At 48.2% G+C, this 132769-nt stretch overlaps 32 protein-coding genes across 32 annotated transcripts; 17 read left to right on the top strand and 15 right to left on the bottom strand.

The window, feature by feature from the left end:
- Positions 1 to 4954: 4954 nt before the first annotated feature.
- DFJ58DRAFT_841872 (uncharacterized protein) lies at positions 4955 to 6079 on the bottom strand (the record flags this gene model as incomplete). Its single annotated transcript, XM_041392760.1, has 4 exons — positions 4955 to 5283; positions 5338 to 5611; positions 5667 to 5735; positions 5783 to 6079. The coding sequence occupies 4 exons, from the start codon at positions 6077 to 6079 to the stop codon at positions 4955 to 4957; spliced, it is 969 nt and encodes a 322-aa protein (XP_041243391.1).
- A 1313-nt stretch (positions 6080 to 7392) lies between these two features.
- DFJ58DRAFT_728509 (uncharacterized protein) lies at positions 7393 to 10012 on the bottom strand (the record flags this gene model as incomplete). Its single annotated transcript, XM_041385598.1, has 9 exons — positions 7393 to 7431; positions 7485 to 7817; positions 7880 to 8179; positions 8233 to 8652; positions 8707 to 8949; positions 9003 to 9327; positions 9411 to 9609; positions 9660 to 9699; positions 9752 to 10012. The coding sequence occupies 9 exons, from the start codon at positions 10010 to 10012 to the stop codon at positions 7393 to 7395; spliced, it is 2160 nt and encodes a 719-aa protein (XP_041243390.1).
- Positions 10013 to 10594: 582 nt separating this feature from the next.
- On the top strand, positions 10595 to 15323 carry DFJ58DRAFT_716592 (uncharacterized protein; the record flags this gene model as incomplete). Its single annotated transcript, XM_041384233.1, has 9 exons — positions 10595 to 10802; positions 10851 to 11219; positions 11724 to 11914; positions 11967 to 12168; positions 12217 to 12445; positions 12498 to 12630; positions 12681 to 12953; positions 13019 to 13466; positions 14689 to 15323. 9 exons carry the CDS (start codon positions 10595 to 10597, stop codon positions 15321 to 15323), a joined length of 2688 nt encoding a protein of 895 aa, XP_041243389.1.
- A 1509-nt stretch (positions 15324 to 16832) lies between these two features.
- DFJ58DRAFT_885233 (uncharacterized protein) lies at positions 16833 to 17310 on the bottom strand (the record flags this gene model as incomplete). The annotated part of the gene is made up of 2 exons (XM_041394625.1): positions 16833 to 17088; positions 17120 to 17310. 2 exons carry the CDS (start codon positions 17308 to 17310, stop codon positions 16833 to 16835), a joined length of 447 nt encoding a protein of 148 aa, XP_041243388.1.
- Positions 17311 to 35084: 17774 nt separating this feature from the next.
- On the top strand, positions 35085 to 35598 carry DFJ58DRAFT_411442 (uncharacterized protein). Its single transcript, XM_041380272.1, has one exon. The coding sequence runs from the start codon at positions 35177 to 35179 to the stop codon at positions 35450 to 35452; it is 276 nt and encodes a 91-aa protein (XP_041243387.1). The 5' UTR covers positions 35085 to 35176; the 3' UTR covers positions 35453 to 35598.
- Positions 35599 to 35740: 142 nt separating this feature from the next.
- Positions 35741 to 36097, top strand: DFJ58DRAFT_790992 (uncharacterized protein). Its single transcript, XM_041390294.1, has one exon. It carries the CDS (start codon positions 35798 to 35800, stop codon positions 36089 to 36091), a length of 294 nt encoding a protein of 97 aa, XP_041243386.1. The 5' UTR covers positions 35741 to 35797; the 3' UTR covers positions 36092 to 36097.
- Positions 36098 to 38640: 2543 nt separating this feature from the next.
- Positions 38641 to 39131, top strand: DFJ58DRAFT_841867 (uncharacterized protein; the record flags this gene model as incomplete). The annotated part of the gene is made up of 2 exons (XM_041392759.1): positions 38641 to 38675; positions 38723 to 39131. The coding sequence occupies 2 exons, from the start codon at positions 38641 to 38643 to the stop codon at positions 39129 to 39131; spliced, it is 444 nt and encodes a 147-aa protein (XP_041243385.1).
- A 420-nt stretch (positions 39132 to 39551) lies between these two features.
- Positions 39552 to 40977, bottom strand: DFJ58DRAFT_411380 (uncharacterized protein). The gene is made up of 2 exons (XM_041380271.1): positions 40607 to 40977; positions 39552 to 40548 (listed from the first exon to the last, which is right to left on the bottom strand). The coding sequence occupies exons 1-2, from the start codon at positions 40881 to 40883 to the stop codon at positions 39674 to 39676; spliced, it is 1152 nt and encodes a 383-aa protein (XP_041243384.1). The 5' UTR covers positions 40884 to 40977; the 3' UTR covers positions 39552 to 39673.
- Positions 40978 to 41510: 533 nt separating this feature from the next.
- DFJ58DRAFT_661261 (uncharacterized protein) lies at positions 41511 to 41949 on the bottom strand (the record flags this gene model as incomplete). The annotated part of the gene is made up of 2 exons (XM_041382200.1): positions 41511 to 41703; positions 41840 to 41949. Coding segments are annotated over 2 exons (303 nt in total), but the record flags the coding sequence as incomplete, so codon positions are not given.
- A 598-nt stretch (positions 41950 to 42547) lies between these two features.
- DFJ58DRAFT_728498 (uncharacterized protein) lies at positions 42548 to 43520 on the top strand (the record flags this gene model as incomplete). Its single annotated transcript, XM_041385597.1, has 3 exons — positions 42548 to 42562; positions 42631 to 43089; positions 43149 to 43520. The coding sequence occupies 3 exons, from the start codon at positions 42548 to 42550 to the stop codon at positions 43518 to 43520; spliced, it is 846 nt and encodes a 281-aa protein (XP_041243382.1).
- A 998-nt stretch (positions 43521 to 44518) lies between these two features.
- DFJ58DRAFT_790970 (uncharacterized protein) lies at positions 44519 to 45652 on the top strand. Its single transcript, XM_041390293.1, has 3 exons — positions 44519 to 44765; positions 44822 to 45126; positions 45182 to 45652. Exons 1-3 carry the CDS (start codon positions 44739 to 44741, stop codon positions 45567 to 45569), a joined length of 720 nt encoding a protein of 239 aa, XP_041243381.1. The 5' UTR covers positions 44519 to 44738; the 3' UTR covers positions 45570 to 45652.
- Positions 45653 to 53874: 8222 nt separating this feature from the next.
- Positions 53875 to 54669, top strand: DFJ58DRAFT_790927 (uncharacterized protein). The gene is made up of 4 exons (XM_041390292.1): positions 53875 to 54027; positions 54089 to 54169; positions 54227 to 54298; positions 54363 to 54669. Exons 1-3 carry the CDS (start codon positions 53896 to 53898, stop codon positions 54236 to 54238), a joined length of 225 nt encoding a protein of 74 aa, XP_041243380.1. The 5' UTR covers positions 53875 to 53895; the 3' UTR covers positions 54239 to 54298; positions 54363 to 54669.
- Positions 54670 to 55659: 990 nt separating this feature from the next.
- On the bottom strand, positions 55660 to 56727 carry DFJ58DRAFT_841863 (uncharacterized protein; the record flags this gene model as incomplete). Its single annotated transcript, XM_041392758.1, has 5 exons — positions 55660 to 55749; positions 55781 to 55795; positions 56021 to 56253; positions 56293 to 56382; positions 56583 to 56727. The coding sequence occupies 5 exons, from the start codon at positions 56725 to 56727 to the stop codon at positions 55660 to 55662; spliced, it is 573 nt and encodes a 190-aa protein (XP_041243379.1).
- A 1334-nt stretch (positions 56728 to 58061) lies between these two features.
- DFJ58DRAFT_914376 (uncharacterized protein) lies at positions 58062 to 58979 on the top strand (the record flags this gene model as incomplete). Its single annotated transcript, XM_041395382.1, has 3 exons — positions 58062 to 58088; positions 58136 to 58440; positions 58497 to 58979. 3 exons carry the CDS (start codon positions 58062 to 58064, stop codon positions 58870 to 58872), a joined length of 708 nt encoding a protein of 235 aa, XP_041243378.1. The 3' UTR covers positions 58873 to 58979.
- Positions 58980 to 69891: 10912 nt separating this feature from the next.
- On the top strand, positions 69892 to 73105 carry DFJ58DRAFT_790885 (Rgp1-domain-containing protein). The gene is made up of 8 exons (XM_041390291.1): positions 69892 to 70436; positions 70484 to 70870; positions 70896 to 71168; positions 71265 to 71405; positions 71458 to 71586; positions 71636 to 71923; positions 71974 to 72107; positions 72208 to 73105. Exons 1-8 carry the CDS (start codon positions 69995 to 69997, stop codon positions 72922 to 72924), a joined length of 2511 nt encoding a protein of 836 aa, XP_041243377.1. The 5' UTR covers positions 69892 to 69994; the 3' UTR covers positions 72925 to 73105.
- Positions 73102 to 75996, top strand: DFJ58DRAFT_906396 (PSP1 C-terminal conserved region-domain-containing protein). Its single transcript, XM_041395007.1, is given in 9 exon segments — positions 73102 to 73213; positions 73269 to 73696; positions 73730 to 74336; positions 74356 to 74655; positions 74723 to 75011; positions 75044 to 75136; positions 75192 to 75299; positions 75349 to 75426; positions 75527 to 75996. The coding sequence occupies 8 exon segments, from the start codon at positions 73349 to 73351 to the stop codon at positions 75585 to 75587; spliced, it is 1884 nt and encodes a 627-aa protein (XP_041243376.1). The 5' UTR covers positions 73102 to 73213; positions 73269 to 73348; the 3' UTR covers positions 75588 to 75996.
- A 1-nt stretch (position 75997) lies between these two features.
- DFJ58DRAFT_790880 (anaphase-promoting complex subunit 11) lies at positions 75998 to 76952 on the bottom strand. Its single transcript, XM_041390290.1, has 3 exons — positions 76638 to 76952; positions 76378 to 76479; positions 75998 to 76312 (listed from the first exon to the last, which is right to left on the bottom strand). The coding sequence occupies exons 1-3, from the start codon at positions 76801 to 76803 to the stop codon at positions 76272 to 76274; spliced, it is 309 nt and encodes a 102-aa protein (XP_041243375.1). The 5' UTR covers positions 76804 to 76952; the 3' UTR covers positions 75998 to 76271.
- A 637-nt stretch (positions 76953 to 77589) lies between these two features.
- Positions 77590 to 77959, bottom strand: DFJ58DRAFT_790879 (uncharacterized protein). Its single transcript, XM_041390289.1, has one exon. It carries the CDS (start codon positions 77850 to 77852, stop codon positions 77595 to 77597), a length of 258 nt encoding a protein of 85 aa, XP_041243374.1. The 5' UTR covers positions 77853 to 77959; the 3' UTR covers positions 77590 to 77594.
- A 3625-nt stretch (positions 77960 to 81584) lies between these two features.
- On the top strand, positions 81585 to 83863 carry DFJ58DRAFT_790866 (phosphatidylserine decarboxylase-domain-containing protein). Its single transcript, XM_041390287.1, is given in 7 exon segments — positions 81585 to 81971; positions 82027 to 82202; positions 82257 to 82490; positions 82540 to 83113; positions 83166 to 83326; positions 83383 to 83389; positions 83409 to 83863. The coding sequence occupies 7 exon segments, from the start codon at positions 81596 to 81598 to the stop codon at positions 83654 to 83656; spliced, it is 1776 nt and encodes a 591-aa protein (XP_041243373.1). The 5' UTR covers positions 81585 to 81595; the 3' UTR covers positions 83657 to 83863.
- An 11-nt stretch (positions 83864 to 83874) lies between these two features.
- On the bottom strand, positions 83875 to 90688 carry DFJ58DRAFT_841858 (OPT oligopeptide transporter protein-domain-containing protein; the record flags this gene model as incomplete). The annotated part of the gene is made up of 38 exons (XM_041392757.1): positions 83875 to 83905; positions 83949 to 84105; positions 84157 to 84182; positions 84232 to 84292; positions 84340 to 84371; positions 84424 to 84459; positions 84512 to 84597; positions 84629 to 84631; positions 84747 to 84829; positions 84882 to 84899; positions 84983 to 85032; positions 85079 to 85108; positions 85157 to 85311; positions 85357 to 85414; positions 85467 to 85501; positions 85541 to 85569; positions 85665 to 85771; positions 85831 to 86028; positions 86088 to 86111; positions 86161 to 86280; positions 86484 to 86549; positions 86751 to 86795; positions 86819 to 86846; positions 86889 to 86942; positions 87072 to 87150; positions 87190 to 87291; positions 87465 to 87500; positions 87559 to 87927; positions 88000 to 88013; positions 88076 to 88213; positions 88348 to 88396; positions 88473 to 88493; positions 88695 to 88724; positions 88869 to 88994; positions 89048 to 89218; positions 89269 to 89903; positions 89964 to 90081; positions 90164 to 90688. The coding sequence occupies 38 exons, from the start codon at positions 90686 to 90688 to the stop codon at positions 83875 to 83877; spliced, it is 3945 nt and encodes a 1314-aa protein (XP_041243372.1).
- A 577-nt stretch (positions 90689 to 91265) lies between these two features.
- DFJ58DRAFT_410586 (uncharacterized protein) lies at positions 91266 to 92732 on the bottom strand. Its single transcript, XM_041380270.1, has 6 exons — positions 92514 to 92732; positions 92203 to 92458; positions 92112 to 92148; positions 91976 to 92054; positions 91606 to 91925; positions 91266 to 91554 (listed from the first exon to the last, which is right to left on the bottom strand). Exons 1-6 carry the CDS (start codon positions 92593 to 92595, stop codon positions 91324 to 91326), a joined length of 1005 nt encoding a protein of 334 aa, XP_041243371.1. The 5' UTR covers positions 92596 to 92732; the 3' UTR covers positions 91266 to 91323.
- Positions 92733 to 93407: 675 nt separating this feature from the next.
- On the bottom strand, positions 93408 to 94676 carry DFJ58DRAFT_728486 (uncharacterized protein; the record flags this gene model as incomplete). The annotated part of the gene is made up of 5 exons (XM_041385596.1): positions 93408 to 93632; positions 93688 to 94007; positions 94058 to 94136; positions 94194 to 94230; positions 94285 to 94676. 5 exons carry the CDS (start codon positions 94674 to 94676, stop codon positions 93408 to 93410), a joined length of 1053 nt encoding a protein of 350 aa, XP_041243370.1.
- A 5328-nt stretch (positions 94677 to 100004) lies between these two features.
- Positions 100005 to 101436, bottom strand: DFJ58DRAFT_790811 (uncharacterized protein). The gene is made up of 4 exons (XM_041390286.1): positions 101330 to 101436; positions 100818 to 101270; positions 100634 to 100762; positions 100005 to 100599 (listed from the first exon to the last, which is right to left on the bottom strand). Exons 1-4 carry the CDS (start codon positions 101375 to 101377, stop codon positions 100381 to 100383), a joined length of 849 nt encoding a protein of 282 aa, XP_041243368.1. The 5' UTR covers positions 101378 to 101436; the 3' UTR covers positions 100005 to 100380.
- Positions 100010 to 100246, top strand: DFJ58DRAFT_661254 (uncharacterized protein; the record flags this gene model as incomplete). Its single annotated transcript, XM_041382199.1, has 1 exon — positions 100010 to 100246. A coding segment is annotated over one exon (237 nt), but the record flags the coding sequence as incomplete, so codon positions are not given.
- Positions 101437 to 101746: 310 nt separating the features above from the next.
- Positions 101747 to 106429, bottom strand: DFJ58DRAFT_790809 (dynein heavy chain, N-terminal region 1-domain-containing protein). The gene is made up of 14 exons (XM_041390285.1): positions 106343 to 106429; positions 105857 to 106277; positions 105545 to 105811; positions 105373 to 105497; positions 104991 to 105321; positions 104371 to 104940; positions 104150 to 104316; positions 104020 to 104097; positions 103396 to 103969; positions 103095 to 103345; positions 102826 to 103047; positions 102648 to 102777; positions 102500 to 102597; positions 101747 to 102444 (listed from the first exon to the last, which is right to left on the bottom strand). Exons 2-14 carry the CDS (start codon positions 106116 to 106118, stop codon positions 102010 to 102012), a joined length of 3510 nt encoding a protein of 1169 aa, XP_041243367.1. The 5' UTR covers positions 106119 to 106277; positions 106343 to 106429; the 3' UTR covers positions 101747 to 102009.
- Positions 106430 to 107310: 881 nt separating this feature from the next.
- DFJ58DRAFT_661252 (uncharacterized protein) lies at positions 107311 to 107821 on the top strand (the record flags this gene model as incomplete). Its single annotated transcript, XM_041382198.1, has 2 exons — positions 107311 to 107589; positions 107627 to 107821. The coding sequence occupies 2 exons, from the start codon at positions 107311 to 107313 to the stop codon at positions 107819 to 107821; spliced, it is 474 nt and encodes a 157-aa protein (XP_041243366.1).
- A 1630-nt stretch (positions 107822 to 109451) lies between these two features.
- DFJ58DRAFT_790804 (uncharacterized protein) lies at positions 109452 to 110735 on the top strand. The gene has a single exon (XM_041390284.1). The coding sequence runs from the start codon at positions 109685 to 109687 to the stop codon at positions 110693 to 110695; it is 1011 nt and encodes a 336-aa protein (XP_041243365.1). The 5' UTR covers positions 109452 to 109684; the 3' UTR covers positions 110696 to 110735.
- A 939-nt stretch (positions 110736 to 111674) lies between these two features.
- DFJ58DRAFT_885136 (cytochrome P450) lies at positions 111675 to 114201 on the top strand (the record flags this gene model as incomplete). The annotated part of the gene is made up of 12 exons (XM_041394624.1): positions 111675 to 111697; positions 111797 to 111898; positions 111948 to 112044; positions 112099 to 112235; positions 112287 to 112412; positions 112467 to 112716; positions 112766 to 112888; positions 112938 to 113040; positions 113094 to 113180; positions 113237 to 113318; positions 113375 to 113497; positions 113554 to 114201. The coding sequence occupies 12 exons, from the start codon at positions 111675 to 111677 to the stop codon at positions 113765 to 113767; spliced, it is 1467 nt and encodes a 488-aa protein (XP_041243364.1). The 3' UTR covers positions 113768 to 114201.
- A 7569-nt stretch (positions 114202 to 121770) lies between these two features.
- Positions 121771 to 123271, bottom strand: DFJ58DRAFT_410234 (Rtf2 RING-finger-domain-containing protein). The gene is made up of 5 exons (XM_041380269.1): positions 122957 to 123271; positions 122773 to 122907; positions 122076 to 122717; positions 121856 to 122017; positions 121771 to 121800 (listed from the first exon to the last, which is right to left on the bottom strand). The coding sequence occupies exons 1-4, from the start codon at positions 123077 to 123079 to the stop codon at positions 122009 to 122011; spliced, it is 909 nt and encodes a 302-aa protein (XP_041243363.1). The 5' UTR covers positions 123080 to 123271; the 3' UTR covers positions 121771 to 121800; positions 121856 to 122008.
- DFJ58DRAFT_790755 (uncharacterized protein) lies at positions 123128 to 124141 on the top strand. Its single transcript, XM_041390283.1, has 6 exons — positions 123128 to 123271; positions 123325 to 123454; positions 123504 to 123601; positions 123651 to 123726; positions 123776 to 123969; positions 124033 to 124141. Exons 1-5 carry the CDS (start codon positions 123212 to 123214, stop codon positions 123853 to 123855), a joined length of 444 nt encoding a protein of 147 aa, XP_041243362.1. The 5' UTR covers positions 123128 to 123211; the 3' UTR covers positions 123856 to 123969; positions 124033 to 124141.
- Positions 124100 to 127135, bottom strand: DFJ58DRAFT_703847 (Cullin family-domain-containing protein; the record flags this gene model as incomplete). Its single annotated transcript, XM_041383662.1, has 11 exons — positions 126839 to 127135; positions 126474 to 126778; positions 126338 to 126411; positions 126177 to 126284; positions 125806 to 126113; positions 125650 to 125756; positions 125168 to 125594; positions 124924 to 125111; positions 124650 to 124869; positions 124419 to 124591; positions 124100 to 124354 (listed from the first exon to the last, which is right to left on the bottom strand). The coding sequence occupies exons 1-11, from the start codon at positions 127065 to 127067 to the stop codon at positions 124100 to 124102; spliced, it is 2394 nt and encodes a 797-aa protein (XP_041243361.1). The 5' UTR covers positions 127068 to 127135.
- Positions 127136 to 127748: 613 nt separating this feature from the next.
- DFJ58DRAFT_410124 (uncharacterized protein) lies at positions 127749 to 129281 on the top strand. The gene is made up of 4 exons (XM_041380268.1): positions 127749 to 128129; positions 128190 to 128584; positions 128633 to 128756; positions 128809 to 129281. The coding sequence occupies exons 1-4, from the start codon at positions 128001 to 128003 to the stop codon at positions 129088 to 129090; spliced, it is 930 nt and encodes a 309-aa protein (XP_041243360.1). The 5' UTR covers positions 127749 to 128000; the 3' UTR covers positions 129091 to 129281.
- Positions 129282 to 132769: the final 3488 nt, after the last annotated feature.

The raw sequence follows: 132769 nt of genomic DNA, 5'->3' as shown, positions 1-132769 counted from the left end.
CGTAAGGGCTCACCGACTGGCTCCCCCGTCTCTGCATCCCACAGCCGAACAGTGCTATCCTTTGAACCAGTGACGATGCGAGTGCCGTCCGGCGAGAACGAGACCGAGTTAACTGATCCAGTGTGCCCCCAAAAGGGCTCACCCACTGCCTCCCCCGTCCCTGCATCCCACAGCCGAACAGTCTGATCCATTGAACCAGTGACGATGCGAGTGCCGTCCGGCGAGAACGAGACCGAGTTAACTAAAGAAGTGTGCCCCCTGAGCACGGTCTGAACAGCCGGCCAGTTTTTATCACATCCAGATGCCACACGAAGAGTATTCGGAAACCATGCAGAAAACTTTCTTGATAGCGGAGAGTTGGCAGGCGAGAATGAGAGTGCTGATATATACAGATGTGGTGTGCTTTGTAAAATGATACCGCCGAAGACTTGAATGAACCTCTGTACGTCCATTGCAATCGACGAGATATCTTTGAATTTGGGATGGCCCTGTGCTTGCGCATGAGCGCTTTATCTGACACCTAGTAGCAATGTGCTCACCTTCAGCCACTGGGCAATGGGCGGAAGGGCACCAACTGCACCCCTGAGCGCATTGGTCAGGGCGAGTGACTCCAGCCAGAAAAACACCCGCTCATGGTCGAATAACAGTGTCACTTCTTTCGTGAGTTCCTTGTCGAAGGCTGTGTTTAGTACGTGCGACGTCCAAAATCGAGATGAATATGACAGATGTGGGGGGATGCATTTTTGGACTCGCTGTTGTAGACCGGGATCTTCGCTATTGGGCAGATACGACGACTTTAAAGCACAGATATTGAAGCAAAGACCGTGTTCCATCACTCGAAGTGACGCGAATGCAAGGTCGCATTGCGGCTTTGACAGGTCAATGAAAAATTCTTTACTGGATTCTTCGTCAGTCAAGAAATCATGAAAGGACACGTGGAGGGGTCGGATTGGGGAATCTGGGTTGGTGGTGCCGCTGAGGAGGGAGCCCATGCTTTTTACCACAAGCCCCACGTCGAAATTGTCCTCTCGCATTGGAAAATGGGACCTCATGGCGTTCAGGGAAGCTAAAGGAAGGGGTTCAGCTGTGCCCAGTATTTGTCCCATCACTGAGCGAAATCTCGCCAACTTCGTTGAACGCAGTTTCGGCGGATCCGGAGATGTATCCCTGGGCATGATATTTGTTAAAATGAGGTCATACATGTTGTGCAACAGCTTGCTTCTCTCAGCAGGATTGTGTGATACCACAGCCTCGTAGTAATCCTTTGGAGATACCATATCGGACTCTTTGATGTATCCGCAGGCGAGACGCGCCCACTCGAAAAGTCCATCAGCTTTCTCAGCGAGGACTGCGAACTCTCTGTCCTGGAAATCCAGCCCTTCCAACTCCTTGGATACATAAGCACGGATGTCACACTTTGCAAATTCTGGTGGAATATCATCCATCGACATCTGTCGAATATGATGAACACCACGAAACTTCTCTTCGATATCACCAAGCGGCCGAGAGGTAACAATGAAGCGGAAGTTGCCAGGAAGGTTTGTGATTTTTGGAACGTCGGGGTTTGGATGTTTGCCAGTTAGAATACGGAGGAGGTCCATTCGTGTCTTTACTCCACCGCTCTCGTCCAGTGCATCGATCACGGTCACGATGGGTCCCACAATCGACGCACATGACTTCCCCAGTGGTTCGACAAGAAGGTTCTGCCACTGCTGAATGATATCCGCTGTGTTCTTGAGCGAATTCGCGGTCTTAACTGCATCTGCTAATGCCCGCCTCATCTCCGGATCACGGTCAGCCAGGTCGTGCGCAATCGTGGAAAAGATCTTTTCATGGCGATCATCTACTCCCCGGTCAAAACAGTAACACGAACCAAGCCCTCCCACGTCTTTGAACCACTTAGCAATGGTGTGGGCGATGGCCGATTTGCCCTTGCCCGCAGGGCCAGATAGCCACAGCACGCATGGAACCTTGTCCCCAGTGCTGTTGACCCATTCCGTGATCTGGGAAAGGATTTCTGTGCGCGTCCCTTGAAGGCATTCTTTTCTGGTATCTAGTCCCGCGCGATCTGCATAAGTCATACCGCTGAGGTCCAATGTTTCTGAAAAAGGTATGAATATATGTGAAGTCATAAGGACGTCCGAACCCTTACCCATACGATGGATGTGTATGGCTATGTTGTTGACGTGTGTGCGTATGTTGTGGACGCCTATGGCTACGTCGCGAGCCTGGTCCCGCAAGTTTTGCATGAGCCTATCAAACACGTCGTTGTACTTTATGATCGTATCGTCTGTTTCTGAGACAACATCCTTTCCAAGTGTCTTCCCTATGATGATGGTAAAAGCTTGAGACGGTAAGGTGCGCAACAGCTTGTTAAGACTCACAAAAATTCTTGGTCTTCGAATAATTATTTATAAAATGGGCACATTCACGGGTCTGCTGAGAAATCTTGCCAAGGATGATGCGCATCGACGAGAGTTGGTCAAGCATGTCGTCTTGTGTTATGAAGCTGTAAACATCGCATATCTTCTTGAGAAGTTTGAGTACCGTTGCGTCGCGATCCGCATGAGCTAGAATAATCTGTACAAATGATTGCTGAGTGGTGGGAGACAGGAAGAGAAAAAGAGAAAACATACTTTGGCTGCAAAAGACAACACGCCCAGTGCCATCTTTGCATATGGATGTACCTGTGGAACTAGATTAGTTTGGTTCTGATCGAGAGGAGGGCCTGCATACATCCGCAATCTTTCCGATAACAGCGTCGAATATCCTGAGGGGTTCGAGATATGTGTCTTTGAAACTGCCAGCAGCATCGAGATCTTCTGGTGTATCTTGAACATGAGAAACCACAGCCTCCACTTCCACACCAGATGGAGCCGCGTGAACCTGCGCGACCACCAGTATTTAGAGAGAGAACAGAGACTAGAGGATAAGTATGAGAACTTACCTCGGGATTAGGGGTCGATGAAGCACGTTGATGAGTGACATTCGGGGGAAGAGGGTTGCGGGTACGGGAATCCTTTGAGCGCTTATGGCAATCTTAGTCGTATTCCAGGACACTCATTATACATGTTCGTGGACTCACCAATATCCTTAACTTCCTCGCACCGTCCTTCATCTTCTTCAGAAGTCGACCGAGTTTACCACGGGGTCGGTGCTAAACGAAGGATGTGTCAATGTTCGGAATGGAGTGGACTGAGTGATCCTCATCAATCACGTACCGAGCCAGTTGTGTGAGTCGAATCCCTCCGAGTCGGAGTCGATGAGCTGCCTTTTCTCATTGTGAATAGCAGTTGAAGCGAAGCAAGATGATGAGTAAGGGTCCTAGGGTCAACATCATCTATATAAAATAAATTTTGTCTTGAGGAAGTTCAGGTATAACCTAGTGCAATAGAAGTATCAATATAATCTGTCAAATTTTCTCGCATATGTAATACATACTTTGATGACGATGTGAGCATGTGGAAGACCTCGCTTTTGGAATTCAATGATTTTGATGATATACTTCACTTCTCCAAGACATTTGCGGAGAATGTCAAGTAACCGTTTCAATCGCAATTTGAATGCTCGTGCGGTGACTACAGGAGCCTCGGCCGCTGTTTGGTCTGGTCTGAGCCATGCTCTAATTTCAGGCCAATCTGGATTGCAAGTCATGGTAATAAAAAACGAAGGACGATCGAAAGCACGGGCAAGTGCAAGACTGTCTGCAGTTTCTTCTGATGCCCAATGTCGTGAACCGATGAAACTGGTGGGTAATTCAATATTTGGGATTTCATCATGTTGTCCTTCGGGTGTAGAGAGTTGTGCATGACTTGTGCGATTTCTGCGAATGTAGCCGAGTCCTTCTTCTTCTATGCGCGAGTACATGTCAACAATATATTCTGATGCGACACGACCAAAGTGTAGAAAACGGTCTTCTGTGAGAAGACGGGACTTGTACCACTGTTGTTGTGTGAAGTCAAATGGACGTGTAAGATGTTGAGGACGTGATGGATCATCTGCCGTCAGGCCCCATCCTAATGTTCCATGTGGAAAAAGCAGTGGGTATTGCAGAGGTTCATAGTGTCGGGAATATATAGGAACAAAGGTAGGTTCTCGATCGGAGTTATGCCATATGAGGATATTGCGTGGCTGGACAGACATTGAGTTAGCAGCATGCATAATTGCTGCAAAATCATTGTTTGAAGATGATTCAGAAAGTTCAAGCGCAGTTGTTGTTGTATCGGGAATATGATGAAATTGCTGAAGGTGGGCTACATATGGATTGCACATGTGCAAATCAGCACGGAGTGCTTGTGTCCACTCGATCGGCACATCAAAAAGGTTTCCATGTGAATCTCTCTCCGACTCATCATATAAAAACCAGTGGAATGAATGATCTTGTTCAGAAATATCGAAAATGCGGTGATAAGTCCTGCCCGTGATGGCGACCGATGATATTCCAGTTTGAAAGTGAGCAAATCCTTTACTTGAACCAATGGCAGTAAATGAAAAGAGATTGTTAAGACGACGGGATGAGAGGGAGATGTTATGTGAAAGTGTAGCAGAGTTAAGAATATTGGTGATGTTGGGGGGCAGAAGAGGGTAGCGGCGGTACTATATATGTGCCATTGTTGCAGCAGAAGGAATTGTTCTCACGTTTCTGAGCAGCCTGGTGTTCACGAAAAGATGGATCTAATCAACGCCTCCGTGATCGTCCTGCATCTTGTTCTCTATTTAGTGGCATGAGTGGGTGATTAAGAAAAAGGCATTATTTGGCTGCAAATTATATATTGTGTTAATTTGTTTTGGTCAATGGATCATAATGCACTGGACGAGTAAGACTGCCAAGATTTAATATCACGACAGATCAAATGGAAGATTGGAGCAGTGACATGTAAATCATTGATGAAGGTACATATTTGGTAAAATTACAACATGGAGTTCTACATTGTTTACAATTCAGAGTACAAAACTAATCGACTTCGCTGAGGGGGCTGCCAGAACAACCCTCAATAAATTCGTGTTTCACTTTAACACCATCATTCTCTCTTGCAGGGGTATTTGTGGCAGCTTTTTGCTTGCCCTTACTCCTCGTGGCCTTGCCTGGTTTCGCAGTAGCTGCACGTTTGGCTGGATGTGGATCATCTTCTGCACCATCAGAGTGAGTATCTTCATGCGCATGCTTGGAAAGAGAAAACTGTGTATCTTCGGTGACAGACTTCGACGGGGAAGAAGTAGTGTGGTCATTAGTGGTGGACTTGGATGGGGACTTATTCCCCCAATTCCACTTCGTGCTTTTCCCTTTGATTGGATCAGTAAATCTATCAATACTGGAAAGCAAGGGAGATCACGAACCTTTTGCAGGAGAAGGAGCAGAGTCTGACGTCAGGAACGCAAGTTCTTTTACCTCCAAGGGGAGCCGTTTGATGGCACCACCGTGATCAGAAACAGGTTCGGATACAATGAAACCAGTGACAACAATCGTGGAACCAAGTTTCGGGATGCCAAGAGATTGGAACCATTTGTTGTCAGGTGGATATGAGCAAATATAGGATGCAAGATGAGTGTCACCAGCAACATATTGGTTTATGTTGAGATGAAATGCGTGATTGGAAGACTTCTGACCAGACTACGAAACAGAATGAATATTCAGATGAGTGAGCATAAAAGATGTCAAAACTGACCACTCCAGCTATGATGACAACTGGCCGCATTGGTGCAGTATCGGATGGCATCTCTTGTAACTGCAAGGACTGTTGAGCCGGAAAAAAAATGCGAGTGGAAGATTTCGCAAACATACCATCATTGCATCAATTTCAATATCATAATCTTCCGTAGAGTTGCCTTCACCGACGCAGGTGTTTTCGCGTACAGAGGCAGCTTTGCCTACAACAAAATACAACCTGTTGTCAAGCAGATCCATATTTGCTTGAGCTACGAAGTAATGTACAACGGCTTGAGCCGAGCAAGGAGAACCATCCTCAGAAAGGCCAAGATAGACCTCCCCGTTGTATGTGATGGTTTTAGGCTTCTGAGCAAAGATGTGGCGTGAGTTGGTCAAAGGAAGAATTCCAATCAGAATGGATGAACCGGGCATGATAGAGCTTATAAGTACAAAACTTGAAATCAATGAAAAGCACAAATAGCGCGACATGCAAAGATCAAATTTATACTTTTGGCAGTGTAGAAATGACATCAACATGTGGAGTCGCATTTTGTATTGGCGCGGGCGGGACATGGCCACAATGTTGTAAGACGTGGATCAGAGCTATGGTGTGAAATAGTCAGCAGGTTTCTGAAATCATCATCGTCACTAGTCGGAAACGAAATAGTATACGGCCTTTTTTCATTTTAATTTGTTTACACAAAGACAGCAACATTTTTGTTTCCTTTTAAGAGAAACTGAAAGGAGTCGCCCAAAGGATGTGTGGAATGATGACGGCAGAATGATGTATGGAGAGGAGGGATGACCGATAATGCAGTACTGTTATTGTTAACGATTTAGAAGGAAAAAATGAATTTCCGAATAGAGACGATGTTGCTCAAGTAAGTGCACGCGAGACGCACGCGGGTGGACGCCGCGCTCCAAGTCATCATAAGATTATATATTGTGGATGGAATAGGCCGTTCTTAGTACAAGCCTCGAGGCGTTAACGTTGCAGCTGTTAGATCATATTTGGTAGGAACAGTAAATGCAAATTTGCACAAGATTGCTCACAAGCGCTCACAAAACGCTCGTGTGGATATGCTTTTTAGTTAGCTCAGGTCATCATCCGTAAACACTCGCTTTTAGTTAAATTAGACCCTGATGCACATCAGACGCGAGATCGGTAGTTATCAATTCGATTATCAAAAAGATGTGTATGATCTATTGCATTATCTGTACAGTGCTATCTAATCCGAGTCAGATGACAACGAGCTCCCACCCTCTCTTGCCTGTGATGGTCCAATCGCTAATATATACTCCAGATATCTTTTGAACTCAACCTTCTCTGCGGGAGTAAGATTGTCAATCGCCTTGAGAATCTGACTGAACTTGGATCGATGGATTTGTCCACCGAAGGAGCCAACATGCAAGTCTTCCTCTCCTTGTTCAGACAATGAGCAGTGCATCAGCAAAATCACTGATTCCCTTTTTGTACTTAAATGACTTAATAAGCTCAAATAAGCAAAGATCAGCGGGCAACTTATTCAGACAAGTCAATCTCTGATTTTCGTCTTAATCTCACTTATCCCTCTGGTAGTAAGACTGAAAAAGTGTGCATTGCGATCAAACAGCAAAATCAGTAAGGAAAAATAAGGTGGCAAAATAACTTGGATCTATTAGTGATAGTACGGGTAGGATCCAGAAAACGGATAGGAAAAATGTGGAGAGTCTGTTATTGGCGTCAAAGGGAAAGAAAAAAAACACTACAGCTGAAGTTGTGTCAAAGCGCATAGGGTAGTATTCTATTTAAAAAAATGAAGTCAGCAGTGATAACGCTAAGTGGGGAGTGAAAAACTTCACAAATGAGGGCGCGCTCGTCAACACTCTGAGTCTCCTCAATATCTTCATCCGAGGCATCTCCCCTCGCAGACTTCTTCATGTACCTTCGTGCGCGCGAAATGATGATTAGTTTTGAGTCCTCGTTCCTGTTGCTGATCGACTTCCTGTATGCTTCTGTCTCGTTGTGCCAGTTAGTGAAGGAAAATTTGTAACATCCGCTCAACATCTTGCCCGTTGCCTTGTTGTGTTTTGCCGGGAGCTTGACAGAAAACTTGCCAGTGGCCATAGACGCGAGAACTTCATCGACATTGATGATGCTGTCTTCGACAAACTTGAGGGCATGTTCAAGCTGGAAACAATCAGAAAAGAAACATGGTTTTAAAAAAAACTCATGGCAACGACGCAGAGCACAATAACACCATCCATACCTTTGCCCAAAGCGAGCTCATCGGTATTCAATGCAGGTACACTGGCATAGTCAACAATGGCACTGAGGTGAGTGGATGCGATCATTTGCAGTACAAATGCGGACAGGTAGGCTGTCTCCCGTGATATGTTATCCGGGTCTTCATAAACGAATGCGCAATCCTTCAAGAGTTGCTTGGTGACGAGGTCATCTGGTGCATCTTTGATGCGAGGGCAGAAATCGACGACGATCACAAGTGCTGTCGAGCCAATGTTGCTCCTCCACTCTGAGAGCTGCTGTTGTGTCTAAAAATGCATATGAAAGACATGACAAAAAATAACAATAACTATGAACTTACCACTGCGAATACAGCACCATTGGGATTCACCTTGTACTTGACATCAGGGTAGACCACATCAAAGATCTCCTGCAGTGCGTCTGCCATCAGAGACTTGGAAATTTCCCATGGATTAGCTTGACTTCCAGCCCAGAGAAGTGCTGTAGACAAGAAGGCCTTCACCCACTTTGAGTCGGCAGGTACTGGGAGATCATTGTTGTGATATTGACCGCGCGGCTTAACAACCTCCTTTGCAGTAGCCTTCTGTAAGGCCTGTGGGACTTGGGTGCTGGGAGGAGGTACAACATCGTCATAATAACCCGCTGGGACTTGGGTTGAGGGCGGAGGCACAAGATCACTGCAGCTGGTAACCTCAGAGCTTTCTTTCTTCAACTTTTTGAATGGTGGAGGGGTAGCGCTCTGAGATACAATAGTAGATGTCTGAAATACACATGCTGAATCAGATCATCACACAAGATGAAAAAATCCACGTACTGATGTAGTTTTGCGAGAAACACGGCCCTTCTCAATGGCGGGAATTGATCTAACTTTGGGCAAGAGACTTTCCTGTAAATCATCAGCCGAAAAGTCAGTATCATCAATGGCCTCAGACGCGGTCTCATCAACAAAATCCCTGTCATCATCAGCCTTACGCTTGATACTACCAGGCTGAGCAGAAAACATTATCTGCTCAGGCTCAGAGTCACTCTCGCTGGCGGGAACAATTAGAGTAGACTTCTGAAATTGAACTGAGTCCTTGAACTGAATTGCCGATGGGAAGGATGACTTACTTTAATCGCCTGTTTCCCTTTCTTCCTAGGCAGTACAGCTGGACGCTGTTCAAGAGCCTCAGGGTCATCAAGACTATCGTCGCTGACCATGAGGACATCATTGGACTCAGGTGCGCTAATCGATTGCTTCTGATTGATGTGCACAGGTTTGGCCTTGGAACTGGTCTTGGTACTAGTGGTAAATACTGATGAGGGCGGAGTGGTTGCAGCGTGAGAAGCAGAAAAGGTGTTTGATCTGGAGCTTGGTGTAGCAGACCTCGGTTCAGCTGGTACATCGTTAGCCCAGTCGTTGATAAAACCGCCGAGTGAGAGTTTTTTAGTTGTACTTGAAACCGCACAATTTATAAAAAAAAAGAGTTGATTCACTGAGTGAAAACATTGTTTTGATGAAGAGTGTGTTGGACTCACGACAAAGGTGCCTTGTTGCCTTTCTTATCATTCAAGGCACATGCATCAGAATTGATGTTATTGGTCTTGCAGGCATTCTTGATGGCTTCCTTCAGCAACATTTTTGCTGCCTTCTCTTTCTTTTTCTTCCCACCAACAACTTCAGCTTCTCCGTCGCTCAGTAGAGTGTCCTCTGCATCAACACAAGTGGTTTGACCATCTGGTGAGTGTCAATATCAGTTTCTATTCTCAATGTGACGTTTATCATACCATCAGTAATATCTGTGCTAGAGGTTTTTTTTGCCTTTGGCTACAGGATGAGGACGAGGATGAACAGGCTTTGCCTTGATACCTCCCCGCACTTCGGCTTCAAGAGCCACCATATCATCCTCAATACCAGCGATCCATTGAGCGGCCTTCTGAATATGCGTGCTCATCTGTTCCGGGCTTTCGTTCGCATATGGGTCGTCAGTGACCTTCGAGTTCTTGGTATGTGGTTTCCTTTTTGTATTTTGCAGTCGTTCCTCAGCTTCGGCCTCTAAAACAGGCCTGCCAGGATGAGCGTTGGCATTCGCAGGACAAGTTCGACGGGTGGACACTTCTTGCGAGGGTTTGGGTGCCATGGTTGATGAGAGGAGTAGACGAGGTAGAGCAAAGGCGCAAAAAATGCAAGGTACTGGTCCCGGGGATTATGCTGACTTTTCTCTTACGTTCTTGAACTGCCGTAGGCAACGGCTCAATTTTCGACGGTACTACCCTGCTTAGTCCTAATTAAGTTACTCTCAGAGGTTCACATTCAATCATTCACTCGCTTTCTTTTCGAGTCTTCATTCTGCACTCTAGTGCCATGCTGCCCACTCGAAAGAAACATATTTCATATCAATTTCCTTGTGGCCGTCCTGGATGTAAGAAGTACTTCAAATCTCTCAGCGGACGCACAAGGCACCGCACTGCCATGCACCCATTTATGAGCAGGGAAACTACAAAGGGAGCTGGGTCGCAGGACATGGACATTGATGGTGAGTCCCGCATCTGTTTCACTCAGTAATTAATGTCTTTATTCTGACCCTGATTTCTTAAGAATGTGGTTCAAATTGCTCATCTCTGGTGCTGCCAGCACAGGAAGGAGATTATGACATGAACTTTGCTGGTGAGTCCCATCAGTGATACCCGACCCACAACAGTTATAACGCTACTTATTAAAGATGGACCACACCTTTCATCTCCACCACCACCAGGGCAAGTTGACGGTGATATTGGTGGTGAGTCTCAGTCTTGATGTCAGCGTGTTTTTTCTGACAGTGCCTTCTGAAGACGCCCGCCATTCATCTGTACCACCAGCTCATGAAGTAGACGCCGAATTCCATGGCACGGGCAAGAACTTGTTCTGCAACTATCACACTGGTTTGAATGGTGAGCACGCCTTATTCTTATAGCTATCTAACGCTAATGGAGTCCCAGCTCAACCATGTGATGCAAATGGCCATTTTTTACCGCCTAGTACTCCACCACTGCCTCTCACAGAACAGTTACCTGATGACTGGTCACCGTTCCGCAACTGTACTGAATTTGAGACGGCCGAATTCTTGTACAGCCGCGCACAAATGTCTGCGCCAAATATCAACACTCTCCTTGATCTCTGGGCTGCGTCACTCCTCAAACATGGCGATATGCCGCCTTTTGCGGATCATAAGGACCTCTACAAGACAATTGACAACATCCCCATTGGTGGCGTCAACTGGCAGTCCTTCAAAATTCAGTATTCCGGAGAGAAACCTGATATACTGTCACGAATTCCAAATACAAATCATTACTCTTTCTTGAACACTCGTAAAACACCTGTTAAGCGCCCATCACAAGCGCCTGTTGTTAGCGCTCAGTCAACATCTATACCTATAACCTTCACAAACCCTAACCCGAACTTCTCTATTCCATTAGCGCCCACTACTTCTATCTCCGACATCCCTGAATTCGATTTCCTTACTCAAGCAATCAAGTCACGTGACTCTAGAACCTTCGAGAACTCTTGCACAGCCATCACACGTTCCATGACATCATAGGTGTAGTTATATTTAGATCATCGTACGATTCTCTTTTCTATTTAATGATTGGCTAGTTAGTTCAGATTCAGATTCAGTCTCCGCTTCAATATATGTATATAGGTAGCTCATTGTAGTCAGTAGTTCTTCAGTTCAAACCTCTTTTGTATTAGCTTACTGCTAGCAATCCTAAGACGTCCCTGCTATCCTCTTCTCTTGTTGTGATATCCTTGTTTGAGTCCTAGTCTCTGCCCCTACGTTAATTCGTTATAAGGGTTGTGACATATACCAGCAGATGTGCCTTCATGGATGAGTCAACAATTCGATGTTTGGTATCGCAACCCTCGTGAAGTTGCACGCAACATCCTCGCTAACCCTGACTATGTAAATGACTTCGATTATCGCCCTTTCCATGAATATTCAGTCAGTAAAGAAGAACACCATTACCAAGACTTCATGTCGGGTGACTGGGCCTGGAAGCAAGTGGTACGTGTCTTTCTATTGGATGTTACTTCCTTGTATTGAATATTCTTTCCAGGATATCCTCGCTACTGACCCTGACACGCTCGGTGCGACATTTGTACCCATAATACTCGGAAGCGACAAAACAATGGTATCTGTTGGCACCGGAAACAACGAGTATTATCCGTTGTACCTGTCTATTGGCAATGTACACAACAATGTCCGTCGAGCGCATCGAGATGCGCTCTGTCTTGTTGGCTTTCTTGCCATTCCAAAGAGTAAGTCTTTGACACCTTTTCATACTGTAACTAATCTCAATCTTGCAGCTACCAATGAGCATAAGGAAACCGAAGAATTCTGTGACTTCCGACGCCAAATCTTTCATTCCTCACTTGCGAAGATACTCGAGACTTTCAAGAAACCTATGTCAAAGCCCGAGGTCGCGCGTTTTGGCGATGGACATTATCGACGTGTCCTTTATGGGCTAGGACCATATATTGCAGACTATGAAGAGCAGGTTCTGCTCACATCTATTGTGAGGAATTGGTGTCCAAGGTTCGTCTCACTAGCTCTTCGTGCTGTTCTCCTAATGTTTAATACTTTAAAGATGTCTCGCTCCCCGTGGAAAACTGGACGACGATGAAGCACTATGCCGATGCGAGGCACACAGAGAGGCTCTCTTCAAGGAAGACACGTCTGATGTCCTGCGGCGTGATTTTGGTATTGTGGGGTCTATTGTGGTATGATTTGTTCACTCGCTGCAGTGTTTGCCTGACTTATAAAAATTTAGCCTTTTACTAACGACTTTCCTCGTGCCGACATTCATCAACTGATTGCACCGGATATCCTTCACCAAATCATCAAAGGCTGCTTCAAGGACCATCTTGTGACATGGGTGGAGAAGTACCTCCATCATGTTCACGGTAAAAGGGAGGCTGAACGTCGAATGGATGACATCAACCGACGACTTGCTGCCGCTACTCCCTTCACTGGTTTGCGACGTTTTCCACAGGGTCGTGGATTCAAACAATGGACCGGGGATGACTCTAAGGCACTCATGAAGGTACATTTTTTTTCTGATTGACAGAAGATTTGTTGACTGATACATTACTGTTCAATGGCATCTAGATATATCTACCTGCGATAGAAGGCCACGTACCGACAGACGTCATCCGCACGTTTCGCGCGTTTTTGGAGTTCTGCTATCTTGTTCGAAGGAACGTCATCATGGAGGACACGATCTCACAAATAGAAGATGCACTACGTCGCTTTCACCACTATTGCTCAATATTTCTTTGGTTAGGCGTTGTCCCTACATTCTCGCTCCCTCGTCAGCACTCGATGAAGCACTATCCCGACCTTATCTGTCTATTCGGAGCGCCAAATGGTCTATGTTCGTCGATGATGGAAAATAAGCATATTAAAGCTGTGAAGCAACCGTGGCGTTGGTCAAACAGATATAATGCGCTTGGACAGATGCTTGTGACAAATCAGCGACTCGACAAAATCGCTGCTTTGCGTGTAGACTTCGCAAAATGTGGTATGCTCAATGGTACATGTCTTAGTGATGCCTCAGGTAAGTAAATCGAGACTATGATATCATGCTTCGCTGATTTCAATTAGGTTGTCTCGATACTTCATGCAATGACCCTCCTGCCAAACCTCCTGACACCAGTCCTGATGTAGAGACTCGCGTTTCTGCAGGCACATATGGGCCCATTTCGCACCTTTTCACAACTCATGACAATTGGCCTTCAATGCACGACTTGCACCATCAGCTATATTCGACTTCTATCATGTCCCTAGTCGTTTTATGCACAACGCACAGCTTTCCCGCGAAATGCGCCATAGGCGCGATACATTCCCGCACAATGCGCAGTATTCCCACACGCGCACCTTGCGCGCTTTCTCGTGCTTAAGCGCCCTGCAAGCGCCCTGCATTGCCCTCATCGCCTATCATCCAGGAACGTCCCTCTATGTCCACCCACCTCATTGGTACGTCATATCCCTTGCCTTGTGGTTTGTAACAAGCATTGCAGCGCTATTACATGTCATTACGTATTCATAGCGCTTATTGCTCCTATCCCTTCCACTTCCAATGCGATTTCCATAGTATAAAGTTTGCTGATTTACTACTTCATCATTATTACTCCCCTTTGCTGTACTTCCCTCGCTATTGGGTTTTACTTTAAAGTAGTAGTCACCACTTGGGCGCACTTTGTGTTTCCAATGGTTATCGTTATCCGCCTATACTAGACCTTTATCCGCGCTCATTATAACACTCGCTCTGCATTTGCACTCACTTTGCACATCCGCTTCCTTATCCGTTTCCTCATCCGGTATGTTCCGCACAATGCGCACCTTAGCGCTCACGTTCCCACGCTCGCGCTTACCTTAGTACGCTCTCTCATGCTTTGCGCTCACTTCGCTTTTCTTCTTGCGCTTTCGCGCATCCATCGCACTTCAAGGGTCTTTCATTCATCTGGTTCTGTGTTCAGTAGCAGTCCCCTTTAGGGTCGAACATTCTTGCATTCTGCGAGTATAGCAGCTAGGCAGAGCCAAGACTCACTTATACTGGTTGAGCATTTTTAGATATTTCATATCAGCCCAGCCAGGTTGAGATCGCCTCACTGATACTGCCGAGGCCAATGATGTTGACTAGGGTGAAATTGATGATGGGCCAACTGAAATCGAGGCCCATGTGCAGCTTGCACAAACATGCCGTGCATATTTCGATCCTTTCACTATATATCACTCACTCACATTGATTTTAGAATGAAAACGTGCCAGAACCATAGCAGCGCTCGCTATTGAGCTTTCTATTCCGAATGTGCAAGATCTTATTGGTCGCTTTCTCTTCGAACAACTTCACCCTCGTGACCCTCGTGACCATGCCACCATCCCACTGCACAGTTTCCCCATCTATGATGGGAAAATCTCTGTGGTTAATTCCGCATCATCAAGATTCTATGCGCCGAGTGACTTAAGTGGGATCGGAGGGATGCGAAGGGAACATATACGATCCTGCCCTAACTGGAGGAATGCGCACACTCGCTATGACTGCATGTTCATAAATGCGCAACCGGACCTTGAAGGAATGCGAGGGCTTCAAATAGCACACGCACTATGCTTCTTCTCCTTCAAGTACAAGTTCGTCTTGTACAAGTGTGCCATCGTTCATTGGTTTGATGTCATAGGTGACACCCCTGATGAAGACACAGGCATGTGGGTAGTTCAGCCGTCCTTTGATGGTCACTCTCTAAATATTTTGGTGATACACATTGACACAATCTATCACGCAGCTCATCTCCTTCCCCATTATGGTGTTGATTTCATCCCTCGTGCTATCAACTTTTCAAACTCTTTAGATAAATTCCGCGCTTTCTATGTCAACAAATTCACCGACCATCATGCATTTGAAATCGCATTTTAATATTGTATCACTCAGCTCCCCTCTCCCATATCTCCAATGACACATCCACCAAATTCATACTCCCTTCATTCATCTCTCTCGGCTCCCCTCTCCCATATCTCCAACGACACATCCGCCGAATTCATATTCCCTTCATTCGACCCGCTGTAGAGACTTGCATTTCTGTGGGCTCATATGGGCTCATTTTACGAATTCTGACAACTGGCCTTCATGGCACAACTCGCACCATCATCCACTATGACTTCCCTATAGAGCGCACCACTTTCCCACGGAACGCGCCATAGGCGCGACACTTTCCCGCACAACGCGCAGTATTCCCGCATGCGCGCCTTGCGCACTTTCTCGTGCTTAAGCACACTATGTCGCACAGCATCCAGGAGCATTCATCCATCGTCCAACCAGTCCCTCGGTATGTCCCTTTTCGTTATCTGACCATATTTAGCATATTACACTTCCCATTTCATTATGCACCCTTACTTTACATCACCTTACCTCATTTACATACTTAGAGCGCTCCCTATTCGGCTCCGAGCCCTGGGAGAGCGCTTAGGTAGAACTTACATACTCTGATGTTCGTTTTACACCCCACTTACACACCCAAACATTCCACCTTACCTTCCTACCACTCAGTATCTATCATCAGTTAGTTCCATGCAATGCATGTGTCCTTCATCATCTTGAGGCCCTAGCATCAGTCTATAGCTAGTGGGCACTATCAGTATCTGTCTAGATCCGCACTTTCCCTCTTATCAGTCCCAGTATCCGTCTTCTACACTTGTGCACTGCTTGCACTACCTTCCTGCGCTCCGCGCACCTTCGCACTTCACTTTCCCGCGCGCGCCTTCAGCGCATTTCTCGCGCTTTCACCGCCATTCACCAGGGTTGTTCAGCATCATTCCGTGGATCCTTGCTTTCCTTGCTTCCCCTTTAGGGTCGAACGTTCTTGCATTCTGCGAGTATAGCAGCTAGGCAGAGCTGAGACTCACTTATACTGGCTGAGCACTTTTCTTATATGTGCCTGCCAGGTTGTGATACCCACACCGCTCAGCTTCCCTCTCCCATATCTCGAATGACACAACCATCTCCTACCAAATTCGTACTCCCTTCCATTTTAATATTGTATCACTCAGCTCCCCTCTCCCATATCTCCAATGACACATCCGCCAAATTCATACTCCCTTCATTCATCTCTCTTGGCTCCCCTCTCCCATATCTTGAATGACACAACCATCTCCTACCAAATTCATACTCCCTTCATTCATCTCTCTCAGCTCCCCTCTCCCATATCTCCAATGACACATCCACCGAATTTGTACTCCCTTCATTCGACCCGCTCAGCTTCCCTCTCCCATATCTCGAACGACACAACCATCTCCTACCAAATTTGTACTCCCTTCATCAACGCCGGCAGCATCTTTCCGAAACACAAAATCCATCCACCTCCTCCAAAAGACCTACCATATGCCAGCTCACACGCAAGCTTCACATCCTCCAAGCGCAAATGCCCTCTCAGACCCTGCTCTCCTTCATGATACGCAGATCTTCACCTTCCTCCCACTCTTCGTACCACGGGACCTTCCTTGCAGGCGCACCTTCTACAGCAGTGGTCTTCTTCTTGCGTTTCCTCTTGCGTGTATTACTTTTACACTCATCAGTTGAATGCTTCATGCACAACTCGACGGTGGGTATCCCCAGACCATCAAGCTCTATGTCTTCCTCGTTCTGCCCACCAACAACTTCAGCGAACAGCTGTATCCCGTGCGCCCTGAAATCTTTGAAAGGGATGAGTGTCACACCTGGTGGGGGTTTTGGAAAGGGCAGAAAGGTAATGACCCATCTTGCATTCTCCTCCCATCTTGTATCCTCCATGGATGCTGCTCGCACGGCTGCCCGTGGCTTCATTCCTGCCAACGATGCCCAAGTAGAGGGATGGAAAAAGGTGTGTTTCGTCTCGTTTGATGATCTCGCTGGATGAGAGCTTATCCATGTCCCAACTGCAGGTAACAGAAGCCGTCCACTGGAGAAGGGCTCTTTCATTTTCCTGCGACTCTGGGCGTTGGGGCGCTGTGAAGGAGTAATTGCAACTAGGCTGGTTAGAAACTAGCGCTATTTATCCAAACAGGCACGAGTGTAATATTCGACCCAAGAGGACTGCTATGGAAGCAACTCCCTTCAAATATGCAAGGGTAGCGATGATGCGAAGGGCTAAATAACCTATAGTGACCTAAGACCAAAAAACCAATGAGTAGCGCTGTAGCGGTCAGCGACTAGCGACAAGTGAGTTCCGACAGAGAAACGTGCACGTAAGTGAGTTGCGCTATGCAAGTTGTCCTATGCGATAGCGCTATGCGACGTCTGACTAGCGACAGTGAGAAGAAATCAAAGGAAGGGAAAGCGAGGAATAAGGTATGATGGTGCAAGTAGAATGCCTGATAGTGACTAGATTATAGCTCGACTACCAATAGCGATCCCGACGTTGCAAAAATCAAACTTATGAGGTAACTTTAGCGACACGCACTTAAAGCAAGTCAAGCGACACGCGATCAGAGAGGTTGGCAAGAGTGGAATCGATTGGACCAAAACTAAGATATAGTGACTAAAGTGACTCCGACACCAGCAAAGGTCCAGGGAAGGGAAGTACTGTACTGTATGTGCGACGGGTCATTTTATCATACTGTGTAAAAGTTTGGGATGCGTAGGCGAGTATAGTAGCGACACTGGTGAGGGCATGATGTAGTGACAGGTAATAGAACATGCAGTGCTGCGGAGCATGAGGACACATGTAATAAGACCTGCGACTGATGAGTAGTGACATTTAAGGAAATATAACACACCAGCGGAGGTAGGTGGACATAGGCAGGACATGGGAGGGTGGAACACCTAGACGTCGGACCGGGTAGCGTGCTATGGGAGAAAAGTGGTTCCAAAGCGGATAGCTTGGGAGCTGAATAGCGCTGGTGACTAGCGTCTTACTCTTTTCTTCTAGGCAAGTCAAAATATGCCTATGGCATTCATACGTGCCTAGCGCCGGTATGATTGTCACACCAGTCCAGCGATTGGGCACTTTGATGCAATTCTCAGCTGATACAACAGAATGCTTACTCATCACACATTGCAAGGATCTTTTCTCACGGACGGCTTGGCAAAGTAAAGATTTCACAGAGCAGTGCGTGCGACTTCTTAACTGCCAAGAATCAATGGAGATTTTTGACCTGTACACGCTATTGACTTCTCGTGAGGTGCCATTGGTCAATGCCATGCATGCTGAGGAGGAGGAGGTTGCGATGACTAACCCCTCACTCTCATGGGTTTCCCACATTCTTCCCGATGAAGTTAGGTCGGTTCGTGGTCCTCAACCAGTCCGTAACCATTTCCTCAAAGGCATCTTCTCTGGAGATGCGCAGACCGCTTTCAAGTGAATGTCACTCCGGACTACAGATCACTGTCGCCGGCTGAAATATGCTCAAAATACATGCTTCCCAACTTCAATTGTGTGCTTGCTGACTTTATCATGCAATCATCATTGTCCAGTGGTGAAAATTCCCGCTGGGACCCCAGATATGGGCGCTACCAGGTGTGGAACAAATTTCAGCTGCAACTTCATTCAGCAGTCCAGCAACATGTCATCATGTTGAGCAGAGTCATGCAAGCATACCCTCCAAGCGATGATTTTCCCTTTGGCAATTGTGATACCGTTCTCATTGATGCCATGGGCATTAATGGCAAAATGAGTATGTGTATTCTATGCGCCTACATCCTAACAATATTAATGCGATATATAGCGAGTTACATTGCACAAGTTTGACTGGTTTTTCAACCGGTGGTTCGATGAGGTTCCAATCTGGAACTACCATCTTATCTCTCCAACCCACTTCTCTACGTCGAATTCTTCCGCTTCATTTCCAGTCCTGATGATCACCCCAAACTCATGATGTGGACTGTCGAGCGCACGTACATGCAGGATGAAAACGGTGTGGGTATCACAACCTGGCATGCACATATAAGAAAAGTGCTCAACCAGTATAAGTGAGTCTCAGCTCTGCCTAGCTGCTATACTCGCAGAATGCAAGAACATTCGACCCTAAAGGGGAAGCAAGGAAAGCAAGGATCCACGGAATGATGCTGAACAACCCTGGTGAATGACGGTGAAAGCGCGAGAAAGCGCGCGCGGGAAAGCGAAATGCGAAAGTGCGCGGAGCGCGGGAAGGTAGTGCAAGCAGTGCACAGGCGTAAAAGATATATACTGAGACTGATAAGAGGGAAAGCGCGGATCTAGACAGATACTGATAGTGCTACTAGCTATAGACTGATGCTAGGGCCTCAAAACGATGATGGACACATGCATTGCATGGAACTAACTGCCAAGTACATGGTGGTAGAAAGATGTGGTAGGAAGCTAAGGTGGTAAAGTTTGGGTGTAAAACGAACATGAGAGTATGTAAGTTCTACCTAAGCACTCTCCCAGGGCTCGGAGCTGAATAGGGAGCGCTCTAAGTATGTAAGTGAGGTAAAGTGATGTAAAGTAAGGGTCCATGACGAAATAGGAAGTGTAATATGCCAAATATAGTCAGATAACAAAAAGGGACATACCAAGGGACTGGTTGGACGATGGATGGATGCTCCTGGATGATGCGCGACACAGGGCGCTTAAGCGCGAGAAAGCGTGCAAGGCGCGCATGCGGGAATACTGCGCGTTGTGCGGGAAAGTGTCGCGCCTATGGCGCGTTTCGTGGGAAGTGGTGCGCTCCATGGTGGAAGTCATGGTGGATGATGGTGCGAGTTGTGCCATGAAGGCCAGTCATCAGAATTCGTAATATGAGTCCATATGTGCCTGCAGAAATGCGAGTCTCTACAACGGTAACCGCCACAGGGAGGGGGCTGTTGTACAAGTGACGGATGTAACACTTGCGGTTGAACTTATACCATGTTTCGGCGAGAAAGTGGCCAGTGATGTTTCATTGGCCACCTGTTTGGAACGCTACGAGCGTTTCTTTTTGAACAACTTCGCAGACAAAGAAAGCTACCATACATTTAGTACTGAATTTGTGTAGACAGCGACTCAATTAGCATGATCAATCACATCGACTATCTATCACATCTTATCAACGAAAGATAATTGGGCTTATGTTTTATCAGCCAAATGTGGTGTGTAATATTGGCATTCAACATCTCCACCAATCACATGAGTGCGCTAGTGAAGTCGTAAGTGTTTGTAAGTGTCCGTAACGCGCTGTAAGTTAAGCGTTCATTTCAGTGGTTTTGCAGATGTCGGTGGGCCATGTTATCTAAGGTTTATACGTGTTTTCATCTTTGCTCACCAGCAATGTTCCATGCATCGACTAATCATCTCTTCCCCTCGTCACACCAACCAATCATCCGCCACCTCCAGCGTGTCCTCGATGCACTCCCCTCAATTGGGCAGATACAAAAGACAGACGACTCCACCATCTTCAGCAATTGAAAGATGCAAAAGTCAAGTAAAAGTCCAACATTGTCGCATATTCATGTGTTCCGGGCTCTCTAGATCAGATCTCATTCAAATTGGTACTAAAACAAAATTTGAAACTTTTGAAACTGGCTTACAAACACCAGCTAGATGCTTCAAATTCCTGGCTAAAGCTTGAGCAAACTCAGCCCAATGCACCTCAATTCAAAGTCGGGCAAGTACCGCAGGGCGGTGCCTCCTAATACTTGTCAACGTGTCCACTGTTTTACAAGACTTTGAGCTGACAATGCTTGAGTGTGCTCGAAGGTGATGGACCCTACAGCACCTTCCACACACGGAGAGCTCTAATTGTCGTGCTCCAGCCCAGCTCGATCTAAACATTTGACGAGTCGATCAGGTTTCTGGTTTGAATTGCTATTGGTGTCTGAAACGAGCAAGTGTTGTGTTGTGTTGTTGTCCAGTTGCCTGTTTAGTGGACTAGCTTGTGCAAGAAACCGAGGCATCAGATGTCTCGAACGACCAGGAAGATGGTAACACACATGTGGTTGGCGTCACTGCTAGTGATGCAAGTAAATCCTTCGCCAAGGGAGCAGGTGGACAGTTTAAAGCTGCGTACTAGGGCATTGAGAAAAAAATCGACAACATCAAACTTAAGAATGGTACTCACAGACAGTTGAGTGGTGTTTCATGGTGGTAGGAGCAATACTGTAAGTGCATGTTGCTCACCACCGTGGTTAGTATGCATATCAAAAAGGTAGCACCATACAAAGCATGGTGGAGAGTGGAAGAACATTAGTTATCCTGACCCTTGTCAAGGTGAAATTCGTCCGAATCTGTTACATAAACTGACATAAAATGCTAGATAGCTAGATAGTACTGTGAACACTGTGCACATATTAAAAAGAAAGTAGGGTGGAACACACGCGCATTGTCACCGTGCATGAAGAGCGGCAGGCGAGGCAAAAAGGAGGTGAAGTAGTGAACCTGATCCTAGATGTCCACTAGAGTCCACGCTGTAGAGACTTGCGTTTCTGCAGGCTCATATGGGCTCATATTACGAATTCTGATGACTGGCCTTCACGGCACAACTCGCACCATCACCCTCTAGTCATTCCCTGTAGAGCGCACCACTTTCCCGCGGAACGCGCCATAGGCGCGACACTTTCCCGCACAACGCGCAGTATTCCCGTGTGCGCGCCTTGCGCGCTTTCTCGCGCTTAAGCACACTATGTCGCACAGCATCCAGGAGATCCATCCATCGTCCAACCAGTCCCTCGGTATGTCCCTTTTCGTTATCTGACCATAATTAGCATATTACACTTCCCATTTCGTTATGCACCCTTACTTTACATCACCTTACCTCACTTACATACTTAGAGCGCTCCCTATTCGGCTCCGAGCCCTGGGAGAGCGCTTAGGTAGAACTTACATACTCTGATGTTCGTTTTACACCCCACTTTTCCACGACTTTACCACCTTACCTTCCTACCACTCAGTATCTATCATCAGTTAGTTCCATGCAATGCATGTGTCCTTCATCATCTTGAGGCCCTAGCATCAGTCTATAGCTAGTGGGCACTATCAGTATCTGTCTAGATCCGCACTTTCCCTCTTATCAGTCCCAGTATCCGTCTTCTACACTTGTGCACTGCTTGCACTACCTTCCTGCGCTCCGCGCACCTTCGCACTTCACTTTCCCGCGCGCGCCTTCAGCGCATTTCTCGCGCTTTCACCGCCATTCACCAGGGTTGTTCAGCATCATTCCGTGGATCCTTGCTTTCCTTGCTTCCCCTTTAGGGTCGAACGTTCTTGCATTCTGCGAGTATAGCAGCTAGGCAGAGCTGAGACTCACTTATACTGGCTGAGCACTTTTCTTATATGTGCCTGCCAGGTTGTGATACCCACAACACATTTTTGGGAAAACGTCTATTACTCCACATCGCACAAACATAAAAAATTAATTCTTTGACAGTTCAATAGCCTGACATCAAAAGTATAACATCTGCTAGTTGTTTTCTTGAAACTCGACATGTTGAGTCCAGTGGAGAGTTACCGCAGAGAAAAGTGCATTTTCCCTAGAGTTTGCGCACTTGGTCACACTATGTCACCCGTCTGCCGCAATGCCTTTTCACACTCCGCAATGCACCGTTCGTACAGTGTGTGTTGTTGAAGTTGTGCGCTGCGCACTTACTTAGAGGCAATGAAACGATCTGTATGAAGCAGCGAAAGCGTGCAATTAATATTATTGAACTGATTATGTGACCGTAAAATATAAAGTCGACTAGACTTCGAGTAACTAATGTGAATAATAAGGTGAACTCAGGTGAGTGTGTATATGATAATTGTGATGGGGAATGGTATGATAGTGTGTATTGCTAGGTCCATGATGTAAATTATGCTGGGGAGAGAATGGGTGATGCTGAGGAAGTAAAGTATGTGCAATGCCAGAATAAACAGTCAAGGGGGGATTGTTACGAACTAGGATGGTTCTGACATATGGCTACTCGATAAGAGTATTCGGCCAAGGTTGGTTTCAAGGCTCTGGTGTATACCAGAGTTCGGTGGTTCACTAAGACAAGACAAGGAGAGTGTCCTTGGCTTGAATCAAGTTTCAGACGACTTAAGATTGGAGGTCTTAAGCGAAGGAAGTTCCAGTTAAAACCTAGTAAGATTAAAGTAAAGAACTACATAGTACAAAACGAGTTTATATAGTGAACGACAACCATGTTTAGGGCCGGTTCAGTAGAGTCAGAGATAACAAGAATAGATCATCTAGTGATGGCAAGATGTGATTGTGATGTAATACAATGATGTAAGAGAAAGAAAATGAATAGGGGCATACTCGATTGTAACATTACCCCGTTGTTATCGTTGAAGTCACCGATTTCAACAGTCAAAATTATCGTAAGCATCATAGTTGTTGCGGTCCCCAGCGCATTGAATGAAAAGTCTCTCGTCTTCTTCGACGGAAATTTGTTCTAACGCAGCGTCTTTATCAGCCTCCCATTTAGCAAGGGCCTCATAGAAGCCTTCATCCGACCATACTACAGGAATCGGCTTTTCTACTTTAAATTCTTTGCAAAAGATGGAAAGATGTCCAGGTGCGAGATTACGACATACGTGGCAGAAGTACGTGGGGCAGTTTTTGTGACAATGACCAGTGATGTTACAGTTACGACAAAGGAAGTTATCGTGGGTTTCAATCTTTACGGTAGTGACCGAGGATGATTGTGGAGGTGGAGATGGTGTCTCCGAATGGAAAGTGATGATACGAGAGGTGGGGGAGACGGAGATCTCTCGCTTAACGGTGTCCTGCATGATTTGGGAATCATGCATGGACATGACTACTAGGTATCCCCCTAAAAAGACAAAGTCTGTTAGCTTAGTCCTCAGACTAGTCAACCCATACCTTGGTATCAAACCTTGGTCCAATAGTTTCAGTTTTCCCTCAGTGATTCATGAATCCACCATGTTTTGAAGAAAAGTCATATGTGAGATGGGAATCACATAATGACCTAGTTGATATGAGAAGCAAAATGAAGGTTAATGTATTGCCTTTCATTTGGCTTATTCACTTTGGCTAGAGAAACCCATAGAGAAAAGTTCAAAGCCTAACAAAAACCTATCTAAAAAGCCCGTGTATTGTGTACTATTATTTGTTCCATTATTTCTGAGTTGTTTTCTCTAGTGTTTCTTTACTTTACTTTTCTATTAGGATGCTCTGACTAATCAGATGCTTCATAAAATTGTACCTACAGGGTATGATGTCATAATGATGTCATAGGACTTCACCTACACTCCTGCAGGTATTTTGGTTGAAAGATATGATATCATAGTGATGTCATAATGATGTCATGTTCCATGGAATTTGCTAGAACATTCCAATGACTCATAATGACTCATAGTGACTCATAGTGACTCAGAATGATGTCATTATCCCACCATGAATATTCTGGAATGTTCTTTTGCAGCTGCTAGAACATTCTGCTCCAGTTTTTGGAATATTCTTCTCACATTCTGAAGTCATTACATCACCTTTTTACTTACATAATATTCCCACACAAAATGTATATAAGGAGAGCCCATTCTCCCCCAAAAAATAGATCTCCCACTTGTTGCATTCAAGAACTCCCACTTGAGCAAATTGAACTCTCACCTAAGAAGCTTCAGTCTGAACAAATTGCTGCTTACAAAGCCCATTTCCTTTGTAAGAACTGTCCAGGCAAGTGCAGGGAAAGTGTTTCCCTTGAGATTACGTAAGTTTCTCGTGATAGAAACCCAGTTTTGTGAGACCAGTGTTCTCACCACGTAGTGTTTACTGACCAACACGAGCTTTGGTCACCGTTGTTATTTGTGAGACCAGCGTTCTCACCAGGTATTTGTATACTGACCAACACGAGCTTTGGTCATTGTTGTTATTTGTCATTGTTTTCTATTTGTCATTTGTTGTTATTTGTGAGACCAGCATTCTCACCAGGTATTTGTATATTGACCAACACGAGCTTTGGTCCACGTAGTCACATTTGAGACCAGCTTCTCAACAGTTAACCGTATATTCAGGAAACCAGTTCAAGTGTCTAGACAGTATATCCTAGACAATCCCATAGTTTCAATCAGAGATAATAAAGCTCCGGCTAAGTTAATCTGACTGATTGGTTTAGCAAGCCTCCCAAGAACTCACACGTTATCTACCACGAAAGAAGAAAAGTCGTAGACCGTGTTAATCGAGGACTGGCAAGAAGTCTTATCCAGTGTAATTGTGGTGTCATTACATTCTTACACGTTTTCATATAAGACCCTCGGTTATTAAGACAACGGGTCGTCGACGAGTGGGACGTACACGGGGGTTGTTGCCGCCGGGGCAAACATAGTAGCAGTTGATATGACTGGTACAGCAGGAGGAGTGATAATATTAGACATATGCTCAACGGGAGTTGATATCTCAACCGGAGGTGGAACGGGAATTGTGACGTGTGGGGATGGAGGTCTAGCGATTGGGTTGGTTGCAATTCGTTCAGTGATGATATGGATTGCCTCTCTAACAACTGCTTTGGTAGAGGCAGGCATGAGGTGTATCGCAGTGTTACGAATACGTATATGAAGGTGACGGAAAATGGTTTCAAGACGTTCATCATTAAGAAGTCCTGCGGTGCGTTTAATGAGATTGGCGGCGCGGATAATATTAATGAGAAGCATGCTAGAGAGGGCTCCTTGTTCAGCGAGGAGGCGGTCTATCTCGATAGCGTATTGTTCAGAAAGGAGGGCGGATTCAAATAACATATTGGTCTTGATGTCGTCAAGAATGGTGAAATAGTTTGGAGATTCAATGGTTTCGGTTAATGTGACGGACGTAGTAGATGGGGAAGTGGCAAGGCTTGCGGACATATTATCAATGGCATTGGAGATGGTCTGAAGTTGCAAGAGACAGATGTGGAGAGTGCGAAGTTCTGAGAAAGACATCTTTTCGTGGTGATTCTTATAACTGGTGAGCTTTCTAATAAGCAGCGAGGATTGCGGAGGCATTGCCGAGGTTTTCTGTGGGAATCCATTCGTTGCTGGTGGAAGAGTATCCTTTCCAGGATATGAGATAGTGTCTTCGTTTTCCCGTGCCCTTGTGTGATAAGATTGCTTCGACTTCGTATGCTTCTTTGTTATCAATGATATCGGGTGGGGGATCAGGGAAGTTGGGACCATGGATTTCGGTTTCATGATAGGATGATAGTTCAGAAGCATGGAACGTGGGGTGAACCTTCCATTGTTCTGGGAGTTGGAGTGTGAACGTGATAGGAGAGAGTACGGCTTTCACGGTAAAGGGTCCGTATCGTTTCAGGGCGAGTTTTTGTGATGGCAACTGCGTGATGAGATTCTTCCCTGATAACCAAACCTTATCTCCAACTTTCCATGGTTGGTACTTCTTTCCGTACGATCGTGCAGCCATTCGCTGCATTGCTAGGTTATGACAAGAGATAGCTTCTTCGCGTATCTTTTGAAGGAGGCGGAGTCGTTCCTCTGCTGCTGGGACGGTAGAGTCGGGGAGTACATGAGGGAGAGCTCGTGGCTCATATCCCATCATGAGGAAGAATGGAGATGCATTACGGGAATCGTGTTTGCGGTGATTGTGGACGAATTCAGACATTGGGATATGTTCAACCCATTCTTCTGGGTTATTGCAGCAATAGATTTGGAGATAAGTTTCTAGTTCTTGATTTAGACATTTGGTTTGGCCGTCCGTTTGTGGATGATAAGCGGTGGAAGCGGCGATGTCGTATTTCAAAAGCTTGGCGGGGGCTTTGGGGAATTTGGCAATGAATTGTGGTCCTCGATCTGAGATCACCTTCTCATGGAGTCCGAATCGGCGGTAGACGTATTTGAAAAACTTCTTTGCTACGCCTTCGGAGGTGATGGTTTTCATACAAGGAATGAGAATTACCCCCTTCGTAAGACCATGGTCTACCACGACCATGATAGAATCGAAACCATTGCAAGGTGGTAAATCAGTGATGAGGTCAACGGAGACTTGGGAGAATGGGGTAGAGACTGAAGAAGGGATAGGGACCAGTGGGGGGGTTGTAGGGTGGGTATCAGATTTCATTTGCTGGCAAAGGGCGCAACCCTCAACGTATTTCCAGATATAAGTTCCCATTGACGGCCACCAAAAGTCGCGTTTAACCAATTCTTCGGTTTTAAAGCGACCGGGATGTCCTGCAGTGGCATGATCATGGGTTCGTTCCAAAATAGAATGGTGTCCGGCCGGTCAGACGTAGGCACAATCTTTGTAAAATAAGATGTCATCCTTAATCGCCCAGTCAGAAAGAGCCAATTTCATAGGAGGAAGACAAAGGCCGTTCAAAGCATCAGAGGCGGCCTGGAAAATGGGGTCAGAGTCATCAGGATCAGGGTTTGCAAGGGTGGTCATGAGTTCTTGATCGAGAAGGCGGACAAACATAGAATCGGGGAGGAGTGTTATGTCTTCATTATCGATGGTATTTGGCGCATGATCAGGTCGTCGAGATAAGGCATCTGGTGCGGCGAGTTTGGTTCCTGGTACATGATGGAGTTCGATATCGTAGCATGAAAGAAGAAGTTGCCATCTGGCTTGGCGGCGGGTCAACTTTTGTGCAGTACGGAAATAAAGGAGATTCATGTGGTCGGTAAATACGATGATGGGGTGTGGGTTTCCCTCGAGGTAATGGCGCCATTCTTGGAGTGCGCGGATAACGGCAAGGAGTTCTCGATCAAAGATCTGATAATTTCGTTCTGCAGGATTCAAGGATTGAGATAGATAGCCACATGGGTGATATACACCGTTTTCATCAGTTTGCAATAAGACAGCACCAGTGGCCACTAAAGACGCATTGGTAGCAACTGCGAATTGCCGTGAAAGATCAGGGTTGCGAAGAACCGGTTGTTTTAAGAAACATTCTTTCAGCGTAGTAAACGCATTTTGACAAGTGGGAGACCAGAGGAATGTGCTATCTTTCTTTGTCAGATCGATAAGAGGTCGTGCGATATCAGAATAATGAGGGATGAAATTTCGGTAGAAATTGCAGAAGCCGAGGAATGATCTGGTTTCTTTAATGGTAGTTGGGGTCGGCCAATCGCGGATTCCATCTGTTTTGGCAGTATCCATGGCGACGCAGCCCGGACGGATAATCATCCCAAGGTATTCGACTTCTTGTTCATCAAAGGTACATTTCTCTGGTTTCAGGAAGAGCTGTTCTTCGCGAATTTTTGTCAGAATATGATGGGTACGAGGGTGGTGTTCTTCTAGGTTGTCCGAAAATATGAGGATATCATCCATATAGATCACCAACCATCCTTCATTAATCTCTTGTTGGAACGTGCGGTTCATGTAGGCTTGGAACATGGCCAGAGGGTTGCAAAGTCCGAAAAACATGACGTTCGGCTCGTAGAGTCCGAATTCCGTGGTAAATGCGGCTTTCCATCTATCGTCGGGGTGAATGCGGATATTGTTGTACCCAGAGCGGACATCCATTTTGGTAAAATACTTTGCTCCGTATAATCGTGCTACGAGGGATAAGGGAAGCGGTAATGGGTAGGCATTCTTGATCGTCCAATCATTGATATATCGATAATCTTGACAGGGTCGAAGGTCTCCGCTTTTCTTTCCCACAAAGAAGAAACCGCTGGCTTGTGGCGACTTGGATTCCGAGATAAATCCTTTCTTTATGTTCTCGTCGATGAATGCTTTGACAGCAGTACATTCAGCGATAGAGAGGGGATAGATCTTTGACGTCTTGGGGATGAATCCAGGTTTTGTTTTGATATGGTGGTCAATGCCAGGTCGTTCAGGGGGTAGTTGGTTAAGACCGTCTTTGGCGAAGATGTCGGCGAAATCGTGCAGATAAGAGGGTACGAGTTCTTCGAAAGCTTTCTTCTTTTGTTCTAAGCCTGCAGCTAGAGCGAACTGCTGAGCTTTGTTACTAACTTTCGCATATTCTGTAGGCTGTGGCAGAGGTTTAACCGTGGGTTTCTGTTCCGAGTGACTTGTTCCGTCGGAGGTTAACGGTATATCCCTGGTGGTGTTTGAAATTACCCAGAGTTCGGACGCATCAAGGGAATATTCCACTAGAAATTCATCATCATCCAGATCATACATAGAGACTTCTCGCACTGGTGCGGCAAAGTTCTCTTGTGTCCAGACATCTTCCTTAGTATCAAAGGTTTCATCATCATCATCGGGGATGGGGAGTAGGTCGGGGATAGGTAAAACAGATGGTGCTTCTTCGTCAATGATTTCCTCAATAGTCGCTTTTGGATAAACGACAGGTGTTTCGATAACTGGTGCTTTTCTAAGTTTAGATTGTTTCCATGTTCAATCGATAGGTTCTTGTCGAAATAGAAGTGGAAGATCGTTCTTCTTCCTTTCTTTGTCGACTTCTTCTTCAACCTGGTTACTCTTCTCCGTTCGAGAGAGAACTAGGGTTTCGGCTGCCCAGTTGATAGCTGGGTTCATGGCCCGTAGCCAGGGAATTCCAAGGAGGATTTGGTCCCTTCTGCCAAGGCGTGTGACGTTAAACTTCCCAATCATGGTTCGTTCGTCAATTTTAATGGTAAGGACGCAGTATCGGCATATGGCTCCGCTTTTGGAGTAGCTTCCATCGGCGGTAGTAACCCTAAAGGGTTTACTGAGAGCGTGGGTTCGGATTTTGTGCTTCTTGACGAAGTCTTCTGAGATAAAGGTTCCGGCTGCTCCAGAGTCGACAACTGCAGTAGTTTCAACGGTTTTCAGACGTGTTTTCAAAATGAGGGAAAGAGGAACCTGAAGTTCTTTTCATTCACCAACTTTTCGTACAAGTCTTATGGGTACATCGAGAGATACTGACGTTGATCCAGTCTCCCATATCAAAAATCCTCGTTAAGACGACAGACTTCCGCTTCTTCTTCTTCTTCGTCACTGCTTTCTACTTCTTTGCGGTGTATCAGGGTCTTTCCTTTCTTCTTCTCGGGACAGTTCTTAAAAAGATGTCCGGTCTTGTGACAGGTGAAACATTTTCCGGTTCGGAAATGTTCAGCACGTTCTTCTTCAGAGAGTCGATTGATTACCATGGCGTTAGGATCTTTAGATGGTACGTATTGGTTAGATCCGAAGTTCTTCTTCTTCTGGGGTTGGTGGCACACTCTAATTGTGTTCAGGTGAAGGTGTGCGTTGTCGAGATTGATACAGGTGGTGAGGACGATGTCAAAGTCATCAGAGACGTCGCCCGTGCCATAGAGGCGAGCGAGCAGTCCTGGGTGTAATCCGTCCAAGAAGAATTGCTTCTTGGAGACATCATTGTGAATTCCTGCCCTTCGTGTGAGCATCAAGAACTCCGAGATATAATCTTGGAGTTCGGTTCCTTGTTTCAGGTTGCAAAGCTTAGCTAACGCGGTTCCTGAGGGATCAAGCGGCCTAAATGCTTTTTTGAAGTCGGCAAGGAATTCAATCCATGTACCATATCCTTTGACAAGGCCTGCGGTAGTCTTGTTATTGGGATCTTGCGCCTGTCTGAGGAAATCTTCCTTCCAGTAGCGCGCGTTTCCTTCAATCATGAAGGAAGTTACAAAAATGATTTTCTGCTTGTCGTCGATATAGATCTTTTCGTTAATATCAAGATAAGACGTGCATGACATTAAAAATCCATCTGATTTATCTCTATCTCCATCAAAGATCGGCGGAGATCCAATTTTGATTTCAACGGGTTTGGAGGAAGACATCGGGGGGTTCAAAGGTGGTATGGGTGGTATGGCACCTAAGTTTAAAGCGCCAAAGATTGGTGTTAATGACGTCAGCTTGTTTCAGCTTTGGAGGACCTGGAGTTCTATCTGTCGTGATGACCAGGGTTTGTTCTTTCTGGGTTACAACGCGTGATGGCGATGTATTTCGTTGAAGACTTTAATCTTTTGTTACGAACTAGGATGGTTCTGACGTATGGCTACTCGATAAGAGTATTCGGCCAAGGTTGGTTTCAAGGCTCTGGCGTATACCAGAGTTCGGTGGTTCACTAAGACAAGACAAGGAGAGTGTCCTTGGCTTGAATCAAGTTTCAGACGACTTAAGATTGGAGGTCTTAAGCGAAGGAAGTTCCAGTTAAAACCTAGTAAGATTAAAGTAAAGAACTACATAGTACAAAGCGAGTTTATATAGTGAACGACAACCGTGTTTAGGGCCGGTGTAGAGACTCGCATTTCTGCAGGCACATATAGGCACATTTCGCACCTTTTCACAACTCATGACAATTGGCCTTCAATGCACAACTTGCACCATCAGCTATATTCGACTTCTATCATGTCCCTAGTCGTTTTACACATAATGTGCAGCTTTCCCACGAAACGCGCCATAGGCGCGGTACTTTCCCGCACAACACGCAGCATTCCCACACGCGCACCTTGCGCGCTTTCTCACGCTTAAGCGCCCTGCAAGCGCCCTGCATTGCCCTCATCGCCTATCATCCAGGAACGTCCCTCTATGTCCACCCACCTCATTGGTACGTCATATCCCTTGCCTTGTGGTTTGTAACAAGCATTGCAGCGCTATTACATGTCATTACGTATTCATAGCGCTTATTGCTCCTATCCCTTCCACTTCCAATGCGATTTCCATAGTATAAAGGTTGCTGACTTACTACTTCATCATTATTACTCCCCTTTGCTGTACTTCCCTCGCTATTGGGTTTTACTTTAAAGTAGTAGTCACCACTTGGGCGCACTTTGTGTTTCCAATGGTTATCGTTATCCGCCTATACTAGACTATTATCCGCGCTCATTATCACACTCGCTCTGCATTTGCACTCGCTTTGCACATCCGCTTCCTTATCCGTTTCCTCATCCGGTATTTTCCGCACAATGCGCGCCTTAGCGCTCACATTCCCACGCTCGCGCTTACCTTAGTACGCTCTCTCACGCTTTGCGCTCACTTCGCTTTTCTTCTTGCGCTTTCGCGCATCCATCGCACTTCAAGGGTCTTTCATTCATCTGGTTCTGTGTTCAGTAGCAGTCCCCTTTAGGGTCGAACGTTCTTGCATTCTGCGAGTATAGCAGCTAGGCAGAGCCAAGACTCACTTATACTGGTTGAGCATTTTTAGATATTTCATATCAGCCCAGCCAGGTTGAGATCGCCTCACCGGTTCAGTAGAGTCAGAGATAACAAGAATAGATCATCTAGTGACGGCAAGATGTGATCGTGATGTAATACAATGATGTAAGAGAAAGAAAATGAATAGGGGCATACTCGATTGTAACAGGGATCAGACATTGACAGCGCGTGAACATAATGCAGAGTAGTGGACAAGGATGACACTGGTAAGTCCGTCAAACGTTGCGAATTGTTGAGTCGACGACGGATTGCAGGCTGCTCGACTTGAAGTGACTCTGCCAGTGCAGTGTTTTCATCAACCACAGTTGCATGTGTGCGTTTCTGCCCACAAGGGAGACGGCCATAAAGGCCGGTGAATTTTGGATCGTCCTTCAGCTGTGGGTGCCCATCAAGCTGCGCTTGAATCAAGGAGACACATTCAGTAAATCCAGTTCTTCGACGGTGTCTTTCAACAGAGTGCATAACACTTCTGTTTGATGGTCCGCTTACTGATTGGGTTGCCTGCAGCATCAAGGTGCTCAATCCAGTCTACAAGAACTTTCTCTTGATGCTCTGAGAGCAGTTGCTGGTGTTTGTGGGCCTCCCTAGGAGGACAAACACCACAAAAGCGGCCACGAAGAGTACTCTCTGGAACACCATAGTAAGTTGCTGTTCTCCTGATGTTTGGTGTGTTACCGGTGTGAAAGAGTAATAGCGACTAGGCTGGTTAGAAACTAGCACTACTTATCCAAATAGGCGCGAGTGCAATATTCAACCCAAGAGGACTGCTATTGAAGCAACTCCCTTCAAATACGCAAGGGTAGTGATGATGCAAAGGGCTGATAACCTATAGCGACCTAAGACCAAAAACCAATGAGTAGCACTGTAGCGATCAGCGACTAGCGACAAGTGAGTTCCGACAGAGAAACGTGCGTATAAGTAAGTAGCGCTATGCAAGTTGTCCTATGCGATAGCGCTATGTGACGTCCGACTAGCGACAGCGAGAAGAAATCAAAAGAAGGGAAAGCGAGGGATAAGGTATGATAGTGCAAGTGGAATGCCTGATAGCGACTAGATTATAGCTTGACTACCGACAGCGATCCTGACATTGCGAAAATCAAACTTATGAAAGAACTTTAGCAACGCGCACTCGAAGCAAGTCAAGCGACACGTGATCAGAGAGATTGGCAAGAGCGGAATCGATTGCACCAAAACTAAGATATAGCGACTAAAGTGACTCCGATACCAGCAAGGGTCCGGGGAAGGGAAGTACTGTACTGTATGTAGGATGGGTCATTTTATCATACTGCATAGGGGTTCGGGATGCGTAGGCGAGTATAGTAGCGACACTGGTGAGGGCATGATGTAGCGACAGGTAATAGAACATGCAGCGCTGCGAAACATGAGGACACATGTAATAAGACCTGCGACTGATGAGTAGCGACATTTAAGGAAATATAACACACCAGCGGAGGTAGGTGGACATAGGCAGGACATGGAAGGGCGGAACACCTAGACGTCAGACCAGGTAGCGCGCTATGGGGGAAAGGTGGTACCAAAGCGGATAGCTTGGGAGCTGAATAGCGCTGGTGACTAGCGTCTTACTCTTTTCTTCTAGGCAAGTCAAAATATGCCTATGACATTCATACACGCCTAGCGCCGGTATGATTGTCACACCGGCTCGCTGATCTTCCCAAAGCTTTGCACAGGCCTTCTGGACTTTTTCTTCTTGGGCCTCGTGGTGCTGTTTGGACTTGACCATGCACCTGTTGGGGTGGGCTCAGACTTCAATTTGGCATTGGTGTTTTTGTGCCGCATTTCGGCATGGCGGAGTTTCGACTTACAAAGTCTCGATGTAACATTTTGGATAGATTGTCACGTCTGGGGCATATTTCTTTTATTGTAGATGATCCAGACCAGCATGTGGCCCCGGAGAAATTTGTTTTAGTATTCTCTCATTGTGTACAATCATTATTCCGCATTCCAGAATTTTATGTGGTGATCTGACCTTCAGAGTGAGCTTTCTATGCACAAAACTAGCATTTACCACCAATAAGTTGGCCATCGCACGAGATCCACTTCGATTTTCTTCAAAAAAAAAACATAGCACTATGTATTATGTTGGGTAGAACCTAGATCCAACATACATAAGAATTCCGTGCAGAATAGCGTGTGCTAGAGTCAATGCGCGGACTCTTGGGACACACGGACTCGTGGGACTATCTAGTCGATCAACCTCAACGTCCAAAGGGCATCCAAATACTGCCAAACAACCCAAACTCTAATAGAATCTGAGATTGACATGCATGCACCAGCGTTAGTGATGCGGCAAAATACCTGACAAGAATAGCCTTGCGACATTCACCCTTGAAGAATATCCTGGGACCTCAACCGACTGGATGGTATGCAGCTAGGCTCTAGGAGCGCAACGCCTGACTACCGTCATCAATCATCCTTAATTCTAACTCGTCTCCTCGTTGTGCCCACCGAAGCGACATACGCATCATCAACCCTTTCTATGCTGCGCGGCTACCGCAACCCAACCTCCAACCCACCTTCAACACCTCCACTTTTCCACAAAAGAAGGCTTGCGCTCCCTTCAAATGGTCATTTTCACCCGCCATCTTCAGCGTGTTTGGGTGGATAGGTACCTAGGACAGACGACTCCACCATCCGCGTTGTCAGCGACATGGTGCAAACATTAGGAAGGGTCCCAGGTTCTGATCGGCACCAAGATCGATCCTATGCAGGGTGCATGGCAGGCCCTTCGTTACAACTGCTTTTCGTTCGTTCAATCTGCTGCCGGAGACTAGACTGTCGCGCTAACCCAAAATGCATTCGCCATTCTCACTCTCCTCCTCGCATCACCCACCGAACGCGACATACGTATCATCAACGTCACCTCCTGTCCTAGATGCACTCCCGTCATTCGGGCAGGTACCCAAGACAATCCACTCCACCATCCAAGTCGTCAGCGACAGGATGCAAAAGTCCAACATCGTTCCCGTATCTGTGTATACTGGGCTCTCTACATCAGATACCATTGCACCGCTATTAACGCAGTTCGAGGACGGGATCAATCCACATTCGGTATCATTCTTCATTTGACTCGAATACCTAGATACTGACGCTTCCTCAGGTATATGTTCACCCAGCCCCCGACATCTGCAATGCAATCAGTGCTGCACGTTCTCTTTTTCTCAACGTCATTCAAGAGCAATGACTGCCAACGTACAGATGCTCCAGAAGAAGTGTTCGAGGCAGGCGCGTTCTACTACAAGTATGATATTGTTAACCTACGGACACCAAGTTCTACGATGACAGGCGCTGCCGACGTGCAGGTAGGTGAGTCAGTTTACTCGGTCAGTGACAATGTTGATGATGACGGATGCATGCAGGCCACGGACTTGGTATATACAACAGAGTCCGCAGCATACAAGATGAATAAATTCCATGAACTTATCGAGCTATGGAGGGCGCCAAACTTGTAAAGAAATCATAGAACACGACAAACTGCAAGCGCGCCACAACTGCATCGGTTCCTTTCCGCGACGGACAACACACTCCCTCGCCCGCTTAGCATTAACTGAATCCCTCGACAACTTCCACACCTTCCAAACCCTCCAAGCACGCATCCAGCACTCTCCAGTGCTCCTACTCCCAAACCCCAGCCACTTATCTTGGTCTTACCCACCCTCACCCATCGCCACTCACGTTTCCGACACATGCCGACTTTGTCGTTGTTAGCTCGGGTATTATTGGGGCGTCATTTGTGAGGGGGATTTTGGATAGTGCAGCTGCTGATGGACATGATGTTAGAGTTGTTATGTTGGAAGTGAGAGACGCGTGTTCTGGGGCGACTTGGAGGTGAGTATCGTATCTGCTCTCTCATAAAGCAGCGCACTAGGAAAATCTCACTGCATCTATATCATGACTACACCTCGCTCAAGCGTGATCACGAACAAAGTTGTCGCCCAAAAGATGATTAAATTTGAGGTTGGCGCATCTCGAGGAGTTACGAAGCGTCTCTGAACAAGAAGGCATTCTTGCAGAATCTCAGTGGCGTGAGGTAGAGTCTTCAGATGTGTTTTACAACTCGGACATGTTCGAGAAGGCTGCAGAGACAAAGGTCCAAAGTTTCCCATGCCCATTCTCCCGGCTTTCTCCTCAACCAAGCTTGTCTCCTTAAGCATGCCCCTTTACTCTACACATCTGTCGGGTTGGAAACGCGTGTGCATTTATGTGTGTGCTCGCTCGCGATTTACTTCCTTGACTCCTCTTCAGTTGTGTCGGATGTCGGCCTACTGTTTCAGTGTATGGGACTTCACATTCCTTTGTTCACAGATCATCAAATAGCTAGGTTCTAGGTGGGTACATCGCTGTGCAATGTCCCTTGACTCAAACTCTGATCATCCAAGTCATGCATGTGGTACCAACTTAGACTCAGAACGAGCTGGCGCCAGACCTGACAGATTGGCATTAGCGAGGGACGGCCAGCAAAATGCAGTGGACTTCATTTGCGCGTCAGCGAGGTAGGTCTTTTCCATTCGCAGGATTATGCTATTGAACAAAGGCGCGATTTAAATCAGGTTGATCTTTAACGATTCGGGTCCTGTCAAACTGCTCTGCTTCATCATCAATCCCCAGAGGTTTTCCCGATATGTGGAAAATCTATTACAGCTTCCATATCTCTTTCGGGGCAGGTTCTGCGAGCGCCATTGTTTCTGTTGGTTTGTTTCAATGTCTTGTACTCATTTGTAACATCGTGCCCTCGTTCTAACATCTGCCCGAAGGCATTCATTGACGCACTGGTCATCTCGATGTGCTAGTCTGTCAAGACATCCAGACAATTATGACAGGTACCCGGCTCCCTGTCCATTCCACCTTTCGTTCGAAGACAAATGGAGTCCTCAGGTATGTATCTCATTTCCAAGTGATCTCCCTAAGTTAATGTGCGCTGCCGTTGCGTCTCACCAGAATCAGCCAACGCTTTGTCCACGCCTGTTGGCATTCGACAAGAAGTGCATGCCTTCGTTGGCGCATTTATCCTATCGTCTGAGCTGCATCTGAGCAGCAAACTTTGGGACACTCAAAAAAAGAGCCAAGCTGATACAGCTACCGATGCGCTTGCCTCAATCTAGAATCTATACAGGCCATCTCTGACGCACTGTAAGGTACTGAGACTAGGTGGGGTGTTGGTGAAGATCTCTTCTGGCGATATAATGAGGTACTTGCTCTTTCTCTCTGTCTTGTGATATTTATCATACTTCTCCAAGATACAGAGCTCATGGAAGGGGCGTTTTGTCTGGACCTGCGATCACACGGTAGACCCTTTTTCGTACCATTTCCAGCCATCTACTGAATCGTCCCCCACTGCAGGGATTGCAAATGATGCACGATACACCCACCTTTGGGGGTTTCTCGCATGCTTTCTAAACAACGTTTCTGCATGACTCCAGCAACCCAATGCCATTATACTGGGTGATACATCTACCCTCTCCGGGTGAGTGCAGTATCTCCTGCCGCTCTGTCGTAGACAGACCCACTAGTTCGTCAGCGAGGATACTAGTAGATCCACTGGCAACGTGCACATCAGCAGATGTGCGGCGGAGTTGTCGCACTAGCGGCGCTGGCATCTCACAAAAGGCACGTCTCAGCGTCTATCATCTTTTTTCAGACTATTAACTCCCCGCCAGCCTCGTACGACGTGACAAAAGACGATGTCAAAGTCGCTGTTCTGACATTCACGAAGAGCGCGTATAGACTTAGGGAGACTGTTTTGGGCGTTGCGGAGATTAATGAGCGGGACGGACGGGGAAATTGATTTCGGTGAGTGTGTTTTTCGCATCGTTTTACTCAAAGTTTGCATTGGTCTATCATTTTCGATTTTTTTGCTAGTACATCTCACAGCTAAGTGCAACGCTAGAAACGAACGAGAGCCTCCCAGCCTCTTTAGGAATCGCGAACACAAGCACAAGCACCACGCGCCGCATCCACGCAGAACACCATGTTTCATTCACAGGCAGCACCCTTTGCACCACATTCGCACTTGATATACCCAAGTGATGCATGTCCGGTCCGTGTCTGGGAATAGTACCGGTACCGGATCTGTACCTGATACTTACCGCCCTCTCAATTTGTTTGACGTCATTGGCTGCAACTGCGGATGATTGGAGAACACGATCTCTATATCAGGACAGTGCCCTGACTTACCTCGCAGATTATTATAAATAAATTTGCGCTTGCTGACAAGGACAGTGGCATCGCTCCCACTATCCAATGTGATACAGCTGCCCATGGCTACTGTGACGGCTCGTGGAGAGGTGCCAAGGTGAGTGAATTCATTACATATTAGTTGTTGCTGATCATTGTTGTTAGCACTCTAACCCCCGACCAGCATAAAGTCAAGTCCTTACGATGGTCATACATCCATTTTGGATCCAACCCACATGATTGCCTGCAAGTATCTCATGATGGCAGCGATGCTGATTTCTATCTCAAGGAGCTCGAACGTGCTGATGATAATCTGTGGAGCATTCAACCTACACTGCGCGAACCTGAAACCCGATATAGCCATAACCTCTTCGCTGTCGAACCTGGCAAAACTTGTGCAGATCCACTTTCCTTCCCTGTATCACAAGTCGCTACCAGGCTTTTTGCGGGCGAGATTACTTCCGTGGACTCCGCCGGCGCCAAGGAGACCGCCGACACCCTCCTCAGCTCAGAGGTCACGAAAGAAGCATGCGAGATTTTCTATCGTCAGGCTGTTGTGGCACTCATGAGTTAGAAAAGGCTGCCAATGGCACATAGAAGGAGCGACTGTCTTCCTTTTTTTTTGGTCAGTCCACGTGATCGACAGCACTATAGACTTGCTCTCGGTCTTTGCATACATATTATATTGAAGTACTTTGATACAACAAGTGGATGTCCGATGAGTGACGATTCAGGTGTATCACTCAGGTGTGCGAAGTTATCTTTGAACCATAGCCAGTCTGACTCAGACCAGACAAAACGAAATAACCAAAGTGACTTCATGCAAATTGACCGACAATAGAATTGGAGGAGATGGCAGTATGGATTCCACATCTAACGATGCGGGCGCAGTCACAGTAATATTGTACATTTTATCGAGACAACCATTCCATCTGTGAGCATGGAAAGCGAAGCGAATACGAGCCTACGAGGTATAATTATACATCTGTTGATCATGGAGGAAATGGGACAATACTAGCAACGGAATCTGATAGCACAAGGAGTCAAGAAAAAGACTGCATGAGAGTTCGAAGATGACAAGAATAACACGAAACCAAGAAGTCATTTGCCTGTGACTCACTCCAGTACAGGGAGCGGATACGGATTCTTCATAAGGCGCTCGTACTTCCTGTTCAGCTTTATCAAACTCCCCAGATACCCAAAGATATTTCCGCGTATCGCAGCATCGTGCAGCGCTAGCGGATCCGCATCATGGCGTTCAAAAAATGACCTATAAACTTTCTTCAGCGCCTGTACCTCGGCATCTTTCCTGCAATTCATGAACCCATAATCGCACGCAACGGAATTCACCATTCTGCCCTCGGGATTTTGTTCGTTAGTCTGGATGGCAAACTGCTTGAGGTCCCAGACAGACTTGTGCATATCGTGGTTTTGCAAGACATCCGCAAGGTAGCGAACGTCTACGACAATTCCATTCTTGCGGAAAAGATCGAGAATACGTGCAGAGCTGAAGGCGTCACAAAATTCGTCGAATGTGCATTTGGCAATGAGGGCCTGATAACGTGTGCTTAGATACATTTCCTCCTCTTCACAGGCGCATGAGCAGAAACCGAAGGGGATCCAGAGGTTATCGATTGGTGCAGGAAACAATCTGCTCAAGAGTAGCGCATAGAACACATGACATGTTTGCCTGTCATGAGGCATGCTGATTAAGCGGGCTTTTATGTCTGCAGGCGAGTCTGTTTCTGCACCTCCGGTAAAGCGCCATGCACGCAGAACCATGGCATCCCCTTCGTCATTCAACTGGCTATCACCAGCAGCAGACGGATTAAGAGTGTGCTGGTTCTGCAGGAACCAAGGGAAGTAACCGCCTCTGGATTCGGTTGGAATCTTGTAGTATGCTGCTTTAATCTCTTCTACAAGCACGCCCCTGACCCGCCAATCGTCGATGGTCTTTGGAGTAATTCCTATGCGATTGGGGTCCATCAGCCCTGAAAACGAGAACGTTTCAGAGACTGGACTGAGTCAACTCCACATGTAGATCATTACCGATATACAAGCCAAGAAGATTGCACCTATTCTCCACAGTGAATGCACGGTCAAACCCATAATCCTCGCAAGTCTGTGGATCTTGCGGAAGATCGTTGTTTCTGACTGCAAGCGCTAGATGGTCTGCGGTGGTGATGGGGCGACGGGGTTTGCAAGCAAAGATGTGCCGTACCCAATGAGACTTTTGGCAAGTGACAGAGCAGTACCAGACTTTGTGACAGCCAGAGCAGCGCTTGAGATTGGAGGACTCGCGACAGGCATTGCATTCGCGAACCATTGATGATTGGGGATGGCAGGTTAGATAATGAAGGTCGTCACGGTGTGGACGCTGACCTCAAAGCGCTCACCCATTTTTACGATCCACTCGAAGCGCCCATACTACTAATAAGTATAGGTAGCTAGCTTAACGTACACATTAATGTTGACAGGTAACTAGTAAGAATCAAGATCTAAGGATCCTGCCACATACGAAGTAAGTGAAAGTCTATATATTTCAGAGTCACCAACTTGCTCTTGAGTGAAGTTTTGAAGGTGTATACCGCGGATGTCCTACTGACAAGACACAATCCACATTCGGAATCACATCGGACGTTCGGGGAAACTTCAAAGTACTACATGGCGTTCAAGTGAAAGACCTGAGTCACTCATGTGTGTTCGCAAACCCATAGCAACATGAATGTCAGACTGCATGATAGTATCATGCACATGTCACAGGCTGTTAATTACATGTAAGAGTGGAAACACAGAGACACTGCTCTTAGAGACAGGAAATACATGATGCGCAATTCAGAATAGGCTCAAACCAAATGAAAACATACTACGGGTCCTGGAGGGTGCATCGATATTGATTCATTGGGGACTGTTTCTTCGTTCCCTCTCTGACACATCCAGACATCAAAGTCTCTCATGCAACTTCAGGATAATCCTGCATCATGCGCCTGAGCTCCATTTCCGGAATCTTCTTCTCAAACTCAAATTTGTGCGGCCGAACATCTAGCATCGATCTGCCCATGAGCCCCATGTCCTCAAATGGCTTCGTAGGATCCAGAGTGACCTTGAAGGCCCAAAGAATAAGGACAGCAGTTATCAACACCGATCTGGACCAGCCGAAGTGAGTTTGGAAGACCGCGTGCATGCAAAATACCTTGCTTGCTTGCGTCAAGTTGACCAGGCCATACGCTGAAAGGAATGTCATTTTCAAAAGAAAGCGAATATCCAAAAGACGGTGCTTACCGCCGACCAAACCCGAAGACAAACGATTTGATATCGTCTCTTAGGCTACCTTGGCCATCAATCCAGCGCCGAGGTTTGAACGCGTCAGCCTCTGGGAAGACATCTGGATCTCAAGAGATAGCCTACTAAAGGTAATGGCCGTTAGATCCTTAGCATCTTGAAGCACAATGCTCACCAAACGTTGCCGGATACTGTGGTCCCACCTGGAATACAATGGTTTTCCTGATGGGAAAGAACATCGTTCACGCGATAAGTCGTTCAAACTTCAAAGGTCACTTGCCCAATTCACGTCTTTGATTGTTCGGTGAGCCAATGCTGCAGCGTGAATGTTGTGGCACCTAGGTGCAAAACAAAAGCGAATGTGCCCACCATCGGGAATTGGAAGTCTCCATCTCAAAGCCTCAGAGATGAATGCCTGCAGGTGAGGAAGGGATTTTTGGTCGGCGAAGATCGGTGCTTTAGTACAGAACAGGGTCGCAAGCCGAGAGAAAAGACTCTACATCTATGTGTCGAGATGAACACTTGGATGCATGTGGTTGACGAATCAGAGGGATAAAGAAAAAGCAGAGGAGTAAGGGAGATACTCCGACGGCGACTGTTGGGAGTTAATGGTAATTGCGGTACGGAGAGAAGAGGTTCGCGCGGCATCGTGCCACTTCTGCCGCTTACACTATTTTTGGTAGTCACATTTTTCTTCCAAACCTCACCATGAGGGACGCCAACGTTTTTGCATTCGCAAGGCCATAGATATTATCTTCAGCTAAAACATAAACAGACAGTATTTTTAACAGAGCTGGTCTCCGCGTAACCTCTACAACCTCTGGAGGCGGTCCTGTGGTGTCGAGGCCGAGGCCATTGACTTCACTCACTCGCCTAAGATGCTGTTTCAACAGCGTTGGATCTCGAAAGCACTCGTACGTGTGTACCACGGCGACTTCGTCAACAAGAAAATCTTCAAGCGATGGTATCTCCCCGACACACTTCCCGATGTGCGTGCGACCCTCGTCAGCATGCGCCCTCTAAGTGATGATGATCTCGACGCATTCGCTGGGTGTACCGAACATTTGGAGAGAAGGAAGAAGAAAGCATATGACGAGCAAAGGAAAGGCTTGGCTCCTGTGGGCAGCTTAATGCTTGCCGAGGCGGAGCGGCGCATCGACGTGTTCATCTTTCGGTGCTACTTCGCCCATAGTGTCTATGAGGCACGGAGACTCGTCGTTCATGGATCCATCCTGCTAAATGGCAAAAAGGTGCGCCAGGTTTTTTCTCTTGTATTAGCTTCGATATATAGGCTATTGCACTTCTTCAGCATACGAATGCCAACGCACGTCTAGCCCCAGGCGAGATGATCTCCGTTGACCCTGCAGCCATTCCTTTCCTCCAGCCTGGGTCTACTAAGTCCTCGTTGACGCCTTTCAACCTTCCTCCATATGCATCTCCCTTCATTCCTGCCTACGCAGAGGTCTTCTTCCCCACCTGCAGTGCCGTCTACGTGCGCCACCCAACGGCACGCCCAGGATACAGTAAAATTTCAACACCTTACGACGCCGATCGCGAAGTTATTCGGCTCGCATGGGAATGGTACTCAAATATGCGTCCAAGGACGAGGAGTAAGAACCAGATGACGAGGGAGCCAGAGAACAGATCGAAAACGCAGCTCCACCTGCGCCGCCCACTTTAGGTAGCAACACACCTCACTCCTTTAGAAACTCGATAAAATCATCATAGAACGAGATTACCCAGTGCAGCAGGTGCATCATATGTTACGCATCCCTTTCCTCCGCTTCGCCTCGGGTGTGTGCACGCTAGCGATCCCATAGCACAGCATTCCGTTTACTTTGTTGGGGCCATCTTGGGAAGGTATGCGACGAGCCCGGTACGTTTGTACCTGTGTTACAGTAAGCACGACCCGATTGCCATTCAGATCTAGTTGGTTGTTATGGTCCGACGCGATCCTCTTATATTCTCCGACACGCTGCCGCTGCGCTAGCAAAAATGCGTCGAAAGGTTGTCCGAGGCGAACCGTCAACCGCAACGCTCGAGAGCCAGGTTCCTCTTCAAACAGGCAAACCGCCGGGTAAGTTGTCAGAGTGGATAATCGAAGGACTTGTACAGTATGCTGTAGTCACAGATGACTCCGGTACTCTGGTGTCTGGCCTAAGGACATTAGCGAGTGTGCAGGATGGCAGGTACTGTCGTGAATGGTATGGTTCGTTGGGGTGCTGGTGTCTATTGGGGTTGTACCACTGGATTTTGAGTGACGTGGCGGCGCTGCGACAGGGCTAAGTCATTGTTGAAAAATTCAATGGCATGAATATAATAGCATTGGGTCACTGGAGTCGTGCAAATGCTGCCGGTGGATGTTCGCAGCAAACGGGTTGCAGGCCCGCATCCCGACCTGCTCAGAGAGTTGAATGTTTTGTACGTCTGCATTATTGCAATATTAATCAAGGAGAGCTAACATACTAAAATTCGAGAAAGAGATAAGTTAACGTGTTGAAAGACGTGACAAGGAGGGCCAGGGCTCAGGCCTGCAGGCCCGCCTGACACAGCCTAGCCCTGTGAGTGGGCTGATAAGGGTCGAGGGTTGGGCCCACAACGAGGCTCTGCAGGCCCGTGCCTATGGCTAAATTTGTGTAAAGATAGACCTGTGAGTCTCTTGGATCATTCCTGTATTAACTGTAATCCCGATCTTCTGCCCACAATTAGTATTCATTACCCGCAAAGTGATGAACCGCTCAAGCCCTTGCCCAGCCCCCCAAAACAGGCTCGCACAACACTACAAGTTCGTGCAAATTCTTGATATTATGATCAAGCCAAATAACTTGCTCTCCCTACTATATAACAGTGTTCAAGCGACTTATTTCAATCCAAACACAACCAACAAATCATTACAATCATGGTTTTCTATGCATATCTCAAAAATGTACATCCAAAGTTCATTCTTCAATGTTTACGATGTCGTGCTAAATCGCCATTCAGAGCACCGACAACTGGAGCTATCGCTACGTGATTACCTTCGCTAGCCGCGCGGTTGCCGATGAGTGGTGGCGTGCCGTGTCCACTACCACCGTCGTTAAGTTCTCAGAGAGTATTCGGCGTGTCAACGCCCAGTTCTACACCCATAACACGGGGCAGGCCAACGCCACCGACTCCCTCACGACGAATCGAGTTGCGACCCAATTTCTCAACAAGATGTTTTTCACATTGTTGAATGACCTAGGTTTTCGCGGGCTGAGCATCATCCCGTCGCCTGAACATTTCGTGGACCACATCAGCGGAAACTCGTGAGTTAGTTCCTTGTAGGATGTTCCATATTTGGCTCATGGCGCCCTACCAAAGTTTCTTCATTCGCTCCAAAGTCTCTCCTTACGACTACTGGTACTGTCCCCTATCCTCTAACTTCAACGCGTCAAACGCAGTCTATGTTTCGCGCACCGAGCGCACTCGCTTCCGTGTTAGTCTTGGTGACAGGGACACTGCAGGGACCGTCATGATTGGCTCTGACGAGATTGTTATCACGTTGACCACCGTCAATCTGTCCATGAGCGTCATCGCCAACAGCGGTCAAGCGATAGTTTCAAGTGCTCCTACTAAGTCGAGGTTCAAGTTCAGTGATCTTTTGAGCAGATTCACTGTAGGGCCTACATCGTATAAGGATGATCAGAGCTTGGATATGAAGGAGCTCATCTACACGGATGATGGAGAGGCTGAGTGGGAACTCGCTTGAAATGTTATCATTTGACACGAGGTTTGTCTTGTACTAGTACTGTACTACTGTTGTAACACCGGAGTAATTTCATTTCTTGTTGAACGCCTACAATCAGGTACAGGGCTCAAATTGAGATGCTTCATAGATCCCTTTAGCATAGACCTCTCTCCAGCATCGTCTCTGCAGCTTCCTACCCCCCTACTAGCCCTCCCCCGATAGCAAACTACCCCGCGGGTTGGTCACCGTTACCGTATGCAGCTGGCTGGTCATCGGACGCAGTTACAGTCGTGCGATGGAACCTTTACTTTCACTAGGTTTATAGCCTCAGTAGTATAATCCTAAACAGAACGAGAAGGTCAGTGCGGTTAGGGTAGCGGGGACCATGGAGCCGGGCCATTCGAGGAGGACAGCAGAAAAAACAGTCTAGACCTCAAATGAAATGTGTCACCAACCAGTGCCAGTGAGTGTGACATTCCAATATTGTTCAATATTTGTAAACGTCCCAGATCGATTATGGCCTTCAAAAGCCTTCGAACTCTACGTCGAGGACTCGAGCGAAGGATGAAATCAAATTCCCGTGGCGCGGGTCTTCTGTTCAAAAACCCTCTCTCCACCACCCCTACGTAGAAGCGGGAACTCGGTAACGTGGTCGAGACTTTTGTTGGCAAAGTTCCTTCGAGTCGTCCTCCTGACTATTCACGCTCAGCAAAAGCCTTCTAACAACGAGCATAACTTACGTGTTTGTGTATGCAAATTATAGGATCCGTGGATGGGCATTGCCCAACTTTATGCATCTTGACCACCAAACCAAGGAGGCGTAGCGTAAGCACACCCACCTGATCGCTGCCACGGCAACATCATCGAGCACAAGCACACCTACACCGGTGACAAGCTCGGGCAGAATGCACATGCTGGCCAGGTTAGCACCCCTCATAGTCCAGAAAGCAATAGTGAAAGGACGCAGTGTTCATTCCAGCAAAAGCGACAATTGAATCATTATAAGAAGAGCGGTTTCTGAGGAATCAGGTCGTCAACTCCACATCCTCCACACAAGGATGACAAACTTGCTCAAAAAGATCGAGAATAGTCGACCACACAACTATTTTCAGGTCTTTTCTTGCGAGGATGCACTTCAAGTTGGAGAGCGTATCGAGTCGACTCCTTTGTGAACCCTCTTCAGTTCCATGTACGTAAATATAACAGATAAAACTTGCCTGCAACTCGAACACCGCGGTCGCACCCCAAAAATCCAGCGAAAGCGATCCGAGAATACTGATTCTTGCATAAGATACCAATTTCAGAGTACACCGATCGCTATCGCGAGAACAAGAGCACACTTGCAGAGCTTGATCCTGCGGAGGGTAATGTGTCGAGTCATCACATTCTCTGCAAACTCTCTTCAGCTGCATGCATGTACAACCAAACAGATCAACTTACACTGACCTGCAACCCAAACATCACCATCGATATTATACTCTGCAAAAATCCAGCGAAAGAGATATTTCAGTGAAATACCTCAAGTCCTATTTTCCCATCTTTTCCCCAAGGACAGCAGTGCACTTGCAGAGTTTGATCCCGCAGAAGCAGTTCGCATCGAGTCGACTCTTCTACAGATTCTCTTCAGCTTTACCCATGTAAACATCATAGATGAACTTGCCTACAGCCCGAACACCGCAGTCTTCCCCAAAAACCAAATCCAGCGGAGGATATCATTGCCACCATCGTGTCATGTCGATATTGTCTCGATCTTTCTCGCAGACGTGAGCACTTGACACAGACAGATACACTTTTTCGATTCGTATGTATAAGAAAATATCAGGGGAATCTGCGACACACGCGTAAGAGTGACCTGCAAGATTGATATCGGGGTTGAATATTCGTGGTACATACCGGTACCAACAACCGCGCCAGTCAGCGGTAGGACAGACGAATGCGTGAGCATGAATGCATCAAGTCCATCTTATGCGCCCATTCCGATCATTTAAAAATAGACCGAGAGATGAGCGTGAGGCCGAGTTTATAGTCAACAGACAGTCCCAAGTATCGGTATTGGTGTCTGAAACGGCTGAGTGCCGTTGTAGTGCGCTTTTCGATTGGCCAGTTCAGCCCACTAGCCACTAGTCCGTAAGGCAATAAGTCAAACCGACAAGCCGACGAGGCATCAAGTGTCTTAAACGACAACCAGGGAAGATGGCTAACACGCGCGGTTGACGTTACTGCTAGTGGTGAAAGTAAATGCTCCTCCGAAGAAGCGGGCGGATATTTTAAAAATTTTCGAACAAAAACTGTGTACTAGCGCGTTGAGAAAAAACGAGGACATTGAACTTGTGAATGGTACTCACAGGTAGTTGAGTGAAGCAGTACTGTGCGTCGTTCACCACCATGGTTAGCATGCGTATCAAAAAGGTTCCACCGCACAAAGCACGATGGAGAGTGGAAGAACATTGGTTATCAGATGAATTTTACCTTGCCAAGGGTAAATTATTCTCCCTTAACGATGTAGAATCCGTCTGATAAATTGACATAACATGGAATAGACAGTACTGCGCCGTGATGTGAAAAAGAAAGTAGCACCGAACACGCGGGCCCGTTGAGTACCATTCACAAAGAGCGGCGTCCAGGCGACGCAAAAGATGAAACACTGTGTCATAAGGTGGTTCAAGTTGATCACAAAAACCAAACAGTCCCAAACAACTCAAATTCTAATCGAACGGTTGAACCTGAGATTCACCTGCCAAATCAGTTGAAATCAAACATGTAGAGTCGACGCGAAGCGGGTCAAGATAGTCGTCCAGGGGCTATGGAACTCTTGAAAATGGGATGCAGTGCAGGAACGGGTGAGATAAGACTCTAGATCATACAACTTAACATAAGCGAGCTAATGCACAGCGCCTATACTAATACTCAACCGCCCAGGCGCGCGGCCTCATCTCAACTTCGGTAGGTACCTCAACTACCTTCCTTCCTACATACATATCCTCTATCTCCCCTATGCAGATCTTAGACAATTAACTGTCCCGTGACCTTGCCATCTGATCGAAATATCAGTTCCTCTCAAAGTACGACGCGTCAACTTTGCAAACATGATATCAAGACCCTCATATTCTCTCCTCCAACTGCGTTGACGCCTCTACGGAAATGAAACACCGCTACCGTGACGCTGAGCCCTGCATTGGACAGGATAAAGTAGGCCACGGAAATTGACAATATGCACCACCCAATAGTGAGTCGCAGTCTACTTCTCCTAGTCTCATATGCAGAGATTCACATTGTCACACATTTGTCGCGAGTTCAATGCAGACTTGTGCAACTCAATTGTAGACTCTTCCTGTTGAGTCTCCACAAACCGACTGTCGAAGAGCTCCTTGGTGAGGATGTCCGTTGTGACACCCTGGTGCACCTGCGTCCAATATCACCCTCAATTCAATGTCATCTATCATGCCGGAACTTCTCATGTTAGCGCCCACTCTTCGCGTTGCCTCAATTTCATCCCCTGTTCGCTTGCTTTTACAGTGTCCAGTTGTTTTTTCACGCCCCACAGCTCACAACATCCCACACGCATCGTTTTCATAGTGCTCTCGTTCTCACCGCCTTCGTCGTGGATATTGCGATTACATACTGTACAGTAAACACTTGCAATGAACTACATAATCCATTCTACCCTGTTATCTCAGATTTTTAGCCCACTTTGAATGTACCCGACTTGAACGCCCACGCGCACATATGATCGCAACAACGGTGTCCTTCTAGTTCAGTTTCTCAGTCCGCACACCGATACTATGCATCACTTCAACACAATCCACGGCGCACGCGCAACTGCATCTCTGATGGAATTGGCATGCCTTGTCCGTCGTTACGTGCTCTCATGAACTAGCACGAACATCATAAGTATTACTACACAGTCGTCCACATAGACAACCTTAAACTCAGGTTGTACGCTGGGTAGAATAATACGACGTATGATCTACTGTACACTCGGCCACATTTACGTTGGATTTGAAATCTTCATAATGGATGCATTGCTGCGATTATCGTTGGTACTAAGGTCTGCAAGTGTTGATTTTAGTAAGCGCGAGGAACAGAATGGGCTTCGAAGAGACTCACTCCACTCGGCACTTTTGCCAGTGTTCTCCATGTGCCATGCGGCTCAAATCAAGCTCAGGGCCTCCTCTGGGTATCACTAATATAGTGTCCAGGTTATAGAATGAGTGTCGAGAAGCGGGTGGTACCCAGAATAAGAGCCGATGCTTGTGCCCTACAACCCAACCACTGTCATCATTCAGGGCAAAGGGGGTTGAACTGCATTCGTCATGGGATGCTCCCTCCGTTAACTCGGAAGTGTTGCACAGCGCGTGGATGGAGTTGGGCGAGAAGGAAATGAAGTGATTGTTCAGAGTGTTCAATGTCATGGTATTGGGGGCCTCAATCGTGCGATGTTCATCTGAGAATACTGGATGATCTAACTCAGCGCACTGTTGCGATGGCTGCCCCATCACTGCACGCCACAGTCGAACAATGTGATCCGAAGAACCAGTGACGATGCGAGTGCCGTCCGGCGAGAACGAGACCGAGTTAACTGGAGAAGCGTGTCCCCGCAAGGGCTCACCAACTGGCTCCCCTGTCCCCGCATCCCACAGCCGAACAGTGTTATCAGAAGAACCAGTGACGATGCGAGTGCCGTCCGGCGAGAACGAGACAGACCAAACTCTACCAGTGTGCCCCCGCAAGGGCTCACCGACTGGCGCCCCCGTCACTGCATCCCACAGCCGCACAGTGTAATCCGAAGAACCAGTGACGATGCGAGTGCCGTCCGACGAGAACGAGACCGAGTTAACTGAAGAAGTGTGCCCCCGCAAGGGCTCACCGACTGGCTCCCCCGTCCCTCCATCCCACAGCCGAACAGTGTTATCCAAAGAACCAGTGACAATGCGAGTACCGTCCGGCGAGAACGAGACCGTGTTAAACTGATTTAGTGTGCCCCCGCAAGGGCTCACCGACCGGCTCCCCCATCTCTGCATCCCACAGCCGAACAGTATAATCCGAAGAACCAGTGACGATGCGAGTGCCGTCCGGCGAGAACGAGACCGAGTTAACTGAAGAAGTGTACCCCCGCAAGGGCTCACCGACCGGCTCCCCCGTGCCTGCATTCCACAGCCGAACAGTGTAATCCGAAGAACAAGTGACGATGCGAGTGCCGTCCGGCGAGAACGAGACCGACCTAACTGATAAAGTATGCCCCCGCAAGGGCTCACCGACTGGCTCCCCCGTCCCTGCATCCCACAGCCTAACAGTGTTATCCTCCGAACCAGTGACGATGCGAGTGCCGTCAGGCGAGAATGAGACCGAGTTAACTGAAGAAGTGTGTCCCTGCAAGGGCTCACCAACTGGCTCCCCTGTCCCTGCATGCCACAGCCGAACAGTGTTATCAGAAGAACCAGTGACGATGCGAGTGCCGTCCGGCGAGAACGAGACCGACAAAACTGCAGAAGTGTGCCCCCGCAAGGGCTCACTGACTGGCTCCCCTGTCCCTGCATTCCACAGCCGAACAGTGTGATCCCAAGAACCAGTGACGATGCGAGTGCCGTCCGGCGAGAACGAGACCGACTTAACTGAAGAAGCGTGTCCCCGCAAGGGCTCACCGACTGGCTCCCCCGTCCCTGCATCCCACAGCCGAACAGTGTTATCCTCCGAACCAGTGACGATGCGAGTGCCGTCCGGCGAGAACGAGACCGACCAAACTCTACCAGTGTGCCCCCTGAGCACGGTCTGAACAGCCGGCCAGTTTATATCACGTCCGGATGCCACACGAAGTGTATTCGGAAACCGTGCAGAAAACTTTCTCGATAGCGGACAGTTGGCAGGCAAGAATGAGAGTGCTGATATATACAGATGTGGTGTGCTGTGTAAGATCATGCCGCCGAAGACTTGAATGAACCTCTGTACGTCCATTGCAGTCGAGGAGACATCTTCAAATTTGGGATGGCCCTGTAGTTGCGCATGAGCGCTTTATCTTACACCTAGTAGCAATGTGCTCACCTTCAGCCACTGGGCGACGGGCGGAAGGGCACCAACCGCACCGCTGAGCGCATTGGTCACGGCAAGTGCCTCCAGCCAGAAAAATACCCGCTCGTGGTCGAATAACAGTTTCACCTCTTTCGCGAGTTCCTTGTCGAAGGCTGTATTTAGTACGTGCGACGTCCAAAATCGAGATGAATATGACAGATGTGGGGGAATGCATTTTTGGACTCGTTCTTGCAGCCCGGGATCTTCGCTATTAGGTAGATACGACGACTTTAAATCACAGATATTGAAGCAAAGACCGTTTTTCATCACTCGAAGTGATGCGAATGCAAGGTCGTGTTGTGCCCTTGACAGGTCGATGAAAAACTCTCCACTGAATCATTCGTCCGTCAGGAAATCGTGGAAGGATGCATGAAGGGGTCGGATTGGAGAATCTGGATTGGTGGTGCCGCTGAGGAGGGAGCCCATGTATGTAACCATAACCTTCACGTCGAAATGGTCCTCTTGCTTTGGAAAATGGTGCCTCATAGCGTTCAGGGAAGCTAAAGGAAGGGGTTCAGATGTGACTAGTATTTGTCCCATTGCTGAGCGAAATCTCGCTAACGCAGTCAACCGCAGTTCCTGCGAATGCAGGGACGTATCCCCGAGCATGATATCGTTTAAAATGACGCGATACATGTTGTACAACAGCGGGCTTCTCTTAGCAGGTTCGAGTGACACCACAGCCTGGTAGCACTCCATTGGAGATAGCCCAGCATGGGATTCTTTGATGTATTCGCAGGCGAGACGCGCCCACTCGAATAGTCCATCAGCTTTCTTAGCGAGGACTGCAAACTCTCTGTCCTGGAAATCCAGCCCTTCCAACTCCTTGGATACGTAAGCACAGATGTCGCGCTTCGCAAATTCTGGTGGAATATCATCCATCGACATCTGTCGAATATGCTCAACACCACGAAACTTGTCTTCGATATCATCAAGCGGGCGAGAGGTAACGATGAAGCGAAAGTTGCCAGGAAGGTCTGTGATTTTTGGAACGTCAGGGTTTGGATGTTTGCCAGCTAGAATACGGAGGAGGTCCATTCGTGTCTTCACTCCGCCGCTCTCGTCCAGTGCATCGATCACGATCACGATGGGTCCTACAATTGACCCAGATGACTTCTCCAATGGTTCGACAAGAAGGTTCTGCCACTGCTGGATGATATCCGCAGTATTCTTGAGCGAATTCGCGGTCTTAACTGCATCTGCTAATGCCCGTCTCATCTCTGGGTCACGGTCAGCCAGGTCGCGCGCAATCGTGGCAAAGATCTTTTCGTGGCGATCATCTACTCCTCGGTTAAAACAGTAACACGAACCAAGCCCTCCCACGTCTTTGAACCACTTAGCAATGGTGTGGGCAATGGCCGATTTGCCCTTGCCTGCAGGGCCAGATAGCCACAGCACGCGTGGAATGTTGTCCCCAGTGCTGTTGACCCATTCCGTGATCTGGGAAAGGATTTCCGTGCGCGTCCCTTGAAGGCATCCTTTTCTGGTATCTAGTCCCGCGCGATCCGCATAAGTCATACCGCCGAGGTCCAATGTTTCTTCTGAAAAGGGTATGAATATACGTGAAGTCATAAGGACGTCCGAACCCTTACCCATACGATGTACGTGTATGGCTATGTTGTTGGCGTGTGTGCGTATGTTATGGACGCCTATGGCTACGTCGCGAGTAGCCTGGTCCCGCAAGTTTTGCATGAGCCTATCAAACACGTCATTGTACTTTATGATCGTATCGTCTGCTTCCGAGACGACATCCTTTCCAAGTATCTTCCCTATGATGATGGTAAAAGCTTGAGACGGTAAAGTGCGCAACAGCTTGTTAAGACTCACAAAAATTCTTGGTCTTCGAATAATTATTGATAAAATGGGCACATTCACGGGTCTGCTGAGAAATCTTGCCAAGGATGATGCGCATCGACGAGAGTTGGTCAAGCATGTCGTCTCGTGTTATGAAGCGGTAGACATCACATATCTTCTTGAGAAGTTTGAGTACCGCTGCGTCGCGATCCGCATGAGCTAGAATAATCTGTACAAATGATTGCTGAGTGGTGGGAGACAGGAAGAGATAAAGAGAAAACATACTTTGGCTGCAAAAGACAACACGCCCAGTGCCATCTTTGCATACGGATGTACCTGTGGAACTATATTAGTTTGGTTCTGATCGAGAGGAGGGCCTGCATACATCTGCAATCTTTCCGATAACAGCGTCGAATATCCTGAGGGGTTCGAGATATGTGTCTTGGAAACTGTCAGTAGCATCGAGATCTTCTGGTGTATCTTGAACATGAGAAACCACGGATGTCACAGCTCTCGAAGGTGGATGCATGCGTTTTGCAGCCTGTTGTGCATCTGGAAGTGCCGATTGCGTATTACTAGTATCAGCCTCCACTTCCACACCAGACGGAGCCAACTGAACCTGCGCGACCACCAGAATTTAGAGAGAGAACAGTGACTGGAGGATAAGTATGAGAACGGACCTCGAGATTCGGGGTCGATGGAGCACGTTCATTATTGACATTCAGGGGAACAGGGCTGTGGGTGCGGGAATCGTTCGAGCGCTTGTGGTAATCTTAGTCGTATTCCAGGACACTCATTATACATGCTCGTGGACCCACCAATATCCTTAACTTCTTCGCACTGTCCTTAATCTTCTTCAGAAGCCGACCGAGTTTACTACGGGGTCGGTGCTAGACGAAGGATGTGTCAATGTTTGGAATGGAGTGGACTGAGTGATCCTCATCAGTCACGTACCGAGTTTCCACGAACTGTTACCTCGCTAGTTGTGTGAGTCGAATCCCTCCGAGTCCGAGTCGATGAGTTGCCTTTTCTCATTGTGAATAGCAGTTGAAGCGAAGCAAGATGATAAGAAGGGCCTTAGAGCCTACATCATTCATATAAAATAATAGGCCATTCTTAGTACCACAGCGTAAAACAACGGACTACCGCCGGGGGGAAGTGTGGGGAAATTTGATACTTTCCCAGGAATTCCTTGCATTTCTCTCAACGAGTCAGATTATTCTAAAACTTCCTGTATATTGTATCTATCAACTTGACTTTGATGCATGTGAGGATTGATATTCGACTCGGACGCGCGCGCGTCTGATGCGAGATCTGAAAATCGCTAAGTCCCTTCGCCCCATCATATAATTACTGTCCCGAGCCCTTCATACAACGACGACGACGTTGGATACCAGCACAATGCCGGACGAACAACGTGTTGCATGCTATTGTGCGCAATGCTCGCGCCACAAAGACGGATCCGTGTATCAGACCCGGCAGGTCATTGCGAAGCACCTCAAGAAGCATGGTCCTGGACCGAAAGCTCGAGGGTATATGCAGAATCCAGCGCCATCAACTCGTCAGCCTCTTATTCCGCAGACTAACGCACCTGAGCGTCCGCGTTCATCTTCCAAGTTATGCATGTAGTACCAATTTAGGCTCAGAACGAGCTGGCGCCAGACATGACAGATTGGCATTAGCGAGGGACGGCCAGCAAAATGCAATATGTCATTCGGCTTCATTTGCGCGTCAGCGAGGTGGGTCTTTTTCATTCGCAGGATTATGCTATCGAAGGCGCGATTTAGATCAAGCTGATCTTTAACGATTCGGGCCCTGTCAAACTGTTCTGGCTCATAATCAATCCCCAGAGGTTTTCCCAATCTGTGGGAAATCTATTCCAGCTTCCGTATCTCTTTCGGGACCGGTTCTGCGAACCCCGTTGTTTCTCTTGGTTTGTTTCAACGTCTTGTACTCATTGGTAACTTCGTGCCTTCGTTCTAACATCTGCCCGAAGGCATTCATGGACGCGCTGGTCATCTCGATGTGCTAGTCTGCCAAGACATCCAGACAATTATGACAGGTACCCGGCTCCCTGTCCATTCCACCTTTCGTTCGAAGACAAATGGAGCCCTCAGGTATGTATCTCATTTCCAAGTGATATCCCTAAGTTAATGTACGCTGCCGTTGCGTCTTACCAGAATCAGCCAACGCTTTGTCCACGCCTGTTGGCATTTGACAAGAAGTGCATGCCTTCGTTGGCGCATTTATCCTATCGTCTGAGCTGCATCTGAGCAGTAAACTTTGGGACACTCAAAGAAACGAGCCAAGCTGATACAGCTACCGATGCGCTTGCCTCAATCTAGAATCTATACAGGCCATCTCTGACGCACTGTCAAGTACTGAGGCTAGGTGGGGTGTTGGTCAAGATCTCTTCCGGCGATATAATGAGGTACTTGCTCTTTCTCTCTATCTTGTGATATTTATAATGCTTCTCCAGGATACAGAGCTTATGGAAGGGGCGTTTTGTCTGGAACTGCGATCACTCGGTAGGCCCTTTTTCATACCATTTCCAGCCATCTACTGAATCGTCCCCCACTGCAGGGATTGCAAATGATGCACGATACACCCACCTTTGGGGGTTTCTTGCATGCTTTCTGAACATCGCTTCTGCATGACTCCAGCAACCCAATGCCGTCATACTGGGTGATACCTCCGCCCTCTGCGAGTGAGTGCAATACCTCCTGCTCTGTCATAGACAGACCCGCTAGTTCGTCAGCGAGGATACTGGTAGATCCACTGGCAACGTGCACATCAGCAGATGTGCGGCGGAGTTGTCGCACTAGCGGCGCTGGCCTATGTGCAGCTATGGGAGCATTTGTATTAACAGAGTTCAAATACTGACAGGGAATACTATCACTTGTGACTCGAGGACGACGACAAATAGAAACATTACGGACGGCACCGCCTCGCTGGGGATGCTCCACTGCTGAATCTGGAGTACCGCAATAACGTTCGAAGTATGGGAAAAGCTCAGCAACCAGTACCCCGAATAACCATACCATTCACGCGATCACGCCAGTGCACACTTGTTAATTCCCTTCGACCAGATATTACTAGAGGAGTACCGGAGCCGTGTCTGTGGCCGCGGCATACATATCACTGCATTCGTGACTAGCGAGTTTAACGACTTACTCGTTCCACTCCACCTCGCCGATGTTCCCGTCTCACAGTTCAATACTCTCGATGGTGCCCTGTGTGGATGATGATAGCCTAGGGGCCACGCAAACCTCAGTCTACTCAACCTACAACAAGACGCTCTGACCCATTTTACGGCCATGGGCAGGCTTCGCGGCCGTGTGTTCTTCATTACGGAGTACCCCCCTTCTTCTAACTCAGAAGTAAAGCTCCCCTATTTTATCGAACGTTCACTTCACCGCACAAAATTCCATTCTTCCATAACTTTCGCTGCTCTCGTCCCGCTCCAGGACTCAAGGCGCGCTTATTTTACGGTGGTCGGACGCGCGCATTTGTATAAGACTATCCATCATACGGTTGTATTCATTGATGTGCTACATGCTAGAATACAAATAACACAGCATCCCAACGAAGTTTAACTGTCACGTCAGCAACAAAAAGCGCCATGTCAAGTAAGGAAGGAGAGACATGAGCGAAGAAAGATGGTAGCGGTTGGGGGAGGGCGGGAGCCGGCGTGCCGTCAGTGGGGATACACGGTTGAGGATTGTATACTGCTTGGTGATGGCTGCAGCATTAACTTGAAGCGAAGATGTTGAGCAGAGTCTGGGGTCTTTTCATTGTGAATGATGTCAGGGTGTCCGAACTTCGAAGGAACCGAGAAAGGTCTGAATGATAACAGGTTACCAGACACCGGCTGACTTCTGGTGCCCCGGATCATGGGGTGCTGATTGCACCGGAAAGGATAGTACCGAAGTACATCCAAATATTTCCACCGCCTCAGTTCGCTTCACGGCAACACTAACCGTACTTAGTCTTCGACTCACTTCGTTCACAATGATGGTGCTTAACTCCTTTAACAAAGAATGTAAAAGTGCCAGCCTAGCCTGAGGATGAGGTACATTCAGCGGAAACGAGGAATGATGAATAGCCCCTGAAGTTCTAGCTCTATTAGCTCTAAGTGGCGGTCACGATGGCTGATCACGAGACGGCCAGTATTGAGTCTACCTAAATGCATCTATCGAATATCCAGTTTGCTTCGCGGCAACGCTTAATTACGCAAGCTCGCTAACTCGGACTCCGGTCAACAATAACATTTTACTGAATCGAGCAGACGTAAATAGTCTAGGCTGTCTACATGAATTGAGCATCTTGAGCATCACACAAGGCAAAGCAAAATCAATTCAAACTAGGGTCGGGGAGTTTGGCGCAAGTGCTTTTACGATACGATATTGCATCGACTCCAACCAATGAAAAAAAGAGTACTACGGATCATACGAGAAAGAGTCGCGTAAGAAAAGAGATAGGGGCGACCGCCCCTCGGCACATCACTAGCAACTCCCTTCGTGCAAATTCTCGTTATTATGATCAACCTAAACAAATACTAACTTACCCTCCCTATATAATGCACAGTCTTCAACTCATTCATTTCAATTCAAACACAACCAACAAATCATCTCTCCTATTGAACGCACAATCATGGTTTTCTACGCATATGTCAAACAGGTACGCCCAAAATTCATTCTTCAATAGCGTTCTAAATTGCCATTCAGAGCACCAACTACGATTCCTGGCGATACGTGGTGGCTTTCGCTAGCCGTGAGGTTGCCGATGAGTGGTGGCGTGCCGTGTCCACTTCCTCCGTCGCTAGTTTCACGAACAGTATTAAGCGTGTCAACGCCCAGTTCTACCTCCATGATGTGAACCAGGCCAACGTCGCCAACTCCCTCGTCACGACTGGGGTTGCGACCCAATTCCTCAACAAGGTGATTTTCCTGTTGATGGACGACCTAGGTGGTCGCCAGTTGAGCATCATTCCGTCGCCTTCTCATTTCGTGGACCACGTTAGCGAGAACTCGTGAGTTATTTCCTTACAGGATATTCCACTTTCGGCTGATAGCAACCCTACAAAAGTTTCTACATTCGCTCCAAAGTCTCTCCTTACGTGTACTGGTATTTCCCCCCCGATGTCATTCCCACCGCGGTCTATGTGTCGCACACTGAACGCACTCGTTTCCGTATCGCTCGTCACACTAGCGAAGGTGGTCACAAAGGGACCATCATGATTGGCTCTGACCATGTCCATATCACGTTGACCCTCGCCAGTCTGTCCCTTGACGTCGACGCCAAAGGTCAAGTGATACTTTCAAGTGCTCCCAGGGAGTTCTTGTTTGGTGACCTTTTGGGAAAATTCACCGTGGGGCCTACTGTGCAGGACAGTAAGGGTCAGAGCTTGAACATGCGGGAACTTTTCTACAACGAAAACGGGGAAGATTGGGAACTCGCTTAAACTGCTATCGTTTCATATTAGCAAATGAGACATAAAGTTTGTCTTGTACTAGTACTGTACTACTGTTGTAACACCGGAGCAATTGCATTTCTTGTCGACGCCTACAATCACCGTTGTACAACCATAGGGCTTTGAGACGCATCATGGATCCATTTAGATAGACCTCTCGAGTCTCGACCGACTTCCAACAACTAGCGTTTAGAGTTGCCTCTTGCTAATAGCCGGATGACCAATATTAATGAGTGTGATTGATCATTACGTACTACGAATGTTCTGACCGCTGTGCTCTAGGTCCAGTTGCTTATTTCCGTTGCCTGTGCAATGTTGCCACGACGTTCTTTTGCCAATGAATAATAACTCACAGTATCATTCGACAGAACCCTCTCTGCACTAGAATCGGGGACCATGGAACCGGGCCATGCCAGGAGCACAGCAGAAAAAACAGTCTAGATCTCAAATGAGATGTGTCGCCAACCAGTGCCAGTGAGTGAGACGTTCCAATATTGTTCAATATTTGCAAACCTCCCAAGCCAATCATAGCCTCTCAAAAGCCTTTGAACTCTACGTCGAGGACTCGAGCAAACGATAAAATTAAATTGCCGCGGGTCTTCCGTTTAAAATCCCCTCTCCACTACTCATACGTAGAAGCGGGAACTCGGCGACGGGGCTGAGACTTTTCTTGGCAAAGTTCCTTCGAGTCGCCCTTCTGACTATTCATGCTTAGCAAAAACCTTCTAACAACGAGCATATCTTACATATATACACGCGTTCGTGTGCAAATCATAGGATCCCTGGACGGGCATTGAAGCTGAAGATTCTGCCCGACTTTATGCATCTCGGCCACCAAACCAAGGAGGTGTAGCATAGGCGCACCCCACCTGATCGCTGCCACGGCAACGTCATTGAGCACGAGCGCACCTATACCGGTGACAAGCTCGGGCGGGATATACACGCTGGACAGGTTAGCACCCCTCATAGTCCAGAAAGCAACATTGCAAGGACAGAGTGTTCGTTCCAGCAGAAGCGACAATTGAATCATTATAAGAAGAGCGGTTTCTGAGGAATCAGGCCGTCAACTCCACATCCTCCACACAAGGATGACGAACTTGCTCAAAAAGATCGAGAATAGTCGACCACACAACTATTTTCGGGTCTTTTCTTGCGAGGATGCACTTCAAGTTGGAGAGCGTGTCGGGTCAACTCCTTTGCGAACCCTCTTCAGTTCCATGTACGTAAATATGACATATAAAACTTGCCTGCAGCTCGAACACCGCGGTCGCACCCAAAAATCCAGCAAAAGCGATCGGAGAATACTGATTCTTGCATAAAATGCTAGTTTCAGTGTACACCGATCGCTATCGCTAGGACATGAGCACACTTGCAGAGCTTGATCCTGAGGAAGTAATGTGTCGAGTCATCGCATTCTCTGCGGACTCTGCATGTACGACCAAACAGATCAACTTAAACTGACCTGCAACCCAAACATCACCATCGATATTATACTCTGCAAAAAATCCAGCGGAAGAGATGCCTCAAATCTTACTTTCTCATCTTTTCTCGAGGACAGGAGCGCACTTGTAGAGTTTGATCCCGTGGAAGCAGTTCGCCTCGAGTCGACTCTTCAAATCCTCATCAACTTCATCCATGTAAACATCATAGATGAACTTACCTACAGCCCGAACAACACAGTGTTCCTCAAAAAAAAAAAACCAAAGGAGAAGACCGGGAGAATATCATTACCGCCATCGTGTCATGCTGATATTTTCTCCATCTTTCTTGCGGACGTGAATGCTTGACAGACGAATACGTTTTTTCTTATGTATAAAAGAATATCTGGGGAATCGGCAACTATCGGGTCAAATATTCATGGTACATACCGGTACCAACAACTGCGTCAGTCAGCGGTAGGACAAACGAGTGCGTAAGCATGAATGCATCAAGCCCATTCTGACCATTTCAGAATAGACCGGAAGAAGAGCGCGAGGCCGAGTTATAGTCTACGGACAGGTCGATCCGGCTGTTGGTCGCCAGTATTGGTATGGGTATCTGAAATGGGTGACTGTTGTTGTAGTGCCCTTTTTGATTAGCCAGTTTAGCCCACTAGCTACTAGTCTGCGAGGCAATACGTCAAACTAACAAGCCGACGAGGCATCAAGTGTCTCAAACGACAAAGATGGCAATACACACGCGGTTGATGTTACTGCTAGTGATGAAAGTAAATGCTCGTCTGAGGTAGCGGGCGGATATTTTAAAAATGTTTCGAACAAAAACTGTGTACTAGCGCGTTGAGAAAAAAAACGACGATGTTGAACTTGAGAATGGTACTCACAAGTAGTTGAGTCAAGCAGTACTGTGCGTCGCTCATCACCGTGGTTACCATGCGTATCAAAAGGCTCCACCGCACAAAGCACGGTGGAGAGTGGACACTGTGGAAGAACATTAGTTATCAGACGAATTTTACCTTGCCAAGGGTAAATCATATACAATTGACAAAGTAAAATTCGTCTGATAAATTGACATAACATGGAACAGACAGTGCTGTGCCGTGATGTGAAAAAGAAAGCAGAACAGAACACGCGCGCCAGTTGAGGCCTAAGGGTCGTCACCGTTCACGAAGAGCGGCAGGCGACGCAAAAGGTAAAATATGTACAAGTTGAACCCGATCAATCAACCTCAACGTCCAAAGGCCAACCAAACACTCCAAAGCAACCGAAACTCCAGTCGAATGACTCGAATCTGAGATTCGAGTGCACCTGGTAGTTGAACAACTTGAAATCAATGCGGGAACGGGTGAGATAAGACTCTGGATCATTAGGACTATAACCGTAAGCGAGTTCCCCTCAGATAATGCACAGCTATACACAACTGCCTCATATCCGTCAGGCGCACGGCCTCATCTCAACTTTGATAAGTACCTCGACCGCCTTCCCCCCTACAGACATATCATCTATCTCCCCTAGGCAGACCTTGGGCAATTAACTGTCCCGCAAGTTGCCATCTGATCGAAATGTCAGTTCCTCTCAAAGTACGTCAAACTTCGCTAGACATGATTTACCCTCATATTCTCTCCTCCACCAGCGATCACTCCCATATGTGCTTACACCTCTGCGGAAATGAAGACACCGCTACGCTAAGCCCTGCATTGGAGAGGATAAGTGAGCCACGGAAATTGACAATATGCACCACCAAATAGTGAGTCGCAGTCTACTTCTCCTAGTCTCATATGCAGAGATTTACATTGTCACGCATTTGTTGCGAGTTCAACGCAGACTTATTGAACTCAATTGTATACTCTTCCTGTTGAGTCTCCAGAAACCAATTCAGACTATTGAAGAGCTCCTTGACGAGGATGTCCGTTGTGACACCCTGGTGCACCTGCGTCCAATATCACCCTCAATTCAATGTCATCTATCGTGCCGGAACTTCTCATGTTAGCCCCTACTAGCTCTCCGCATTGCCTCAATTTCATCCCCCGTTCGCTTGCTTTTACCCAGTGTCCAGTTGTTTTTTCACGCCCCACAGCTCACAACATCCTACACGCATCGTTTTCATGGTGCTCTCGTTCTCACCGCCTTTGTCGTGGATATCGCAATTACATGCTGTACTGTACAATGAACACTTGCAATGAACTCATATTCCATACCCTGTGATCTCAGCTTTTTGGCCCAGTTTGAATGTACTTGATTTGAACGACCATGTGCACAGGTGACCGCAACAACATGTCCTTCTGTTTCTCAGTCCGCGCACTGATGCTATGCATCACTTCAACACAATCCACTGGTGCACGCGCAACTGCATCTCTGATGGAATCGGCATGCCTTATCCGTCGTTACATGCTATCACGAACTAGCACGAACATCATAATTACTGCTATAGCAATCAGCTCAAGTCATCCACATGGACGAGCCTGAACTCAGGTTAGATGCTGGGTATAGAATAGAATACGAAGTATGATCTACTGTACACTCGGTCACATGTAAATGGTATCTGAAATCTTCATAATGGATACATTGCTGCGATCATCATTGGTTCTAAGGTCTGCAAGTCTTGATTTTAGTAAGCGCGAGGAATAGAAAGGTCTTCGAAGCGACTCACTCCTCTCGGCACTTTTGCCAGTGTTGTCCATGTGCCATGCAGCTCAAATCAAGGTCAAGACCTCTGGGTATCACTAACGCAGTCCCAGGGCTCCAAAATGAATATCGAGAAGCAGGCGGTACCCAAAATAACAGCCGATGTTTGGGTCCTATCACCCATCCACTACCATCCAGGACAAAGGGGGTCGAACTACGGTCGCAATGGGATGCACCCTCCATTAACTCAGAAGTGTCGCAGAGCGCATGGGTAGAGTTGGACGAGAAGCGAATGAAGTGATTGTTCAGAGTGTTCAATGTCATGGCAGTGGTAACCTCGATCGTGCGATGTTCATCTGAGAATGCTGGATGATCTAACTCAGCACACTGTTGCGATGGCTGCCCCGTCCCTGCATCCCACAGCCGAACAGTGTCATCCAAAGAAGCAGTGGCGATGCGAGTGCCGTCCGGCGAGAACGAGACCGAGTAAACTGAAGAAGTGTGCCCCCGCAAGGGCTCACCGACTGGCTCCCCCGTCCCTGCATCCCACAGCCGAACAGTCTTGTCATGCGAACCAGTGACGATGCGGGTGCCATCCGGCGAGAATGAGACAGACAAGACTGGATGAGTGTGCCCCTCCAAGGGCTCTCCGACTGGCTCCCCCGTCCCTGCATCCCACAGCCGAACAGTCTTATCGTCAGAACCAGTGACGATGCGAGTGCCGTCCGGCGAGAACGAGACCGAGTTAACTGAAGAAGTGTGCCCCCGCAAGGGCTCACCAACTGGCTTCCCCGTCCCTGCATCCCACAGCCGAACATCGTGGTCCACCGAACCAGTTACGATGCGAGTGCCGTCCGGCGAAAATGAGACCGAAAAAACTGATTCAGTGTGCCCCCGCAAGGGCTCACCGACTGACTTCCCCGTCCCTGCATCCCACAGCCGAACAGTCTTATCGTCAGAACTAGTGACGATGCGAGTGCCGTCCGGCGAGAACGAGACTGAGTTAACTGAAGAAGTGTGCCCCCGCAAGGGCTCACCGACTGGCTCCCTCATCACTGCATCCCACAGCCGAACAGTCTTATCGTCAGAACCAGTGACGATGCGAGTGCCGTCCGGCGAGAATGAGACCGACAAAACTGAATCAGTATGCCCCCGCAAGGGCTCTCCGACTGGCTCCCCCGTCCCTGCATCCCACAGCCGAACAGTGTGATCCAAAGAACCAGTGACGATGCGAGTGCCGTCCGGCGAGAATGAGACCGACAAAACTGAATCAGTGTGCCCCCGCAAGGGCTCACCGACTGGCTCCCCCGTCCCCGCATCCCACAGCAAAACAGTGTCATCACTTGAACCAGTGACGATGCGAGTGCCGTCCGGCGAGAACGAGACCGAGTTAACTGAAGAAGTGTGCCCCCGCACGGGCTCACCGACTGGCTCCCCCGTCCCTGCATCCCACAGCCGAACAGTCTTATCGTCAGAACCAGTTACGATGCGAGTGCCGTCCGGCGAGAATGAGACCGACAAAACTGAATTAGTGTGCCCCCGCAAGGGCTCACCGACTGGCTCTCCCGTCCCTGCATCCCACAGCCGAACAGTGTTATCCTCCGAACCAGTGACGATGCGAGTGCCGTCCGGCGAGAACGAGACCGAGTTAACTGAAGAAGTGTGCCCCCGCAAGGGCTCACCGACTGGCTCTCCCGTCCCTGCATCCCACAGCCGAACAGTCTTATCCAAAGAACCAGTGACGATGAGAGTGCCGTCCGGCGAGAACGAGACCGAGTTAACTGAAGAAGTGTGCCCCCGCAAGGGCTCACCGACTGGCTCCCCCGTCCCTGCATACCACAGCCGAACAGTCTTGTCATGCGACCCAGTGACGATGCGAGTGCCATCCGGCGAAAATGAGACGGACAAAACTGGATTAGTGTGCCCCTCCAAGGGCTCTCCGACTGGCTCCCCCGTCCCTGCATCCCATAGCCGAACAGTGGTATCCTGCGAACCAGTGACAATGCGAGTGCCGTCCGGCGAGAACGAGACCGAGTTAACTGAAGAAGTGTGCCCCCGCAAGGGCTCACCAACTGGCTCCCCCGTCCCTGCATCCCACAGCCGAACAGTGTTATCAAAAGAACCAGTGACGATGCGAGTGCCGTCCGGCGAGAACGAGACCGACCAAACTCTACCAGTGTGCCCCCTGAGCACGGTCTGAACAGCCGGCCAGTTTATATCACGTCCAGATGCCACACGAAGAGTATTCGGAAACCGTGCAGAAAACTTTCTCGATAGCGGACAGTTGACAGGCGAGAATGAGACTGCTGATATATACAGATGTGGTGTGCTGTGTAACATCATGCCCCCGAAGACTTGAATGAACCTTTGTACATCCATTGCAGTCGACGAGACATCTTTGAATTTCGGATGGCCCTGTGATTGCGCATGAGCGCTTTATCTGACACCTAGTAGCAATGTGCTCACCTTCAGCCACTGGGCAATGGGCGGAAGGGCACCAACTGCACCGCTGAGCGCATTGGTCAGGGCGAGTGACTCCAGCCAGAAAAACACCCGCTCGTGGTTGAATAACAGTGCCACTTCTTTCGCGAGTTCCTTGTCGAAGGCTGTGTTTAGTACGTGCGACGTCCAAAATCGAGATGAATATGACAGATGTGGGGGGATGCATTTTTGGACTCGCTGTTGTAGACCGGGATCTTCGCTATTGGGTAGATACGACGACTTTAAAGCACAGATGTTGAAGCGAAGACCGTGTTCCATCACTTGAAGTGACGCGAATGCAAGGTCGCGTTGCGGCTTTGACAGATCGATGAAAAATTCTCTACTGGATTCTTTGTCAGTCAAGAAATCATGGAAGGATGCGTGAAGGGGTCGGATTGGAGAATCAGGGTTGGTGGTGCCGCTGAGGAGGGAGCCCATGCTTTTTACCAAAAGCTCCATGTCGAAATGGTCCTCTTCCTTTGGAAAACGGGACCTCATAACTTTCAGAGAAGCTAAAGGAAGGGGTTCAGTTGTGCCTAGTATTTGTCCCATCACTGAGCGAAATCTCGCTAGCTTCTTCAAACGCAGTGTCGGCGAATCCGGAAATGTATCCCTGGGTATGATATTTGTCAAAACGAGGTCATACATGTTGTGCAACAGCTTGCTTCTCTCAGCAGGATTGCGTGACACCACAGCATCGTAGTAATCCCTTGGAGATAGTCCCCCATGGGATTCTTTAATGTATCCGCAGGCGAGACGCGCCCACTCGAAAAGTCCATCAGCTTTCTCAGCGAGGACTGCGAACTCTCTATCCTGGAAATTCAGCCGCTCCAACTCCTTGGATACGTAAGCATGGATGTCGCGCTCTGCGAATGCTGGCGGAATGTCATCCATCGACATCTGTCGAATATGCTGAACACCGTGAAATTCATCATTGATGTCATCAAGTGGGCGAGAGGTTACGATGAAGCGGAAGTTTCCAGGAAGGTCTGTGATTTTTCGAGCGTCAGGGTTTGGATGTTTGCCAGCTAGAATACGGAGGAGGTCCATTCGTGTCTTTACTCCGCCGCTCTCGTCCAGTGCGTCGATCACGATCACGATGGGTCCCATAATTGACCCGGATGACTTCTCCAGTGGTTCGACAAGAAGGTTCTGCCACTGCTGGATGATATCCGCAGTATTCTTGAGCGAATTCGCGGTCTTAACTGCATCTGCCAATGCCCGCCTCATCTTCGGATCACGGTCAGCCAGGTCGCGCGCAATCGTGGAAAAGATCTTTTCATTGCGACCTTCTACTCCTCGGTTAAAACAGTAACACGAACCAAGCCCTCCCACGTCTTTGAACCACTTAGAAATGGTGTGGGCGATGGCCGATTTGCCCTTGCCTGCAGGGCCAGATAGCCACAGCACGCGTGGATCGTTGTCCTCAGTGCTGTTGACCCATTCCGTGATCTGGGAAAGGATTTCTCTGCGCGTCCCTTGAAGGCATTCTTTTGTGGTATCTAGTCCCGCGCGATCTGCATAAGTCATACCGCTGAGGTCCAGTGTTTCTTCTGAAAAGGTATGAATGTATGTGAAGTCACAAGGACGTCCGAACCCTTACCCATACGATGGACGTGTATGGCCATGTCGTGGACACCTATAGCCACGTCGCGAGTAACCTGGTCTCGGAAGTTTTGCATGAGCCCGTCGAACACATCATTGTACTTTTTGATTGTATCGTCCGTTTCTGAGATAACTTCCTTTCCGAGTCTCTTCCCTGTGATCATGGTAGAAGCTCGAGACGGTACAGAGCGCGACAGCTTATGACACTCACAAAAGTTGCTGATCTCCGGATAATTCGTGATAAATTGAGCACATTCACGAGTCTGCTGAGAAATCTTTCCAAGGATAGCGTGCATCGACAAAATTTGGTTAAGCTTCTCGTCTTGTGTCATGAAGTCGTAAATTTCAGATAACTTCTCGAGAAGTTTGAGTAACGCTGCGTCGCGATCTGCTTGAGCTAGAATAATCTATCCAAATAATCGCTGAGCGGTGGGAGATAGGAAGAGATAAAGAGAAAACATACTTTGGCTGCAAAAGACAACACGCCCAGCGCCATCTTTGCATATGGATGTAGCTGTGGAACTAAATTAGTTCGGTTCTGACCGAGAGGAGGGCTTGCATACATCTGCGATCTTTTCGATAACAGTGTCGAATATCCTGAGGGGTTTGAGATATGTGTCTTGGAAGCCGTCAGCAACATCGAGATCTTCTGGGGTGTCTTGAACAATAGAAACCACGGATTTCACAGCTCCAGAAAGTGGATGTATGCGTTTTGCAGCCTGTCGTGCATCCCGAAGTGCTGATTGGGTAGTATCAGCCTCCACTTCCACACCAGACGGAGCCGACTGGTCCTGCGCGACCACCATAATTTAGAGAGAGCATAGAGACTAGAGAACAAGTATGAGAACGTACCTCGAGATTCGAGGTCGATGGAGCACGTTCATTATTGACATTCGGGGGAACGGGGCTGTGGGTGCGGGAATCATTCGAGCGCTTATGGCAATCTCAGTCGTATTCCAGGACACTCATTATACATGCTCGTGAACTCACCGAGATCCTTAACTTCTTTGCACCGTCCTTTATCTTCTTCAGAAGCCGACCGAGTCTTCCACGGGGCCGGTGCTAGACGAAGGATGTGTCAGTGTTTGGAATGAAGTGGACTGAGTGTTTCTCACGTACCGAGCTTCCACGAGCTGTTACTTCGCTAGTTGTGTGAGTCGAATCCCTCCGAGTCGATGAGTTGCCTTTTCTCATTGTGAATAGCAGTTGAAGGGAAGCAAGATAATGAGAAGAGCCCTAGGGCCTACACCATTTATATAAAATAATATGCCATTATTAGTACAAGCCTCGAGGCGTTGCAACTGTTGAATCATATTGGGTATAGAGGGGAAGAATCTAATCGTCCAATTGACTTGTAGTACTCCACGGGTTCTGATTAGGTACCAAGATCAAGCCCTCAGTGTTGTCTAAGGTTTATGCGTCAAGTTCATCTTTACTCACGAGTATCACCAGCGAGGTTCCATGCATCAACTAATCTTAATTCACACTCTTCTCCTCGTCGCACCCACCGATCACCCGCTTCCTCCAGCGTGTCCACGATGCACTCTTGTCAATTGGGCAGATACAAAAGACAGACGACTCCGCCATCTTCAGTGATTGAAGGTGCAAAAGTCCAACATCGTCGCGTATTCGTGTGTTCCAGGCTCTCTAGATCAGATCGCATTAGTACTGGTGGTACTAAAATTTGAAACTTTGGAAAACTCGCTTATGTAAACAACACGCCTCAAACTCCCGGCTAAAGCTTCAACAAACTCAGCCTCGATGCACCTCAATTCAAAGTCAGGTATGTACCAGGGCGGTGTTTGAAACGCCATGCCCCCTAATACTCGTCAAGGTGCCCTCTGTTCTGCAAGACTTCGAGCTGACGCTCGAGTGTGCCCGAAGGCGACGGACCCTCCGGCACCCTCCACACCCGGAGTGCTCCAGCCCAGCTCGATCTAAACGTCGATGGATCAATTGGGCTTCTGTTTGGGATTGATATTGGTGTCTGAAACAAGCGACTCAGCGTCGTGTCGTTGTCCAATTGCCGGCTTAGTGGACTAGGCTAGTAGCAGATTAGGTTGTACAAGAAACCAGGGCATCAGATGTCTCGAACGACGAGGAAGATGGTAATACACATGACGTCGCTGCTAGTGATGTAAGTAAATGCTCCTCCGAGGGAGGGGGTGGATATTTTTTTAAAATTTCGAATAAAAGCTGTGTAGTCTGAGCAGGTTGAGAAAAAATCGACAACGCTAACAGTGGTACTCACAGGTAATTGAGTGGTGTTTCCTGATGGCAGGAGCAGTACTGTATATCGCTCACCGCCGTGGTTAGCATGCATATCAAAAGGGTAAGCCTCACACAAAGCACGGTAGAGAGTGGGAGATTTACCCTTGGCAAGGTAAAATTCATCTGATAAACTGACATAACATGGGATAGACATGACGGAACACACGCACGTCGTCGTCCATTCATGAAGAGCGGCGGGCGAGGCAAAAAGGAGGCAAAAGGTAAAACATAACCCTGCCAAGGTCACAGGTGAACCCAATCGATCAACGTCAACGTCCAAACGCCAGCCAAACACTCCCAAACAACCGAAACTCTAATAGAATCTGAGATTCACGTGCACCAGTTGAAATCAAAACTGGAACAATAATAATATTAACGCGCTCAAACGTGTACTTGACGCGCAGGCCATGATAGTCGTCAAGGTGCTAGGAAACTTTTGAAACTGAGCAGTGAGATGCAGTGAGTCTAGATACGAGGAAGTGGGAGATATCAAGACTCTGTGGGTATAACCCGAGTAACACGTGGTAGGTCATAGCACAGCGTAGACATGGCATGAGTCGGCGTAACCTCGCCTGGGATGAGTTCTCATATGTGTGGAAGCTTGTGTTATATTTAAGGGTGGAAGGTGTTTTCTTTCCCTCGTTCATATCATCATTTAAAGCTCGGATCGACGACATCATACCTAAAGCTCAACCATGGACTCAACAGACACAGATCCCTCTATCAAAGTCAAAGTATCCCCAACCCAAAGCGCATACTTCGCAGGCGAACCATTCACCGTTGCAATCACATTCACCAATACCCGCTCAAACAACACATCACCCATCTCAGCAGTGTCAGCACCTGCGCCAGTTCAGAAATCACACAAACGAAATGCACATTCTATAAGCTCTGCCCCGCTTGCTAGGCCTCCTACGTCTCCTGGCTTGAGCCCACGTCCACCAGATTTTGTTAGAGCGCTTGGTATTGGCATTGGCGAAGAGGGGAGGAAGGGATTGATTGGAGCAGTGGATGGGAAGGGGAAAGGCAAGGAAGTGCTTGAAGCCAGCCGTAGTGCATTGGAAAAGGCCAAGCGCAGTGCTAGCGTGGATATTTCTGCTAGTGAAGAGTATGTACAAGCTTATGAAGTAGATTCAGGTGAGTCCTTTATCCTCGTCCATTTGACTCGTTCTAAGTGATCGCAGTAACACCACGCACGACCTTCCCCATACCCCAGAACCACCCGCACGCACGCAAACAATCAGTATTCGACGGCCACCTCCAGTTAAACGAAGTACAGCCCCCCTTGAACACATCTACATCCACACTAGACCCAATCGCAGAAACACCCGCTCCCCTCACCCATTCATACCCCCCTCGCAAACAACCACACCAGGCACTTGGTCATGGTCACCCACCCATCCCAGTCCCTCATTCTAACACCACCAAACCCCTCCCCCCAAACACAACACTCCTCCTTTACTCATACGCCCAACTCTCAGGAACAGCACACATCCTCCCACAAGCTACACCAGCAGCCCTATCCAACCTCCGCGCACATCTCCTCAAAAGGCCCGTCTTGGGAGGGGGAAGTATGGATATCGCTCGTACCCGCAGGCCCCATTCACTGTTCTACCAGTCTTACAGGTTCCCTATTGAGCTTATTAAGTCCTTCCAGTTACAGTCCTTCAGTCGGGAGATCGAGAGCCCCTTCTCTCACTTCGCAAAGCGATGCGTCTAGTACAGGCGTTGGTTTGGGTTTGGGTCTGAGTGTCGGAGCAGCTAATTCCGTGGAAGGAGAAGAAGAAGAGGTGCCACTCCCTGTATTCGAAGTACAACCTGCCATGCTGGCCGTCGATCTGGCCTTGAGTCCCGGAGAAAGTAGGACTTGTGAGTACCCTACCTCTTCTTCGTATAATCACGCTGATGCATGACAGACACATACACTCTCCCCCCTCCCCTCAACCCTCCCTCCCACATTCAGAGGCCGCATGATCCGCTTCTCATACGAACTTGTAGTCGGTACGTGCCGGAGAGGCGATAGCAGCGATGGCCCCGCCACTTCTGTCGGCGTGACAGTGAGCAGGGTAATGAAAGTCCCTATCAGGGTATATAACTGGGTCAGCGGTGAGTCTGTCCTTCCCAACCTTGGTCCTCCGATTTTAACCAATTGATACAGTCAGCAAACCACAACGCCCTTACGACCTCCTCCTCCCCGTGCGTAAACACGACGGCGGGAAGATCACAGATCTAAGCAGCGCGAGTGGTGATGTAAAGAAAGACTCGTCTTCTTCCTCGTCGAAACCTTGTACGTCCTCTTATATTTTACGCAGCACAGAATTTTGAATTGGGGATAGCACCGACTGTATCACCCTGTGACCCCCTTGACGACCTCCGCGCCTACGGTGAGAGGCTACTCGAGACATTCCCTGCGGAGGGATCGACGGGCGTGAGGATTAAAGAGCCTGCTGAAAGCGTGCCTGAGAACATACCTTCCTCCTCCTCCTCCGGACTTGCTTCTGGGAGTGGAAGTCAGGTAGTTCTGGATCCTCTCAGGGCATTCGAAAGAGAGAAAGAGGGAGGAGAGGGAGAACTAACGGGATGTCGAGAAGCTGTCGAAATTTTAACCCGAAATCCCAAAAAAGGCACGTCTCAGCGTTTATTATCTCTTTGCAGACTACTAACTCCCCGCCAGCCTCGTACGACGTGACAAAAGACGATGTCAAAGTCGCTGTTCTTACATTCACGAAGAGCGCGTATAGGCTTGGGGAAACTGTTTTGGGCGTTGTGGAGATTAATGAGCGGGACGGACGGGGGAAGGTGATTTCGGTGAGTAGTTTGTTCTTGATTCTGTGTTTTCCGCATCGTTCCTTTCTCAAAATTTGCATCGGCTTATCATTTTCGATTTTTTTGCTAATACATCTCACAGCTAAACGCAACGCTAGAAACAACCGAAAGCCTCCCAGCCTCTCTAGGAATCACGAACACAAGCACAAGCACAAGCACCACGCGCCGCATCCACGCAGAACACCACGCCTCATTCACAGGCAGCACCCTTCGCACCACATTCGCACTTGATATACCCAGTGACGCATGTCCTGGATTCGGAATTGTGTGCTCATCTCTTCCCTTACTTGGGAACGGCCATATTAACGGGTCTGTGTCTGGGAACGGTACCGGTACCGGATCTGTACCTGGGAAGGCAGGGGGATTAACGTGGAAAGTGCACCTTACGCTATTGGTAGGTGTAACAGCGCCGAACGCACGGGTGCGTGGGTTAACGAGGGATGGAGCGCCTACTGCGTGGGGAAGTGCGTGGCGTGCCCCTGTGGGGATCGCTCCTGAGCAACAAGAGGTGCCTGTTTCACCTGGGAGCGTTGCGAAGGAGGTCGGAAAGCAACCGCAGCAGCAACAGAGCTGGGCTTCGTACCTCATGAGTTCATTCCTTGGGACTGGGGAGAAGGAGTATCATGATGGGGATGATATTGATGATGATGAGGTTCCTGCTCAGAAAGGGGAAGAGGAACAAGAACAGGAGGGAGATTGGAGGGATGTACAGGTTGAGATTGTGGAGTGTGAAGTGCCATTGGTCGTTTGGCCCGGTAACACGGCGTTCAGCGCTGTAGATGTTGTGTTCGAGGTTTGACCTAGTCTTGACTTTGCGCATGACCTCCTCTACGATCGAGATCATGATCTAGATTCCGCGGAAGGATCCGTACGCCCCACGGGGCCTTTGTCTTTCGGCGGTGGCGGGGGAATATTTATCGAAAGGTTTTTCTTTGTTTGTATGTATGTTATTATTTTAATTAAAAAAATGGTGTTCGTGATCGAGCTCGTGACCCATGATGGTGCGAACCCGAGACTCAACAACCTTTCGCTTTTAACTTCAACTTGGTTCTTTTTTCAGTTACAGTGTTTAGAGCATACTAGAGAGGGTGAGTGGGTTTCAGTCATTATCATGAAAATGTCGTTTAAATGGAGGATTTGAAGTGTTAGAAACTAATTAGTGAAAGTGCCGCCAGCTGTCGTAGGAACCCGCTAACTAGCTGTTCTCGCCACCGCCAGCTGTCATGCAACATCTGCCTGAAGAGCACGACTTTAATCGCAGACATCGGTTCCTTGACCCAGACCCAAATAATTCTGGTCGGGAACGAGCAACAAGTCAACCACCAAGAACAAACCTGACAAGTCTACGCAATCAAAACTCTCCTTCATCTTCACCATCTTCATCTTCATCTCCCTGGTCACCACGCATGCTCCAACAACCAACCCGCACAACAACGACATCCACAACCACAACAGGTCTCCCAATGAGCGTACCAACCCGCAGCTCCTCCTTCTCAAACCCCCAATCAAACTACAGCTCTGCACTCCGCGAATCCCACTTCGAGTCTACGTTCGAAGACGACGAATCAGAAGTACTTTCAGATACCTATGATCATCATGATGAGGACCGCTACCTACCCACTTCATCCCGTGGCCGTTCCTATGCTCCCGATCTCACCCGCAGCCGCTCTCAAAGCCTCGCTACCACCACCACCCGTCCCACCTTAATTCAAACCCCATATCATCATTCCAACCCATGGGCAGACGCAGCTAACAATAACAACTCAAACCCTCTCAGTATTCCAGGTACTAGGTATGGAGAGATCAAACCACCCGCGTCTAGTCGTTATGGGAGCCTCGGCGCTATGGGCAGGTCCCCGCTCGCCGATAACGGCTATCCGAACAGGAACACCATCGATGTCTCCAATATGAGTCCGTTTGTTCGTGATGTCGGCCAGATCCTCCTAGACGACGGCTCTGCATTCCGAGAACTATGGGCGGGTATGAATCCTCCAAAAGATGAGAATGGTGGGGGTGGAAGTGGGACTACTAGTCGGAGACACAGCGTTAGTGTCGTTCAGCCCCGTAGGCCTACTATCGTGGGGTTTAATGCGCCTGAGAGCCCTGGGGACGAGACGCATGGACATACTCGTGTTGGCGTGTTTAATGCACAGCCGTTTGGAGGCAGGGGCGGTCTTATGTTTTCAGATGACGATTTAGCTGCTGATCTCGGTGTGCTTGAGCATGAAAGAGCCCGGTGCGCCGTCTAGCTCGTCAACCACGAGCCAGCCGTCCTCCCTCCCCATCTATCCACGCAGCCCGCCCTCCACAGACCGCGTATCCCCCTACCACCTCAACATCCCATCCGGCACGAGCTTTGCATCCCGCCAACAATTCGGGTCTCCAAGCGACAGCGCGCTTTCTACGGGCGGAAGTCCCCCTCGGGGGCATTTTGACCAGCAGATTTTGGATGCGCAGTATTCTCAGCAGCAGCTTACGGCGCGGTTCATCCCAGGGCAGGGTATCCAGTACCTCCCTGCGCAGAACAACGGTGCTGGGTTCGCGCGCCAAGGCCCGCTCTCACCTACTACCCTCCCGCCCCATCCAACCCCAACAAGGCCCGTACTACCACCAAATCCAACGACGCCTCTCCGATGCGAGTCAAACTCAGCAAACGCCCTTGAGTGACCTAGGGAAAGGACTCCCTCTAAGCAGCGTCCCGGCCTCCTGGCCGCTCTTCATCGTCGAATTCAAAGCGGGACGTACGGATCTCTTCTATCTCACTGATTTGAGCCAAGATATCAGGGTTGGAGATTTGGTGATCGTTGAAGCGGATAGAGGGAAGGATTTGGGCAAGGTTGTGAATGATAGCATTACACTTAAGGAAGTGGAGGCGTTTCAAGGGAGGTTAGGGAGAGGGAGGCTGGCGAGGTGATGAGTCCTGGCGGGGTTGGTGCGGGAGCTGCTGCGACGGGGAAGAAGGAGATTAATCCGAAGATGATTTATGGGAAGGCCCAGGCTCATGATACTCAGTGCGTTTTTCTTTTTGGTTTTTGGGGCGAGTGTTGATTGATGGGGGGGCGACAGGCATTTAGTGACGAAGATGCAAGATGAAGTTAAAGCGCTGCAATTGTGTCAGAGTAAAGTTCGGCAGAAGAAACTTCCTATGGAGGTTATTGATGCGGAGTATCAGTGGTACGTTTTGTTTTGAACGAGAGGATACAGGGGGACTGATGGATCGCAGGGATCGACGTAAACTCACGTTCTACTTTATCGCTGAAAAACGAATTGATTTTAGGGAGCTTGTCCGGGAGTTGTTCCGGTGTGTCTTTTTTCCTGCTCGCGCTGTAGCTGTGCCTATGTCTATGTCTTGCTTGCTGTGCATGTGTTTACTCGCTCATTTGCTAACGATTTATCTACAGGTTGTATAAAACAAGGATCTGGATGGCCTCTTTACAAGGCCCAGGAGGGTACGAGCAGTAATTGCTCCCCTTACATCTATACAAATAAAGAAGAGGAGAGGAACAGAACGGAATCCCAATCCCCAAAACGCCCAATCACACGCAAACTATCACGATCACATGACGCCAGCCAATCTCACGAAATGTATGCATGTATGGTATGATCTAGATATGCAATATCCACACTCTTCATCGCACATCTAGAATCTTTTTGTTCATTCTTTCATTTGTTTCAAGTTCGAGTTCAAGTTCAAGCTATTTATGGAACAATGTTCGTTCATGTTCTGGTTTCTTTTGGTTTTGTATCGTATTTTGTCGCGTGTACGTTAGTGTAGAGGTTTTATTCTGTTTCTGTGGAGTGTGCTGGGAGGGACGGGGATGGGGAATGGCCCTGACGCCTTGTATTAGTATCGTATATCAATCTAAACTATATATTGTGGTGCTTAGGGGCGGGAATCGTATATGAAAATGTGTACGGTGCGTCCGCGTGTCGACACAGGGGCAGGATGTGGGATGAATACATGAGGGATCGGGATCACCATCAGGATCAGCGTTCATGATTGCAATTACGACTCGCACAATCAAGAATTTTGAGCTGTTAAGTCAAAGGTTGATCCGCCCGCAGCTCAGCCTCAAAGATTGATCCGCTGCTAACTCAAAGACGGATCTGCCCGCCGCGGTAAGCCGGTTCATACCGCCATCATATCTAACTCGCAGCCAACTCGTTCGCTTTTCGCTCAGCAGTGACTAAAGATTGCAGATATAACGCATCAGCAAGACTTGATGATATAGATACAAGATAAATCACGCACCCCAAGCACGTCGATCCATAGGACACTGCTGTTTCGAAGCAGTCGTTCCTAACCATTTGAGCAAGCAGTGCATGTGAAATACGTGGCTGCATTCGCCCCATACTGTAGTGATAGGGGGTTAGATGGGGGGTAATTGTTAGTTGTCGCGATTCTCTTGAAGGAAAGCAAGGTGGAAGGGGAACGTGACGAGTGGAACAAATGCACGATGCACGACTCACGACCAACAACGAAACGCACAAAGGAACGAAACTATAACTCACTCAAAGGACAATCATCCCCTGGCATCTTACACGACGGACAACACCCCTCAAACGGGACGCGACAGATCCCACAGACGTCGCCTTCGTCATCTTGATCGTGATTTACGTTTCCTGTGTTCCAGCGCCATTGAGCGACGGCGTTCCAGTGTTTGATGTGGACTTTCATCGATTGGTATGCGTTTGCGTGTTGCGTGGTCGATGACGAGTTTGTAGGAGTGTATGCGAGGAGGAGGATTTGGGATTATTTGGTGTTGTGTACGCGTCGTGGGTATTTAAGTCTGTTGTCTTGACTTTTAAATTGATTTGAACTCAAACCACTCATCGCACATGTGTACACACACGGGATTTGGTGCACTGATCCAGTATTTGTGGTGAAGCCATTTGGATCAACTGAATTGCTGATCCATAAATATAGGAGAGCATCTAGATGACTTGACACGGGGGAGATTGCACAACTGGTCCTCGTCCTGTCTTCATGAAGCTGATCAATCCTTTTGGACTTGATCAGCATTCTTGAAGGCACGGGAACGCATTTAGGATAGTTCATTTACGCAGTGGTGTTCGGGTTTGTAGCTCGCTCCGATCACCAGAGCGATATACAAGCCCGAACACCACTATACATGTAACCGATTGTGTGCTGGCGAGCTTCATGATCAGCGACACGAGCTAGATACGATCACGCAACTTTGGCTCAGCCTATGCCGCTCATTTGCTGCAATGTGCGCCATAGGTTGAACCAAGGTCGAGTCTGCCCAGGCACCTCTTTTGCGGCCATCGTGGCGCTCCTTGAAATCTGTCGTTAGAAAGGTCCACTGTTGCTTGTGGTTTGTGTTACTTCTTTTTCCCAGCGCCATCGTGCGATGGCGGTCTATTGTTATCATTGATGTTGGGTTGCATGGTACGTACGTGTCACTGTTATGTATGTATGACATACATTAATCCTAATCACACAGGCAGTTATGCCCTGCGAAGGGTACGAACTCTGGAGGGAGCCAGAGCGTGGTTCGTCGTGCGAGCATGAAGTCGTTCAAAGGACTTGACTGTACTTTGAGTTCTACTTCCGGTATTCGGATTTAGTCGGTTGCAAGTTGCAAGACCCAAACACATGATCTCGGCCTGCCACTTGGTACAAGTGTAGGTTGCTAGTGCCAGCAGTGATGCTAACATGATATCGGTTCGTCTAGATCTGACAGTCGGCCTCATCGATGATACCATCTCACGACACAGCAACCATAAGGTTCGCCTTGCCCTTAGTGCACAATGAAATCGGTTAAAATGGTGGAGATCGTGTTAATGTTCTTTAAGGTTGCTCCGGGTTTACCGATCATATTCTAGCATATATGACTTGTGAATTCAATTTTTTCTACAACCGCAACACTTGGGCTGGCGTCGTGCAGTAAGGGCAACGCAAACGAAATCAAGATCAGAGCAGTTTCGAGCAGCAGACGTTATCGCTGGTGCCGGCGCCTGCGTGTTCGTTCTTGGGTGTGTTGGTGTCGCCGTTTTATATTTGGTGTGCGATACTCAGACGTCTGGATTCCTTCTGTGTCTCAGCTAAAGAAAGGACGCAGAAACATTTTATATGTATCCAAGGTCTTCATATCACATTGAGAGTGCTTAATAAGGTACATGTATCCCCAAAAGCGTTTCAGTAACAATCCTAACCAGATTCATATGCGTATGGATATCGTATTTCCGCCTCGTGAAACAAAAGTGGAAGGCAAACTCCTTCACAAACATTGACTTGCCTCAACCTCGTGAAAACTCATTAAGTACACCTCGCATCGTTAAGCTACAGATGCACGAACGTGCCTCGCGCACTTTGTAATCACTTTTGAGTGAATCTTCTGTAAGCTAGTTGGCGTAAGTCAGGTGAGAAGACAAGGATGGAACGTTGAACGAGGCGAGAAGATGAACCGAGGACAGATTGCTAAGGAAATGCAGCAGTGTTGCATGAGTTGGCTCTCATTGCGCGCCCATTTATCTAAGCAATCATAAGCATGATTGTCATCACAGAGAAAAGAAAGACCAGCTAGTGGTTGGTGGAGGGCAGTAGACATTGATTTAAACATTGTCAGGACCTGTAGCTACTTACGTGCACGTGAAGAAATAGTACTAGTACGACGAAAACATTGCCCAGACCTATATCTTCTTTACAAGGCTCTACTTCGCAAAACCACATAACTTCAATCAATACCAAGACGAAAGTGAGACTGAATAAAAACGAATTCTCCTGCTGTTCCCGGCAGAGCATTGGATAACCGTTAGCTCCACCGACCATCTCCCGTGTTATACACCATTTCCAGTTGATATATGCACGCGCTCCTGGAAAGCGATTGAGGTCATGGCAGTTGCTGCATCAGAGTCGGCCACGAGCTTAGCGTGAAATTCTCGAACGCCAAGGATCAGGCGTGGCCCTAGCACAAACATCTGCACGACCGTGAAAATCTGAAGGAAGCCATAATAAACCAGAATTTCCGGGGAAAATTCGTCCTATATAAAAGATGAATCGTGGTGGCATGGAGAGGTCAGTGAAAAATTGACATACTGTCGCGAATGTCGGAGAAAGCACAATAAGCTGGAAGCAAGAGATAGCAACAGAGCTGGCATGTCCAATTCTTTAGCGAAAACGGGAACCATGTTCATAATATGAGCTCACCTCGCAAAGTAAAGCACATGAGTTTTGATCAACACCGTGAAACAGTCCCGCATAATCCCTCCTGTCGAATGTTGTCGGAGTCCACGGAAGTGTTTGACAGCAATCCAAGCTGCGAGACACAATGTGAGGACCTCCCACACAGTAGAGAGTATCCAACCAATGGAACCCAGAAGTGCTATATCTTCCGTGTAGCCAACCGAGCACTGATAGGTGCCGGAAAGTATGAGTTGCTCTTGTATTCGTCAATGAGCCCCATGTACATTTTTATCATGCACAATTAAGCGTACCCCCTGAAGCACTAGTCGTCATCATTATGGCTCCCACTCCATTGAAAATTTCGATAGCCACGGCGGTGACAATGAGAAATATCAGGATCTTTCTGGATCGTTGATACATGGCATACAACCGAGTGATCATGATGACTAGCAGCATGTTTCAGTCAAGTCAATATCACTGAGGTCTCACGAGTGCCAAGCTCACCCCACAGCATTGTATATACCAACATACCCGTCCAACTCCATACGAGATACACAATCCGGCCTGACGAATGCCGTTAGTGATCAGCCTCGGGTAGCACACACTCCAACAGACTCACATCTGTGGCAGTATAGCGTGGCAATCATTAGTGAACCAAGAATTTAGTAAGGACCACACCCACTCCTACAGGGCACCACAGTTAATTGGAGGGGAGTAGTAGGCATGTGGGCAGAAGACTCACCGTATCTGTCAGCGAGATGGTCGGAACACTGACTGTATGCCGTTAGTTAGAAGAAACAAAGATAGCGAATGTACTAAGAAGACATACTCAGCATGTACAGGCTGATTATAAGAGATGGACGATTAGCACAACCTCAATTGTTCAACCTTCCGAACATACACAGCATATAAGATTCCAATATAGCGCACCTAGGATGTTTTCAAGTTAGTACAACATGACAACCGTGACAGGCAAGTGAAGCTACATACACTGAGATACAGAACTGTCATTAAGGACCAGTGTTGCCTCTGGAATTAAGTGTATTTTCATGTGTTCTTCTGACATGCTAGGACTCTACTCACCCAGACGAATTCAATCTATGAACCATTCTTAGCAAGCTGACTGCTCTAGTTATAGCACTGACATACCTCTTGTCCCAAAGTAAGTGCTGAAAATGCTTGTAGGACGTCAGCAGTTCTTTAATCTATCATGCTCACCCCAATCATACGCAATTCCAACAGAGGCGGCAACTGCGAAACAGCCAAGGTTAGATTGAGACACCAGCCTCAACATCTGACTGCTCTCCACGAACCTACAAAATAGCTGGAAAAACGATATGCATCGATGGTCGGCCACCAAGCGGGATCATCTGAGACTATAGTCATATTGGTAGAAAATGGGGATGTGGGTCTCGGAGAGGTGAATTTGGTAGATGTATGGCGATGGCATATATACCACCATCCAGTGCTTGAATCACTGAAATGAGATCGAGGGATGATGTCCGTTGCTGCCTTGATTGATCAAACTAGGTAAAATCAATCCAGGGGCTCAATGTAAATATTAGTCGTGAGACATTTGCACATGTACAGGCACCTAGTAATAGAAAACTTGAATATTTGAATACCGTAAAAGATAGAAGGCAGATTGATTCGGCGTGCCAAATCCACACAAAGCAAACAGATAACCTGTGGGCGAGCACGTATCTCAATGTCTACTATCCCTGCTCCTCATCCTCAGGCCATCTATCGCTTCGTGCGCACCTTCTTTCTCCGCCTTGGGCTTTCGTATCATAGTAAGGTTACCAACAATGATGAGTACAGAATCTTCGATGAATCGATCAGCATTGTGGAGTTGGTGCGGTGCTGAGCCTGAGAGGGCATCAGTTTCAAGTTGCACAGCCCTGATTGATGTGGAGTGAAGATACAATTATCATCCCGTAGATCCGAACAGCCCTGAGAGGGGACATCGAGCAGGCGTACCGCATGAAGCCTGATTTGTTGTTCCTCAAACTGTGCGAGTAGCTCACCGTGCCATATGATACAGCTGGGGTGTGACACAGGGTGGGCGTTGCCATACGCTCGGTTAATGCCACTGGTCCACGTTGGCAATTTGAATAAGCTAGAAGCCGTTAAAACATTTTGTTGTGTGCATAAAATGGGGTTGGCTACTTGTGAGCCAACAGTTAATATTTAATCTATATTTCTGGCGTAAGCGCTGAAGATATGGTCCCGTTGGCTAAAATTTTGCCAAGGTCACGTCAAAGTAAATGATCGCTTAACACCATTTGTTTGGCGTTGTTAGAATCCAAAGCTTTTGCCTTATATGTGCTGTTGCCGAAGGAAGTCGTGTGGCCCTTGGTGCCCGTTCGAAAAGTTTTCAAGTACTCGTAGCAACCTGCACTGGAAGAGTTACTTCTCAAACGCGAACTGTGAACGGCATCCACCACCTGCAATGTTCTATAAAGCCATCGTGAAGGGGAAGAGACCCCTTCAGGCGGCGTCTCATGCTATCACGTCTACTGCGAACAGCTCTTCTGCCCTTTTTTCACGCGTCTTTGTGAAGCGTAGAATCAGTTTATCAGGAACTGTACGCACACTCAAGCAGGGTGCATTGAGACGATCGCTTTCAACTAGAAGCAGTATACCTCCAGAGACTACACCACCACCATTGCCAAGCTCGCATGGCGTTCCGCTCTACAGTATGCCTTTTCGTGGATAAGAGAGCATATGCATATCTGACCTTGCTGAATGTAGGACGTATTATGTTGGCGTGGACGAAAACTCCAACAAAATGGTATCCGCTCCCCTTGGCCGTTGGGGCCATTCTCCTCGTCGTCATCCAATACCGCAAGAAAGTAGCACGTGCAGAGAATGAGGTTCATGTTGATGATGAAGGTCGTGAAATCATTAAGCTCAAAGGTCCATGGCATGTGCGTGTCACTGATTTGTTATTGAACTACGTTTGTTAAACTGGTCTCGTGCAGGTCCACGTAATAGGCGCTCTTCCTCTCCGAAACATGTCGCGCATCTGGGGCTACATGAACTCACTCGAACTACCAGTTTGGATACGGCCCTACGGCTTCCGGCTCTATGCATACGTTTTTGGCTGCAATCTTGAGGAAATTGACCCTGATGATCTAGCGCAATTTGCCAGCCTTGGTCAATTTTTCTACCGAAAGCTCAAACCCGGTGTCAGGCCCATAGACAACGCTATCCTCGTAAGAGTTTAACTTTATTCGAAGAACTTCTATCTTAACTATATTACAGGTCAGCCCTGCCGACGGCACCGTTTTACATCTCGGAACTATCGAGAATCTTCGAGTGGAGCAAGTCAAGGGAATCACCTACTCATTGGATGCTCTCCTCGGTGTGGATCGTTCAGATCCAGAAAGCCCAACCTCGACGGTAATCGAGTTCCCAGACCGAGAAATGTCTCACGTGACAGACCAAGAATTTGCTAATGTGAACGGCATCGAGTATAGCTTAGGACAACTCCTGGGTGCATCCACACCTTCGACTCCGGGTACCGTGACACCTCCAATCCCCAGAACTCAGTCCGCCTCTGAGGCAGAATCATCTTCCGTGTCGAAGAAATTCGGCGAGCAAATTGATGCGTCTGTGGAGCATCCAGGGTCCCTCCAAGAAACTATCGCGCATGATGCCTCCGTCGCTCGCGAAATGGGCCTCAGACCTTCGATGGAGCGGAGGAGAAGCACTTCGGGCACAAGCGTTAAAGAAGGCAATGCACTTTATTTCACTGTCATCTACCTCGCTCCGGGTGATTATCACCGGTTCCACAGTCCCACTGCTTGGGTAGTGGAGAAACGGCGCCACTTCGTTGGTAAGTCCTCATGTACATGCTTCGCGTACTTCTGATGGCATGTGGCTTCAAGGTGAACTCTTCTCCGTTTCTCCGTGGATGGCAAAGCGGCTGCAAAACCTCTTCGTCCTAAATGAAAGAGTCGCCCTTCTCGGTCGGTGGAAATTTGGTTTCTTTGGAATGATCCCCGTTGGTGCCACTAACGTAGGCAGCATCAAGATAAACTTTGATACCGTGTGTATTATCCCATTGGTATAGAAGTGTAGTTCATGCTGATGTCACACTTACAGGCTCTTCGTACGAACGTCCGAGGCAGACCCCCCTCCTCCCGGAACTTATAACGAGGCCGTCTACTCAGCAGCGTCTCCTATCCTCAACGGTCAGCCGTTGACCGCTGGTGAAGAGATGGGCGGATTCTGCTTGGGAAGCACCATCGTGTTGGTTTTCGAAGCCCCAAAGACGTTCGAGTTCACGCTCAAAGCTGGGCAGAAAGTCAAGGTTGGAAACCGCATCGGTGGCGTGCCCAATGATTCTGCGGCGGTTCGCAAAGTGAAGATCGACTAGATGTTCCCGAATGTGCCCGCATTGCGGTCCCTTGCCGCAGACGATCTACATTAACGCATCTTATGACAATGATGAACGTTCATATTAAATACCCTCGCATAACCACCCGCACGCGGAAGGCGATAGTTGCAACGATGTGTCATTATGCAGGAACGCAGTACAAGTCCATGTTATACCAATACAACAACTCTACATTTAAAGCACAGAAGATACAGTGGCTACCAAGATCCCATGCTGGGGCTGAGTTTGCTCGTCAACAAAACAGAGGTGATCAGATGACAAGTCAACGTACCCGAATGTTTCTGAGCCGTGTAACTGACGAACCGGAGTGCCCATACCATCAGCAGTTGTGTTAAACACCTTAATGATGAACACATTAGTCGTTTGAGCTGGTAGTTCAATGAAGGGCCCACCGTGTTGCCCCACCAATGTTGCAAGCTCTCCCCAATCTAGTGAAATTGTTTGAACGCTTATCAGTAGCTGCAGCAATTTTAACTCACCGACCCATTTTGCCGGATATTGCAATCTGTTCAGCTCAGTGAATGACAATTAGGATTGTGATCAAGTGGACTTACACGAAAAATATGAAGATTACAGAAACAGCTAGTCCAGCATCCAGTGCCGCCGACAAGACATCTGCGTAACTCGTCATATGGCGTGAATGCTGTCGTGAATCTACTTACAATTGTATTTCGTCCACCATGCAAAATTACGCCTGTAAAACTACATCAGAAGACGCTACAGTTGTTTTCAAACGGGAAACAAACCTTCGTATAACATACTGGAAGATGAAACCTACGAGCCTGCGGTATATCAGTAAGTCAATGCACCATATGACAAACGCTGCGCACGTACGCCCACGGTACATAATTGAGCGCAGAAGCTGGGGGAATCTTGTTGGTACCATTAAATATTAGCGGGCTATGGTGTACGACGTCATGCTGTCCGAAGGAATGATATCAGGGAACTTACAAACTAATCAAAGTGTTAATTAGTCAGCAATTGTGATTAAGATAATGACCCACTTCATATATCGTATGATACTGTTTGGATACCGCTTCATCGCCAGCCAACCCATGATAGGGCTCACTGCTCCGATGATGAAGAATACTAACACGGCTAGAAGTGTGTCTATAGCGTTCCTTCTGTCAAGCTGGCAATGGGGACATACAACTGCAAGAGGACATTCAGTTCCAATGAGATTAAGGGTAGCGTGGCGACTTACTGATATAATTGCCCGGAACTAAACAAACGTTGTGGGCCGATTACACCTGTTCGTCAGAGTAAATTCTTCCTTCCCCCGAAGCACCGATCTAATGAACGCACCCCAGAAGATGGACGCAGTGCCAAATACCTCCGTGTTAGGACAGGTGAAACTACACGATGTTGAGTATAGATGCCATACTGAACATTCGAACATACCCGTCTTTTTGAGTACTACTACATATGTCTCTACAAGAAACTCAGCCTCATCAAGCAGTCACCAACATTGACGCTTACGGTATGGTAGAGAACATCCACGATTGAACGCCCATTTGCGTGGTTCCAGCAACTATCGCAGCCACAATCTGGCACCAGAACATTTTTCGAGGAGGGATTTTCATGTAGTGACCAAGTTTGAAGTCGGACGTAAATGTCAAGGCTTGATACATAGTCTACGAGAGTCAATACACCAAAAGACTGGAGGATGCGCGACGCACAATATAGCCGTAGGTCTTGAACAGCATCATTGCTACCGGTTTGCCAGGTAGCGAATATCTTGATAGCAAGCGGTCAGATAGATTGATGCCATGAGCCAGCGTAGACTTACCCGATGATCAGCTCTGTGATGACGCTAGGATATGTCTGAGTTATGAAAGATTCCATCTATATCATATGACGCACTTCAACCCAATTTGCTGATTGGTGATTGCCTGTATCATACCGCATGGAATCACATAGGTAAATGCTAGAGGGTATATGGACGTTCTTATAATAACACTTTCACACAGATATCGTGACGACTCACCGATTAAGAGCGCTATGACAAAAGCCCAAACCGGCATCTCTGTAGGCCAAATCTCGATGCTGACGACACCCAATGCAAACATGAGAGCGAATAAGGACAAGTACCACCTGGAGTGGGGAATTGTATTAAGTTAGAATCCCTGTGGGAGAAGAATTTTTGGACATACCATTCGGGAACTTGTGGGTATCGACTCATAAGGCGAGCATGAATGTCTGCCTGTTCCTCGAGTGACCGTCGCGCTTGATACCAAATTTGCTTCCGAAAATGAATATAGCAATGGACGATAGTCGCTAAGACATTTCTGTCAATTTCTGTCATAGCTATAGTGCATACTTCCTTACCAGTGATGGAAGCAAACGAGAGACTAATGAAAAGAGGTTTTCTCAACAGAAGCCAAGATCGATCGCCAATTAGTGAACTTACCCATAAGACATCACGAATGCTGCTCTGTTATCGACGTGAATATAACACTGGAACTGAGAGCGTGATCACTTACGGAATAAATATCGGACTGTACTCCTCATATGCTGTCACGTTAAAAGTGCTTTCTGAAGTCAATATCCGGGAGACATTGTATGTGTTCTGTGTGTTATCGAAGGAGGTCCTTGACGAAATACTAGCAAGGATTGAGTGACGTCATGTAGGGAGAGACAGTGATTAGACGAACGGCATGTATAGAGAATACCAGGTATTTGTAAACTGCGAAGGAGTCAGTTCGTCAGTCGTGAAATCTTTGTGGATCACTGACATATAATATAGGTGTTACAATCCCTAGGATAATGGTTCAATACTAAGTTTAAACAAATACCTCGGACTCACAATAAAAAATTACGAAGCCAATAATAACGTTCGCCGTTGCCCACCCTAATGTTGACCGGAATTAGACTGAACATCGAAGAGATACCAGGAGGCTCACAAGGCATGGCTAGTGGTGACCCAATGTATCTGGACAACCAAGCTTAGAACGACAATAAAGTTGGAATGACCAAGTGCTTACGCAATTTGGGCCCAGTCAAATGTTACCACGGACATTCCCTGATTCAAAATTCTAAACTCACGATAGGGGCCAAGTAAACATCAACCTACCATACCGTGGACGTAGCTAGTTTTCTCAGCGCATGGTACATCGTTCTTTAGCGAACAAAAAGACGTACCCGAAGAGCTGTGAAACAACTAGGGGTTCTGCGTAAGGAGCATATCGTGGATCGGTGTCTCGAGACTCACCAGCATTGTCAGGCGAAATCCATGTTACCCAAGAAAACCACGAAAGGGCCTGGACTGTGCAAAAAATATATTAACAAAACAAGGTCGTTATAGGGAATATGCCTCACACAGATAACCAGGGAAGAAGTCTGGTGCATCAAAAAGTAAAATTAGACAAGAATGGGAGCCGGGGAAAATCCATACACCACAAGAATGCGCTTGTGAAAACGTAGACGAAGAAGCGTTCTCGGCTTAAGCCGCCTAATCGTCCAATACCCGCATACTGCTCGGAGTGAAGAGTATTAAAGAGTGCGCAACTGACGAGAGTCGCGGGCCAGATCATGCTTGGAGGCGACACAAGAAACCGTCGTGTGATTCCCCCAGTGGAGAAGCCAATTAGTTGCGTTGACATCACCAAAAACCACTGATCTGATAAGGAACAGTTCATGAGCATGCGTTCAATCTTAATAAGGCGGCGTGGAAGACGAACAACTGAAACTGAATTTCTGATTATAGTAAACTCTTTGCACGGCAATAATGTCTGTCTAATTTGGGTGTTTTGAGTGCATGCTTTGTGATACTTCGGGAGGAACTTACTGCGTAAGCAGATGTCGCGCCCACCGAAGCCATGATCTATTATGGGTAGATAGTGATAAAAAGAGGCCAATAGGGTTTTAAAGAGAGGACCCACTGTTATCAGCACGTGCTCCTTGATAGTGAAGGGACCAGGATTTAGTGAAATCCCCAAGATTTTTTTTTGAGGAAGATAAGCAGCACAGAGGCGGCCTATTGGAAACGAGAGTAGCTGAGCGATTATGCCAGTGATGGGCACGGTGGGATAGCGGAAGAAGAAAAACTGGTTCACGCCAGGCATGATAATTGCCCAGGCCAAACCTAAAACCCATGTACGAAGCGTTGTTACATGTATGGACGGATCGTCTGTGTTTGCAACAGCGGATCGGACCTCTGGATAGGGCGACTCGTCGTCAAATTCTGTGCTACGTGAAGGGTCGAGGTTTGGGTCGTCAAAGTCCGCACTATCATTAATGGAACTCCGAGCCTGTGTAAGGTGTTTCATTTCAAATTCATCAGGCCCGGGGATGACTGCATAATGCGCGAAAGGCAGACGTACAGTGAATGCAGAAACTGAGAGCTCCGTTCGACTTCATAAATATGATCTATAAGGTGCTGTCACATAGCAAACTCACTCGAGCTGAGAGGTTGCACGTGGTCGTCCGAGTCAACCTGTTGGTCCTCAGTAACCTCACTCTCGACTCGGAGGTCGGCAGAGTTGAACTTTGAGTCGAGTAGTTGCAAAGGGAATGCCGCGGATTCAGAGACAAACTCTGTGGGCATCGTCAAAGATATACAGGAGTAGGAGGAGAGTGTTTGTTTGATGCAGGCTTGAGAGTTTTCGCACTGGCGGTGTAAATATGGAAACCACTGATAGCACTATTTGAGCACCATAGTGACTACGAACCTTCACCGGTGGTATTAGCTACGTGATCGGCTCCAGATTCTAGTTGAGTCTTCCCACATGGAAAGCACGGGTCGGGGCGGGCGGTCACAAGGTATCTGATCATTGAGGTGGTAGCACAGTCTTACTATACATTCTGATACTCGCCGCTGGTACAACACAATCAAAAGCAATGATATTGTTGTGATCAATGACATGGACAATGAACCGATCATCATGTGAATTCAATGTAATCAATGGCCCTGACAATCTCGCCAAACACCAGCTCATGATCGACCAAAACGAGTTGATACACTGTCGACTAGTACATGGTCCATGGCTCAGATCATAGATGACAATGTAGGACCTACATTTGTGCCAGTACCCCAGCACCACCAACCCTGGAAATCGCATCAGCTGATATCCCTGACTCCCACACAAAGTAAACGCTTTGTGGCACGTATTTTGACATGTACGGATAAATGTGCAGTAGCCATGCTGTCGAAGCACTACATCGGGTCCCACATGAGATCGTTCAGCGGTACCTGCAAATCCTTGGCGAGTGCCCCTGCTACCCAAAATGAAATCCCACATTTATACATAGGCGGTCCCTCTAGTTTCTCGAAAGCAGTCGTGCGGTGTAGGGCACGCATAGACGTAAGCTCAGTGATCTTGGGAATGTAGGGTCAGACGGGATTGACACGGGACAAGGCGTGGCACTTACAGCGGCGTAAATGTGCACACGCCCCAATTCCATGTCGGTGTGCTCCCCTGGAAGTTCAAAGCAAGGTTCGTGAGGCCGGTTCTCGACATCATTCTCCTCCAGGAGAGCGCCAAGAATTGCAAGAAGTCTATCCAGTGGGAATACTACAGGGCCAAGTAGTCTTTGTGAAACCTTTGGTTTGCCTTTAAATTACATACAGTGTGAAATGAACATGAATGTACCTTTGCAACAGTCGTCTGCGCCCCAGCCTTCCTTGGCGACACAGATTTTCGACGTCGCCTTTTCTGCTTATCTGCACCGCGACCAAACATTCGCACGTCACTCTTGGCAGGATTTGTCGAAGCAAGGAACGCTGCGAGTAAGATGAATTTGGACATGCGCGGTAGGTGGTCAACGACGATGCTCGCTTCCGTGTTTGTTTGACATTGTGCCTCCTCTGATGCTTGCATGTCAGGGTCATTGGCTAACGCCCAGTCCGTAGCATTGGTCAAGCGTGGATGGAGCATATCGAGTGCCGCCGTCAGAGAAGGGGTAAAGAACTTGAGCAGTCTCATGCGGCCGTCGGAAGCAGGGAGTGTCAGTTCATTACATGTTCCGTCTGGGTCTGGGTCCCCGTCTCCATCAGCATCGCTTTGCTCCTGTAACACAGGCTTAACAAACCCAGGCCATCGTGCGGCGGCGATATACTGCAGTTCCTGGATATCGGTTGTGTAAAGAGAGCAAACATTGTAGATGTGTTCCACATATTGTTCGTACAACGGCAACAGTGATAGATGATACGTCTTATCCTGCGTGCCTGTACGTGCCTGAGCTGCGGACGTGGAACGAAACTCAAAAAGAAGGCTATCGACTGTATCTGAGAGATGCCAATGACCCTGAGATCATACTAATTAAATACACATAATTGGATACTTACCCTGTTTGCTTGGAGGGTCGATATCGATGAAGTAGGGATCTGGGGATGCGCCAAGAGGTGGCTTAATATCCTCCCATCGCGCAGAGGACAGGAAGATGGTCGCTATCTTCACCTGTGACTGTAAGCACATATTGTCAGTCAATGTTTGCCCTTGGGATGTGAGACACACAGTTTACTGAAAATGAGATCAGACCACTCACCAATTCTGCGAGACGTGTGAGAGGAACAATAAGGTCCGGGAGGTTGTCCTTCAGCCTTTCGGCTCTCTCGACGAGGAGCACCATCTTCGGTTCTTCATCTGCAGTTCTACCGTTTCCTTTAGCCGTTCCTTGCCAGGATTTATTGCGTAGATTCCGGAGTCCATGTAAAAAGCTATCGATACTGTCGTTGTATCTTTTCCCATCCTCACCAGGCCAATTTTGACACCCATTCTCCCAGGCCACTTCCCATCCTGCGAGCGCGTTGAGTACGGTATCATACAACAACCGCGCTGTAAAGCAAGCGGTCCCGTTTATGTGCGCAAAATGTGTAGGAGAAGAATCTTCACTGTTGCGGTAAATCTGATTGAGCAGTGAGGCTGTGATGCGCGGATTGTGGCGGTCGGTAATGTACAAGAATGGGAGGACAAAGGATGATGTAACACTCGTGATATGTGAGGTGAACTTTCCATACCCAGGAAATTGTTCAAGGAGCCGAGACAGTGAGTTGTTTTCATTCAAGGCCATTGTATACAATGAACACTCGGGGAGACGTGTCGCAAGCACTAGTACTGGCGTTTGTGCAATACTCCTTCGGTGAATAATGGTTGTTTGATCTTGTTGAATTCAAGGGCTGCTGACCGGCAACCTACCGGCTATCCACCTAGCATTCTCAAGTCGAACTAGCCGGTCTAACAATTCTCACATGTATGGACTAATTTTGGACATGGATTGCACGAAGGGATGGCAAGTATGACCAAGATTGACCAGAGGGACGGAGGGACGGCAGTGATAACTATATATTTATTCTGCAAGTCGGGATGTGACCGTACACGGGCCTGACTTAGTATAGTACGCCATATCTGTTATAGCAGTCTATATTACGTATGCGTGAATATCTCGAGCTACCCGGCGTGCGCGCCATGTAAGCAATAAGAGCGGGGCGGGCATAGAGGGGAATATAATATCTGTGGTAGTTCGAGGTTCGAGGTGTATGATCATGAGAACGGTTGTCGCGTGCTGTGCGAACTGGTCATCTTCTTATTTCCGCAGTGAATGCCGGTATCTGACCCACGCTGTCCCTGCTTCAGAGACGTTCGATAGGCCGCAGCGCAAATGAAGATAATTGCATTCACTAGGTATAAATCAAATATTAACTATTGTCATGCCGCTGTAGACACAGTAACTTCCGTCGCCTTCTCTGAATCAGCATACAACTGAACGACGTTCTGCTCTGGATTTCCTATTCGTTCATTGTCGGTCATCCCTGTGAAGTCGGATACAGTACTTGAGAATGCCATGACTGTAGGTATTGCGGGAGTTCGGGTCGACCACTCGTGTGTAACTGCCCGCCCCCGTGCAACACGAATGATGATGAACAATTGGGCAATGCCCTGAAATAGCTAGCATCAGAGACACAGGTAACTCAGATTTTGTTTGCTTACCTGTATTTTGCCAATAGACAGGAAACAGAGAGTGGTGAGACCGTTAGAGTACGTAGCAAAGGCAACTATGAAAGCAATAGCGAAGACAGTGTATAACGCTGCGGACTCGACGACCATGAGAGCGATGGTATTGTATGTGCTTGAATCATACTGGGCTACGACCTGCTTCATACGCCCTCGCATGACGAACAAGCGATTTATCACGAGGACAGTATAAATCACGGTGAGCCCTACTTCGACACAGAGGTAGGCAAGCTCCATGACAATGTTGTAAAATGCAACACCACTACCCGCCTCGACCAGGACGATGATGGAGAATGCTGCGCAAGATGTCAGTGATTAGTGTCGCTTGGTGAATGATGGACTGCACCGATCATGGCAACATAGAGCGTGATCATCGGGACCATCACCCATCTTGACCAATTCCATATCACAAAACATCGGTGGAGCTAAGCATTTCAAGCATCAGTCTAGAAGCAGACGATCCGAAGAACCGTTAGGCTCACAAGTAGAACTTGCATGAACCACTCCTGAATGTGACCACTAGACGGGGCGTCAATACTAGAGGTCTGCAGGTGGACGGACAAGGACACTTACGTGGCAAGCGCTACAAAGTTGATACGATAATTCATGTAGTCCTCGATTAGCGCGAGCGGACCACCAGGCGCATCACGAAGATCAATCCAAATCATCTCTGTATACCTTGCGTTCATAAGAAAACTTATCGTCCCCAATACGAACGTGATGAAGACATAGAAAAGAAGCGCGAGACGATTATCTGCAATTTTCCCCCCATGTCGAGGCCGTTGCATAAGAGCCATCCAGGCTTGCACTGTAAGGAGAAAGAATATGCCTATTATAATACATAAGTCAACTTCCGGGGTGTCGCGTGTTGACCGAGAACATACCGTAGCACGTACACAATAACATCATTCCATCGAGGCGAAATCTTTCAACGGAGAGATCCGTCTGCGGGGTGTAGGATGACATGGCCGCAAAATAGTCCACTGAAGGAGAATTAAGACGAAATAGATGTCCGAGCACTCAGGTTGCGCCCTATCCACCGACAAATGGTGGAGACAACAAGTGGACAGTCGCAAGAGACGGGCGGGGAAAATGCAGAGATTATATGGGGGACCTAGAATAAAGTTTACGTTAGGGAGACATAAAAAGCGGCGGCCACACGCATGAGGTCGATGTTGAGGATGTCACTCACACAGTGATAAAATTTTGACACGGTGGGACTGAGATAATATTAACTGAAGCGCTGAAATGCCTGTTCGATTTTGAATATCGTCGTTAATTTCGAGGCTGCGCAATTATAAACGAGTTTAAGTTTGTGTTATGATTTATCCACGTGCAGGATGAACGGCCAAGCGACGGCACAGAGGGGGACAAAGAACCGAATAAGTTCTCGGAGACTTTGTCGCATATGTGCCCAGACGAGTCTGCATGGTGTTTTGAATATCTGCGAGGTTACCGATTGCGATGAGACTTAGTACTCAGTGCATGCAGAATGCATGAAAGGAACATTACTCACGTTAAAAATATGATAAGCAAAACGATGCTGCATTGCTGGACAATTGCGAGATGTAAATAAGGTGCACGTGTACGAGGAGTTAGACAAGGTAAATATACACCTCTAAATACGTCACCGTGATGCCACATCATCCTGCAAAATGCCGATCTGATGATAGGACTCCCACGCCGTCCTTGGCCGCCACGGCGCAGATGAGGACATTCATTCAGGCATTTATCTACGATGGTGTACATATAAACGTATGTCATTATGCAAACCAATTTCACGCTACAGACACTGAAATTTCCGCTGCCTTCTCGGAATCAGCACACAACTGGACGTCTCGCTCTGGCTTGCCCATTTGTTCATTGTCGGCTCCCTCTGTAATGTCCGATACAGCCCCTGTAAATGCTATAGACGTAGTTATTGCAGTGCCTTGAGCCGACCACTCGCGTGTAACTGCCCGCCCCCGTGCAACACGAATAATGATGAACAATTGGGCAATGCCCTAGTCCATAAAAGACAACGTCAGAAGCGGAGGCAACTCAAGTTTGTTTGCTTACCTGGATTTTACCAATAGATAGGAAGCATAGAGTGGTAACACCGTAAGATTGCATACCAAAGGCAACTATAAAAACAATAGCGGAGACCGAGTATAACGCTGCAGACTCGATGACCATGAGAGCGATGGCACCATATGTGCTGGAATCATATTGTGCCATAATCTGCTGCATGCGCCCTCGCATGACGAACAAGCGATTCGTCACGAGAATGGTATACATCACAGTATGCCCGACTTCGGCGCAGAGGTAGGCAAGCTCGGCGGGGTTGTTGTAATATGAACCACTGGTCACCGCCTGGATCAGGACAGTGATAGACAAACCTATTTGAGATGTTAGTGACTGCTGTCGCTTCGTGAATGATGAACTGCACCGATCATGGCAACATAGAGTGTGATCATCGGGACCATCACCCATCTTGACCAATTCCATATCACAAAGCATCGGTGAAGCTAAGCATTTCAAGCATCAGTCTATAAGCAGACGATCCGAAGAACTATTAGGCTCACGAGCAGAGCTTGCATAAACCACTCCTGAATGTGACCACTAGACGGGGCGTCAATACTAGGGGTTTGCAGGTGGAAAGACAAGGACAATTACGTGGCAAGCCCTATAAAGTTGATACGATAACTCATGTAGTCCTCGATCAGCGCGAGTGGACCACCAGGTGCATCACGAAGATCAATCCAAATCATCTCTGTATACTTTGCGTTCACAGCAGTGCTTATCGTCCCCAATGCGAACGTGATGAAGACGTAGAAAAGAAGCGCGAGACGATTATCTGCTATTTTTCCTCCAAGTCGAGGCTGCTGCATGAGAGCAGTCCATGCTTGCACTGTAAGAAGAAAGAACATGCCTATTGCGGTACGCAAGTCAGCTTCCGCATTGTCGTCTTCGAACAAAAACACACCATAGAATCCACATGATAGCATCATTCCATCAAGGCGAAACCGTTCTATGGGCAGATTTGTCTGTGGGGTTTGGGATGACATGACAATCTGGTGAGAAAACAGATAAAAAGAGGTTAAGCAAGACACCAAGACGAACTACTTGCTAAGGTGCAAGTGATGAAGAAAACGAGTGGATCTGAGTTAAAGACGAGTAAAGAGCAGCTGTTATATAAGAACTCGGGTAAAATTCCTCCTATGAAGACAACGAGCCAGCTGTCGCACACATGAGGTTGAGTTGACGTTGACGGTTGGGGGGGATGTCACTCGGACATTAAATTTTGACGTACGGGATCCTGTACATAAGACCAGGATAATAGGCTGAAGCTGAACTTGAGGTGGTCGGCTTTTCGGAAAGGTTACTTAATCTCGAGCGTCATAGTCAATTCAAAGCCTGCTCTGTGCTAGCGATATGTCGAGGTCGTCAATTCCAAGCTTGTGTTATGGCTCGGTTCTTGTACACAGATTCTTGCATATTTAACCTCGACTTGAACGTCAATCGCCGTACCATGTGCTTCCAAAGCTTCACGTAGGTGATAATAAGCTTGCCAGGCCTAGCCATAACCCGGGGTAATGGTAGAACGAGAACACCAATCACAATCGCGTTGAACACAACTGGTTCCCTGGATGCCGCGATTACTTACTAACAGATCTCCGGCGAGACCAGTTTCGACCCTTAGCCTGTCCCTTGCGATTGAATGAGGGTGAACCAGACCGTCGATTGAGTCCACGCTGGCAGAAGCATACTAGAATCTAAATGGGCCAGGAGCATTACTGCAAGGAGAAATCATGCAGGAGCAGCCGCAGCGCAAAGGGTCCGCCGGGGTTGGCAAGTGAGTAAAGAAAAGCTGGTGATGTGTGACCTGTTACTACCACTCCGAAATTGTTCGGCTCCTACAGCAAGATACGAGCATTAGCTCAGTTACAGCAGGGGTGAAAAACCTCGTTCACCGCTCGGCATATTTTCCAGAGGTGCTACTCATCAATTATCTGAGCCGACAATTGAGGTTTCCCAAGTCTTTTCTTCATGTTCTTACGTTACACTGCTGCCAGGTACCTAGTTTTTATAACAGCTTGGGCCGCTTGGCAGCCGAATGGTGGCGGAGTAGTAGCAGGGGATCCGAGTCACGGAATGGTGGCAAAGTAGTAGCAGGGGATCCGAGTCACAGCATGGTGGAGGAGTGATAGTAACAGGGCATCGCACACTCCAATCTTGGACCACGGTAAGTTCATTATCCGATGCTGACTTGACACCAGCACATTATAATGGTGGCCTTCCCTCGTTCATTTGTATGAACGGTTCATTATCAAGAAGGCCATTATGTAATGGCAGTCTTCTTTCCTTAGCGTAGTTAGCCAATGAAAATCGTTTATCGTTTATGATATAAGGGAGCCAAGTATTCTATGATGGGAAGCGCTGAGCACTGAATTTAAACCATTCCGCCTTCCGTTTACACCCCGTGAGTTACTAGTGGAGCTCATTATATAGTGCAATGCAACTGACTTGACGGGTTGGTTGATTCCATCGATATCATCTCTACGGTTGAAATTACCCCTACATCAACGTACTCGCGTTCACTAAACGAAATATTTATGAGTCCCCGATATAAGTATAATCACACAGCAGTTACGTACGGACGAAGATGTTCAGGGTTTCGTTCGTTCTAATTAGATCACCTCCACACGAAATCTATTAACCTCTCTAATACCCTAGGCGAACACCCCTTCTGAATTTCTTTATGGGCTAATAGCCAATAATGCATGCAGATGGCACGTTGAGCCGGGCTCAAGCTCGCCAAGGTGAAATAGCCGTCAAGCTGGTCTCGCATTCACCACTGTCGCCAAACGGTTTTACTACTCTGACTCGGACGGATCGCGCTGATCGGGTGATATTCCGTCCAGAGAAATGGTTCGAGCGGGATAAATTAATAATAATGCTACTCTGCAAAAAAAAAGGTAATGCGCAGTTCACGACATGTATATTTCAGGCGTCTTCTGATTGGCTTTCTCTAATACAGTAATACTCGGTGTGTTTCCACGGACCACACAGTCGTGCTCACGACTATGACTTGGTGTGAGCTCATGCTCCACAGTGTCTGGCCCTGAGCTCTTTGATCATTTCGCACGATGTGGCCATGGTTATTATCAACCTAGTTCACGCTACCACAGTTTTGATAGTATTAAATGGTGACATGACTCATTGTTTCAGCTTGAGCCCTGTAGCACCCACAAGCAGGGCCGCAGCCCAGCCCCCGGGGCCCCAGCTCATGCGCATGCCTCAATTCGGGCCGACAGCCGTAACTCTTTGAAACAAGGGGTCAACCTTGAGGGTTTGCAACAGCTGAGTTGCAATGTATCGTTTACGAAGACTCCTGTCAACGACGAGCTGAGTGATCCACCTGACCACACCTGTGACTCAACAAGTTCACACTAGCGAAGGCATGACCGACAAGTTTCTCAAGCTGAAAACACGTCACAAAGACAGTGTGATCTGGAATGGATACAAATCGTAGCGGTGCGTATCACACACCCAGTCCCTGACTCCGCGATTATCATTTTTTTCTTTCCTTCCTCCATGTTTTTATTCCCAGGATGTGAGCAGTCATTCTTCCTCTTGATATTCATTTCCCTACTTCCCTTGTCCAGCATCCTCTCTGCATGGAGACTTACCAATCGGTTCGGAAACGGCCAAAAGGGTGCCTCGGTGAGTGGGTTTAGCATCTCTAGGCTGCAACGCCCTTGCATTGCATTTGAATTTCGCAGGGTCACCCCGAGCATCCCGTATCTCTCTATCACTTCACCGAAGCGCTGACTTGGCACCACAACAAGAAACGTACCGCTCTTGACATCCGTGAAGCCACCCAGCAAGTATTTACGAACGTAGAGCGAACTTCATAGACAAACAGCGCTGAGTAAGCGTAATGTGAGTGGGATTCATGACTTCGACGAACTGCAGCTTGACCCTCTCGCCACTAGCATGCGAGTGAGTATATGCGACTCCTTCGACTTCAAGATTTTGAGCAAATGTGATTGTCTAATCATTCTTCTTGTTTGCTGTACACCATGAAGCATTCATTTGTTCTAACGACACTTGAAAATTAGCTCTGGGTCGGACCGTCCAGTGCGCTTGCTAATTTCCCACTATTCGCCCTCCCAATTCGAACGTGGTTGATGGCGCTGCAGCACCGGATCTGCTTGAGCTCAATGGCTTGATCAATAAGCCAAAGTCCTGTTAGAGGTACTCACTGCGTAATCCTGGAGCAGCTGGGATGAACGGGGGTGCCGAAAGGGTCCTGTGACAGGCGCCACTTGAGTGGTCGAGTACTTCTCTGAGGTCCTGAAAACAGCCATCTTTCAGCAATGGCATCAGCAGCGAATCGACTTCCACAGCCACTACGATCTTGACAGCACTACTGAGATCAAGTGTATGAACCTCGGCGTCGGGGAGAGACCTCTACTTATGATAGTTCGCCAAAAGCTCTTGTATGACCTATATCTACTTCGATAAATAAGTACCATGACAAAACCTGGAATAAATAAAAACAAATATTCTCCCGCTCGCTGCAGATTACCCACCCAACGCAAATAAATGATATCAAGCATCTCTTGCGCTATACACTACTGCTAGTTGCCACATGGTCGTGCTCCTGAAAAGCAATTGAAGCCATAGCGGTTGCTGTACACCTAAAATTTAAACTCCTCGCTTCGCCCTGCCACGCCACTCCGAGATCGACCAGCCTGGCCCTGGCTACACCACTCGAGTATCCGTGGTACTTAGTATATGTCAGGTTGGTCACGAGCCTAGGGTTGTATTTCGTTTGACGGTATCGCCATTGTAGTGACCCTCCATGACATGTCTGTTTCACTGTCACTAGCTGACTGCTGGTTATCGCCGCTGTTCCATCATCCGTCAACTCTCCCTTGGTTCGTCCCAAGGTGTTTCTTTTTCGCGCTCGTTGGAAAAGTATCCCCCTTGGTTCTATTCCAGTGAGGAGACCATCAGACCTCACCTGCATACTGTTTTGGCATATCTCAACCTGTCTCAGGCGTGCCAGGTCTTTCTGTCGTCCGCTGCACCAAATACAATTTCCTCGCTGCCATTTGCCACTACTTCATTGAGTTATATGCATCGTTCTTGGCGAAGTCTGTTCCTGACGTTTTGCCTGAATTCACATTTGTGCAGCTTCCACATGAATGTGATCTTCACTTTCTGCCGCTGCTGTGTGCTTTCTTTGAGGACGTGTACGGCTCTAAGGTTACTGCAGTGCTTCGTCGACCTGCCCCTCCTACTTATGTACATCATTCTGCGATCGCGTGGTGCGGGCGGCGCCTTGGTCGTCGTTGCCCACCGAGGATCTCATTCGTCGTCTACGCAACGAGGCTTGCCACCTTGTGTGACTGTATCTGTGGGTTGCCTTTGCCCGGCCGGCCTGCGCTGCATGCTCGATCTCGCTCAAAAACGTCAAACAGTTTGGCTTTCCACATCCACGCTCGCGTGTTATACTAGTACCTGCAACTCGTAGGCTCTCCTGTATTATGCGACATCTGGCTTGCATACTCTCCTTACACCAATTATTGCTGGTATGTGTTTCGGAATTAATTGATATCACGATTGCAAAGCATGATGTTCATATCTGTATGGTATACAAACGCCTGGAAATCGATATGGCTGCCACTTAAGCTTGAATAGCGATATAACGATTCCCACACATCTTGCTGCCTAGCTATGTGGTATCAAAAGCTGAAGTCACGGGCAGCTGTATCACATTGGATAGAGGGAGCGATGCCACTGTCCTTGTTAGCAAGCGCAAATCTATCTGTAATAATCTGCGGGGTAAGTCGGGGCACTGTCCTGATATATAGATTGCGTTCTCCAATCATCTGCAGTTGAGCCAGTGACGTCAAACAAATTGAGAGGGCCGTAAGTATCAGGTACAGATCCGGTCCGGTACCGTTCCAAAACACGGACCCGTTAATATGGCCGTTCCCAAGTAAGGGCATGGCAGGCATGGCAGGTTGTACCTCGAATACAGGGAGTGGCACCTCTTCTTCTCCTTTATCCACAGGATTAGTTGCTCCGACACTCAGACCCAATCCAGTCCCAAACCAAAGCCTGCACTGGACGCATCGCTTTGGGAAGTGAGAGAAGGGGCTCTTTATCTACCGACTGAAGTCCGAATCAGATGATGATGATCCGGAGAATGTACCTGAGAGCAGTGGCCCTCCGTCATCGTCATTTTCGACTGTTGCACTGCAGTTGCAGCATGATGCTGACGAAGACAACAATGAGGAATACACATCGGGGTTAGGAAAAGTGGTTGAGGTTGAGGTTGAGGTTGAGGTTGAGATATCAGGCAGCAGCAGGACAAATTCGTTGTTTCTTCAGTCAGAAGAGGATGTTTCGCATCCACAACATGTTCAATTGGTCTGTTGAGGTTGGATGGGATGAGTTTTGGTTCCAGGGTGTGAAAAACATGGAGAGTGATGCTTTATTCTACGAGCTAATGCCCCGCCTGCCCGAGGATGAAGAAAGTACTAGTAGGAATGTCCCAGGAGAGTCATCAGGCATGAGAAGCGGTCCATCGAGCTCGATCGTTATTGACGACTCAGAGTAGCTAGCACTTGAAGTACAGTAGACAGGCTCATAATGCATACTGTCGGGACCGCCAATAGTTTGTGCATTATATGGTAGAATAATTGAGCTAATCTTGTTCTGTGATGATTTTAAAGGTGTGAGGTGTGCTGCTACCTAAAGTGGGCGGTGCGGGTGGAGCTGCGTTTTTGATCTGTTCTCTGGTTCCCTCGCCATTTGTTTCTTACTCCTCGTCCTTGGACGCATCTTTGCGTACCATTCCCATGCAAGTCGGATGACTTCACCGTCGGCGTCGTAAGGTGTTGGAATTTCACTGTATCCTGGGCGTGCCGTTGGGTGGCGAACATATATGGCACTGCATGTGGGGAAGGAGACCTCTGCATAGGCAGGAATGAAAACGAAGGGAGACGCATATGGAGGAAGGTTGAAAAGGCGTCAACGAGGACTGCGTAGATTCAGGCTCCTGGAGGAAACGAATGGCTGCAGGGTCAACGGAGACCATGTCGCCTGGGGCCAGACGTGCGTTGGCATTCGTATGCTGTAGATGTGCATTAGTATATCGACGCTAATACCAGAGCATAAAACTGGCGCACCTTTTTGCCATTTAGCAGGACGGATCCATGAACGACGAGTCTCCGTGCCTCATAGACACTATGGGCGAAGCAGCACCGAAAGATGAACACGTCGATGCGTCGCTCCACCTCAGCAAGCATTAAGCTGCCCACAGGAGCCAAGCCTTTCCTTTGCTCGTCAGATGCTTTCTTCTTTCTTCTCTCCAGATGTTCAGTACGCCCGGCGAATGCGTCGAGATCGCCATTACTAGAGGGCGCGTGCTGACGAGGTCGCACGTCGGGAAGAGTGTCGGGGAGATACCATCGCTTAAATATTTTCTCGTTGATGAAGTCACCGTGGTATGCACGTACGAGTGCTTTCGAGATCCAACGCTGCTGAAACAGCGTCTTAGGCGAGCGAGTGAAGTCAATGGCCTCGGCCTCGGCACCACAGGACCGCCTCCAGAGGTTGTAGAGGTTACGCGGAGACCAGCTCTGTTAAAAATATTTTGTCTGTTTAAGTTTTAGCTGAAGATAATAGCTATGGAACTTACCATTCGAGGCATGGCCTTGCGAAATGCAAAAACGTTGGCGTCCCTCATGGTGGGGTTTGGAAGACTGCCGAAAATAGTGTAACGGTAGGTGTGGTCGAAGCGTCGACGAGATAGTCACGTGAATTGTCGACGTTGACGATGACACGTCCGCATCTCTGCACGGAAACGCCAAATTCCTTCTGCAGTTCAGAAACGACCGAAAAGGTCCCTTGGTAAGTAGGTTTATGATGTTAATTATTAGGTGCATTCAGAGTTGGGCGCACACGCACACGACCGGTAAGTGGGTTTTGCTACCGCCGGCTCGGTGTCAATGATGACTATCTCTTTGACCCAACACGGGTGCAACCCCTATACTAAGGTTGACTTTGTCAGTATCGTTCCACCCAAAAAAAAGACCTTGCTCCGTTGCAAGGTAATATTTGTTCCAGTGATTGGTATAAATTAATGATAGGGCGTGGTGTGGGTGCCATCATCAATCAAGTACTTCGTTCTGTACTTTTCTTGACCTCTCTTCACCAAGAACTCTACTGCCTCCGAGTCAGGATCCATTACAGATTTTTACGGGTAACCGATACAATAGAACATGATGGCCATGCATGCAAAACGAAACAGCGTAAGGTCCAAATAACGAACGGCGCGATGCATGGACGGGTATAAAAAAGGAGAGTAAGTACCACAACTCAAAATCTTCGTGCTCCTCCAACCAAACCCTCTATCGAATGGTGCTCCAGCTCGTTTCGCGCCTTCATGATCGAGGCATGCATCTCTTTCATCGCATTTCCGAGCTTCACACCGAAACGACTGAGAATATCCCGTTGCCACGCATCGTATTTGGCGTTTACTCTGGCTTGGACTTGCTCGTAATCCACGACACAGACACCGAAACTCAGTTGCGTTTCTGACGTGTCAAATGTCGACCGCGTTTTCTTGATTTCTGTCAGAAGTTGCTGCCAATGCGCGAGGGAGTCTCCTAAGCGATTGAAGACATATTCCGCCTCTAGATCCCATAACGACTGGAACTGCAACCACTTGGCGACATAGTCTTTGAGCTTCTGAACTTTGAGTTCTATGAGAGAAAATGGTCGCTCTAGAGTGTTGTCGGAGAATCGTGTGAGCTAGGTAGAGCTCTTAAGAATGTGGTAGCCTCGACATATTGTGGGAGATACGTACCAGAGAAGTATATGTTGTTTCTGACACTTGCGTGCCCTGCATCTGCAACCCAATTTCGTATCGAGAACTTTGAATACGTCTCAATCGACAGATAACGCCTGTTCAAAAAATCAGTGAAGTTTTGAACGATTGGAAATACCGTACGTACCTAACCAGTCATGCAATTGCTTTATCCAAATCGCACGTGCGTATTCTATAGGTGGATCAAGGAAGATCACTTGGTTCTGTATCCGAATCTCGTGAACGATGGGTTTTACAGTCATGTTGCCCTCGGCGACCTGGAAAGATGGATCAGTACTAGCTTTGCGAACAACAACATACCATACCCTCTCCTCTTTCCCGCCTTTGCCAGCCCGTCGCTTGTTGGTGATGTCCCGCAAAGGTATTGGATCTCGGCGCGCATCACCATCATCTGTCCGATCAAACTCAGAACACCAGACTTGGATGATATAGCCCAACCGCTGAAGCAGGATCCCTTCTATCCGCTTGTCGAGGTCAGCCACCCAGTGTTCAAGATTAGCGTATCCCTCCAGATTCAGGCGATCAATCTGCATATATTCAGCACATAAACAATAATGATGAAGAGACAACCCACAGCAGCTTGAATTTTGCCCAGAAGATCTGAGAATGCCTCACTAGTATAAGGGCATGTTGCGAGATCCTCGACTGCTCGAAGAATATTGCGATACAGGTCAATGACGTTGTTGGTCTTGTCTTGTAGAATAGACACGACGCTCGCAAACTCCCGCACGAATTGGATATGTCGGTTCTCACGTCCATCGGCGCTGGTCACATACCGTGCGGTGTCGTATTGGTTGACAAAGTAATCCCACTTGATGCTCATACCTGGACATAAAGCGTCAGAGCCCCGATAAATCATGGTCCAATCTGATCACCTTTGGCAACCATCCGCTGAGCCTCATTCCGATATTCAGCAACCAACCACTCGATACCCATGTTATTCTCCACCAGATCCAGAGTCTGCCCATAGGTTCTGACAGTCTCCATAAGACTGACAGCATGAGGATATACTCGCTTCGCATCCTTCGCCATGTTCGTAATCGCGTGTGGGACCTGGAAGTTTAGCCATAACAAATTGCGAACCTCCTTGAAAAGTGTGATGATTTGGGGGTCGAAGTTTACCGCTAGTTGGAACCCTCCTCCCCGTAATCTCACGATCTCAAAGAGACGGCCATTGACCCCCATGTCGCGTCGATTGATGTCATGCAGCCAGGCGTCATACACTGGCCGTGTCTCCAGCTTCTTTCTGAATGCGGTGCTTTCTGACTGAAGTTTCTGACCCTCTGCATAGAGCTCCCAGCCCTTGCCAAGTACATCCTCCACTCGTTTCATGTAGGTGAGTAGCTGTCGCTCAATCTGCCGAGCCCAGATGATGGCACCTGCTATTGGAGGTAGGTCGCGCATTTGTGACATATGATAGGCTTCAGAGAATCGGTATTGCGTTTTGAACTTGATGTTCATCATAAGTAACGGAGACAATACAAGAGTATGCTGCCTACCTTATCGTGAAGGCGCTTGATATCCTCCTTTACTGAGTCGATGAGTTGAGTTTGATACTCTTGGATAGCTCCACGAATCTGTGGGACATGGGCATAAACAAGTGTCACATCGTCCCACAAAATGAACTACCTTCGGGCGAACGAAAAGTGCATTGAACTTAGAGAACACTCTGAACATTTCATTCGCGTTTCTTGCCGTGCCTAGCCTATCGCGTAGCCGTGCAATAATTTGGTTCTCGACCCTTGCAACCCGTTCATTGTATGCGTTCTCGGCAGCCACCCAAATCTCCGTGCCCTCTGTAAAGAGAGTGAGGTGACTTTAACAACGATATGTCAAAGTCAGGTGCTCACCAACAGAAACATCGAGAACATCAATGCGCTTCACCACCTCATACGCCTCCTTCACTTCCTCCTCCATGTCCATTCCACCCACCTCCTTAGTCATGTTCCCCAAACCCTTCGTGGGCCCCGTCATCACCGCCAGCTGCTCATGTTGCTTCCTCCAGTCGCGCAGATACCTCGTCCGCTCCTGTAGTTTTGCATGCGCAGCAACAACTTTGATGGGGACAAACTTCTCTCCGCGTTTGCGCATAACCTCGCGAGCGACATTCGTAAACTCCTTGATGAGGTCATCCCACGTCCGGAAGATGTTCATGGTCTGTCCCAGTAAGCGGTCAAAGGTTTCGTACGGAGTGTACGACAGCCTGTGTGACGTCAGCACGCGCAATAGCTGGTCGTTGAAATCGCGAGAGATTGCCTCGACGAGGGGTAGTGCCCGACGGATCGGGTAGGGCGAAAGTTTGAGCTTGCGGTTGATATGCCCAAAGATGAGCACCAGTGATTCTTGGATTTTTTCAAGATCTGTCGCAGACAACAGTTCATTGAGAGGAAAATCTTTCATCAGTTGGTTGTATTTGTGCACTAATGATGCTCGTCAGCACTCAATTGACGATGCCAGAAAGAACGCGCACCAAGATCCGTAGAAGACTTCAGACCAGTGTCCGTCATGAAACTGACTGTTGCGAGATATCGTTTCGCATTTCGAAGGCACTCCATGACCATGGTCACTTCATCGCTGCGTAGCTGCGTCTCAATACCCTCCAGTGCCCGCTCAAGACTCAGCCAAAAATTGATTTCTTGCGAAGCGGTACCAGAGGAGACGTCACGCGAAAGCTTAGTGACGGCTTGAATAGCCTTGATCCACATGTTGACGTGTCCGTGTAAAGTGTTGAGGAACGAACTCTCGTTTAGTTGCTTTTGAGGTATGTGCGATATGTTTGGACGTGCGCCTGAAGCACGTGCCTAATGTGATGTCTTCAGCCTTTAGACAACTAATGTAACTGAGGAACCAACCTGTTCTACGGCGCGCTGGATGACTGGATGAATGATCAAATGCGTCTCAGGTATTTCCACGTTCTGCTGAAGGTGCAATAATGACAATTCCAATTCGGCAAACTTCTTTTTGGTCATGGGTATCCCTATAAACGCAAGTGAGTGAAACCAAAGAAAGAAAGTGGAAACATACCCATTTTACTATCCCCATCCTTGCCCCCACCCCGTGCTCCGACAAAAGCATCAAACCAGGGCTTAACACCACAGCTTACGACGGCATGCAAACTCTCGTACGGTGTCTCTTCGCCTCCAAACAAATTGAGGATATGTAGTTGCGTGGCAAGAGGTGTCACAGGATCCAAAGTGGGACCGCGTTTGATGAGTGCAAGTGATGTAACACTCGCAGGAGAATAAGTCAGATGCGAAGTTAGATGGTATGAGTAAGTCTGTGACGCGTCCTCTAGTACGCGTTAGGTTAGTTTCTAACCTGAATACAAAAGCTCACCCTCTGCTTCATCCCTCGTTTTCACCACGTAAATCACGCCTCCACCCTCGGCCGCAAAGCGAGTAACTCTTTCGTCAAATTCTTCATCAAATAAGCCTACAAATTCCTCGGGTAGAGCGCCAAGTACCGGTGGTAAGAGCGACTCGAGATATGACCGAAAAAGTGAGGTGTCAAAGGGAGGAGGTGTATCTACAGGGCTGTCGTGCGGGAGGGCACCGTTTGAATTCGTCAGAGGGGTTGTGGGGACATCTGGAGTGGACATGGCGGGTGATTCAGGACGATCCAGCGGTTCAACAGACGAGACAGAAGCAGATGAAGAATTCGAAAACCTTGGTGTCGAAAAGCTTATTCCTTTCCAGAACCCGGTAGCGGCACCTGCCAAGCGTCTCGGGATAGCCTTCCGGTGGTCTGTGTAGTAAACCTGACCAGGAGCGTTATCAGTACTCATTTTCTGAATGAAACATATGTTGATGAAGGGTTCATTACCTTGACCTGCCACGTTCCACAAGAACGAGGCGCGAGCGCGTGAGCTGGTATGTACTTAGCTGTTGAGACGCCCAGTCGCGTTTCGAGAGACAACTCCAATTTCGCACTCCGACAGCAGAAACTAGTTAATTAACTTTATCACAGTCTAGACTCTGCGACGACAATAACGCGATATAATACGATTATGGGGAATGTATACAGTCGTGAGTATGTTTCGCTATGGAATAGGGTATGCTTTGTTGTGAATCTCACCCAACTGACCGTCGGATGTTGGTATCTTCAAGTTCAGCTGAACGCTCTGCGTCACGTACTCGAGTGCGGCTCCGAGTCTTTCGGGTTCTCTTAGCCATTTTCGAAAGGTGGGAGATGTTCAGTTGAAATTTTCCAACATTTTTAACTTCAGATAGCTATATAGAGGGGCATCACAAATCTCATTTCGTTGAGTGCAATTGCAACGAAGCGATGAGCAAATGGAACTTGCCACGACATCCTCCTGCTTGCAGTAGGTATCTTGAAAGATGCTCAAAGGTGTAGACTAAGACAGACTCTACCACATGAATAGGAAAATATGGAGGGAAGAGGACGACACCAACCGAATGACTCGATCTGAATCAAACCTATAAATGAGTTTAATCATCAGCCTGTGTGGCCCTGTTATAACAAGCAATCTCTAACCCAACATCTTCCCCTTCTAGTACTGTGACTTCTGAGTTTGTTTCCCCAGCCCGTGGTAAGTTCTTGATTCATATTGTGAATGCTTGCCAATTCATCTGAGGACAGTTCTCAGTCTCGACCTTCTGGATCTGCTTACACCTCCCCGGACTCCGCAGAACCATTCACGGAAACCAACCGTCTCTGGATCCGGGGCCAAGACCCTATCTCGCCGTCCTCGAAAAGATCTCACCCGAACAATTCAAACGTCCTTCCCACAGAGCTCGAGGCGGTGTGTGACATCATTCCAAATCCAAATGAATTCGTGCATACCGTCCTCGACGCATACGACGAACATAGCGAGCTCAGCCTCTGGCCGGGTGACGTCTAGACATCGGCCAGCCATATTCATTGAAGATCGAAATCGTAACACAGCAGATTTTGCGCTGGTAGCGCGCCAGAAGACGGACTTTACGCGCACACGCATGGTGGATTTAGTGCTGATGGATTGGACCATGCTTCAGTTTTCAACAACAACGGACGCGGAACGGTATGTGTATGACATGTCCATGATGGCAATGTGGAATTGTGTTTCCGTTATACGATAAAGATGAGCAGTGAAATATTGTTCAGACTGATCAGCGGAATATCACGTGTGGCCCTCCTGGTGAGAAGGGTGATTGGGAAATGATGTTAGAGCGACTAGTGCGGCTATTCCGTTATGATATAGAAGGGATAACATGGAAGCACTTCCTCCCACCCGTCATCTCTCGGTTCGCAAAAAACCTCGACCTCTGGTCCGAAGCCGCGCCCCATGGCGGTGAATGAAGCGAGCCGACATACCTCTCGGGATGAATCACCGTGTTCTGTGTGTTTACAAGCACGGCATATGACAGGGCCCCGAATATATGCGAGAGGATAAGAATCCACTTGAACTTAGTGCGGCGGAGTTCACCATGACGTACGTGCGCAGAACAGGATGCCCATTTGCTCGACTGGATGACTGCCCGTACCCGACGATCGATAACTGGTGCGCGTCTTGCCGGTGTGCACACTTCAATGTGAAGCAGGACGATAATGGAAAGTTTGATCTAGAATTTATTGCGGGAGAAGTGGGCGCGCAGAAATGCCCGAACTCGGGCAGGAATGGGTGTAAGGCTTGCGTACTTCAACGGCGCACATGTTACGTTGCTCGTACTGTTACTTTCCCTGCGGTATTTATTGTTTCTCAGAGCTTTGTGGTACAGATATTATTCAAGATCCTCAGTAACAACGTCACAAGAATCACGCATGTAAGGTAATTGTACTTTCGTCCCCTTGAAAATCCTACGCACACTGCGTTGAGCCCTGCCAAACACGAGGTGAATCAAATTACGTGTCCTGATAGTACTGCACGATGCACGACTCGAGGCAATATGACACGAGATAATTAGCGCACATCCAAATGCAGATGAACTCAAATGTGTATGAATGTGCAACACCCCCTTGCGTCGTCTCCCTTGCCACTTCAATATTACCAAACACAAGATAACGCAACACGAGTATGAGGGTGGTGTTATGTATGGCTACGTGGTGGTACTTCCATTCAACGTGACATCCTGTGTACCGCAGGGGCACAACACAGACCGTCAGCGCTTGATCACACATGCTATACCAGAGAAAGCCAGACCATTACATCACAGAACCAGTTCCACTTGACGGACATGAATAGAAGTGCACAGCACTTAATGCTTGAATGGACCCTGCACCTCGTTAGATGCCAGAAAAAGCACTCCTGTGTGAGGCTAGCAAAAAACGCGTGCAACACGCGCGCGCCTTGGCTCGTGAACAACATGTGCCTACCCGCGTGGCACAGTGTACATATACCATGACCTTTCACCTCCAACGCCCATGAATTTTGAATCCATAGCCGTCGATTCCCAGTCCCAGCACATGAGAAGATTCGCCAATCCCGAAAGGCGTGAAGACGCACCTCCAGACCCCGCCGCGCGGCCTCAGGTGTTGGAATCGCAGCAGCAGCAGCAACAACAACAACAACCGCAACCGCAACAGCAACAGCAACTGCGACAACAGCAACCGCGACAGCAGCAACAGCAGCAACTACCACCAAGTGCGAGCAACCCAGAATCTGTGAAAGACTGTGACTAACACAGACCACCACCCCGCAGATATCCCGCCAAAAGATGACCCCACACGGCGCGATGACGCCAGCAGACAGCTTGCACCGGCTGCGCCCATCCAAGAAGACCGCGAGCGCAGCCGCTCGAGGCAGGGTCAAGCTGCCGCAGAAGAGAAAGGTAAACAACGTGCACCAGGAGAGCTCCTCTCCGAGGACCGCACCAGGCAGCGCCTGAGCCCAGCAGATGACCGCGGAAAACAACGTTCACCAGCTGAGCTCGCCCTGAAGACCGCACCAGGCAGCGCCCGAGCCCAGTAGATGACCGCGGAAAACAACGTCCACCAGCTGAGCTCCTCCCTGAAGACCGCGACCGTACGAGACAGCGCCAACCCCCCACAGACGACCGCAGCAGACAACGCGCTCCCGCCGAAGACCAGCAAGCCTCACAATACAACGAGCGTTCTCCCCTCTTCACGCCCCCTCAGTCGGTGTACGCAGCCGCAGGCCCAAGCCGCGGGTACGACGCATATAGACACCGCCAGCCCTCGCCCGCCGACTCAGATGACATCGTCATGGTAGACAACCGCACAGAGCCCCAGCCCAAACCAGGCTTCTGGGCGCGCTTCACAGGTAGTGCGAAAGACAGGGGCGAGTCAGAGTCCGTAAACGCAGGCACGCGCGGCCGGCTCCCCCCACAGCCCTCCCGCCCCAACGTCATCCTCTTCGGCGAGCGCAAATCAGGTAAAAGCTCGCTCATCAACATGCTCGTCGGCCGGGATGTATCATCTCCATCCAACCCAGACCTCGCAGCGTTCGCGAGTAGGGGTTACGCTGTCGACGTGGGCGGACGGGAGGTGGTGGTGTGGGATTCGGTGGGGCTGCAGAAGGGGGAAAATCACGATGCGCTGTCCGAGGGTGCTGAAAGGAACCTGAAGGGTTTGATACAAAACATTCATGGCGGCCTCAACCTCCTTCTGTTCTGCGTCAACGCCGCGGGCGTAAGCAATGCTCTAGGAATCAATTACGACGCGTTTTATAGCATCATCGGGGGCAAGAAGGTGCCTGTAGTGCTCGTTGTGACGGGTCTGGAGAACCAGGATCCGATGGAGGGGTGGTGGAAGGAGCACGAAGCCGAATTTGAGAGGCACGGGCTGGGGTTCGATGGGCACGCTTGCATCACCACTACGAGAGGGAAACCACTCAAGGACGGTCCTGGGTACTGGCACGACGAGCAATACGAGCAGTCCAAGCTGGCCGTTAAAGAGCTGATCAAGGCAAAACTTGGTGCGGCCGTCATCATTCGGGAGGAGGGGAAATTGGCGGAGTTGAGGGAACTCTTGCGACAGCAAAATGGGAACGCGACGGGGCAAAACACAGATAAAGGAAAGAATGGATGGAGTCTAGGAGAAACGGGGGGCACTCGAGAAGTACATAGGGGCTACGGGAGTACGCATGACGAGCAGAGGGACGATGACAGGACGGACAGAATAGAAAGAGAGGGAAGGACTGCCGCCTTTGTATTGTTGGGTGGTTTGTTCGCCGTATTTGTTTTCCTACAATCAGGCGTCATCACTTGTTTTTGATTACGAGACCTTCGGACATGGATGAGCGTATTCATATGCCAATCACACTCACTCATTTCATCACACCTGTTGCAGGCGCAAAAACAAAACTGATCCTTGGCGATGCTGGAAAGTTCAGTTGCAAAGTCGAGAGAAAAGGATTATGCAGCAAATGGACGTTGGTAACGCAATATACACACTTTGCATCTATGATATACACCTTGTACAAATTGGTCTTCACGCGGGCCGCCTACAGCATGGAACACGGTTTAGCATTGCGGATCAAAGAAACGCAAGAATGCATAGCTCACCCTTGTAAAGGTACCCAAAGTTTTCTTCCGAGCATCAATATTATAGAGACTTGACTCCATAATCGATCTGATATCAGAGACGTCCAGAAACCTCAAGCTCAAGGCTGTACGATGGCAATGGCTTCGCGGTTCGGATGACCTCTATTACCGTATTATGACATCCCACAGGCTGGCCGCAGGCATCCATCCGGACGAATGTCCAATGTCCATGCGATTCATGACAAGTAAGTGGTCATATCCACATAGTATGTATCACGTTGGGCGTTTCTTCACACCACGTGGACATCGGTCGCATATCATGCATTTGCTCTTACGTAGGCCGAGTACATATGACGCTTTATTTTTAGAATAGTGACCCGCTTCGGCACTTTCGCTTCCAAGTTGACGCGGTCCATTATAATGTCTAGTAAACCTAATGGTCCCGTGGTGCAATGGGTCATCGGGAACGACACGAAGATCTACATGGAGTCGAAATATCTTGGTATTTGCACGTCCACTACTAATCACTACTAGGTGGGTCAGTTTTCTTGCGGATCTATTGAAGGTAAGTGGAGCGTGGAACTTGGAAGACCGTACATGACTTATACATGTCCGATTGATCCGTGCAGGTGTCGAACTTATGTTTGTAAATCGGTGTAATCCATGCATTGTAATCTCAGCGTACCCCTCGCTCATCGCAACAAATCGCCATGTTCTGGGTACTTCACCTGTTGTATTTAAGGCGCGGGGTGTCCTGACTATCAGCAACTTGAAGTCCAACCGTTTCAATGGCGTTTATCACTGTTGCATGCACCCTTATCGTCTTGGCCAGCATCTGGATCGTGAAGCAACGATATCAGGCCGCAAGGCGGTTGCCATTACCGCCTGGACCGCCTGGACGTTGGCTTTTAGGAAATACGATGCCAAAGTCAAAGTAAGTCTTCGTTGAAGGACATTAGTATGATCTCTGACCCCTCACACAGTGCGCCATTTCAATTCGCGAGGTGGACAGAGCAATACGGTCCCGTGTTTTCGCTCAAACAAGGCCATAGGATTTTCGTGATTATAGGACGTTATCAGGTAAGCATCAGACAAATCATCGTCTAGCCAGGCATGAAATGGGTCTCGTCATAGGCTGCGGTAGATATCATGGAAAAAGAAGCAGGAAATCTCGGTGACCGCCCACGTTCTATTGCAGTGCAAGAGACATTATCTGACGGGATGAGAATTGTCCTTGAGGGCAGTGGTGAGAAATTGCGCCGGCTCCGAAGGTACGCATATTGTCTCTACCGGGTGCGATCAGTGAGACTGAATGTAAGCAGGGTCTTGCACGCAGGCTTACAACCCAAGGTTGCGGAGACCTACGAGCCCATCCAGACTAGGAATGCGAAGAATCTGATTTTAGATATCTTAAATGATCCAAAGAATCACCAAGGTCATGCCATGCGGTACGAACACTAGTTCTTGCTCATGTGGTACAAGTGATAATCCGTGCATTTTAGTTATGCAGCTTCCGTGGTCATGTCCTTCACTTATGGAAAAACTACTCCGACTTCGTACTCAGACCCTGAAGTCGTTGCCGTCAACAAGTCTATGGAGCGTTTTGGTCAAGCCATGAAGCCGGGAGCATACCTTGTGGATGCGTATCCAATCCTGCGTTTCATCCCGGGCTACCTGAACCAATTGAAGGCATGGCACCAAGAAGAACTTGCTCTCTTCAACGGGCAGTTGGATGCGGTGCGAAGACAGATGGTTCGTGATTTTGCTGTTCTAACGGATGTCGTTGCTCACGGCTGTGAAGGGTGAGGAGACCGCGACGCCATCCTTCGGGAGGTTCATTTTAGAGCACCAGAAACAGTATCAGCTCGAAGACAAGGAAATGGGATACATTGCAGGAGCAATGTTCGCGGCTGGTTCTGATACGGTAAGCTCTTACACTGCATCATGACGTCTTAACTTGACAACTGTTGTAGACTGCATGTGCAATCACAATTATGATGATGGCTGCTACCATTCACACGGACGCACAGGCTCGCGTACAAGAGGAGCTTGACGACGTCGTGGGGCGTACGCGGCGTAGGTTATACCTTTGCTTTGTTCATCTACTGGCTGAAACAGCTCCTGATTAGTGCCGACATTTGATGATCAGGAAATGCTGCCGCAGGTTACCGCGTTCATGCTGGAGAGTCTGAGGTGGAGACCTGTTGCCCTTGGAGGTACGTCCCATTTGAGTTGTGATGACGCGTCAATGGGTGACAACCTTGCACTGCAGGCTTTGCGCATCGCGCGAATAAGGACATAATTTGGAATAACTACCTCATTCCTGCAGGTGCGACTGTTATTGGCAACCATTGGTCAGTAGGCAATCATTTTCGTTGTCCCACGTTTGTCTTTGACGCTCGTCTTTCAGGGCTATCGCAAACGATCCTGAGGTCTTCCCAGAACCGCAAAAGTTCAATCCTCAGCGTTGGATCGACGATGCAGGTCGTGTACGCAATGATCTCCGATTTTTTACTTTCGGCTTTGGCCGCCGGTGAGTGGCATCGTTCATTTCTCGACCGGTTCTCATAACTTACTTGAAAATGTCAGAGTGTGTCCCGGTCAACATGTCGCAAATCGGTCTATCTTCATGAACACGGCTCTTATTCTCTGGGCTTTCCGTCTGTCTGAGAACCCTGCAGCGAAGATTGACACGCTTGCTTTCTCGGATACTGTGGTTGTACATCCTGCTCCGTTTGAGATATGTTTGGAGAAGAGGATCGATGAGAATCTGATTAGGGAACTGTGTGCACCTGAGGAGTAAAGGGCGTTTATCTAGGAGCTTGAAAGTTCAGTCGTGTTTATAGTATGGAAAATAGTTAATAGTTAATAGTTAATATTTAATGGTTAATACATTCGCTCCAGCCATTGTTACTTGCGCGAGGATGGATTTTCGTAGTCTAAATATTACACAGCGTGTGCTTGAGACTGCGATGGAGACCTTGGGATTGTTCAAAGTAGAAACTGCAAGTCGCAGACTTGGAAGAATGTTATGTGATGTGAGTCCGCTAACACCTGGTCGGAAGATCGAGGATGAATCGTAATGGATGACATACGCTGAGATCGCAATACTTGATGTAATAGTCATACCACACCCGTCGCACTGCGTCGAGCAGTACACGCAGGTGCCTTTGTGCTTGCCATGGTCCTTCTGAAGGATCAGCTTGCCGCATTGCACTTCAGAACACGGGATCTCTTCGACTTACTGAGAGGCGTCCTAGATGTGAGCTGCCTCTGAATGTCTGCGTGCATCCGGAGACTCGGCCATGGCATTCGATAATGAGTTCGTCGACGAGCTGAGATTCTGATGTATGTTAGGATTCCGCGTACATTTGACCAGTCTCACTCGCATCTTCAAGTTTCACGATGGAATTCGCCTGTGATATATCGTCGAGGGAAAGCGAAGAGCCGGCGATGGGACATTGTGGGGAGTGTTGTGTATATGGATACAGTGATGTGGTAGTGACAGAATCTATGTGAGTGGGGGCAAGCTGTCTTGCAAACGGGAAACTTGATAACATTATGTTAGAACTGAAAAGAATTTATATGCGAAGTACACTGAGATCAGCCGGCGGGAGACTCGATGTTTGGCTTTGTTAGGAATAGAAGGATCAAAGTACTTACCACTAGAGCGCTGAAATTCAGAACTGAATTCGAAGCTGAAATGCAGTGTTTTGAATCATATTGCTGGTAAGAATCTAACGTAGGACTCGGTAGGAGTCGAGATGGAATTCGAACGCAGACGCTACGTAGCGCCTTACACTGCAAAATGCACAGGTTTTTACTTGTACCTATTTAGTAGTAGTATCTCAACACATCTGAAGACGTAATACGTAGTACAGACAGTAACAGCATGCACAGCAACTTCGTGGCCTCCTGCAACTGGATAAGCACCCACTCCTGTATCCCACCATCCAGCAAGCTTTCCATAAATTGAAACATCCATTTATCTCTTCCCATTTCCATCGCGCTTTGGGACCCCAAGTTGACAACTTACTTTACCTCCAGCGGATTCTTCAAATCTTCGTACGTCGTCCATGGACATAAATATCGCCCAGATGATTTCTAACCGCACCCAGCAGTGCTCTCAATTTGTCCATTTCATCACGAATATCACAACCTTCGTGAATGAGTGAGGAACAATGTCGGTTTTTCTCACTCTTGACCTTCTCTCGTTTTTTTGACCTTTTTGACAGTTCTTCCATCGATTGGAGGAACTTTGGCGAGGCTGTCCCAAGTTGCTGTCAACGGTGCTCAATATAACTCCCGTGAACGTCAGCCTCACCCGAAATGTTTGGAAGGGACCCGTGTGGCTCTCCTCACATACATCCACCGATTACTAGATGAAAAACAGAAGAATCAACTTATATGGCTGCATGGCACGGCGGGCGTTGGAAAGTCTGCCGTCGCATTCACCGTAGCTGAGAGGATGAAAGGTCTAAAAGTGACAGAGGAGACGAATGTCGAAATGCGGCTAGCGGGGACATTCTTTTTCTCGCGCAAGCACACCAAACGTTGCACAGCTGGATATTTCTTTGCAACGCTTGCCTGCCAGCTTGCCAATAATTTTCCAAGCATCCGGCAGGATGTGAACAGAGCGATCTGCAACAAACCTGCTCTACTAGACCCAGACGCGCCTCTCTGCGACCAGATGAAGGCTCTCTTTCTCCAACCCCTTCGGAAACTTCGACTCAGATTGCTTGGGTGTCAGCCTTTGACGTTTGTTATCGATGCCCTTGATGAATGTACATCCGAACCCGAGCTTACCGATCTCATCATTTCCCTCGCGCAGGCTCTTCGTGACCCTGATCTTCCCGTGACCCATATTCTGCTCACAAGTCGCTCGGAAACCCATATCTCTGAAGCATTTCAGAACGAAGATGTGCGCCCGTTGTTGTGCGAAATCCCAGTGAGAACTTCTGGGGAGGGCGTTGCTGCCATCATCTCGCTCGACGGCGCCGATGTCGACACAGATATCTATATTTTCTTGCAGCATTCCTTCGCAAAGCTGGCAAGGCGCCATCCCGATTTCCCTCAGCCAACGAGGGATGAACTCGTGCAGCTGGCAAGCCGCGCTGGCAGACGTTTCATCGTGGCGTCTATAATAGTGAAGTTTATTATCGACGATGAAGACAAGGATCCCCGCGATCGGTTGCAGCTGATGCTGAAGCTGACGAGCGAGCTGCTGCCAGGAACGGAGGTGTACAAGTTATACGACCGTATCCTCTCCACATGTACCGACCCCACGCGAGCATACCTGCACTTGTCCATTGTCGCGGCGCTCGCAGACCCTCTTCCCATCTCGCAAATCTCGTCACTTCTTGGCCCTGGTTTGGGCAGAGATGTGCAGACAACTCTGATACAGCTACGGTCTGTCGTGGATATCCCTACAGATAGAATTCTCCCTGTGAATATCTATCACTCATCCGTTCGCGACTACGTTTCCGACCCCTCAAACTGTGGCCTCCCTCAAGTACGCCATATCACATCACCCCACTCCCTACTCGCACATTCGTCTCTCCGCTTGATGATAAAAGAGATTCCAAAAAGCACGGCCCTCTTAGATGCGCTCTCAGAACTGAAGAAGCAGAGCCAAGCTATGCAACCTGAGGACCCCCATAGGTTAAAAGACACATTAACGTTCCTTGTTCGGCCACCAGAGCCACTGTCAGTTCTCACCTGTATGTTATGGCTTCGGGGAGATCGTGCCTTAGATTTACAACATTGGCTGGGGACCATGGACGGGTGTGCCTGGGTGCAGACCACGAATGGACGAGAGTGGCTGCAGACCGAGGGAGGACGAGAGTGGTTGCAGACTGAGGGAGGACGACACTGGTTGCAGACCAAGGGAGGACGAGACTGGATGCGGACCCAGACAGGACGAGACTGGCTGCAGACACAGGGAGGACGAGACTGGCTGCAGACCCAGGGAGGACGAGACTGGCTGCAGACCCAGGGAGGACGATACTGGCTGCAGACCCAGGGAGGGCGAGACTGGCTGCAGACCGAGGGAGGACGAGACTGGCTGCAGACCGAGGAAGGACGGGACTGGCTGCAGACCCAGGGAGGACGACACTGGCTGCACACCCAGGGAGGACGACACTGGCTGCAGACCGAGGAAGGACGGGACTGGCTGCAGACCGAGGGAGGACGACGCTGGCTGCAGACCGAGGGAGGACGACACTGGCTGCAGACCGAGGGCGGACGAGAGTGGCTGCAGACCGAGGGAGGACGACACTGGCGGCTGCAGACCGAGGGAGGACGACACTGGCTGCAGACCTGGGGAGGACGAGATTGGCTGCAGATCGAGGAAGGACGAGACTGGCTGCAGACCGAGGGTGGAAGAGAGTGGTGGCTGCAGACCGAGGGAGCACGGGACTGGCTGCAGACCTGGATAGGACGGGACTGGCTGCAGACCGAAGAAGGACGAGACTGGCTGCAGACCGAGGGAGGACAACACTGGCTGCAGACCCAGGGAGGACGAGAGTGGCTGCAGACCGAGGGAGGACGAGAGTGGCTGCAGACCGAGGAAGGACGAGAGTGGCTGCAGACCTGGGGAGGACAAGAGTGGCTGCAGACCGAGGAAGGACGAGACTGGCTGCAGACCTGGGGAGGACGAGACTGGATGCAGACTTGGGGAGGACGAGACTGGCTACAGACCTGGGGAGGACGATTCTGGCTGCAGACCTGGGGACGAGGCTGGCTGCAGACCTGGGGAGGACGAGACTGGCTGCAGACCGTGGGAGGACGAGAGTGGTGGCTGCAGACCGAGGAAGGACAAGAGTGGCTGCAGATCGAGGAAGGACAAGAGTGGCTGCAGACTGAGGGAGGACGAGACTGGCTGCAGACCGAGGGAGGACGAGAGTGGTTGCAGACCAAGGAAGGACGAGACTGGCTACAGACAGAAGGCGGACGCGACTGGCTGCAGAACCAGGAAGGACGAGACTGGCTGCAGACCGAGGAAGGACAAGACTGGCTGCAGACCGAGGGAGGAAGAGACTGGCTGCAGGCCTGGAGAGGACGAGACTGGCTGCAGACCGAGGGAGGACGAGACTGGCTGCAGACCTGGAGAGGACGGCAATGGCTGCAGACCGAGGGAGGACGACACTGGCTGCAGACTGAGGGCGGACGAGAGTGGCTGCAGACCGAGGGAGGACGAGACTGGCGGTTGCAGACCGCGGGAGGGCGAGAGTGGTGGCTACAGACCGAGGGAGGACAAGAGTGGCTGCAGACCCAGGGAGGACGAGAGTGGCTGCAGACCGTGGGAGGACGAGAGTGGTGGCTGCAGACCGTGGGAGGACGAGACTGGCTGCAGACTCAGGAAGGACGAGACTGGTTGCAGACAGAGCGAGGACAAGACTGGCTGCAGACCGAGCGAGGACGAGAGTGGCTGCAGACCGAGGGAGCACGAGACTGGTTGCAGACCCAGGAAGGACGAGACTGGCTACATACCTGGAGAGCACGAGACTGGCTCCAGACCGAGGGAGGACAAGAGTGGCTGCAGACCGAGGGAGGAGGATACTGGTTGCACACCGACGGAGGAAGGTACTGGTTGAAGACCTGGAGAGGACGAGACTGGCTGCAGACCGAGGGAGCACGAGACTGGCTGCAGACCTGGAGGGGACAAAACCGGCTGCAGACCGAGCGAGGTCCAGACTGGCTGCAGACCGAGCGAAGACGAGACTGGCTCCAGACAGATGGAGGACGAGACTGGTTACAGACTCAGGACGGACAAGACTGGCTCCAGACCGTCGGAGGACAAGACTGGCTCCAGACCGTCGGAGGACGAGACTGGCTCCAGACGCCCCATGGCCAAGCGTGGCAATCCACTCCTGCGGGGTTTGTATGGGCGACTATGGAAGAATTCTCGAGTACGTTGGAAGCAATCAGCAACTATATCATTGCTCCAGAATTGGCTTTACTGCCAACCTTCAAAGTAGTCCGGCAGCTCAAAAGCTTACCGGATTTCTTGATGTTTCCGACGTTCCTGGCGTTGATACCCCGACGTCATTTCACCTCTGCATCGCCAGAAATTCCTGACAGAGAGATCATCCGTGCCATGAATCTCTTTATAAATTTTGCAAACGAGGCACAGGAACGAAGTCAATCATCTTCCGGCGCTCTCAAGTATGCATCTCAAAACTGGGTTGTTCACCTGTCGCGTGCTCCAAATCTATGGGACGACACTCTCAAACATATATTCCGGGTTTTCTGGAAGTGTCACCTCCCTTCCTGGCTCGAACGGCAGTGGTGTTTGAAGGACTGCGGTCTTGTCTTGATATTTATCCGAGGGGCAGAATCTTGCCTTGCTTCAGGTTTGATTTTTTTTCATTTTGTGAAGCCTCTTTTAATTCACTCTCATCCTCAGTTTGAACCTTCGACGCACAGCCTAATATAATGAACGGTTGTCAGCCATCGGTCCCAACTCTTTCCCCTCTCCGAGGTCCAACATCGCTGTACTCCATGTTGACACATCCAGAAAACGAACTTCGGATGAGTTTCTGGTCAATAGCAACAGCGCACTCGAATCGGACACCTCTAATAGCCCATCAAAACGTCGGAAATGAACCAAGCGGTGTTTGCAATCCTGCATATCGTACGTGACACGTTATACAACCCTTTGTAGACAGAATTCCCCGAACCTTAGCAAGTTGGTTGTCGTGAGTGAAGAGGAGGGACCTTGGAGATGGATCCCAAGCCTACACATTGTACATATTTGTATACATTCATGTCCCAACGACACTAGACAACCCAGTTTTCAATGACCCTGTATACGGTGATTGTAAGGCTCAGTAGCTACGAAAACATTTGCCCCAATTCCCCGAACCTGGTAGGCAGTGATGCAAGTATGATTGCAGTGACTCACAATGTGGCTGTAGTCACAGGCTGCAATCCCGCTGATTGCACTACTAGACTCACGCAGATTAAGAAAGAATAATCCAAGTTGTCACGGTTTATAGGAAAGAACATTTCCTCCCGATTAGAAAAATTCGTCTGTGTTGCATTTGATCGATTGAGATTCACGTGCCTCACTGGTGACTCACTCCGACTCGCACCTGCCTCACTCTACCAGTACTAGTACTTGCCATTGGGTGATTAATTGATCACTGACACGAGGGTGGATGGAAGGGGATATGCGGTGTGACTGAAGGAGTTATCAGAGGTATCAGAGACACTTTGAAGTCCGGCAGCAGTAAAAATCGAAGGTTCTCAACTCGCGTTCGAGTTATCGCGCTCGATTCCTCAAAGATAGGCAAAATCTGACATAACAACTAGGTCTCTCATATCGGACATTAAACATCGGCGGCCGCAAGAACGGGGATCGAGGCAAGTCGTATACATTTAGGTATTTTATATCCCATTTTACTCATCGGTGACAGCCTTAATAGGAGAAGAAACCGAGAGGACGGGGGCACATGCCGCTGAGATGCGTCAAATGTTATGGTGAATGAAGACTCCACACGAGCCGGATCATCAAAGACCATCATGATAAATTGACAATCGTTGAGCAGATGCTGCAGACAGACCTACTGAAGAATGTCTTCCTCCACCTGGTCTACGCAGAGCACAGGCAACTCCAGAATATGTGGGTTTTGTGCATCGTTGTTATTCGAATCAACAATTAACTTATCATCACGATAACGATGACTGAGTAGCATCGCCATACATAGACTTCTTCGTTATCAAGCGCCCTCCGCAGGCAACCTTCAGAAAACTTTTTCAATCTCGAACTCCTGTGCGTTGTTTCGACTCAGCGTTACGTATCAACCGATATACCCTCAGGCATGCCAAGGCGAGTTCCTGTTGAAATTCGTGTCGTGTTGGAGGCCCGGCTTATTTCCCCTATTAAGAGAAGAATTCGAGACTTGATCATTCGACATTTGGACTTATCCAGACTGTACGGGGATCTGCCTCAATCTCGCTTGGATTTTTTAAAACGCGAAGTGAGATATATTCTATTGTATTTTGACAGAGCGCCGGCATGTTCGAGTCTGAGATCTGGATTGCAGGTTCTATTGGACGCAGAATTATCGTTCCTGACACAGTACGAAGACGGCTGGGCCGTTGATGTACTGGTTCGTAACGTGTATTTCCGACGTCGTGAATTGATGGAAAAACAGGTGATTTTAACCATCTTCTGAGGATTGTTAACAGATTGTGCTAATGTATGACAAGCAGCAGAAACTGGGTTGGAGTGCACCGGTTTGGATTTCCTATTCCACTACAAATTTTATTGTCCAACATATCTTACAGCGTCGCTATCGTCGAAGCCAGTTTACTAGTCGTTCTCGCGTCTCTCCACAACTCCGCCTAGGCGGCAGGCGTACTCGGGCGAACGCCTCGTCACGTGTAGCTCTCCTGTCCACCCACTTAGATTCAGCAACACCAAGCCTTCTTCGTTTTCATCCAGCCCTCGTCCAAGCTGGCTTCTGCACGGACGAGCATTTTCATCAACTGTTTCGTATGTCGCCGACATCGAGGGACAAATTCATCGTACAAGCACTAGGCACAAGGAACTCAACGTTGTTTGAGCGGGTTGCGGTGATGGACATTTTGGAACGGATGAACAACGACCAATTGTAGTTTGTAGATAATGAACTGGCATTCTGCGGGATGGTACAGAACCTCAATGGCGGCGCCAACCCTCTTGTATCATAGTATATAAATGCCGAGGCTGTGGAAGTCAATTCTGAGGCGATTGACTGCACGTCGGAGGGGAAAATGCGCCCGTTGGGGGAAGGGGTCTGAAAACAATCGGCAGAGTCGAATGAGTTCTTGAGATAGCAGGACGCCATCCTGAAGAGCCAAACTATTTGTTTGTCGTATCTGTTTTCCAAATTACGAGACTCACTGATTCATCGCACCTGGAAGGATCTGATCCTTGCTAAAGCTGAAAAAGTTAGTGGCCAGAACCTATACATCTAAGGATCATACAAAATTTATAAATTAATACAGTATCATACACACACTGCATCTGTGAGCTACACCCGATAAAAGTCGGTATTTACGCATACTGCACAGAACCCAAGTTAGTGTCGCGAACCAATGCGACGAGCAAAGGAAAGACTCACTCTTGTAAAAGTACCCATAGTCATAAATGTTTCCTTCCTAGGAGCATCGTTCTTGCTGCGGTATAACGACTTGACCGCATCGCTCATACCAGCCTTCCTCTTCGCCTCTTCCACAGCAAGACTCTGAGCAAGAGATCGCGATGCTGCAGATATCTTCGGGTTCAAACCCGGCGCTGGAGAAGGCGAGTGACCCTCCGGGGATGCTTTGTTCTTCTTGGTAGCGACCTCGTCAGCCACAACATCCACACCGGCCTTACGCTTCTTTGACTTCTTCACAGGCTCTAGTGAACGACGAAGTTCCATCGCAGCGTACATACGTTCCTCCTCTTCCAAGGGTGGGTTGATCATGAAAATGTTAGACGACCTAGAGAATTTGGTCCCGCATTGTGGACAGACTTCTAGCTGTTCATCCTCGGCAGCTGAACTTTCTGCAGCCGCGGTGTTCCCGTTCGAAGGCGATGAACCAAGGACGGTACGCAGACCAGACTGAGAGAAAACGCATCCACAAGTCAAGATGTAAACGAAGGGCTGTCCGCCGTTCATTTCCTTGAACGTGAGCGGGCACACGAACTTGGCGACATCGGCAGATGAATTAGGCGGAGGAGGTGGAGATCTTGGGGTTAGTTTAAGGAGTTTAATGTCCTGTTGAAATATGGGTCAGTTAAATGTTAGTGGTGATACCAGAGCTGTCACGCACCTTCAATGAACGTATGTGTCCGCATATTTTCGCCGCATCTCCATAGGCAGTCTTATCAAGCAGATGCTCAATTATAGCATCCTTGTTATACAGTTTCCCAAGAGCACAAGACACGATAGGTTCTTGCAAGGGACGCTAGAAAGTCCATCAGAAGCATTCAACCGCCGAAACAAAAGATGCTCACCTTTGAAAGAGCACAGAAAAACCATACAGCACGAGTCTGATTTGCCTTGTCTGCTTGTTCTGCCTTCTTTTTGCTCTTTACGAGGTCGCGTCTGTCCGGAATGCTGCCTCCATCATTCCCCATGATGGTCGTAGCAAATCAAGCTTAAGTGTGAGTATGATGAGTAAGCGTCACGATCCAAACTGTCAAACGTACAACCAAGGACAAAGGACATTCCGATTCGCCACACAAGCTCCCTGCCCCTCCGGCAGCGCCATGCTGCAGGAACTCTCGCACATGGACCGTATCACCCAACTTCAAGATGAGATCCAACGCGTGGGTTCTGTTCCCTCTTAAACCAATTTAAATGTTTAAGCAGCTCGTTTCAGCTCCTGACAATCATGTCAAGCACCATCGCCTACCTCACCGCCAGGTCTACGTTCCTACAAGTCAGCGAGGAGATACCCATAACAAAGATTCGCAATACGGACAAGTACGATCCCCCAGAATTATTCGAAGGTGCGTGACCATGCATGCGCGCAGCCGTGGCAATTAAACGAAGTTTTAGCAAACAAGAACGAGCTTGTTCAGGATCTTATCGTAAAGGCAAAACAAATCGAATATCTCATCCAGTCATTACCCGTCCCTGAACCAGAACAACAGCAGGTCAGGCGCGCGTCAGTTTTGATACAGCTGAAATGTAACTATGGAACAGGCAAATCGACTTCAAGCACTGGAACAACAAATGCAAGACGCAAATGAAGAATATATCCAAGCGGTTGACCGTGCCAGTAAGCCATCATTTTTTCGCTAGTCTGCAAACAGCTTACCGATGCTTAGAAAACCTCCATCGAAAAATATCCGAATTTCTGAGGACTATGTTGGACAACGCAGATGGTCCGGTTGAACCCGTTCGCTGATTTAGACCCGTCTCAGCGGACCATTTGCATGATACGACAGAGCCCAGACAGATGTTGAACACTGTTCGGTCAATAGTTCCCTCTCATCGTCATCCAAAAAGACGCTGTCAACAAAGGAAAGTGCCTTTCCTCGTGACCCCTCAGGCATACGCAGATGTTAAATGACCCTCAATAGACAGACATGAGCCACGGTGATCAACAAATGATGCAACTATATCACGTCGTCAATACACATCATGCGTTCCTACGCTACGTAAATGTACAAATTGCGATCTTCTTCATCCCGTCTCAAATACTCCTGCTCGACGAGTCCGTCAATCCGCTGCTTAATAACGCTCACCTCCGGCACAAAGTGACTCTTCACAGCATCAATCGTCTCATTCTTCAACTGCTCATGCGAAAGCTCCTTCTTCGCTTTCATAATCCGCACAATCGCTGCATCCAGATAGTGCTTGCGGTCTCCCTCGATGTGCGATTGAGTCCGTTGACTTTCCTCAGCCTAAGCAGGACAACCAACCGAATCAGATGTGTAGATGCGCTTCACCAGAAGAAGAGAAACCTACCGTCTCCTTCGCCTGAATAGAGTTGATGTGCACCTTTGCCCGCGGATCGGTGAATTCCAGATTAAAGTAAAAGACGTCGTTATCGTTCACGTCCTTCCCTACTGGACGCTTCTTCAACACCTTCTTGTTCGCGCACGCCAGACTCTGCAATGTCCTCCTTAGCTCCCCGTCGTCTATTTTGAGACCCACGTCAGTATCTTATAACAGTCGCGAACAACGACTGATACTTGCCCATACGCGTCTCCTCTAAGATGTGTTTGTACGCGATCTCTGTCTCCTCGTTGAAGAGAAGTAGCACGATAGCTTGATATAAGCTGACCGTAAGGTCTTTAGGACCAGCCACAAACCTCGCCTTTACCGTAGCTGTCCCAAGTGAATGATCCCAATCGAGTTTATGCCCCTGATGTTTTTGCTTGTAAAAAGTCGCGTAATTGTCCAGATCTGCTTGCATCTATGTCATTGTCATATGTAAGCACACCGGAACACCGGAAACTGCATCGCTCACCGAAGAAGGCAAGTCCACGCCTTTCGTTCGCTTAGGGAACGGCCAGAAGCTGCGTTGCAAAACCATAACAGAGAGCTTATGCGCAGAGCTATCATGCCCGATACGAGTGTGGTACTCCCGCATGATATCTCGCGACAGCGCAAGGTCGTTGAACATATGATCTCCCATCCCAAACTCTGGATCATATTCTGCCCAATAACGATCAGCACGCGACATCAAAAACAAAAGGCACTCTATCACGTACTCTCTTTGAGTTTCTTGAGCATGGCCTTCTCAAAATCGTCAGAGGCACTGCGTTCCAGCAACAATCTCTTCGCTAACGCCCGATGATAAAATGTTCTAAACACATCCTTATCATCTGTAAACCTATAAAGCGCAAGGGCGGCATCCAGCAATGCCTCAAACGCAGCATCCGACACGCCCCGCTGTCCATGGCGCATGAGTCTATCGACATGCTTTGCAATCTGCTCAGCAGGCTTATTGCGCCGCGCCTTGAACCCCTTGGTGAACGCATCGATGAGCCCGTAGGCAAAGTCTTGGTTGTTTTGCTTAGTGGAGGAATCGACGAATGCTTCCTTGAGTGTTGAGTCCGCGAAGGACTTGAATTCGAGGAGACGGTTGACCATCTCGTCATCCTTGGATGCATCTTTCACGATATCTTGAACTGTTCTCTAGAGCATGAATATATCAGCGTGAGCTCGGGAAAAGAGATGACAAGACACCTGCCTGGACATAAGCCTTGAACTCCCGGCAAAGCACGGGCAGGCCGTCTACTGATGCAAACAGCGCATACGCTTTCTTGAGATCAGTCGTACCCTTACATTCCGTGAACACTGCATAATGATTTCAACACGACGACTCCATGAACTCAGTCACACTAACCTTCTTTAGCCATCCACTCCAGCCTCTTCTCGAACAGCGCCCGAATGGCGGCATCCTTTACAAGCGCGATCGTACCATCAGACATCACATCCCTCGCTCTACCCTGCTCCTCATTCGTCCGCTGGTTGCAGTGCGCGAGGAACACCTTCGCCTTAGCTTTCTCGACCTCGACCATCTGATACGACTCTTTTGAGAAGTACTCCCGAGTCTGCTCGACGAAGTGTCGCTCAAAGATGGCGTCGTATACGTAGTGTGTGACAAGGTGGGAGACGAGCTCTTTGAGGAAGGGGCGGTGGATATGTACTTGCCTGGTTGATGAGTGAGTGTCTTGTGCAGGCACGGACAGATGGGATGAGCATCAAAGAACATACCCCTCGTTCCTTTCCCATGTAACCCATGTGGAGATTCCTTTCTGAAGCTTGTCCACGATGAAATAACCGCTAAATATGCGCTCTCTGAAGCGAGTGAATGCGAGGTCGCTGAAGTTCTGAGCGTCAGCATATTTAAATAACTCCCGTGGAGGAAAACTTACTGAATAGAAGGAAGACTAGGATTCTTGAGCACATAAGCACGATCTAGGTAGGTAAGAAGCGATTCCAGGAGTGCCTTGACGTGAATCCATGAATCAATAACCTAACGAATCCCCAAACTCGCTGTATGTCACTCACTACTTGTCCTTCAAACCATGCACACGTCTCGACAAACTGTCCAATCCACTCTACACCCTCCTTATTGGTTTTCTCGAGCTCTTCTGCCAGCCGATTGACGCATTTATGGATCTCGACTTTCAACATCTCATACAGGCCCTCGCCCCTCCCAGCAACACACACGACGCCACGACATGCAGTGTAGACACCCTCATACGTTGAACTCAGTTGATCAGATCCCTTCTCCAAGAGTGCCCTGATGCTGCGCGATAGCCGCGCAGACAAGTTATCATAAGCTTTGTTCAACGCAGATCCGACCACACCGCCTACAATGACCATTATCCTCGCGTGAGCGCCACACCCCGAGAACAAAATGAAATGCGAACCTGCAAAACCGTGCACCTGAATACTTACTGGGCCACCTCTGTCGACGTTCTTGCCTTTGGCACTATCGCGCGACCTGGACGCAGAACCAGAGTCAGAGTCGGCGTCCAAGCGTGGAGTTTTGCGTGGATGAGATGCTGACCGATCGTCAACGTCGACTACTGTAGACCGGTAGGCCGTGAATGCCTTGGATGTGTCTGGAAATGTGAGCAGGCTGATCACATCAGTCATCTCGCATTGAAAGTTGCTAGAAGCCTTATGTAAACTTGCTAGAGGACTTGTGGTTTCGTACTTGATTACAACCCCGCACTACTTCAAAGATCGCACGGACACCGGGCCGCGGTGTTCAAAACAGAAGTGCACTTCGAAATGAATAACTACGTCAGACCGCCGACATCGAAATCTAACTTGTATGAATTAAACACTCACACAGCGATATCGGCTGTACTTGCCAGTGTGTCGTCCGGGCCGTTCAAGACTACCGCTCTTGCACTTCACGCATCCCTTGTATACTTACCTTGTTTCTATATGCGCTGATTTGGACGCTTTGTGATGAGCCGATTATCTGAACCTTGGCTAGCGGTGCCTCCTTATGTTTCGACATTAGGGTTCCGGGAATTTGCACCAGGCAAATTTACCCTGCAAATTTACCGTGAATGACAGTAACCAATCCGAAAGAAATTTTCACTAGTGCTCGCGGACTGTGGTGCCTCCTTATGCCACATCAACGTACAACGGACAACTTGAACTGTCCAATCCGAAAGTCCCCTCAAGAATTTTTCACCAGCGCTCGTCAAGGGACTGCAATGCCTCGAGCTCTTCCGTTGGATTTAGAAACGTTCTTCAGATTCAACTATAATTCCAAACCTTCTTGTGTCGACAAGCTGATGAGTCATTTTAGGCAATCGAACGATGCTTTCACACACTGTACCACTCCGAAATTGCTCGGCAAGGTACGAGCATTAGCTCAGTTACAGCAGACTCCAGAGGTGAAGATCGGTGTGATGAGGTCTTGACCTCTACTGTAAGTGGGGTACGTTGTACATTTATCCTATTCTGGAGCCCGAAGCTCTTAGGAATGATAAAAGGTCACCTACAAGGCTACGACTCCATTGTACACCCTCTTAGCGGGCTTGCAGACTTGGAGAACCTACCTTCAACGAGATGGCTACGCCAACAGTTTCAACCTTCGTTGGCTATGTGATCCTGCAGCCCATCATCGTGGCGATGAGCACTGCTGTGCTCTCTGCCTTCCTGTCCTATGAAATCGCTGGACAGATTGACTGGAGGCCGGTAAGCCCTCTGTTTGTTGATTCCAGGCCTTACAATCTTTCTGATTACATAGCGTAACAGATCACTGTATGCTTCACATGTGACTTTCTTACTGTCAGTGTCGACCACCTGAAGGATCAAGAAGTTGACATTGGTGCCCTGGGTGCGGCTGCCGTGAAGCGGTTTACCCCCCTGTTCCATCTTTCCCGTATTCTTCTGGCGTTAAATGCGTCGCTGCTTGTGATGGCTTTATGTCGAAGTCCATCAGAAGTGACATTCACCACCGCATTTTTTACTGCTCCCGCTTTTCTGTGGGTGACGCCGCTTGATCTTCAGTGGATCGACAGGGTATTGAAGAGATTCATACGGGCAAATCATGATCAAGAAGTAGAATATGATTCAACCAGATCCAAGAAACCATTCATCATCAAACGAGTTCCTGGCGTAAAGGCTATATTGGATGGTATCATTCGGAGGTATGTGCTGTCGCATTCTGATGGTTTGTTATTTTGACTTGAAGATAGTTGTGGGCCATTCCTCGTCGTCCACTCAGCACTGCAGGTATCATGGCAATCAGCCCATAATGCGCCTCCATGGACGATCATTGAGACTATGATTTGGTCGATGGTCAATCGCATTTGTCATTGTGTAAGACAATTTTCTTCATATGAATGAACTCCCAACTTAAGGTCTTCCAAAGATTATGGCTGATTTGCGTGACTATGACGAGGACAAGAAGACTGGAATCCCGACCATACCTATCCTTCTGGGGTGTCCCCTTACCCGAATAGTCTTGACTGCCGTTCAAGCAGTTGTTATGATGGCCTTCCTCCACAATCTATTCATTGTAGGGAGTTCCTGCCTCGCAATTGCTCTTGTTTGGATTCTAGAGAAAGATTCTCCGAAAGCTCACTTCCGTCTCAGTCTTCATTCACAGTCGATATTCATTACGATGTACGCTGTTATGTTCGTTTTGCTCTAGAACATCTGTAACGCTCGCTAAAAGCCATCGTCCAATATTGGTTACCAATACCAATATTCTCGTTGGCAGCTGTTGGCACGCACTTAGCTCTATCCCATTCTTTTTCTCTCTCTCTTATTCCATCACATTCCTTACTTTACTCTACAGGATATAAACTTTAAGTGCGTTGATATATTGATAGAGTAGTTGACCCCTTTCGGCCTAATACAGTGTCGCTTAGTTCGGCCAGTTTACCCTGTTCGATTCCTAAGTCTCACCCAAGTCAACTCTCCTCTCGTGTGAACGTTCTTTCAATGAATGCCACATCTTATACTGTACATCGAATACAAACACGAATAAAAGCATCATTTGCTTCGCGTTGTACAGACTGCTCGAGTTGGTGTAGCTAGTGTCAAAGTTCGAAAACAAACAGGCAGAAATTTCCCAAGTACTAGTCCTACCGAGCGTGTACTGAAGATAAGATGACACTGCTGCTTCACCACTCAGGGATGGGCGCCTGGCCAGTTTAAATTACTATACCTATTGGGTTTCTCAAACATAGTATGGTAAGGCTATTTTTCAAACATAATTGAGAACGCATATCATCAGTACAATGACGAAACTCCGAAATCCAAACAGTATTCTCAACCTCCCTGCAATACACCGACGCCAAGATGTCAACTTGAATGTCATGGAGCATTTCCCTCATTACACACCGCCACCAGTCGACACGGGTGCGCGCTCCTGGAAAGCAATTGAAGTCATGCCTGTTGCTTCGTCAGAGTCAGCCACGAGCTTAGTGCTGTGTTCTCGAACGCTAAGGACGAGGCGGGGGTCCCAGCAAAAACATCTGCAAGAGCGCGGAGATTAGCGAAACACCGTAATAAAGCTCATCTGCCTCGGAACTTCCGTTCTGCACAATTGAGCAGTCAGACACATGTAAGTCAGTCATGGATGAGCGTACCGGGAGGTCTGGAGAGAGGAAGCTAATGCGGAAGGAAGCAACGGCAGCAAAGCTAGAACGCGTGGAACTTCAGCGTTAAAAAGATATATCACTCCGAAAAATCACGAGCTCACCTTGCAAAGTAAAATACATGAGTTTTTATTAATACCGTGAAACAGTCCTCAATGATCGATCCTGTTGATAGTCGTTCACGGAAATGCTTTATAGCGATCCGGACTGCAAGATACAATGCGAGGGCTTCCCATACAGTGCCGAGTATCCAAGTGGTGGCTGATAGAAGTATGCTGTTTCCTCCATAATCGCACTGATAGGTACCGGAGAGGACGAGTTCCTCTGTTATTTGTCTTGTGAGCCTGACTCTCTGAAGTCCTTCGTGCATCACCAAAGCTTACCTCCTGTAAGATGCGAGCTTTGTATTACCGTGATTACTCCGCTGGTAATCGTCACGGTAAGGAAGAATACAACGAGAAAGATGAGCATCTTTCTCGATCGTTGATACATGGCATGCAACCGAGTAATCATGATCACTTGCATAATGTTTCAGCCAAGCTAATGACACTAGTGATGCACTGAAGTAAGTAGCTCACCGCCTAGGATGATATTTGCGATGGTAAACATCCACCATTGTTCGAAATCAAAAACAGTGCCTGACAAACACAATCAGTATTGAGCATTGTAGGGGACTAAGTCCAATCTCACAGCTGTTCAGATGTTACATTTAATTAACAATGTCGAGAATATCGCTCACCCCTACGTGGGTGAATAGTGAGTTGGACGGTAATGGCACGCATTGCTCGGATTACTCACAGCATCTGTCACGGAAAGTGTCGGAATACTTGCTACATGCCACAGTTTAGTACATGTGAGAAGAACGAAGAGTGGATGAGACACACCCGGCACATTGATGCTGGTTACAAGAGATGGCTTATCAGGGCAGTGCCAACATGTTGGCCATGCAAACATACACAGAGTATAATATTCCGCCGTAGCGCAGCTAGAATATCTTAAGGTAAACGCACTTGCCAATTGTAACTTGGTAAGGTACGTACACCGAGATATAAGACACTCATGAGGGACCAGCGTCGCTTCTATCTCGAATTTATACTGTAAATCATCCGGTTGTCCTTCTAACGTAAACTGCTCACCCAGACCAGTTCAAACTATAAAACCATTAGTAGTGAGACCGCCGTTCTAGCAATGAAATCACCTACCTCTTGTTCGAATGTGAGTGCTTGGGAGTAACATAGAAACATCAGGAACTTCCTCAGTAACCAGTAACCCGGCCGTGTCTTGCTCACCCCAATCGTATATCACCGCAACAGTGGACGCAACTACGGGACCAATTACTAGAACTGAATGATAGAACCAACATCAACCAGCTTGCTTCACGAACCTGTATAATAGCTTTCAACGCGATAAAATTGGATAGTCGGCCACCAGTTGGGATCATTTGAGACTATGGTCATATTGAAGGAGTGGGGTCAGTGAGTGGCGAACTTGAATACCTGGGTAGTGAGCATTCACGAGTACTAATAGTAATCATGAAACACGATGATGTCTCATCATGCCGGATTGTGGCTATAGATCGCGAAGCTTAGCCCGATTGACGTTTCAGCTGTGGGCGTGATATACAACACCGCGTTTCAATTTGGAAACCTTTTAACAGTTTCGTCAGCAACTTGTTGTCAATGCCGTTCTCGAGAGCTTCTTGCATTTGCAGCCGGTCCGACTTATCAGCCTGAGGGAAATGCTGTAAAATCGTTGTCGGAGAACGATAACAAGCACCAGCGTGACGTGATATAATATATCATTGGTCACAGCGATGACCATTCTTCGTAGTAGCTCTAAGCTCTCGGTGAGAAGGTCTCTATTAGTAACTAATAGTGATGAAAGCTATGAAAGGTTTGTCAAATTCAGTTGGTAAGACTCATCTACAAAATGAGTAGACAGCTAACGAGTCTTGGAAAATGCTGGACGATCTTGAATGATACATGAACTTGTAAAAAGCTAGCTGTGTAGCAAGGTTAAGCGTCTCCGCATTCGACTCTTTAGTTCAGTAATACGTTCGCATCAACCCACCTCATCTGAATGTCGGTGCTGGAGAATAGCACAGAAACTTCAATAATTTCCGCAGTAAGCACTGTGACTACCTTGCTCACCCTAATCGTATCACCGTAGGTCCGTAACAGAGGATGCAACTGCGAAACCAGCCAAAAATAGAGTAACAAATATCCATCCGGCTAGCTTCCCGAACCTGCATAATAGTTACCATCACGATAATTTTGGTTTAGCGGCTATGACTTCGGGTCCTTTGACAAGGCAGTCATATATATTTGAAGGATTGGTGTCAGCGTGTAGCGAAGTCTCCGTATGAACGCATAATGATGCCGTCCTATGTGGAAATATGATCATCCAGCGCTTGAATCGGTTTGAATCCTGATGGACGGGCCGACTGCAGCAAGTTTATTGTAGTATGAAATCAAGGCGAAGTCCATCAAGTCACTCGCTTATAAATATTGTCTCGGAAAGCTATTCGTGTTGCAGCTCGCTGTCAGGGGTGCTAGGACTTGAGTTTTTTTCCAAGGCCGTTCTCGAGAGGGCTCAGCGGCCTCGAGTTCACCGCGTCAGCGGAAATATCCGAATCCCTTGACAAAGACCAGGCTCCCACCACCAGAAAAGTCAACAGCAGGAAACTTAGAGCATCGTTATTACGGTAGAAATTTTGCAGTTAAATTT

The sequence above is a fragment of the Suillus subalutaceus genome (assembly GCF_016647625.1).
Source record: "Suillus subalutaceus strain FC151 chromosome Unknown DFJ58scaffold_60, whole genome shotgun sequence".
Lineage (NCBI taxonomy): Eukaryota > Fungi > Basidiomycota > Agaricomycetes > Boletales > Suillaceae > Suillus > Suillus subalutaceus.
This window is presented reverse-complemented; position numbering and strand designations above follow the sequence as displayed.

What these genes read in the sequence shown, in the direction of transcription:
- DFJ58DRAFT_411442 (XM_041380272.1), top strand. Translation starts at nt 35,177, where the DNA reads ATGCATTCGCCATTCTCACTCTCCTCCTCGCATCACCCACCGAACGCG.
- DFJ58DRAFT_790992 (XM_041390294.1), top strand. Translation starts at nt 35,798, where the DNA reads ATGAACTTATCGAGCTATGGAGGGCGCCAAACTTGTAAAGAAATCATA.
- DFJ58DRAFT_411380 (XM_041380271.1), bottom strand. Translation starts at nt 40,883, where the DNA reads ATGGTTCGCGAATGCAATGCCTGTCGCGAGTCCTCCAATCTCAAGCGC. An exon ending in TCTTCTTGGCTTGTATATCG is followed by an intron (nt 40,549 to 40,606) that starts GTAATGATCTAC and finishes TCTCGTTTTCAG; the next exon opens with GGCTGATGGACCCCAATCGC.
- DFJ58DRAFT_790970 (XM_041390293.1), top strand. Translation starts at nt 44,739, where the DNA reads ATGGTTTTCTATGCATATCTCAAAAAT. An exon ending in TCTATGCATATCTCAAAAAT is followed by an intron (nt 44,766 to 44,821) that starts GTACATCCAAAG and finishes ATCGCCATTCAG; the next exon opens with AGCACCGACAACTGGAGCTA. An exon ending in GACCACATCAGCGGAAACTC is followed by an intron (nt 45,127 to 45,181) that starts GTGAGTTAGTTC and finishes GCCCTACCAAAG; the next exon opens with TTTCTTCATTCGCTCCAAAG.
- DFJ58DRAFT_790927 (XM_041390292.1), top strand. Translation starts at nt 53,896, where the DNA reads ATGAGAAACCACGGATGTCACAGCTCTCGAAGGTGGATGCATGCGTTT. An exon ending in CCAGACGGAGCCAACTGAAC is followed by an intron (nt 54,028 to 54,088) that starts CTGCGCGACCAC and finishes ATGAGAACGGAC; the next exon opens with CTCGAGATTCGGGGTCGATG.
- DFJ58DRAFT_790885 (XM_041390291.1), top strand. Translation starts at nt 69,995, where the DNA reads ATGGACTCAACAGACACAGATCCCTCTATCAAAGTCAAAGTATCCCCA. An exon ending in GGTATATAACTGGGTCAGCG is followed by an intron (nt 71,406 to 71,457) that starts GTGAGTCTGTCC and finishes CAATTGATACAG; the next exon opens with TCAGCAAACCACAACGCCCT. An exon ending in AACCCGAAATCCCAAAAAAG is followed by an intron (nt 71,924 to 71,973) that starts GCACGTCTCAGC and finishes ACTCCCCGCCAG; the next exon opens with CCTCGTACGACGTGACAAAA.
- DFJ58DRAFT_906396 (XM_041395007.1), top strand. Translation starts at nt 73,349, where the DNA reads ATGCAACATCTGCCTGAAGAGCACGACTTTAATCGCAGACATCGGTTC. An exon ending in ATTGATGCGGAGTATCAGTG is followed by an intron (nt 75,300 to 75,348) that starts GTACGTTTTGTT and finishes GATGGATCGCAG; the next exon opens with GGATCGACGTAAACTCACGT. An exon ending in CTTGTCCGGGAGTTGTTCCG is followed by an intron (nt 75,427 to 75,526) that starts GTGTGTCTTTTT and finishes ATTTATCTACAG; the next exon opens with GTTGTATAAAACAAGGATCT.
- DFJ58DRAFT_790880 (XM_041390290.1), bottom strand. Translation starts at nt 76,803, where the DNA reads ATGAAAGTCCACATCAAACACTGGAACGCCGTCGCTCAATGGCGCTGG. An exon ending in AGGGGATGATTGTCCTTTGA is followed by an intron (nt 76,480 to 76,637) that starts GTGAGTTATAGT and finishes CTATCACTACAG; the next exon opens with TATGGGGCGAATGCAGCCAC. An exon ending in TATGGATCGACGTGCTTGGG is followed by an intron (nt 76,313 to 76,377) that starts GTGCGTGATTTA and finishes TGCAATCTTTAG; the next exon opens with TCACTGCTGAGCGAAAAGCG.
- DFJ58DRAFT_790879 (XM_041390289.1), bottom strand. Translation starts at nt 77,852, where the DNA reads ATGGTATCATCGATGAGGCCGACTGTCAGATCTAGACGAACCGATATC.
- DFJ58DRAFT_790866 (XM_041390287.1), top strand. Translation starts at nt 81,596, where the DNA reads ATGTGCTGTTGCCGAAGGAAGTCGTGTGGCCCTTGGTGCCCGTTCGAA. An exon ending in AGCTCAAAGGTCCATGGCAT is followed by an intron (nt 82,203 to 82,256) that starts GTGCGTGTCACT and finishes GGTCTCGTGCAG; the next exon opens with GTCCACGTAATAGGCGCTCT. An exon ending in GAAACGGCGCCACTTCGTTG is followed by an intron (nt 83,114 to 83,165) that starts GTAAGTCCTCAT and finishes TGTGGCTTCAAG; the next exon opens with GTGAACTCTTCTCCGTTTCT.
- DFJ58DRAFT_410586 (XM_041380270.1), bottom strand. Translation starts at nt 92,595, where the DNA reads ATGTCATCCTACACCCCGCAGACGGATCTCTCCGTTGAAAGATTTCGC. An exon ending in GCTCTATGTTGCCATGATCG is followed by an intron (nt 91,926 to 91,975) that starts GTGCAGTCCATC and finishes CATCTTGCGCAG; the next exon opens with CATTCTCCATCATCGTCCTG. An exon ending in TGTCTATTGGCAAAATACAG is followed by an intron (nt 91,555 to 91,605) that starts GTAAGCAAACAA and finishes TAGCTATTTCAG; the next exon opens with GGCATTGCCCAATTGTTCAT.
- DFJ58DRAFT_790811 (XM_041390286.1), bottom strand. Translation starts at nt 101,377, where the DNA reads ATGAGGGACGCCAACGTTTTTGCATTTCGCAAGGCCATGCCTCGAATG. An exon ending in GCAAGGCCATGCCTCGAATG is followed by an intron (nt 101,271 to 101,329) that starts GTAAGTTCCATA and finishes TATTTTTAACAG; the next exon opens with AGCTGGTCTCCGCGTAACCT. An exon ending in TTCAACCTTCCTCCATATGC is followed by an intron (nt 100,600 to 100,633) that starts GTCTCCCTTCGT and finishes GCCTATGCAGAG; the next exon opens with GTCTCCTTCCCCACATGCAG.
- DFJ58DRAFT_790809 (XM_041390285.1), bottom strand. Translation starts at nt 106,118, where the DNA reads ATGTCCACTCCAGATGTCCCCACAACCCCTCTGACGAATTCAAACGGT. An exon ending in GGATGGGGATAGTAAAATGG is followed by an intron (nt 105,498 to 105,544) that starts GTATGTTTCCAC and finishes TTGCGTTTATAG; the next exon opens with GGATACCCATGACCAAAAAG. An exon ending in GAAGTCTTCTACGGATCTTG is followed by an intron (nt 104,941 to 104,990) that starts GTGCGCGTTCTT and finishes GAGCATCATTAG; the next exon opens with TGCACAAATACAACCAACTG.
- DFJ58DRAFT_790804 (XM_041390284.1), top strand. Translation starts at nt 109,685, where the DNA reads ATGGTAGACAACCGCACAGAGCCCCAGCCCAAACCAGGCTTCTGGGCG.
- DFJ58DRAFT_410234 (XM_041380269.1), bottom strand. Translation starts at nt 123,079, where the DNA reads ATGGGGAATGATGGAGGCAGCATTCCGGACAGACGCGACCTCGTAAAG. An exon ending in TTTTCTGTGCTCTTTCAAAG is followed by an intron (nt 122,908 to 122,956) that starts GTGAGCATCTTT and finishes TGGACTTTCTAG; the next exon opens with CGTCCCTTGCAAGAACCTAT. An exon ending in GACACATACGTTCATTGAAG is followed by an intron (nt 122,718 to 122,772) that starts GTGCGTGACAGC and finishes ATATTTCAACAG; the next exon opens with GACATTAAACTCCTTAAACT.
- DFJ58DRAFT_790755 (XM_041390283.1), top strand. Translation starts at nt 123,212, where the DNA reads ATGCTGCAGGAACTCTCGCACATGGACCGTATCACCCAACTTCAAGAT. An exon ending in TTCAAGATGAGATCCAACGC is followed by an intron (nt 123,272 to 123,324) that starts GTGGGTTCTGTT and finishes AGCTCGTTTCAG; the next exon opens with CTCCTGACAATCATGTCAAG. An exon ending in CCAAGCGGTTGACCGTGCCA is followed by an intron (nt 123,727 to 123,775) that starts GTAAGCCATCAT and finishes ACCGATGCTTAG; the next exon opens with AAAACCTCCATCGAAAAATA.
- DFJ58DRAFT_410124 (XM_041380268.1), top strand. Translation starts at nt 128,001, where the DNA reads ATGGCTACGCCAACAGTTTCAACCTTCGTTGGCTATGTGATCCTGCAG. An exon ending in GACAGATTGACTGGAGGCCG is followed by an intron (nt 128,130 to 128,189) that starts GTAAGCCCTCTG and finishes ATAGCGTAACAG; the next exon opens with ATCACTGTATGCTTCACATG. An exon ending in TCAATCGCATTTGTCATTGT is followed by an intron (nt 128,757 to 128,808) that starts GTAAGACAATTT and finishes GGTCTTCCAAAG; the next exon opens with ATTATGGCTGATTTGCGTGA.